Source organism: Cyphomyrmex costatus, unplaced genomic scaffold (genome assembly GCF_001594065.2).
Source record: "Cyphomyrmex costatus isolate MS0001 unplaced genomic scaffold, Ccosl1.0 scaffold449, whole genome shotgun sequence".
Classification (NCBI taxonomy): Eukaryota; Metazoa; Arthropoda; class Insecta; order Hymenoptera; family Formicidae; genus Cyphomyrmex; species Cyphomyrmex costatus.
The window spans coordinates 447,203-591,381 of NW_017278737.1; the positions used below are offsets into that span (position 1 = coordinate 447,203).

The window sequence follows — 144,179 nt, forward strand, 5'->3', positions numbered from 1 at the left end:
AATAAAAAATTGTGGCCACATGTGTATTAAATGTTTTTTTTAAATAACAAATCGAATTGCAGACAGGATCATATGATTCGGAGCATAGACGGAATTTTTACACGAAAAGAATATGAAAATGATAATGCTGAAGTATCTAAAAATTTAGCTAAATACAGATCTAATATAATTTTGTCATGTCCCATCAAAATGATTATTCTTGAACTAGTTGCTACAATGTCAGAATTGTTTACTTATCAAGCTTGACAGTTCTACGTAACATTTTGATAATTAAAATTGTTTTCAGATGTGTATTTAGCTCAATTTTTAGGTATTTTAGCAAAATTGTTCTTACCATGTATAATTAAGAGATATTTATATTTTGAACATTGTTAGATGAAAATTGACTGAAAAACATTTAACACAAATAAAACGCCTATTTGGTCAAAGCATGTCCTGGTGTCCAATATTTTTTGTGTGAATCTTACAATTTCCAGTTCAAGTAAACTATTCGCTAATTATTTATTGAAACATGGCTATAGACTAAAACTGAAGTACGTAATATCATAAATTAAATTGATAAGCAACTTAATATTATTGACGTTAATGAGCATCTTTAAAACGTCGTAAAGAATTTATATTATGAAAAAAATATTTATATTTATATTCTGGTTTATATCTTATAGTCCGTACATTTCACTTTTATATCGATAAATGGATTTTATACAGTATATATAACAACGTAAATTATATGCTAAATGCTCACAATTATCGCGATAAAAATAAAGTGTGAATACGAACCTACTTGTATATCTCCAATGTATTTTGTTAAAAAAATTAACATAAGCTGCGCACGTTTCTAAGGTCGATACAATTCTCATATGTACATACAGACTACAATTGTACAATATAAACGAATATTCGCATCGATTCGGATTGCTGATATTCGATAGCATAAGACGGGAATATCCGGACATTTAATATATATTCCGTGTTCCATCCAACTGCGTCGAATGGCTACACGATAGCACGTAATTCCGAGTAAAAGAGAATTCGCTTCGTTGCTGCGATTCTTATGCAAGCTTATCGGAGACAATGTATCTCGATGAGAAACACATGTTTCTCTAAATGGCGATTCTAAGTAATTCCATCAGATCAGCATTTAATAAAATAATAACACCAGACTTTACAGTAATCTCACAGTGAACAATTGAACGGCACTGCAGCTCTTTCTGTTTGATTCTGCGGTACCGCAAGCGAGACTATGTTAGAAAACCGCGCAGAAGATGGAAAAAGTATAACGTGGACTCAATTTAAACTGTCACATACGCCAGCAAGAAACGCGCCGCAACGAAGAGAGATATCACGCAGATCCCGGGAGGATTTATTTCGTTGCATCCTGCGCTTCGCGTCCGCCCGCCATCGCTAAAAGTGACAAGATTTCAACCCCTCGTTCCTTTTGACATTTTCATCCCTTTTATCTCTTTGCACCTTTCCCTCGCACGCTGTGCCGTTATGGAGAGTTTCTCTGTGAATCCGTAACGAATGACCTGCTCATAAATACATCGACGGCCATGGATAATCCATAGGAAACGTTTGCAACGGAAATCGACAGCTTAAGAGAACACAAAATGACATATCCTTTACAAAAAAGAATAATTATCAAAAGAGCACTTTACTGTAGAATATCGGTATTGAGTGATACGGTGTATTGATGATGATGATGCGTCAATTTTATGGTTTAAAAAAATACTTTACTCTTATATTGAGAGAGAGTTTATCTTTCTGATTGAATTTACTTAAATTCGAATTAATGCAACAAGATCTTTTCTCTAATATATTTAATGAGATTTGAAAATAATTTTATTAAACTATTTAAATAATTATATAGGAAACTCAAACATGATGAATAATACTTCAAACAGTTTGGATATTGTAATAATCAGTTTAAACATCCCAAACATAATTATTTTGTTAGTCTAATAAAATTACTTTTAGATTTGTAGTTAAATTTTTAAATACTTTAGCAAAACTGTTCCTTCCATAAAATATACATACAGAGTATTCGGTAAAGACCGTAACAATTGAAATCATTTTGAGATGAAAATCCTAATACCCAAATGTCGAGTCTATAATTTATAAGTTTCTGAATTCTAAGCATTTAAAGTTAGCAAATCGTACGACCTGAAGTTTGCGTATTCAAGTGTGGTGCAACGCAAAATGCCAACCACACCTGAACGTGCAAACTTTAGGCAATATAATTCGCTAACTTTAAGTGCTAATAATTAAAAAATTATGATAATCTTGATATTTCAGTACATTAGAATTTTTTCTCAAAATAATCTCAGGTATCTACCCTTAAGCATTGTTATGATTTTTACGGGACACCCTTTATAATAACACGAAACTACTTAAAAATTGATATCACTTATCATGCTCTCTATTACAACAGTGATTACCAGAAAGTCCAAACTGATATATAACTGAATTTTTAAAAGCTTGTCCTAGTTTCTGGCATAGCAGATTGGACTTTCTGATGACCACTAAAGGTATAGCTTAGAGCTTAATGACTTCGTTTGCACGTAACGTACGATAGCTCTCTAGGGTTGATCATCATTAAACATAGTACATAATAACTCTCTAGATTAGAGTTTCCCAAACTTTTGTGAATATATAGCTACCACTTTTTAAAATATCATACTCTGTGACCCACCTAGCTTTAATGATATAAAAATGTAGAGAAAGGAACGGGAATTGATTAATTATTTATACTTAATTTTAATGCTCTTTTTTTAATTTTTTATTAAATACATTTTTATTAATATATTTTCGGATGTATGATATATAAAAAATTATATGAACCATTTTCAAGGTAAAAACATATGATAATTATAATTGTAACTTATATTTTAATTTAGTTTGAATTCCTGCCATCACCGAAAAATCAATTTAACACACATATATATATGTACTATTTAATACAATATAATTTAAAAATTTAAAATCTTTCGCGAACCATCAAAAGTCAGCTTGCAATCAACTAGTGGGTCGCGATCCATATTTTAGGAATCCATGCTCTAGATAGATGCATTTAACGTATTTGTGTCTTTTCTCACAAATTTTAATTTCGCTAAATGACATAATTACACTTTCGATTTTTATTTGTATAATATCAATGGTAAATATCGCACTAAGAAACTCGGGAAATCACTTAACCAGAGTTTCCGGACGTTATTTATTTTTAAACCACGGCACGGCGTACCTATTTAAACTTTTCTGCAACCTTCGGAAGGGTAATCCACGATCTTTTAAAGGGCGAGCTCTGACGAAATTTTCGCCGTCGAATCCAATAATGGCGAATTTACGCGTGACGCCGGCGTGGCAGCGTGCAAACTTTTCTACACAGGCACAATTTCCTGGTGATCGCAAAGTTCTTTCGGTCTTTCCACCTTCGTTACCGTATCAACCCCGCCGCGCAGGCACTTTCAGCGTGCCGCCGCCGCGATATAAAACGCGGTGCTTTATGCACCGTCCGGCACATTACTGGCTTAACGTCCGGGAAAAAATCTTTCCGCGGTCATGAGGGGAATTTTGACACGCGTCAAGCAGAAAAAAAAGGGCTCGTCACATTCGTAACGTAACGGAAAACATTTTTCGACGTTCCATGAAATTTTCTCTCTATCAGATTGAGAGAAAAATATTGGTACAAAATATAACGAATAATACATACATCTTTGGACATGGAAAATGTTACATATATTATTGAAAAAAAAAAAAAAAGGAATTTGTGCTTTTTTTTTTACAAAGTACAGATTATTTTTAATAATACGTGAAAGATATAAACCAAAAAATAATCAATACAAATAAGTGAAAAAAGTCATACTCGATCAAATCGACGCAAGAGAGAGAGAGAGAGAGAGAGAGAGAGTCTCATAATTTTTAATTTGAATAAACTGAACGCTGATTATTTGTCAGTCTTGACACAATTTAAAACTGAAGTATATAATATCACTAATTAAATTGTCAATGTAATAGGGTATATAGAGTAAAGCTATTCCGTCATTTTTATTAATCTTAAAGTAATATAAAATTTACAGCAATGTACAATATCATTTTTACAATAACGTGCTTATAACCATCTTACATGATCATGATAGCTTCATAATTGCTTGTAATTATTTGCAGCTCTGCTTTACATGAATTTGTATGTAACACTATAGAGAGAGATAATAAATTTTATCCTAAATTTTGGATTCTCTCTAATTAATTCTCTCGTACCTTTTTCTATAGCGCACACAATTCTGTTTCTAATAACATTCTATAGAATTAGACAATTAAACGAAGTATCCTATTGGATTTTATTACTTTGCACTATGCATGACAATAACAGTTGCGTATATTCATGGATGAATTTACTAGAACTGAGTCAAACCTTCTTTGCATTTAAGGAATATTATTACTGAAAGATATTCAATAAACGATCTATCAAATGATACGCGACAGCTCGTATGATGGATAGTTATGCTTGTATATGTTTTACCTTACTTCAACTTACAGTATTAAATATACGAAATGGAGCGTGTGACAGATCATCTGACAATTTTTTGAACATGTAGCAACGTTGTCATCGTGAACCGTGTATACTACGAATATTAAAAGCGACAAAAGGCTGCAATAAAAAATAATAATGTATTATTATGTTATTATTATTTAAATAAACTTTGCCTTTTACTTGTTAGCGCAACAAGAAATATAATTTATTTATTAACAATAAAGTCTATCATAAATTGTTTTCAATATTACATTACTTATTTGTTATTTTGAAATAATTAGTTATAGGAATATATAAATCCGATAGCTTGTATAGAATATTGATTGTTACGTGATATAAAGATTAATAATCTTTCACTGAGGATATGAGGATTAACGATTTATTATTCGTATAAAGATTAACAACCTTTTTTAACGAATTAACAATTTTATTCGCCTTTTAAACGTTGCCCGTTATTCGAGTAGTAATTTTTCAGAGAGCAGGGTCGCGGAGCGGGATGCGAACGATTAAATCGGCTTTTCATCAGAGTACGGACGCGCGCGTACGAGCGAGAAAAAGCAGTTAGTTCCCCTTTCGTGTCTGATCGAACCGACGCCAGAGCCCAAACGTGCACGAGACAGCGAAAGCACTCGAGAAAATCTCTCGCGCTCGTCCGGCGAGCAATCGATTGCTGAAGAAAAGCGTTCGCGAGAACGCCACCGCTCGTCGACAAACAACCGTGGACCTACGAGGTTCGCCACGGTACGTAGGCACACCTATTACTCGCTCTTTCACGGAAGCACGCTAAATCGAAATTCGAAATCCCGTGTGAGGCGGTGCACTGGTATTGCTGTAAGTGCCGTCGGAGAATGTACGCGATATAAAACCGCGATAACACAGAATGTATCGACAAGCGCGATAACACGGTTTTTCGCACTTCAATAAATTTCTCATTATCGACGTTGCGTGTTATTTGTCTCTCGATGGGAAACTTATACATATACATAAACTTGTCGATTGGATCTTTTGAAGAAATACACAGAAAAATTGCTTTGTTGAAATATTAAAAAATTTTGTTAGCTATACAGATCTGAAAATACATATGATACATATATCTAATTTTGTCGAACTATCAAAATAATTGATTTAAGAGCAATGCTGTAGAAAGTTTTGACATTTTAGCAACCAACTACAAAATCGTTTGTTAGAAATAATTGAGTTTTCGACTTATGTTCCAACAATTATTAATTTTAATACACTTTAAACATAGTATGATAAAAAAAACCATTCAGCACTTATATGATAGATAGTACACCCCATATTGAGTAAGAAAGCCTGAGTAAAACATCAGTCGAAATTTTAACTGTTTCTGATGTAAGATATAAAGCAAACTTGTGTATTAAAATTAATTGTCACATGAATTTCTACTGAGTTATATCAATAAAACAAAATAGTGTTCTAGAATCTTTTCCTTCCCTTCCTGTATTATCTTGCAATATAACTTTAATCAAATGTATATTTTTACTTAATAATACAAACGGACTTAACATCATGTAAATATATCCTATTGATACATAAATTTAATTATGTTAGATGTAATTATGTGTTTAAAATTGTCGGACTAAACTTTTTTATGGATAAGTTGATTTGATATCCTTGAGTGGCGGATAAAATTATTCTTTATTGTTTAAGTTCACTGCGAGAATCTAAACTATTTTTTTTTTTTCGTAAAATGTTTATGACGATGATGAGAAATGTTAAAGATGCTTTCGCTTATATGAAGAAATTTGATATAGAATATTTGCGATGGCAATCAACTAGAAGCATTCTGCCATATACCGTTCCATTCTAAATTGTTCGTCGTTCAATTAGCATGCATATATACAATAACTATGGTTGCTTTTACTTCGACATTCGACCTAGTTTCGTTTTGAAGTAGAAATATCGGGATGTTAATTAATTCGGCAAACAATAACCGGAATACACTTTACTGGGAATGCTTTTTAATTATTTTTCATGTGCCGCAGACCGAGTTAATGGGAAGAATACAATTTATCTGTATGTATCAGATACTCAACCCGCAGCTTTATCTTCTATAATTTAAACAGACAAACCTATTACATCGGTCCAATTGCATCCACGCCTAACTTTCATGTTATGTAACTGCCAGAAATCGATATTCTCTTATTTCTCAATATATCACAAATATATATAACAGACTGTAAATAATTATAATAAATCAAACAATTGTATTCTATATTATTCCATATTATTTGATGCAAATAAAGACACGCATCAAATTCACGAAAGCTTTTATAAATTAGTAATTCATTTCAGATTAATTACAAATAATTTCAAAAATAAAACAATAAAAGAAATATGAATGCCATTTGAAAAATATAAAGAGTTAATATTAATTTTCATAAAGTTATTATTATATAATCACAATTATAATTCTGTTAAATGTTTCTAAAGTATCATCTTTACTGTAGTAACAATATTATTAATAGCCAATAGCGATCAATGACGAGTACAAATATTTAACAATATTATTTAAAAAAGTGCAAAGCTATAAGAAGTAATAAAATTATAAAGATGTTTTAACAAATCAATTTTTCAATTAAATTTTTCTATATTTTAATATTGTTCAAATATAAAAATTAAATGTAGAAGTACTGTTTAAATACAGTTTATTACATAGAAATTGCAATATAATAACCTTGTCAAAAACGTTTTACCAGCAAACGCATTTAAATATGTATATATCTGTTTTACTCGATTAAGTTTTACATAAGTTCTCGATCCACGCTAACTCCAATGCACCGTGTTTCATAACTAGTTCTTCCTGGCAAAACTCGTCTCAAAACTGTTCTACTTCAATTTCCGTTTTCCGGTCTGCATGGTCTGTAGGTATGTTTTGGCGTTTTGGCCCATATTTCTGAGAGAACTTCAGACAGCTATTACTACTGTTAAGCTATTGGCGAAAATTGTGACGAAAAGCTCGAGAAATGTTTCCTATTGTGAATCTCCCATCTAATTTCAAAAATATTGAACTATATGCTTTTATTTATGGTTAAAATTGCATCTGTCTAAGTGTGGCTGGATCTATACAATTTTGCTAATATAAAAGATCCTCGACTTTTATACTTGTATAATTAATTAAATCTTGTTTTTACTTTTTCCTATATTATGTTGCACGTTAAAAGGTATCACGTGGAAAAGCTGCAGAATATTATCGATTTGTTCCACGAAATATGTATGATTGAATAACGGTTACCCTTTTTGATTGCGATTCGTAGAGAGTGTGCGCAAGGATATTGCGACGGAAACCCTTGGCAGGACAGATGTCGATGTTCACGCGCTATCTCGTTCTTCCCCAGAGAAAGGGTGCACAAAATAAAGAAAGGGAGAATCGGCGCGACAAAGCCATTCGGGTTCTCTGATCGGTCAATAACGATTTCCCGGGAATATAAATGTCTCCGCGAGCAGCCAACCGACGCCGTTCAATTCGGAGTAGGTCCCGCTTTGCCTTTTAATCTTGTAGCTTCGCCTCTTTTAATCTCGTTCCATCGACCTGCCCCCTCCATAACCAACCTGTGCAATTTCTCCTTTCGCTCGTGTCCGTCGATCTAACCGGATATCCGCGATGGACGCTCTATGCGCTACGCAGAATCACGTATCAGTGAACATGACTCATACAGTCAAGTCAGGATATTTCGCCGATATACGCAGCATTTGTGATTCGAATCCATGTTTTATGATTATTTTCATATGCACAGTAACATGTCATCGCTCTGTTAAAGAGTTGTAGTTGAAAAATAGTAAATACGTAAAAGAGAAACAAACGCGAATTTTGTTGTTTATTCAAAGAATAAAGCTGATGCACATTTAAATTTTAAATTTTAGAAAAAACAATTAAAAAGTGATACAACATCAATATTATTAAATACTTATCAATTTAATATATAATATTTGCTATTGTAATATTACTCTAATATTGTTCATAATTTTGTTTAAAGAAAAAAATTTCGGCGTGCGGTTTGCAGAGTTAGATATTCTATATATATGTATAAATTTACCGAAATATTTAAATACTAGGATGCACTTCAACTGAATACAGGATTTTTTTTACTTAATATTAAAGATAATATATTTATGAATAACAATAGATTTATGAATAACAATTAAATTAATTAAATGAATATAATGTGTAGATTTACTATTCTTCTTACAGAAAATTTTTTTATTTAAATGATGTTATTTTATAAAAGTAAATCAAATTTTTTAAGTTTTTACTATTGAATACATATGTAGACATAATTCAATTGTTTTCTATAGTTGGATTAATTAGACTATTTGATATGTTCATATTTATTATCTGAAGCTGAAGGATTTATCTGAATCATTCACACATGACATAGTCTACTAATTGCTCTTATGATCAGTACAATAAAATAATGTTTAGTATTTATTTTGATATGAGTTTCACAAATACATGTTATTATTTCTTACAGAATGCATATTTTCTCTAATCAAAACTATTTCAATTTTATCGACCTTATATAAAATCGAGGATGACAAAATTCGTTTTTCATTATTAAGAGATCATCCCGTATGTGATTAATACGTCTTATAACAAGTGCAATAATTATTCACGCACAAAATGCATATGATTATTCTCTAGCGCAAATGAGGCAGCAGCTTTGAAATGAAGTAATGCACGTAATTTTAACAAATAAACGGCCACAATGAACCTAATAAACTGAAGTTTCGCGATTTGCTCATCGGGACGTGTAATGTATGCAACGAAGTGGAAAGTTTTCATTAGCTTTGCTTTAATTGATGAAGCTTCAATTTATTGAAAGAGATAACCTAGAATAATAATAAATATATGTGTATATAAGTATATATATTTAAATATATCAAAAAGTTAAATAAGCGCAAAAATATATGAATTAATCGTTTATTTCTATCTAGCGGCCAAAAAATGTAAATTGTAAAATATTATTTTATATAAATATTGTTTAATATATTTTCCTTCTATTCTAAAAACTATTTTTTACGAACCTTTAAATATGCACACAATTCCATAAAAAAGTGATATATTAATTAAAATCTTGATTTTTTTAGAAATAATATTATAAAATACTTAACTGTGCTTATTGCGTTTAACACCCGGTTTTTATACAGTTTTTTTCAGAAAAATTTGTGTTTAAATCTATGTTCGTAATTATCTCAAATATTAATAAATCGGAAAATTGTCAATAATGTATGATATGTTCCGTATTCGCGCTTTCATTAATAAATGCGTAGGTACTTTTATTTTTAAAATTCTATAATACATGTAACGTGTCAACTACATGTGCGATCACATTGTAATAAGCGCGTTCTGAATACGGGGGTTATGTTATTAATATTGGTGATATTAATTGGAATAATGAAAAGAAGGTAGGTCGTTTACGTAAAAAAGAAAATGGATGACTAGTCCGAGTTAATAATGCGATATCTCATATATAAAATATCATTCTTGACAAAACGAATTGCACAGATTATTAAATTAAATTAAATTTATTAATATTTTTAATTTAAGAGTATAATATTAAATTAAAAACAAAACTTATTTCACATATACACACAAAATAATTATTTACAGCGATATAATGAAAATATTTTATAAATATATATAGTAAATATTATTTTTGTACAGTCTATCTTATAATTTAAACAACTACGGGGCGATACTTTTTTGAGATATTGAGAACCCCTTCGACAACGAACGATCGGTCTCCAAAAGCCGATCTACTGCCGAGACCACTCCTCTTGCTCACGGGCAACTTCGCGGTGGTGCTTCAGGATATCTACGGCGAAAACGCTGAAAGATTCGCTGCCGTAACAGTCGGACCGGGCGCATAAATCAGCTGCACAGACTCGTGTGAGAGAGGTGACGACGCCGGCAGACCACCCCGTCAATAAAATGCAAAGACGGAGAAATAAAGTTAAAGATAAGCCGCCCCCGGACCCACGCCGAGAGTACTTGGACGCCGAGTCCAGCGATGAAGCGGAAAGGCTCGGTAAGATTTACGAGAAAAATATTAAACGCACCCACTTCTCCGTTTCAACTTTCTCGATTTTCCGCTCCTTTCCCAACTTTGCTTCTCTTCGCTCCGCCTGTCCTATTTTCGACACTTTCGGGCCCGTCGTTTTCAACCTCTGTCTCATACGACCTCGTCGCGCGCACTCCAATTTCGCCGTTAAATCCGAAGATACCGCAAAATCGATCACGGAACAAGCAACACACTCGTGAAAGGAATATTAAATACTTTCGTTTTTCACAATTCTCAACTTGATCTGTTATCCGCTTTACTTCGACCTCAATCTTTTCCAAATACCGCAATTTCCAATTTTCACAAATCGCGACACGTTTATTCCATTACCGCTCGATATATCGGCGATCGATAGATGTGACTGATACATTTTTTAATACTTCATTACAGCGCGGCGCTGATTAATTAAGCAGGATTGGCTTATTTAATTCATTTTCTAGTTTGCAGCAGTCATTACCGCGAACATAATTTCCTCGATACTTCTACAAATATTAACAAGGCAGCAATAATAACGACCACGTTAGCCATAATGTGGCTAATTTGAAGCAAGTCGCTCGACAGGGACGCGCGCTCAAATTTGGACACGGATTCGACGATGGCCGCGTCCAATTTGCAATTACAATGGCTGTTTTGTATGCTCCCACGAGTGCATTTGGTAACCATAAATTCCGCGATAACTTTAAAGACAAAATATATGTAATATATGTACGATTACACGTCGAGAGTACTTGGTATTAACGAGCCAATTTTCATTTCAATTTCAACAATTTCAATAATTATGACATATCGTACATAAGCCGGCCACTTGCAACGATTAATCGGTCATTCGCAGGTTCCGCGCTGTTGCAGGTTCCTAATTTGTCTCCAGGATTATGGTAATTTACCCTTCGACCTCGATCGTACCCGCCGTGTGTTGGAAGATGAACCTAATTCGTCCTCTCACGAGTTCTCATGGTACTTGCACGATTCAAAAGTAGGTAAACTGGATAAACCGATAATCTATATGCAAGCTGCCTGCATCTATCCGCCCTGACGCAAACTAACGTTATTATTCACAATTCTTCCCATTCGAACGCGATAGAATCTACAAACCCTTAATCCGCAAACAATTAACGTCACGTTACGTATGATCGAGAACGGCGATTTCATCATTGATTAGCTGCGGTAAAATGCTTCGTCTGATCTCCCATTAATTCACAGAGTCGAATGATTTCAATTATTCGTGCGACAAAGTGACTTTGACAGTGCATTTAAAAAGACGAGAAATTGCAGCTTTTTATTATCTTTCACTCCTATTTTAAACATATTTGTTTTAGAAATATAATATCTTGTATTTATAGTGTTTGAGATTTAATATAAATCGCGCATTGTTTTCAGATCTAGCTAAAATTTTAGATATTTTAGCAAAACTGTTCTTTTCATGTGTTCATTATTTTTTTATTGTGAAATCCGAAAATTCGGGCCACATAAAACTAATAATTATTTTAAGAACAACGATATTTGAGAGAAATATGTACGTGAGACTGATAAGTCGTTGCATGTCGCCAAAGAAGACATTGTCGTATCTGCATAATGTCCGCCATCATAGCGGGATAAATTGCCCCAACGTGGCCTACGGTAGCGTCTCGATCGCGACGCGACGTGTTTCCTCTTCCTTCGATTTACTAGCTACTCGCGATTTATAGTTCCTATTAGATTGCCAAGAGTAAAGGCGTGGGTGGCAGAATGGGCGGCGGCGATGGCCTAGCGATGGGACCGAGACGTGGAGAAGGCCTGAGGAATGATATCGGGACGAATGAGAGACCCTCTTGGAACGAATGTCTTCTATTTAACCCGGATGGTGAATTTAGGAGGGCACATCGCGCCGTTCCAATTGACGGACTAACGAACGGCCGGCGCGCGTCCTTTGGAATTTGTTTCCTCTTTCCAATGTCCTTTATATTAGGCCCTTTATATTAGTTACGAGGTCGCCTTTCCGACAATAAATGTCGCAGTGCACAGAGAGATAGAATCTCGTTTTCCGAATCCACTTGTCGCAGTGCAACCGCGGCATTACTTGCGATCTAGATCTACCACAGAGGTTATCGAAGGGGAATATTGTTGCAGGTGAAGAAGATGTGGATGAGCTACGTCCGATATATGAAGCGGATGAATTAGATGAATTGGTAAATTGAGTATTTTTCTTCTATAAAAACATGTGTATAAATACAGTGTTCTTTAATTATATCAGTTATTAGCAAATATAATTACGTTTAAATAATTACTTTAAAACAACTTCAATTGCACATTCTACATCGGGACAATATACTTTTAGAAACAGTATACGATGTTGTTGAAAAATAAAAATTCATTTATTCGTTTGGATTAGAAGGAAGTATTCAGAAAAATTCTACACCTTTTCTCAGGTTCAGAATGTTAAGGATATGACGACTCTGAGCGGTCTGACGGACGACGATTGGACGTGGAAATGCGACATGGACATTCGCGAGTTCTTCCACGAACCGAGCATTCCGGTCCTCTGCATTTATCACGTGAACGGCAGTCTGACCACAGAATTTTCATTTCCTACGGTTCCCGTGCACGAGCTAACCTACTTCGTGAGACAGCCCAACGAGATTCTCCGCCCGGAGAACTTTCGCGAACGCATTCTCTTCGGGTCGATGAACGACAAGGTGGAGAGCCATATACTAGGAATCATCCAGAATATGTTCGCGCCGATTTTCTTCGCAATCGAAACCTGGCCCGACAGTATCCTTCGCTACTGCCCTCTCTGTTATCGCATTGCAATTAATTCGCGTAACTAACGTGAAAAGTTTCACGTAATACCGGGCCAAACGGCACGAATCCGTAGAACGAGTGAGCTCGACTGTATAACGATAGGCTAACAGGAAGAGTTGGCGAAGTTTCTTCATTTTTTCACTTCCCTCTCTCTCTTTTTTTTTCGTTTCGTCTCAGTAAATAATGTACGTGTACAGATCGCGAGTTACGGAACTTTAATTGGGTCCAGACACGATATTCCGTCGGTCTTCTCGGCAACTCCCCGAGTGACCCACTTGAGGTTGGGCTTGGCCGTGTAATGTAAATTCTGTTTAACTTTCAAATCCCGTTGCGCGCGCGCGAAACGCTCGCGACCAGTTGATTTTGTAGTGGGTGGTGATTTAAAGTTTTTCGCGGATTTAAATGTACGTTTAAAAAGCTTCACCAGCGAAAGGCGCCCAAGGGAGACATCGCGCGTTTTATCTCTCGCTCGAATCCATGATTCAATCCGATATATATCTGTTCTGATATATATGATCGATTTTTGCGAAGCAATTTCAATCCAATCGAACCAATTGGGTTTTCGAACATTCTGCCGTAGTCAATTTTATTGCGTAAATTCTAGTCTTCTTGTTTCCCTCTGGATAACACGTGTAATTAGTGCGTTCTACTCTCTAAATTTATAATATACAGTTTTCATATTATCACTTTAATGCTTCCTCAACCCTTCATTACTTAGCGTAAAGTGTCCAAGATATACCCGGCTTTATAAATTTGTTAATATATAAATATTATTTATATACGTTATCATATTTGAATTGTTCCATAATTTTAACAAATTTGTATTATACATATTTTGATCTACTTGGAAAAAACAATTTTGCTGAAGTATTTGAAAATTTAGACAGACATAGATCTGAAAATAATTTTATTAAACTAATAATTATGTAGAACATATAAGTATGATAATAATGCGGTAAAAAGTTGAAAACAATCAATTTGAGGGTTCTTCATAGTTACATTTTGGTGGCAACATTATTTTCAAATTTATGTCTAACTATACAGGTACAGTTTTAGAAGCTTTATAAAACCATCCTTTTTTCGGTAAAGGATGTATAAAATTAAACGTATATTATTAATATTTATTTAATTGTGAATTATAAAAAAAAACAATGAAAGTTGAGATATAATATTGGGATATCAGAAATATCTCAGTGAATAATTATCATATCAGTGAATAAATTATGTTAAAAAGCTAACTGAGTAATGTAGGGTTGATTACTATAATGTTTTTGATTGATTATTTAGATTTTTGTATTTTTTTCTAACAAAACTGATATCTAATGTTTCCGATCAATCGATGTAGTAGAAGTAGATAATAAAAATTTGATGATGCAGTCGTAATTTAGGTGTCAATCGTATCAATTGCGAATAATCCCGCATATACGCTAAAGACGATCAATAAGTGGTTGTAGTTTCAATCGACAGCAGTGACAAAGGAGTCACGACGGGCCAGTCTCACAATGCCAAGGGCGATCATCGCTATCGCCCGTAGTTGCTCCGGCTTAAGGTCATAACAATCTAACGTGATGACATTACCAAGTGAATTTCCAACTTTAGCGCTGCAATCCCGTTACCGCAACGCACGACACAAAGTTCCGGCCTGGTCTCGCGGGGGGACGGGACGGGAAAGTGGGGACGCCTGGGAATTGCACGAAAGTTATTATTACCATAATTTTCGGCTAAATGCACTGCACAACTCACCGCCGCTGGTAAATCCAGCGTCGATGTTTGCCCGCGTACGCGAACGGGATTACTCCGCCGTCGAGTTAGAAACGATTGCATTGCATTCGTACGGGAGCCACTTCATTATTTCTAATGGATCCTGAGCGGATTTTAACTGGATCGAAGCGTCGCTTTGCTAATTGTGTCAGGACGCCCAACAACTCCGCTCGCGCGTCGCGCTTTTTATCCTCCCGAATGTGTACGCAGCGATCATGGATTCAGTCTTGATTGAATTATGACTTAAATTCTTCTTCTTATAGCCATACAATTAATACGATATAATTAACGCAATGCTTGTAAAACGTACGTGTTTACTTAGTGATAGTTTTAACGAAATTGACAAAACATTTTACACGGAAAAAAACAATTTTGTTAATTAGCTAAATACAGATTTGAAAATAATTTGGTTGAACCATTAAAATATGATAATTATATGATGAAGAGTATGATGAGCTATAAAAACATTTGACATTCTAGTTTCAGCGTTCTATATAATCATTTTGATAATTCAATAAGATTATATAGAACGATTATTTTCAGATTTAGCTAAATTTTTATTTCAGCAAAACCGTCCTTTCCGTGTAAAGATATGTAAAAAAAAATAGATAATATTGCTTCCTTATTTAAAATTTAACATACTAAAAAACGTAATTTTCGAGTTATTGCCAGAAATGAGGTAAATAAACATTACCCTATCTCATTAAAAAAAAAATTGAATTTAAAATTTTAATTAAAATGTAATTATCAAAATTGTTAAAATCGTTTTCTCTTAAAAGATTATGAAACGAAAATGATGGAAATAACATTTTATATTATATGTTAAAAATATATTCTTTTCTCATTATTTTGTCTCATTATTTTGATTAATAAAAATTTCTCTTACTTTAAAAAAGAATTTTTCCTTTTTTGGGGGGAAATTTAATTCTTTGAATCGTGTCACTTTTAAAGTATGGAAGCGATATGATGCTTTTTTTTACATTAATCATTAAGTTTGACATCTGGTTCACTTCAAGTGCAGAACAATCGTGTCCTTTTTTCAATTTTTGTATTCGCTAAGATTTACAGCTGCACGCTTCGGTTGTAAATTGATGTGACAATGACGATGTAGTGTAGTCAATCACTTTCGATATACAGCGGACAATTCAACTCAATAAATCTCCATCAGCGGACGTATCGCGAGGATACATGCTACAATTCTATGTGATAGACGCCGAGACAGCTTGAACGGTATAAAAAATAGTGGTATTGGGAACAGCGATAACGAGGTCCGATGTCGTATCACGTTCCTGGATTTTCTTTTCCTTAATCGCACCAAAACACATGTGTGAAAGCGGACTTCTGCACCCAACTGGACACCTTCTTGTGCAATTTAACGGACCTCACGTACAAAATGCTGGGCTTAACCGTGATATATGTACCTCTGGAGAGTAGGGAGTTCACCACGAAGGAGGGTAGCGCCGATAAGGAGTTGGTGAAGAGGCTGGAGGGTGTGGTGGCCTATTGGAACACCCAAATCAAAATAGCCCTCTCTGACCAGGAACAAGCGAGTCCGCACGAGTTACTGTGCCTCGACGACGAATATGACTTCTGGACTTATCGATGTAAGTGCTTACTCCTAGGAAAAGACGTAGTGGCTGCGAGAAGAGAAGAGAGAGAGAATCGTTTCTCGATAATATATGTCCGGAAATTTCTTAGGAAGGAACAAAAGTTTCCTTTAACGCGACGTTTTAACGAAATCCCTCTTTGTAACTCATAGAGTTAGAAAGAAACTTAACATTATATGGAACATTTGATCGCACGATATTCATAACTCTTACATCTATTTGTTTTATACAATTTATAGGTAAATAAATTGAGAATTTAAACTCAGAGAGAAAGACATAAGAGTAATATATAAAGGTAACAACTATGCGAGTTTCATTAAAATTAATGCATTAGTTGAATAAACTATTTTATTGAAAATAAAATAATTATTTATTCAACTATTACATTAATTCTACGTATTATATAAAACTTGTATATATACGATTAACACTTTTGCAGTTGCCATGTGTTACTGTAAGTATAGAAATTTTAGGAAGATAGTGTACAGTCGTTGCTATATTAATTTGTTTAAATATGTGTTTTTTTCTCTTTACATCAGACGACAATCTCTGCGGTTTGAATTATCAGCTACATAAAGAAACGGTGGAGCTTATTATCAACATATTATTGGCTGCGCAGTCCACTTATATACGTCAGTTCCTCATGTTGAAGGACGAGATCGAGTACGGTACAGTCGAAGCGAAATCGAACATTGAGTTTCTGAGCATTCTGGAGGACACTCTCGCCGAGTTGAAGACTTGTACAACTCCAGTGAGCGTGGCTCAATATCTGCCAAAAATGATGCATCTCTTCAGAACGATTTGGCTGAATTCCCCTTTCTACAATACCCGCGAGAGGATAAGCAATCTCTTCACCGCGCTCAGCAACCAGATTGTCGTCATGTGCAAAGGATTTATCAATCTGGCAGATGTATTTGCGGGGAAAACCAGAAAAAGTATGAAGATTTTTGACGAGTGTATCAAACTGTGCGAGGATTATAAGACTCTCTATCATAAGGTAAGTCTCGTTGAAAATATCTTATAATAAATTAATAATACATTTTTTACACACAAGAAAAGAGAAAGAATATAATATACATATATTGTAATACATGTAAAAATATTTTTACAAAAACATAAAACATTCTGTGAAATATTATGCGTTTTAACTTATTGTAATATTATATAAAATTGTAAAGTAAGATAATTATACTCGCGTACAGCAAGTCATGTCCCTTTTCAACATTTAATTATTACATACACGCTACCAAAGTTTAATTTAAGTCAAAACTTCTCTTGAAATTTTTGAATAAGAGAAAAAATATTTTTATCAAAACAACTTTAATTAATTTAATAAGTCTCTGTAATAATTATATCGATAAAAAAAGTATTTCCAGAAAAAAATACACACATATTTATTTTAATCATTAATTAAAAAAATGTACATCTTTGTAAAGCACATGTAAGCTCAAAGGCCGTTTTGTATCCTTATATATGATAAGGTTCGTATAAAACATAGTGCTTTATGCTGTCTGCAGATTCACCTTCCGTGAGTTAAACTCCCATTAAATTATGTGTGCACGGCTACTTTAGCTACTTAGAACCCTTGTTGGACAACCCGAGGATGAATTTCTCCGTTAATGCTGAAGTTACAAAGTGATTTTAGTGGTAATTGTGATTAGACATGATAATTCAAAGTGAAGCAAGGCAGCCGTGAATTTTCAGTGAATTTAAAGTCAAACAAATAATTGTTTGTGATAACGCTTAATGGAATTAACTTACAATAGCGAAAGAGAGATGGAATGCCTATGTATGACGCGAAGGACGCTCCTTACAAGTACAAAGTGGCGAAAAAGAGCTTTCGCTTTAAGTTGAGATTGCAATATAACACCGACTTACGCTTTTCCCGTGGGTAGATAAGCCAGAATAGAGATGGGAATTGGGAAACGATGTGACGCGACGGCTCTCTCGACTACTTGTTCTCGAGTTGCGCTAGGGGTTAGCACGCCATGTGCCCGAAGGGATAGGTGACACGACTTCTTAGACTTTTGTGCAGAAATCCGTGCAATCGCGTTACATAGCGGATTTCACGGATCGCTAACGCGCGTATTCAGTTCTTCCGGTTCTTCGCATTTTTACACTTTGTGTAATACTTCGTATATCACGTAAAAACGGATAGTAGTAATGAAATGTCCTTCTAAACATTTTTTCAACTTAAATAAGATCGAAATGAAGTCGCACAAGATTTTCGCTGTTCACGAATTGACATAACAAATCTTCCGTTTTGCTTAGTTCCTACTTTATATTTCTGTTAGAGAAGAATTCAAATACTGGAATATATTTTGTTTCAGTATCAACACTTAAAATTTTAATTTACATCTCTGATCAACCAATTTAGTGTATACTTATTAATATTTATTAAACTGTTTTTTCTGTTCTAGATCGCGAGTGCTCACATTAATCTCACACACCACTCATGGGACTTAGACACGAAGAGCATATTTCGTTACATCAACGTTTTCATCGGCAGGTGTCAAGATACGATAGAGATTTGTCAAGCAATGATTGATTTTGCAAGGTATTTTACAAATACTACACAGCATATAACCAACGATAAACTGCACACGTTATCTCATCTTTTTACTTTTACTTTTATTTTCCATTTGTAAACAACTTTTTTTAATTTGCTGCTGAGTATATAGAATAGTTTATTTTATTTTTTCTTTATGGTTGAATAAATGTAAAGTAATAATTTTACTTATTTTTTTACTGGACTATTCTATAAAATATAACCATTGTTATATTTTATAAAATATAACCAAGTAATACATAGTTCCAATGTTTTTTTTACACAAAACTTTGAATATAATAATAGATAAGAATGACGTTGGTTGATAAAATTTCATTTTTCTCATCTTAAGTTGATATAATAAGGTTTTTATAATATTTTATGTCCTGATTTTTATAATATAAATATGTTTGCCAAATTTAATATATATATATATATTTATTTATTTATTCTGTTCATTATAAAAAGTTTTAAAAAAATTAATTATTTTTATTATAAAAAAGACCTTATATACATATGTATACACACAATAAGCTGTAGTTAGCAAAATATTTAAGGTTTTATTTTTTAAAAAAAGATACGATTTTATTATAACGATACTAATTTTATTTTCAAAATCAGCATCAAAAGATACATAAAAATAAACAAAAATTATTCATTTAATAAAATTATCGACCTGTAACAATAATTAGATTATTCCAGAGTTATAGAATTTTCTCATATAAACATTAATATTTTCGTAATAGTAGCTACAAGTTACTATATGATTTTTCAACGCAGATTAGATGAGACTGCTCAAATTTTAAGTCCTAAATTCAGTGGTACAAATGGCGAAGAACATGAAAGGGTATGCCAAAAGATTGAAAGACTCTTTTATGATGCTCTGAGTAAAATCGAAGCGATTTCATACAAGATTTTCGCCGTTCACGAATCTACATGGCATGATGATATGATCATATTTCGTACCGAAATGAGGGACTTGGAGATAATGATCGAAAACTTGATAGCCATAGTCTTCATGAACGTCAATAATATTCAAGAAGGAATAGAGAATTTACGGAGTTTCTACAATTACTTAAATCGAAGGAATTTGAAGTTTCTATTTGATAGCAAAAATAGCAGCGTAAGAAGGACTCTCTTAATGATTTGTAAATAGAAATTATTTTTAAGAAATAATTAGTTATGGTCTTATTTTGAAAATATTACAGAAACTTAAATAAAAAAATAACGATATTTTGTAATAATTTTCCAGAAAAAAAGCTGACATTACTTAATATCAAAATAACATCTAAAATGTCAAAATGCTAATGTCAGCTTATATTTCTGGATTATTTTTATTTGTTTTACCTGAATTTTAAGTAAATCTTTTTAGAGATTTTTAAATTACTAAAGTCATATTTTAAATTGTTGAAGTAATCAGTAAAATTTAAAACTAATAATTTTCAAGGTGTGGCAGATCTTAGCCGAAGATATTCAACGGACAAAGCAGGAGGTTTTGAATGAGAAGGAAGAATATTCGTCGATCACCCCTTACTACGCCGGTAGAGCGTTGAATCTTCGTTTGAAAGGTGATCGTCTATTATCGACGCGAAAGATGTTGGAGAAGGCCGAATGGATGCCCTATTGCGGCATGAGCGAAGAGATCTATCATCAAGAAGATATCGTGATCAGATCCATCGAGGACTCCATGAAGGAACTGCACGTAAAATGGTTGCACGATGTCGGCGATAACCCGCGCACGCGACTCGATCGCTGTCTGATGCGGCGAAGTGACAGCAAACCCGGCTTGCTGGAGTGTAACATCGATCCTAATATTCTGAATCTCTGCCGCGAGTGTTTCTATTGGATCAGCTTGAGATTTAACATACCCGTGCACATACAACAGATATACGACAAGTGGGATACGTTACGCTTTATCTACGAAAACGTCCTCGCCGTCACGTTGGCATACAACAAGATTATTGAAGGTTTGTTTTCAATAATCAATTATCATGTATAATAAATTTTGTGGAAGAAAATATTACTGCTTCACTTTTTAGAAAAATTTTTATTGCTCTTAATAAGAGGACTCTTTTTATTAAGAGCAATGATATGTTAATAAATGCAATAAAATTTTAATTATCTTAGATATAATAAACAATTTTATGATAAAATTTAACGATGTAAAGATTAAAAAAATAGTATTCCTCAGTTACACAAATCAGTATATTTTTTTTATATTTGAAATAGGGAATATATATAGTATTTAGTTTCCCATAGCTTTTAATGTGCCGAATTTATGGATGAAAATATTCTATAACGGTTTTTGAGAAAAATCAAGTTAAAAAATGTATTCTCTGCTAATTTTGAAAATTTATCGCTAATAAAACTGATCAATGCGCAAAACATTTCGGAAAAAAATTAATGCTTGAATATTATTTTTTAATGTATATACGATATTTATATGTATACGATATTTAATTACAAAAATGTTAAAGAAATACATTAATATTCAACGTGTAATTAAAACAATTATTTTTGTTATCTCTGTAATTTTTTTTTAATGCATACAACCGGGATTTATTGAAAAACTCAACAATTTTTGCAAATTATTTTATATAACGTTGCATTTTATAACTCACGTGTGGATATACGTGTACAATGAATAGAATGAAGCTAAATTTATTTTTCCTAAGCTATAATGAAAAAGTCCCCCGGCTAAAATGTGAGTGCTTATGCAAATATCATGATGACACGATTCAAACAGGGTATATGTCCGTAATGCACGCGATGAAAGCGACATTCTTCGTATTTGCAGTCACACGCGATGGTAGCAAAATATTCTTGCAACGTAGCGAAACTTCTATTTTTCAGCATTGTCGCTGACAGAACGTGCGCTGTTTCGCGAATTAATTCGGCAGCTCGACCGGAAGATCAATCCCGGCTTAACCAAGCTGACGTGGAACACGGATTACGTGGACTCGTACATCGAGAATTGTTTCAACGAAACGGCCAATGTATGCTTAAAGTCTCTTACCTCGTCCATGTGCGAAGACCATACATTTACGTAATATGTACGGTAACCGCGCGGTAAAATTTAATTTTGAACTTTCCAAGAGAAGCTCGTTCACTTGCAATTGAACAATTAATTACGAAGTTCCGTGCCTCGCGCAAACAAAATAATATCATCATGTCAATATATGAGTGCTTCAGACAAGACATTAATCTAACCTGGGGGGGGGGGAGAGTAATCATATTTTTTTGTACATACAAATGATTATCTATATATAGAATATTTTTACATCCTAAATCGTTATTATTAGCAATATATTTTATATTATTTTCCGATTTATTGGTATTGGAAAACATTAATAAATATAAATGTACACTTATAAACAGCATTTCCGTTGCAAATTTTCGATGAAATTGCATATTTAAAGGTTCATATAGTCAAGAAATATAAATATGTCAAAATAGAGGAAACGACGTATAAAACTTTAGAATCGGCGAAACCTAAACACAATTTACTTTTAACTGACAATTTTATATTTTATATAGGTAAATTGAATGATAAATAAATTAAATTAATTTGTTCTTTTTTCCAGTTTCAAGACTTTATCGATATTTACAAAAACTCGAATTCGGAAATCGTAAGAATTTGTGAAACTATCTGTGATGCTCCAATGATCAAGATAAGGATTAATTACACGTACACATTGTCTGCATTGGAAAAGGAACTTTTGCACGTAAGGTAGAATTTCCACTTCGCATTGTGCTGTCGCAAATTCAAGCGCGTGACTGAAACTTAACGCTTAGCGAGCGCGCATTGGTCGAACTTTCTCACTTTCCAGAGATGAGGCGTTCCAAGTTATGACTCAAAGACTCGATATGGTATTTCTGAACGTCATGGAGATTTATGAGGGCTTGAAGAATGTAATACAAGAGGTACAGCTTCCTTGGCATAAATATACGAAGTATGATCAAATATGCCATCTTTTTATAACTCTAGAGAGAGAAATACAATTTTTATTTTAGCAATATCATATACTGTAAAGCAGTAATGTGTCGCGGTCCGCCAATTAATTTTTTGTAACCAGCTGCATCGGATCGTAGTAGAAAATATAAAACATTACGCTTCTCGAAAGATTTCGGTATATTGAAAAATGACTTTCAATTCGAGACAAATACGCATATCACTAATAAAGTATCAACACGTTCCATGCCGCGTAATAATTCACATATTTTCGACTTTTCATTTAGGTTGTTTGATATTTTACCTGTAATACACATTTTACTTAACATAACTAATAAGCACAAACCGTGGTATCAATGGTATTATGGACGATTTTAATCTAAAATTAGCGCGGCATAAAACATATGATATAATGAGTACTACTTGTTTTTCCATGTTACATCGTACTTATTTATTTATAATATTTATCCAGTGTAAAATGACAATGGAATCGACATCGATTCCATTGTCATATTTCACTGGATATTATTTATTTACTATTTATTTTTGCAGTCTATGTCTAAAGTTACATCCTGAACAAACATTTCTTACTAGATCAACTTAAAAATTTACAGCAAAATGCATAATTTTTTAAATATTTTCTGTGAACTCCTGAGCAAGTGCCGCAGGGCACACTGGCTAGGTTGTAGAAAATTTTTGACGAGTTGTGTCAGAATTTTTCCCCTAAATACTACACAAATATAGAAATGGCCGAATAACAAAAAGAATATCCGCGGAGAAAACAAAGTATGTTGCTCACCCTCGGGTTACACAAAGCAATTCTTGTGTAACAAAAGTTGGAGAAGTAAGGACCGTACTTATGGCAGATTCGTGTTACGATATGTCGCTCCGTAACGTGACTGCTACCATGTGCACGTAGCTTCTCGGTTAATTTAAAAAGTCTTGAAGAGTTATAATCTCGCTAAACGAGCATTTTTCCTGAAATAAAATGTTATCTATTATTTTTTTTATAATTACTTATTATTTTTTTATCTAAATTATTAATAAACTGATTAAGTTAATATTATTTGTCGCCTTTTGTATTTTAATTGTAATTTTTAAGTCATTATATATAAATAAAGTTATATATAAAAAACATTTTTCCAAATATAATTTACGCATTGTGTTTCGCTAATTTTAATTAACCCAATCTATTACTTTGTTTTCAATATTATTAGATATTAAATTATTTGAAATAAAAAAATAATTGATAAAAGATAATCGATTATTGAATATTACGCTTTTTCAATAATACAGTAATATATATGCAGTAAGAATTACTAATTCTGTGTAAAAAAATTATTATAAAAGTTGAAGTTTTAATGTTTAAAAAGATTTCTTCATGAATTAAATATTTTTTCAATTTCAACGCTTTCAACGCAATTTGAGATAAGCGCATCAAATTTTCTCTTAACATGTCCGCATGTTCAATCATTCTAGTTTATTTTATATGAAAATTAAATTCTTTGTATAAAAGTACTAATTTTTATATAACCGCTCGATAGATTGCTATATTTAACTTCATTATTGTTTCTTTCTTCCTAGAATCGAGCAGAATGGAAAGATTATTTAATGAAAATCGATACGGTAATTGAGGAAGCCATCAGATTGTGTTTGAAGAATTCTTTGACCATCGTGTTCGAAGCTCTTCATGGCACTGACATGACAGGACCCTCGCCTCTTCTATTAATGCAAGCGGATATTATCGATAACAAAGTATGTCCATAACTATGCATAACATGCCATGCAACAGTATTACATTGTTTCATAGTAAAGTTCTTGCGTATGTAGAGTGATAGTAATAATTTAACATTTTTCAATCTAACGATATGACAAAAATAATTTAGCTATAATAATTATTTCGTAAATTGTATAGTTATTTAAAAAATATATATATATAGAAAACACGAGCAGCAGCTTAAAGTAGTTTATGGACTTATCTAGATAAGCTTCATGCCGAACCTCTTGGAGATAGCTACAGTGATTGGAAACATTTTGAATATTTTACTGGAGCCTTTGAAAGATGTCTCGCGGCTAGTTAAAAAGTTTAAAATGCTTCTAGATAAGAGTTTACCCTTTTTGAAGTTGTATAAAGTGGACAAAGAATTGATTGAACTCCAACAAAGACTCAATGATGGTGCTGTATCATAGAGCTTTTTATGACTACGTTTTCCTTTATAGTTTTATTTTTAATTGCATTTACATTAATTATTGTAATATAATTATTAATATCTTCGAATTAAAAACGCTTCAAATCATTTTTGATCAGAAATTGATCTCAATTTATATATATAAAATTCCTACTTTAATTTTTAATTTTTTAAGATTTAACGGAAATATCTTGTTACGTACACAATTAATATGTAATTTCAAAATTCGATAACTTATTGATTTTAATTTAATACTACTTTCAATGCTATATTGATCTATCAATTTACAGAAGTAAATTACTGTTTTGCTCAAGTACAAAATTATGTCAAGATTTGGGAACCTTTCAAAGATGTATGGGAAATAAATAAAGACTTATACATACAAAGGTAGCATAACAAGTATTACCATAAAAAATATTTTAATTTATATTTTGTTTGTATAACAAAATATAAATTTAAATATTTTTTCAGAAAACTTATCAGAAAACTTATCTAGAAATTGTTATTTGTATTTAACATGTTACTTGATTTATGTAAACAACTGCTACATTTTACAGTTATAACATTTATTTAAAAATAATTTTTATAGACTTTTTAAAAAAAAAAGAACAAAAAAAGCATTAGCAATTTTATTTGTATACATTATACATGATTTTAATCCGTATAAATATATAATTTAAATTTTTGTACGAAACTATTATGTTTTGCTTATTATTTATCTTGTAAATTAGATATGAAAAGTTGAAACCAACAGCGGCATCCTTTGACGCAGACATAAGTAAATACCTGGAGGTGATGAATAACGTCCAACTACAGGAAACGATGGCGACAGTGCATTTTCTAGATATAAATTTTGATGGATTGAAAGCTACTATCATCGAACATTGTTCAATCTGGCAACAGAAACTCACCGCACTTTTATTACGCATGACCGATGCAATGGTCGACCATGTTTATCATTACATCGCTGAAAATTCCACAAAGTTAGTTATCCGTATGGATTGTTATTCAAAGCGAAAAGAAGATTGCGTTTAGGATTAAAGAATTGCGATCTGAAAAAAGGATTGCGGAAAAAAATCCTTTTATATCTCAAAGATTTTTACTCATATATATCGTTAGATAGTTTACATATAATAGCTTTTTGCGATGTGATAAAAGGAATTGAAAGCATGTTAAATCATATAAAGTTTTTCTTTCTGCAGATAATTATTTGAAAGCTGCATAAATTATGAATGAAATTCATATTTAAATACTTATCTGAAATTAAAGAGCGAAAAATACGCACATAAATTTCTTCCTCGTTTTTCAATTCAAAAGAATTAACCGTAGTTCGTACATTATTTCTATGCTCATTACTATGCTAAAAATTTTTTTCCTAGGGTGTCCGCGTGATCATGTATTCCGCTCTATTGCATAATTGAATCTTTCAGTTATATTCGTTTTCAGTCGTCGATCGATACTATTAATGTAAATTTCCTCAAGCTGAGCGGAACATTGGAGAGGCGTTGCTCGCGAGGCGTTACTCCCATAAATCCTGTCGCGGGGCCTTTTTGAATTTCGAACTGAATCGTACGTGAATTCATTCGTTTGCAGAATAACGAAGGAACCGACGGATCTCATCAGCATGCAATCCGCGCTGCAATTGTTCGAGAGGCTCACCGCCGAGATTCCGAAAGAGGAGGAAGAGTTCGCCAAGATTCAGGAGCAATGCCAAACTTTGGGTAAACCTCTAAATGTTTCTCTGCGCTAAATAAGGAGGTCGATGCGCCATAAAATCGTTTGAGTTGAGATCCATATATTATTGCTCAAGAATGTGCAACACGATTTGCAAGTTTTATAAATGTGTTAGCTGTGCGTTATTAGAGAGTCTAGAGACATAGGTTATAATTTCAAATTTCAAGTTTAATTACAAATTAATTCTGAAGGTATTGTCTTTATTTACATTTATGTAATTATGAGAAATTATGCATTCTTATAGTATACCATAGAGAAGAATGTATCATTTATTATTTCCAGAAAAATACGATGTGCCTCTGACTTACGAGTTCAAAAGAAAATTAAAAGACATCGACCGCTCCTGGACAGCTTACTTGGAGTTACTTGCCACGTGCGAAGTTACTTTACTTGAAAAAAAGGTACGATATTCTCTTGGTATAAAAGAAAACTTCTTGAAACTTTGTAATAAAAAATTGAGTTGCGTCGACGTTGGCGTCAACGCTACTTAAAAGGGAAAATGAGATGTCAATTAATACTTTCCCAATTTTTCGACGTTACTTCACCACGCATTAGAAATTCTTATATAATTAAAGAAATTAGTTTTACGTAGTAAGAATATTCGAGTATTTACAAAGTTAAAGTTAATTATTTAAAAAAAAGTAGAAAGCGGAATACGCAAATTTCTCTTACTGTTTTATTTATAGTTTTTAATTATATAAAATTCAACATTTATAATCTGAGAATAAATCCTAAAAGTACTTTTATACTCCAGCGGTGAAAAAATGTATTATTATTGTTATAAAATTTACTGCTTTGTATGAATTTAACATACTTTTTCTTTTTTAATAACTATTCTTTAGAAACTTTTAAATATAATACAGTTCTATCAAAAACTTGCAATAAAAGAATATTATATGTTATTACTAAATTAAAATCTTAATTTTTTTAGTAATACTAATCTCAAATTTTACACATATAAGTATTTATATAATAAGGGTATTCTTTTTAATGATTAATTATTGTCTTAACGTAACCATAGGAAGAATTTAAACAAATATTGCTGACTGATTCGACGATGTTTGAAGAAGACGTATCCTCCTTAATACGCAAATTTAACGATACTGGGCCTTTCACATCCGACTGGAATTCAAACGGTAAATTGGTTTACATGTTCTTATCCGATGTGTAAATCCACGTTTGTTGCGAGATAGAGTCGAGTCACTGCATAAATCAACTGCCATATCTTTTCGAGCGTTCCCCTCGAGACAATGTATATCTTGCGTTAGAACAATATCTTGTAATCTTTAATAGATTTGCATGGCAATGAATAGCGTAAAATACATTTTAAACCTTGACATTAGATAAAAATATTTATTATTATATAATATTTTATTATATTTTATTTATAAATTAAATAAGGAAAAAGTATAAAAAGAAAAAGTTTTAAAACACAATGTATATTGGATATCAGACAAAACTTTGATAAGAATATTCTACAATTTATTTGTTATAATGAGTTAAACGCTTGAAAAAGTGCGTAGTAATAGCTGTATAATTTGAAATATCACATCTACGTAAAAATTTTACAAACCAAAATAGAACAGAACTTTCAACGAGTACCTTTCCTATTGCAGATTGCAAACTATTTATTCATAGCACGCTTTTTGCACTACGTCCAACTGTTTAAAATGCGTTTGTCGATTCCGGATCGGTTTTTTTCACGTGAACTTTGCCTTTATAAACACACGAGCAACCATTATGGTAATCCCGTGTATTGTCGGCTACAAGCGTTAAGTGAATTAATGCAGCAACTTGGTCATAAAAAATTAATTGACTTTAACCTGGTGTATTGTTCATCGAGAATGTTATTTTATTTTATCTATAATGCAGTTATCTGACGGTATTATTACATTACTGTTATAGACGCTTCAAATTGGATAACTGTCTTCTGGAAGGAAATACATTCCTTGAGAGACAGGGAAAGTCTGTTAAAATCACAGCTGACAATTTTTGGCATAAATTACCCGGATTCGCGAGAACTAGAGCAACTCGATAAAGTAAATGTCGTTCGTATATACCATCTTCGTGCACTTCCACGTGCTTATTCGACTTCTCGATGCTTTTCTACTTGCGAAGGATGTAGCAGTGATCGAATTGGTGTGGCAATTGACGGACGAATGGAACGACGCTTGGGAACGCTACAAAACCGGAAATTTCTGGACGATAGAATTGGAAGAGATGGACACAACCGCTAATATCCTTCTACGGAAACTCACGAAACTCTGCAGGGAGCTCAAAGAAAAGAATTGGGAGATCGTCGAGAATACCAGGTGCGACCCAGTTGTAATCCAATTTCGAACGCGCGGTAAATATGTGCCGCCCTCGTGCATTTTTCACGAGGCGCAAAGTAGTGTTTGCGAGCCATCCTTTAGCAGGATGTCAATTTATCGGTTCGCGAAAACTAGAAACCGGTCAGCCGCGTATAAACTGCACTCGTACGATGGATAGCCATTTTTCAAAATGACAGCAAGATGAGAGGGATCGTGCACGGGGACGTAATCGACAATAATTGTTGATGATTGGTTGGAACATCAAATATCAAACGTTGTAGCGAGTGAACCTTTTTGCTAGATTTTTTTTGTAACATATGCGAGAAATCCAAAAAAAAAAGTTTATCGAATGATACGTACCTATGTATGATCAATTAAACAACACCAGTAAAAACAATTACACGTTTTCGTTCTCCTCTTTGTTTTTTTTTTTATAAGCGTAACATATTTAAACCAATGCAGTATCTCGCAAGAAATAACGCAAAGGACAGAATATGCTTAATCCCATGTGTTACACAGTAGCGCTTATTAACCTTTGCACCGCTAAAGCACAAGGTTTACGTGAACTGCCAAGCATACTTGTACCACTCCTTTCGACGATACTTTTTGAAACTAACGAAGTACACGTTCTATAAATGGCTACGTAATTTCCAACAGCTAGAATTTAACTTATTTTACTAAACATGTAGAAATGAAAAGAAAACATAAAATATATCTTCTGCTTAGTATACAAAAAACATTCTTTATATAGAGGAACGTTTATTTATGATGAGTGTTTTCTATATTTTTATTTTTAATACTTTTTTAAATATACACATATCGCTTCCCTTCTTTAAAAATAATGCAATTAAAAAAATTAGGTCTTTCAAAAAAGGATAAAATATATTTTTTAATTTTGTCGGTTTTACTAGTTAATTGAAAAAATCAAAAATTGTAAATAAAACTAATATTACTAAGAGATAATATTACTTTGTAATTAAATCGCGTCTAAATTGTATTGAGTTTATATTTTTAGATTTTAAAAATACTTTTAAAATTTGTATGTATCTTAATGAAAACGACAAACATAATTATTCTTTTTATATAACTGATTATACTAAAGAGTGTATATTCAGGTCAAGGGTCGATAAATTTCGACATACATTACCACTAATAACGGTACTGAAAAATCCGGCGATAAAACCTAGACATTGGAAACGAGTTAAAGATACGATCGCTGAAGATTTCGACGAGACGTCGGAGGACTTTACTCTAGATGTGATAATTAAAACGCAAATGCACAATTTTGCGGAGCAGATTAGCGAAATTTCTAACGCAGCTACGATGGAGCTCGCCATTGAAGTCGTAAGCTGCCGTTAATGATAAAAGTCATAAAATATTAATCGTAGAATAGTATTTTGCAAAACGTACGAATTTAATATGACAAACATTTTAGGGACTCCAACATATTAAGGAAACTTGGAAAGAGATGCCGATTACAATGATCCCGTATAAAGATAGAGGAGTATATAGATTGAAAGCTATAGACGATGTAATTCAGACTTTGGAAGATCATCAGGTGCAACTTTCGTCCATGAAGTCAACAAGGTACATTACACTTGCTAAATGAATTTTCGCGTTTACATCTCTAATGATACTGAATTAAGTTAGCTATATTGGATTTTCCCAGGTTCGTAGAACCATTTGCCCAGGAAGTCGAGTACTGGGAACAGACACTGTCGACGATCAGCGAAGTTTTGGAAATGTTGTTGGTAGTACAGAGAGGATATATGTACCTTGACAATGTATTCACCACCGAGGATATCAAGAAACAACTTCCAAAGGAGACAGACGATTTTGACAAAGTGACAAGCGAGTTGGCTGAGCATACGTCAAGGATGGCTTCCCACGGTTTAGCGTTGCCAGCCACTCATATACCACGTATGTATTAAAGAAATATATTTCAAGGAAGAAATTTATTTTTAACATGACATTATCTTAATTGAATTTAAAAAAAATAGTTATGTAGACTATATATTTTATCGCGTGCATACGAATAAAAATTTGACGAGTGTACGCAACGCGGTTTCTTTAAAAAGAAAACTTTTTGTTTTACGTACAAGAGTATTTTTTTAATTTAATTATTCATTTGCAATACAATTTTTGGACTCTCGTAATTGAAACTAATAAATTAAGGGTGCATAAGAGTCAATGCTCAGTTTTTGGTGGACAAATGTAAATATATTCAAAATTCCTGTATTTTATTCCAAACGTTAAAGATATAAAATTAAAAAATAAATTATGGCTAATTTAACAAATATTTAAGAAGTGAATAAAAATGCAATAGATATAACAGAAGATAAAAATTCTAGTAACATTATAAATGTTCTCCATTTAAAGTTCTCTATTTAAAGTTCAACACTACATTTTCATAAAAAAACGTATGTGTTAATTGTAAGTATATGTGTAAAGTATAATTAATTAATCACATAAGAAAGATTATTAAATCACACAGACATTTTATATATTTACCATGCGCGATCATACTAAGCGTTGAATTAGAATTATAATTAAGCTAGAATACGAGTCTGAGTATTAATGTAAATGGGTACGTCTGTCCATTTTTGGTGATAAAAAGAGAGAAGGCGAGAGAAAGACAGCGAGAGAAAGACAGAGAGAGAGAGAGAGAGAGAGAGAGAGAGAGGGAGAGGGAGGGAGAGGGAGAGAGAATAAAAAAGGATAAAAAATCGAGCGACGCGTACGCGTACTGTAAAATAATGTAAATCTATTCTATTGAAAGCATTTGCATTTTTTCTCCGCTCTCCATCACGGCGATCCTGTTAGCTGGCTTGCTGGAAGTCCTGAACAAACTCAACGACAAGTTGGAGGCGTTGCAACTGGCGCTCGAGCAGTACCTGGAGACCAAGAGACGCGTATTTCCAAGACTCTACTTCGTCTCGAACGACGATACGTTGGAGATCCTGGCCCATTCTAAGCGACCGGACCTTATACAACCGAACATCAGGAAACTCTTCGCGAACATCAAGTTCTTGAAGCTCGGCAAGGTATTCACCACCGCCATCGTCTTGTTCGTGTTTTCTCTGCATAAACGCGCAGTCTGCAAGAGCCTTAATATCGAAACTCTTTCGTTTTCAGTCGCTGACTGGGAAACATGTGGCTGACGGCATGTACTCAAACGACGAAGAGTACATCGAGTTTATCGAGCCGGTCTTCTTGGAGGGACAAGTCGAGTATTGGCTATGCGATCTCGGTGAGTTCGTTTCTATAATAATAAATTCTTAGGGAATGACTAATAAATCAATATATGTAAAACATTTGGCTGAGAATGTTAAAAACTTGGAAGCTATCTCGACTTAATCTTAAAATCCGATTATCTTCTATGACGCATAGTAGTTACTGTTCTGTAAGTTTAAGTATTATCTTCATAAATCCTATTCCCTGTTACCTTATTGGAATCTATACACGCGTGAACGCGTGCACACGTTGTGAAAATATGTACGCGTGAGAATTTATAAGATCGTAAATTGCTTTTTGCAAAATCGAAAATGGCATTTCCACCACTTGAAATATGGAAGCGACAAACTTCTTTTATATGCACGTCGCAGAAAACTAGAAGAAAGATCAGCGACGTGTGAACGCGGTTTCATCAAATATTTACAGTATCCTGCGGTATGCTCGGCACCGAGTGGCATTTACAACAGTGTATATTCGCTGCGTAAATAAAAGCCAACGTGGAAAATTGACCATAATTTATGCTCAATCCCGACATTGGCCCTCGCTCGCCGTAAATTATCCTGGGGCACACAACAGGGTGCAACTTCGATTTCTGTTAGCGAGAGATAAAAATGCGCGAACGAAATAGCGCGAAGGGGTGGAGAGTGAGTGGGTGGGAATTTGCAGCGAGATGCATTCGTGAATAAAATGGTGGCAATTGCAGAGGCCGCGATGAGAGTGACCCTGCGCGAAGTGTTGAGGCAGTGTCGGACAGCGCTGCGAAAAATGCTCACGAAACGCGACAGGTGGGTGAAAGAATGGCCAGGCCAGCCGAGTATTACGTCCACTCAAATCCAATGGACGAGCGACTGCACGCGTACCCTGCTGCACTGCAAGTGAGTCCCCGCGTTGCCTATGAGAAATTTAGCTACGTTAGTTATGGAACGTGAGGCGAACGGGGGAGCCGTTGAAGCTGACTCGAGCTTGAAGCTCGAACTGAGTCGGCCGAAGGCCACGACGCGGCGGCTCGGGAAGGGTGGAAACGGGATAAACGTGAGGGCGGTTCTGATGGACACCGAGACGAGTCGGAGGAAACGAGACGGCGAGATGGTGACGTATATATGGGCGAGAAAAGGCCTTCCTGCGCGCGGTAGAAGGATGGCCGAGGGAGACAGGAGACACGGCAACTCTAATAAGAGAAATTTTGCATATTCTACGTCTCGTCGTGCGATCCGACGACGGCACCTCGGGCAGCAGCGCTTTTCCTCTCTCATTTGCATATACTAGCCGTACCGCGAATAATTTAACCCATACCTACAACGGTATCCCTACCTAACGAATAAAATCCCCCCCGTCCCGGGTCTCTCCGCAGTAATGCTCGTGTTACGCGAGGCCCAACGTACATTATACCTTTCCGTTTGCACGAGTGCAAGTGTCTTGGAAAAAGAACGCGAAAGACGGCGCACGTGGTTGGAAAAAATAAAAACGCGCTAGGGATGCGTCGGACGGCGCGAAACAATATTGCTAAAAGTGTATTGCAATGCTACGTCATTTTACTCTTATTTTAGTTGACGCGTTGAACTTTACAAGAACATGAGAAACCTTATGTTAATAATTTTGTAGAGGGAAGGCAACAATACTTGAACAATATCTCTTTGAAGAAAGATATAAAGATAATTTTTCTCCAGGTTTTTAGAGGTTTTTATATAAAAAAAAAAAGACGAGTTGATAAATTATATAGGGTGTATATATAATAAACTTTCAGTATTTTGAAAAATGATGTGAAATAAGTACACATACATATTTTTATTGTAAAAGACAAATAAAAAAGTTTCTTAGGAAATATTACTAAACTTCCACATGAGCAGCTTTAATGGAACTGCAGGTGCATTTCCACCTCTCTTAAGGGGTTAAGTATTACTCTCTTAGATCCTTTTTTCTGCACTGGAAGTATATTAAGGACATAGTTTACTCCATTAAGATACTGAACGTGAATGTTTTGCGCAAACGAATTGTTGTGGTTACTCTTGGTTTCATAACTAATGACATACTTTAGCGCACTTGGTGTAAAGTGAAATACCTGCGCGATATCCTTCGTACCATTAAAATTGTTCATGAGAAAATTTGATAATTTTTTGTGAAAAATGATATTTACCCCTTATTATAAAATACTCCGAAAAATATGTATCTATGTCCGCGTTTTTATTTCTAATTATTTCAAAATACCTGAGATAATTCATAAATACACTGAGATAATTCACTTCCTGTATAAAGGTAGTGTTGCCGCAAAATTATAAATTAGCTATTTCGTTAAGCCTAATTAGTTTTGTTTGATCTACCCCACGCACTTGAGGATGATGGACTCAAAGAAACCGTTGCGAAAGCTAAGGAAGAGGCAGAATCAGGCGTTAGACAAATACTCGGAAGCTATACGAGGCAATCTGAATAGATTGGATCGATTAAAACTCAAGGCCATCGTCGTTATCGAAATACACGCGAGAGATGTCATCGAAAAGATGTACAAAATGAGTGAGTGTCATATTCAAATTGTATATGCTCCATCTTCAAGATCATACCTTTTATCTTCATTCAATATTCGTTCGCTATGCGTTTATTTTACCAACGTGTATTCAATGTGTACTCGCGAATGTAACAACAAATTATGGACTTTATATAGAACCATGCGACGCAACCGCATCACGTCCTAGCATTATATCGTTAGCGATATGATGCACCGTGGTGAGGAAACGCCGGCGCATTTCCTCTCGTAAATTTGTGTGTATCGATAGTACCTCGAAAAATACTGTAAAATACTGTAAAAAATATACTTATGTGACAGAGCGAATATATATTTTTTTTTTTCAAAGAACATGAAATCGACAAAAATATGCTTCGAAAAATTTTTGCTGCTTTAACGCATAACAACTTTTATACGTGTTGATTCTTTTTTGCTGGTTTTTGCGGAAAAAACAGTTTTGCTGAAATATATAAATATTTAGCTAGGTACGGATCTGGATACAGTTTTGCTCGGACCATCAAACTGATTATGTAGAACGCTTGAATTGCGTGCTAAAATCTTGTTCAAAACTTCCTGTAGCATTGCTCATTATAATACTTCAGATTCGTATAAAATTATTTTAATGGTCTAACAAAATTATTTTCAGATTTGTATCCGTGTATCTAGCTAAATTTTTAGATACTTCAACAAAATCGTTCTTTCCATATAATATAATAAAGCATTTACAATTTCAACTAACACTCAAATTTCTTTTTCAAAAATTGCGGCATTCCAAGTTATTCCTTCCATTTCATAAACTAAATAAGAAAAAGAAGATTAAATTTTTATATTTTCTGCAACACTATTATAATATTGTAAAGCAATAGTTTGACTTATGTAATCTTTCTTGTTTATTTTTATATGTTCTTTACGTTATTTCATGAAAAATAAACGGGAAATCGAGAAAAGGCGACAGCAAACTTTCCAAATTTTCCAGATTGTAAAGATGTGACTGATTTCGAGTGGCAGTCGCAGCTAAGATTTTATTGGGAAACGGATATCGAAGATTGCATTGTTCGACAAACAAACACTCGTTTCATATACGGACACGAATATCTGGGTAACACCGGAAGACTTGTAATAACTCCCTTGACAGATCGGTATGTTTCTCCAAATATTTCATTTAATTGGAAAAAGTCAAACGTGATGGATGCTTGTTTTACAATTATTATTTTAATTACCTTCACTTTATTTTCTGCTAACAAGTAAATTATTTAGCACAATTTATTTCTTAAAGTTTGTAAAAAGAAATTCTATTCTATTTTAAAAATAGCGATGACTTTTATATAATGCTGAAAAATCGATTTACTAATTCTGGCGGCCTTTTTTCAGCTAAATATCAGATATTCAGTAGTTTATTATTCATCTATCGATCAATATGCGATTCATTACTATATGCGATCTAATCAAATATTAAAGAGCTTTATCCCACATAATGGAAGAAGTTCTTTAATATTCATATAGATATGAAAGTAAAATCTTGTGTAATTTTGACAGAAAGTAGAATGATACATTTCGCTAAGTTAAAGAAGATCGGTAATTTTATCGAAGTGCACGACATCGCCAAAATTCACTCACTTTTCATACAGTAAAATAGTAAATAATCTGTAAAAATATAAGTCGCTCAAGTGAATTTGTACGGTAAATACAAGTAATGGCATATGTACATGCACTCGATTGCGGAACCATTTGCAAAATTACTTTGTGACGTTACGTTACGACGTATTTAGTCAGTTGCCGTACTCCGCCCCGTTTAGCAATGTTGAAACAGAAGTTTCTCAGTGGTTATCGCTCTAGTGCACTATAGTTAGTCACGTAGTTGGCACCAGATCGTGGCCAGCCGTAATTTCGTCTGTCACGCGCGTGGGTAACACACGACGGCGTGGGTAATGCTTACTGTTCGACACATTGGCGGTGTAATACAATCCTGGTTAGGTCAGCGAGGCTGACGATTACGGCAATTGCTTGACACCGTTCTACACATGTCCGATTAGGTAAAGTTTTAAGTGGGCCGTTGTATTTTAATGAGGGAACTTCTCGCGATACTGATCGCACTAAATAGCTCACGTTACATGATTTAGGCAAGGTCGTAAACTCATGATATACTTACCACGCAATATCATACTTCACGTAACTAGTTATAATCTTGGTGAACAATGTCACACGCGTGGTACATTGAAGCAATGCGATGATCATTTAATTCAAACAAGTGTTCTGCATAAGAACTTAAAATCTGGATCTTATTTCAAAAAAATTGAAGGTGTCTAGATATCTAGTAAACAAATATATATAACAAATATTTAGAAAAATTCAATTACTGTATAACGTTATCAAGAATATGTATTTATAATAGATGATTTAAAATTAATTGTATTCAACAAAAGAATGTGTATTTCGCGAATTACTCGGCACAAAACACCTCTAGAGTTCGCGCAGATGCAATTGCGATCGATGCGACGCGTAATATCGCGAATACGCATAGCCATATATAACTTGACGCAGCTCTCGATGTAATAGGCGGTATAATGACAATGCGATCTCAAGAGCGGCTTCGAAAGGAGGACACTTCGCGCGCTGCGCTACATCAAAGGGTAAATGTATACGCGGAAACAAGCGACGTCCTGCTCTTCGCTGCTTAACGTGGTATCGATTTAATCGCGATAAAAGGCTACCGCTCTTGTTGCCTTAATTTATAGACGACGATTGCCATCTCGATACGTTTATCCGCTCTCGCGGTCCCAAAGATTTGTCTTGCGGAAAGAAGACAACGCGCTCCACTTTCCGCTGCGTTCCAAGCATGTAGGAGAGACTCTCAATCTTTTCCGTGCCTATTATGCCACCCATTTCCCTTCTTCGAAGGTGGATAAACTATATACTGTGTTTCGAATAGACGCATTAAATCGCAAACCGCGTTGGAGCATATGTACATCCTCTGATGTATTCCTCGAATCGAATGCCAGAATTGCAGCTGTGTTCTCGGAATACGGGTCTGATGGTCGGGATATTCCGCCAATTCATCGTAAATTGCATGAAGATTCTCGTCGCATCCATACGGGCAAGAAACATAATAATCCCTGCGTTTGATAAAACGTGGCAGTACATACACTTATTTTATTGCTTAAACATTACTTTTGAAACATATCTATCTATTTTTTAATATATATACAAACTTATAAAGTAATATTTATAATAATTGTACACACACAGTTTAGTAATCGCAGATTAGGTATATATTTAAAGCACGTTAATTTCCCACTTGCTGCATATACATCACGTATTATCGTATATTAAAAATAACTTTTTGCATTTATGTCTTCTGCAGATGTTATATTACGTTGACCACTGCTCTTCATTTGTATCGCGGTGGTAGTCCAAAGGGACCTGCGGGTACTGGCAAAACTGAGACCGTAAAAGACCTGGGAAAAGCTCTGGGTTTTAACGTAATCGTACAAAATTGTTCAGAAGGCCTGGATTATAAAAACATGCGTAGATTATTTTCCGGACTGTCGCAAACAGGCGCCTGGGGATGCTTTGACGAATTCAATCGGTAAATACCTCGTGTAACTCTTGAGGGTATTTTCACAAATATATATAAAAACGACCTCATCAAAATGCGAAAATCTGATAATGCGTAGGTATGCTAAAAAAGTAACATACATATATTTATTTCACTGTTAAATCTATAGCGCCAAATTTAACCTAACGTGAGTCACCATTGCGATATATTTAGATAAGAGATATATTAAATATATATTTAGTGAAAACAGAATCAAAATTGTTTTTTTCATCCTTTACAGAATCTTACTGGAAGGTAGTAATTAAGCACTTATTTTATACCGTTGTTTAGTGCTTTAATATTCAAAATAAGTAATTAATCATCACTTTTCAGTATCAAATTGGCCAGTATTGGATGTCTGTGAGGGATTTTTATTTTTCGTTACGCAAAGCTAATTAGTTTCTTAAATAGCTTTCTTACCACGTAACGCGAAAAAAAAAACTGCAGATAAGAAGACAGATAAAGAAAGGCTACGAACACCTTTTTCTTAATCGCAGAATTAACGTCGAAGTGTTATCAGTAGTGGCGCAACAGATTTTATCGATACTGACCGCTCTCGCCCAGAGACTTACGAGGTTCATTCTCGACGGCACCGCTATACCTCTGGTACACACCTGCGGCATCTTCATCACAATGAATCCTGGTTACGCCGGACGTACTGAGCTTCCAGACAATTTAAAGTCTATGTTTCGACCAATCTCGATGATGGTGCCGGATAGTTGCATGATTGCCGAAATCAACCTATTCGGCGAAGGTTTTCGAGACACACGCACATTAGCCAGAAAAGTTATTCACAAATTTAAACGACTTTTAATTGTAGCATAAATAATTAAATTTTTTTACAAAAATCAAACAAGTCTATAAAGTTATAGTTATTTTGATAAATATTTTATGACCTCCCCCCATTAAAAATAACATATAAAATTTATATAACTTCAATACTGACGCAACGTGTGGATAGTATCCTGTAACATCGCACCGAATATTTAACATGACGATATCGCGTCAGGTGTAACGCGGTTGTACACTGATGTTACGATGGATGTTACTCGACGGCGTCACAGTTGCGATGTTCTGTGGCAAGTGTGGACACGGCTTTATAATTTCCGTTTTCTGTTTGATTTTTCAGAACAAAATTGTACACGATATATGACGTTGTTAATACAAAACGATTTGACATCATAATCTAGATTTTTTTTAGGGCTTCTTTGGCTTTTGTAGAAAACCCTTCAATTTTTTAAATTATAAATAATAATATAATACAATATATGATATCATTAAATATTAAATTATTTATTTAATATTATAATATTAAATTATCAGTTAAATCAACTAAATAAATCGTTTACTTTTAATTCACTTTTTCTACTTATTTGAAGTAATTTCAATATTACTTCAATATCAGATTCGCTGAAAATTCTACATAATGCTTTCTTTGTAGATTTTTACTTTGTACTCACTCGCCCAGCAGCAGCTTAGTAAGCAATACCATTACGACTTCGGATTGAGAGGTATAGTAACACTGACTCGATATGCTGGGAAAAAGAAACGACTGTATTCCAATTTGCCTGATGAAGAGGTATCTATTCATGAATTTAATTTCTTGCATGAATTTTACTGTCTATTATTCCAAAAGCAACAAAATGTTGCTCAGATATTGAAGAAAAAGAATAATATAAATTTATTTGTTATGTTTTATGCTATTACATTTATCTGAAATCTTTACAAAGCAACGGAAACGCAACAGTTTCTTGTGCTATACGAACATTTACCGTGAACTTGCATTAGCCAAGTTGAATGTTATCTAGATAATTATCCTCGCTATGAAAGATATGAATGTTGCCAAGCTTACCTCGGATGACCTACCGCTATTCCTCGATATCACCACAGATCTTTTCCCCAACGTAGACGTACCGACCGTGGATTACGAGGAAATTATCAGTTATATAACCAGCGAGGCAATCAAGTTGAAGCTGCAGGTAATCTACTTAGGAAAGGATATAACGTAACTCTCGCTTACTGGAAGCGACCAACGCATTTTTATATATCATAGCCCTAAGGACATTTACCGAGAAATTTTTCATGCTGATCCAACGCTTACAAATATCAATTTGTGTCTGTAAAACTAATATCCTTCCCAAATTATCATTTTGATTAGAATTTAATCTCCAACGTTAGCAAAAATATAATTTTGGAAATCATCAGGATTAATCACTGGGTAAGTCATTTAGCTAGTTACTTTGAGATTAATCAATTGCCTACGTTATCCGGATTACAGCCAATTCCTATGATGGTGACGAAAGTCATTGAGTTGTACGAAACGAAAAGCTCGCGTCACTCAACGATGATCGTCGGTGCGTCGAACACCGCAAAAACCGCAACGTGGAAGATTTTACAGAATACGATGACGACAATGAAGAGCGATGGAAAGCCGGGCTTTAACACCGTTCACGTACATCCCATTAATCCTAAGGCACTGAGTCTCGGTGAACTCTACGGCGAGTACAATCTTTCCACCGGAGAATGGCTCGACGGAGTGATATCGTCCATCATGCGGAAAACTTGTTCCGGTAAAGCGCTTGATTGATTGCAATGTAATATGTGTAATGTAATAAGTATGTTAGACACTAAGAAGCCATGTATCCAATAATTTATACAAAATATTTAAGATGTATCTAATAAGATATCGCTTCTTTACTTCATAGGTGGCATAGTTAAAAAAAGATAATTTTCTGCTTATTACCGTGAATGAATTAAATCATTATATCATCAAAAGTTAACTTCATAAAAAATTGTCAAAATGATTACAATCAGAAGTGTTTTTTTTTTAAGTTGTAATACAAAAATGACAAAAAGAGATATTTGATTGTATTAAGATTTTTTATCAATATTTGATTAGTGAATAATTTTTTGTCAAGTTAAAAAATAATTTTTTCCTTTTCTGAGATTTAATTTTTGAATTGTGTCATATCTAAGTGAAGAAGCGACATATATATTTGAATGTTGATCATAAATCGACACAAAAACTGTTCTGTCTTTGTTACTAATAAAACGATGTGTCAACTTATATTACCATACTAAATAGAAAGCATCTTCCATTTACTCCATAATTTAGAATTATCAGATATTGTATATTTTGTACATAAAACCTGAAAACAAAATGCGATTTATGCAAATTCATTACAATTATGGGATGTAAATGCACAGAATAAAATATTAGTATTGCATCATACATATTAAAATTAGGTAACATAAAAGTAACACTCTCGGGATTTGATAATTATAAATATATAATGAAAGTAAAATGGGAAGAAGGATACGAGCAAAATCATTAAAATGGAAGCTTGTTTCGCTAACGCGAAATTTATGCTCGGAAAACATGCTACTATAAAATTCAACGCTCTTTTGATAGAGGATACCCCCGACGAAAAGTGGATCCTCTTTGACGGACCCGTGGACGTTGATTGGATTGAGAACATGAACAGTGTCATGGATGACAACAAGGTATACTTCGTCTATCCTTTACTTCTCTTCGTTTTTTCCTTGGGGTGAAATTGCATAAGGTTAACTAGTGCTTTTCCTGAAAATAAAACCACTGCGTTTTAAGGTACTAACCCTGGTAAATAACGATCGAATCGTTATGCCCGATCAAGTCTCGTTGCTCTTCGAGGTACAAGACTTGACTGCCGCCTCTCCTGCGTCGATTTCTAGAGCGGGCATGATTTATAATGATTACAAAAATCTTGGTTGGCGACCGTATGTCGATTCGTGGTTGCAAAAGTATAACGACAAATCGGAGTTCGTCGACGAAGTAAGAGACACTTTCCTAAAGTTAATTAAAAATTATCGCCATAACCAGTGAAGCGTAACATTTTCATTACTTTTCAATTAGATGAATCGGCTGTTCGAGAGTCACGTCAATGTCACTTTAAGATTTAAGCGACAGAATTGCGAGGAAGTCGTGCCTGTCACCGAATTAAATGCCGTTCAGTCGCTTTGCAAACTTCTCGAAGTACTCGCGACTCCGGAAAATGGTGTGGAATTAGGCGAGGATCGCAACGTTTTCTCCAACATATGTAAAATGTGGTTTTTCTTTTGGTACGTTTAGCCTCTTGAATTTTTTCGTTTTTAATAAACGCGATGGCGAACTACACGGGATACGACAACCCCACTTCGCCGAAACAAAATTACAAATTCGCAATCACCATCCAAGCACGAGTTCGAATATTAGCAGTTGCTCCTGGACATTTCCAAGTGACACTGATATTGCAGTTCTCTCCGGTGGTTTGCAAGTCATATTAAACTATAAGTTCTAAGTTAATGACATGGTAATAGTGTTTGAGAGCGCTAAATAACTACATGCGGTTCTACGTTGTAGCATGATATGGTCACTATGCGCCTCAGTCAATGAGGATGGTCGCCAGAAAATGGATAAATTTATAAGAGAAATTGAAAATTTCTTTCCGCTACGGGACACAGTCTACGAATATTACGTGGATGCACGTCTGCGGACTTTTATTTTATGGAAAGAAAAATTACCGCCCGTATGGAAATTTCAAGCCGGGTAAATCATTTAATTATTATAATATGTCTGAAATTTTAATTTTATCTAAAAAAAAAGTATAAATTGTTTTTTATTTTCTTAAAAGATATACTTTAAAATTGTAATCTCTTTCACAATATTTTTGATTGATTGTAACTTGTGTAGTGTTAATACTAAAAAAAAAAAACGAAAATAGCAATAATGATTACGTTTTTAAGAACATATTCTTTTTTTAACAATATTATTTGATTTATCAATAACTTTCTATTAAGTTGAAAAGTATTATTTCTTCTCTTCTGAAAAACTTCTTTTTTTTATTGTATTACTTTTAAAGTAAAGGAACGATTTCAAGTTAAATTAATTATACACGTATTGTATTTATTTACGTCCATTAATTAAAAAATTGCTAAATGCTAATAATTATATTATTTCCCGTCGAAATCTAATATAGCCTTGACTCAATATATAGCTTACCATTCCACAAGATAATAGTACCTACCGTAGACACGATACGATACGATTACATCGTAAGTTCTCTTCTATCGAATGGTTTTCCGGTACTCGTAGTGGGTCCGGTGGGTACAGGAAAAACGTCCACTATCCACTCGGTACTTGAGCTTCTAGACGACACAAAATACGCTGTTCTGCTTGTAAATATGTCGGCCCAAACTACATCCGGTAATGTACAAGTAAGGCTCTGAACGTATATTGAATGGATAATAGTCCTAAATATTGAATGAACGTTTTGCATTGACTCTCTTGGTTCAGAATGCAATAGAAAGCAGGCTGGAGAAACGAAAGAAAGGAGTTTATGTTCCCACGAGTAGTAAGACTATGATCGTTTTTATGGATGATTTTAATATGCCTATGAAGGAAAAATACGGATCGCAACCACCGTTGGAATTGATTCGACAGTGGATCGATTACGGATTTTGGTAATATTACACGAAAAATGTAAGAAAATAAAATAGACGAAAAACCTGAAAATAAACAACAACAAAAAATCGACAAAAGATAGCAAAAGCGTTACAAGAAATATGTAAAAATGAAATATCTATTGCGACAAATGTATAAAATATTCTTGATAGGTACGATCGCCAGAAGCGAATGAGAAAATACATCGAGAGAATACAATTAATAACTGCCATGGGACCACCTGGTGGAGGCCGTAATGTCATCACGAACAGATTAGTTACGAAATTCAATGTCATTAACATGACTTTTCCAAATGAAAAGCAGATCATAAGAATTTATAGCACGATATTGAAGCAACAGCTTTCTGAATTTCACGCTGAAGTAAAAGGAACATGTAAGCTCAGAATATAATTCCGATTAAACGTAATTGACAATTACATAAAATGTTTTTTTATCTATCTCAGCAAATGAGATAACGTTCGCTTCGATCGATTTATACAATCATGTGATCCAGAAGATGCTTCCTACTCCAACAAAGATGCATTACTTATTTAACTTGCGAGACATTTCGAAGGTAAACATTGTATCACGATTAAAAATCGACAAGCAATTGGCGATAATCGCACGAAAGTAGATATGACAGCAGATACAAAAATTAGTATCGATCCGCGACAGATCTTCCAGGGGTTGCTGCGCAGCCATAAGGACTATCAGTATTCGAGACAGACCTTCCTGCGATTGTGGGTCCACGAGTGTTTCCGAGTTTTCTGCGATCGGCTTATTGACGAGAAGTAAGCGCTCAAGGGGTATTAACTTAATTTGCCCTGGGATACAGAAGAAAAAAATGCCGAGCAATTTCTTTCAGGGACAGAGAGTGGTTCGTGACTCAGCTGAACGATCAGCTCGGAAAGTACTTCGAGTTGACCTTCCATAATGTCTGTCCGGAAAAAAGATGTCCCATTTTCGGTAAACACGCACAATACCTCCACCTTTGACGTTAACTCTGTTCACTAGCTGTCCATTGATATTAATATTTAATATATATCGGATTACTGTTTTATTAATATTATTTTGTTCGTTTATTATTTTATTATTGGCTTTATTATGTTACTTTGAAAATCAAGACATTTTAAAATGAATTATATCTACAGGCAATTTCATGAATGCCTGGGATATATACGAAGATCTTCGTGATATTGGTTCTATAAGGCGCTACGTGGAAGAACAGATGGATGAGTACAATGTTTCTCCTGGCGTAGTGCGCCTCGATCTCGTTCTGTTTCGCGATGCGATTGAACATGTATGTCGTATTGTTCGTGTAATATCGCAGGTTAGTAATTCACATGGCGTGCCATATAACGGTAACGTTTTATCCGACGATATTTTGTTAAAAGTATACAGTAATGGTATTATAGCATTATATATTTTATACACATATATCACGATATTTTTTTATTAAATTCGATATTTGGTTCCTAATTCAAATAGCATTGTAAATTTGAGATTTGTTGCTCTACAGCCTCGTGGTAATGTTCTTCTGGTTGGAATCGGTGGTAGCGGCAGACAATCACTTTCGCGTATCGGCAGTTACATGTGCGATCTGTCCACCTATCAAATTGCCGTTACGGCGCAATATAGGACGCCGGAATTTCGTGAGGATCTCAAGACTCTATACTCAATAACCGGGATGGAGAACAAACCGACCAGTTTCCTCTTCAGCGATACTCAAGTAGTCGAGGAGCAGTTTCTGGAGATTGTCAACAATATGCTGAGTACTGGCGAAGTGGCTAATCTCTACAAGAGCGACGAAATGGAGGACGTAAGTCGGTTAATACGCTCTACGCCACTGTCATTTCATCTGCATCTGTATGTAATCCGTAACGTTACTCTCTATTAGAGAGTTTTTTCTCGGAAAAGAAAATCAGGGAAATTAAAAAGATAACGGAAGTGCCATTTTCAATTTCATATGAGATTTACATCTCATTTAATTATTCTATCTCGTATTCTTCTTGCTTATCTTGTGTCATGAAATACATACGTTAAAAATGTTTGAAAAATTATTTTTGTATTATTAAAATCACAAGGATGTTTTAATCATACAAATATTATATTTAATAAAATATTACAATGGTATGTAAAAATATATATTGCTCTGTTCATTAACTCAATATTATTATCAATGCATTATAATAGATCACCGGAATTATCGTATGTTAGAAATTCTTTAGAACACGTTTAATCGAATTATTATTATAGATTAATCATTTTATAAAGCAATGTAGTCTTATAAATTTGTTTTATAAATATAAAAGTTTGGAAATTATATTTAAAATATTATCCGGAATAATATTTTTATATTTAACGTTATTTTTAAAGCAAATACAGAAAATGCATATTTCCTACAATTTTTTTAAATGATACCAGAGATAATCCTTTTTTAAATAATTATAAGCACAAGTAAATAAAAAGTGTAGATAAATTTATATAAATTATGTGCGAATAAATAGCACATATTAAAGGTAATTTAAGAGTAAAAATATTTAACGCGTAATACAGATATAAATAGTGTATATAAATATATATATGCACAATTCAAGCAGTTTAAATGTCCTAATAAAGCCACAAATTTCTTTTGTCTAATAATTTAACTATACGAAATTGTGAAGATAGTACAGAGGGGTATTATTCCAAGATATATTACGTTTTCTAGATTAAAAATAGACTATCAAAAGAAGTAACGAAGAATGGGAAGACACCAACGACTGAGACGGTATATTCCTTCCTGATCGAGAGGGCGCGTGCCAATATGCATTTGATCTTGTGCATGAGCCCGATCGGCGATGCCTTCAGGAACAGATTACGGCAGTACCCTTCCCTGATCAATTGCACGACCATCGATTGGTTCTTGGAATGGCCGAGAGAAGCTCTCCTCGAAGTTGGCAACAAGTTCCTCATGAATCTCAATCTGACGCTCACTATCACCGGCGAAAATAAAGTGGTAGGTACGCCCTTCCCCTTTCCGCGCGATCGATTCCATTCGATTCGATTCTTACGATCAACGCGCGTTTCCTACCACCAATCTTCTTCTCCTCCTCCCTCCCCTATCTTTCCGCTCCCCGTTCTTCTTGCCGACCATTTCAACGAATCCGATTATTTTCCCATCTACGGTTTGCCTCTGATGATACGGACGTCTGGCGCATTTCTTTCCTTCGCGTCGGCGGAGGCTGAGATTGGTCGCTTGGATACCTCAAAAATGCTTTTAATATTCATAATTCGTCAAGATGCCCGGGAAAATTTTGTACTCATTTCATTCCAGGTCTCGCGAATAAAATTTTATTAAGAAGTGCACGATATGCGGAAAATACACAGAAATATATATTGTCTCGCAATTAGGCAAATACTTCAATCAATTTCAAACAAATGTTTTATAATTCGCTATTGATAAATCTATAAAATTTTATATATTTTTAATATATGTATAATAACTACGGTAATGAGTTTCTTTCATTTCTGTGTAAGAATTTCTTCTTAAACGGAGTCTCATTTCTAGACTATTTATTATTCATGCAGCTTTTAGTCTTAATGCATTTATGACTTCTGGTGCTATTACGTTCCTTTTTTAATATCACAAAACGAAGATACTTTCTCGTCATAATATTCGAGTAAAAATTTCGAATGGAATGGATAATCATGCGCGTCTGAAATAATCATGTATTAAATGCAGTTGGCTTTAATTTGGAGAATATTAGACGATGAAGCGAATGCGTATCATAAGGGATCCCTGTTAATCCTGGTATAAAATGAACGCATTTTATACGGAACCATTTTATTACGTCCAGCAAGCACGAAGCAACGATAGAGATATAGGGTATAGCTGGTTAAAAAATTTATACTGCGACTGTAACGAACGCGAACGTTACGAGGATGCACTTTTCTGCAGGAACCGCGACAATCCGCGACGGCCATTCCATTGCCACCGTTGCAGGACCGAATGCGCGATGGAATTGCAGCATCATTCTCTTTGATCCACGACACAGTGTCCCAGTTCTCTCGCAGAATGGCCGCTGAAATGAAGCGTTACAATTACGTGACTCCTGTGAATTTTATCGAGCTGGTAGTTGGTTATAAAGAGTGAGCATTGGACAAATGCGATATATATATATATATATGTATATAGGTACACACATACACACACAAATATAAAACGAAAATATCAAAGCTATAATAGTTTTTAAATTAATAGCGATTAAAGTTTACTGATCGTAAAACAAAGTTGATATTTCGCGTGCTTAAGCACGACGATATGACAGGTGGTGAAGGTACTTCAGAGCTTCAACAACTCAAGATTATTATATAAATATACAATGACACTTTTATTAAGAAATTATTGTTGTCTTTTTTTATAGAGAATCTATTTGTACACACATTACATACACATAATTAATAGAATCAACAATAATTAAAAAATTTAGCTAGATACAGATCTGAAAATAATTTTGTTATTATATATCATCAAAATAATTATGTAGAAAATTCAAGCATGATGGCAATGCCAGGACTACAATTTTTAACATCCAGAAAATAGTTTGATGAAATTAACATAATGATGACTGTCTGACTAATTAGTTTTGCGACTGTATATACTATCAAACCATTTCCGATATTTTAAAACAACATAATTACATCTGATATAAATAGTATTTATAGCAAGTTTCTTGGTACACTTTTTCGATAAAAATAAAATAAAGGTGGTATTCGAATCACGCAGAATGTTGAAGAAAAAGAGACAAGATTTAGCAGATCAAGCGAACAAACTTCGCGGCGGCCTCTCGAAGATCGACGATACCCGGGTGAAAGTTAAAGAAATGGCGGCGGAGCTCGAAGTCACTCAGCAGCAAGTTCATAAATCTACGAGGGAGTGCGAAGAATTCCTCGTAACGATAGGTACACGGCGCACGCGACAGTGATATATTATCACCGGCGTTTATCAGATTAATCTATAAAAACTTATTGCTTTTAACGCTCTCCCTGGTTCTAACTTTCCTCGTGCACTTAATTAATCATACGGTATCCGCCTGCATCGTTCGCCGCTTTTAACCGTGCTATGCTTGCAACGCGCGTAGCAAACCAAAGCCGTGACGCTGATGAAACGCAAAAACAGATCACCGCCAAATCACTTCGTATCGCCGAGGAGCAAGAAGAATTTAAAAAGCTCGAGCAGCTTGCAAGGGCTGATCTGGAGACCGTCGAACCTGCCTTGGACGAGGCTATCAAGGTTATTATTAAATTATCCCTTTTAAAACAAACATTCAATTTTAAACAATGTTAAAAAAACATGTTAAAATTTCCTGATCGTTTTCTTCTTCAATCTTTTTTCCCCTTATATATTTTTATAAATTTATGTGATGTTTAATTAAGTGATTCAGCCTTCTCGATATTATAATATAATGCTATGAATACGTAATGTTAAGATAACAATGACTTGGGATTATAGGCGACTAAGAATAAAAGGATTTTGCTTGATAATTAAATTTTTACTGTCAGAAAATATCTCTCTTTAGTTGAAAATAAGAGAACGAAAAAAGAGATAACTGTCTACCTTTCTTAGAAAGTTGTGTTTTATACAAAAATAATTTTACTGAAATATTGAAGTGTATCTATAAAGAGTTTATTTAACCTTTCAACTTCTTTTTGATATAGCATACTTTTGGCTTTCTTTTTTGAAGGCTTTTCCAATACTTTGTCCGTTGCTTATGGTCCATATTATAACGATGTTAGCCCACATTTAAGTTCACGTTACATATACTGTAGAATTTTAGAAATAAAAGCACGTATTTATCGATAAAAACGCGTTCTGAATATATGTCTTTTTTAATAATAAATAAAGATATAAATTTGTTTGACACCGTTATCTTTCATTAATGTCTTGCATTTTAATTAAAACATCTTTTTATAATGTTCATTTTTATGAAATTTTTATAAGCAATCGAATTAATTGGATATATGTAATACTACTGCATGTGTTATTTTCATAGCATAGAGTTTAAGAGTTAAGATAATAAGATTTTCTTTAACACGTTTTGTGATAAAGAAATGGCGAATTATTTTAGGCGTTGGAAACATTAAGCAAGAAAGATTTAGCTGAAATAAAATCCTTCACACGTCCGCCGCCGAAAGTCGAAATGGTAATGGAAGCGGTGATGATCCTAAAGAACTCGGAACCCACGTGGGCGGAAGCAAAACGCCAACTTAGTGATGTGAACTTCATTAATACGGTGAGCGACAATATTGCGACTGACAAGTTCATTCATTTCCAACTAACTCGCTCCGATCTGATTTCTAGCTTCGTGACTTCGACAAAGATCATATATCGGACAGAGTTCTACGAACAATAGCCAAGTACACGTCCAATCCTGAATTCGATCCTATAAAGGTCGGTGTGGTGTCTACTGCAGCTAAGTCACTTTGCATGTGGGTGATAGCTATGGAAAATTACGGCAAATTATACAGGTAACTCATCCAAAACATGAAGCAAATTCATAACATATGTAAGCTTCTCTTTTCTTTATCTTTATGTGTATAATTTTCCATTAAAGAAATCTAATACTGTAAGTATTAAATTAATTAGTGATTAATTATTTCGAATTATTTTGAATATTAAAACAATTTTTATAAAATGAGATAACTTTGATGTTCAAACAAACGCATGTTAAAGTCAGAATATAAAATGTCTTAAAATTTAAAACATTTCAAGATGTTTTACGTCTTAATTTTTGACATGCATGCTGTTTAAGCATTTTTTTTAAATTTGGGTTAAAATTATTTTTTTATTAATCCGAAATTTTACAATCTCCATTTTATGATAACAACATGCTTTTAATATTTAAAATAGATAATCACTACTTAGAGTACCTGCTGTATTAAATTTCCATGAAAGAATAATATATTTATGTAATATACATAAAACAGATATTAAAGCTTTATTTAAAAAGTGACAATTATTATTATTAATTGATTAATTCCATCAGCCGCACTGCGTCATTTTGCCATTGTAGAAAATTTGATTATACTTTTACAATGTATTGCAGAATCGTGGCGCCAAAACGGGAAAAACTACAGATCGCGTTGGAGTCACTGAAACAGAAGGAAATGGCCTTAAAGGAGGCAATGCAACAGCTGCAGAACTCACGAGAACAGCTCGAGAGATTACAGCGAATGTACGACGCGAAGATGAAAGAAAAGGAGGATTTGATTAGGCTGGCGAGTACACCCATGTTTTCTTGTGCTTTAGAACACCGGAAATGACCTCGCATAAAGCCGAAAGCATGGTTTGGTGAGGGAAGTCGGCTTGGTACAATCCGACTCCGTCCACCGGTAACACTTATAGTTAACAAACTTGTGCTTTAGTAACTGCAGAAGCTTGCATTTACTCGTATTTCCATCGACAAGATATATTCCTTCGAGCGAATCCGGCGAATCCATATTGATGATGAGAGAACGAGGTCTATTCCGCGATGTTGCGTGGAATTATGAAGTTATTTCTACAATAAAACTTTGATCTTGGATATTCGCGATAACGTTTTAATACGCTGTTGGTAAAATTAATGAGTTGTTACAACAGCCGTGATATTAATAAAAAAAATATGTATTTAATAAACATTTTAACATTTGTATTTTTCTTTTATTTTTGTGTCAAACGTTTTTGTCTGCATTCGCTAAAATGTATTTCATGTGAATGTAATTTTATAACTACATTCTCTTTTCTCTCAGGCTAAACTATTAAAGCTAAAATTAGAGCGTGCCGGGATGTTAGTGGACCGCTTGTCTGATGAACGAATTCTATGGGAAAATACAGTAGCATCATTAACCGAGGCTTTCGACTGGCTACCGGGTGATTGCTTGATATCCACCGGATTTGTGTCTTACCTCGGTCCGTTTGTATCCAATTACAGACAGGAATTAATAGGCATTTGGTCTAAGGAGGTATAAATTGAAAATTCATTTTTCTTTTTTTTTCTTTATAATTCTTCATCAAATCACATAAAAAATTTTATATGTAAAATTTTTTAATTAATGGCATACATTATATGCAACTTTAATCATATTTTTGCAATAATATTATTAATTGCAGGAATTTAATTTTCGTTTTTTTATATTTATATCTTATAATTTCCGATTGAAATTATTGTTTTTCCTAGAAAACACAATAAAAATCTATAGAATAATTAAATAATTTCGATCGAAATCTGTTCCATTATACGTATCCAGTTCAGATATATATTAAAAATCATAAAGAGATTGATACAAAGTATTTAGCATTCGAGTACAGATATGATTGATATTTAAACACATCTAAACTGATTCAAGGAAATTTGATCACAAATATGGACCGATCTGAGCCATTAAAGATCAGATTACACTTCATATATGAACATATATGACCAGATTTGCGCAAAGAGAGATAAGATGTTGAAGATCAGATTACGCTCTATATATGGTTACAAATTTAACCATATATGAACAAATATGACTAAATTTACGCGGACTTGAGACGTCATTCATCAAAGATCAGTCAGATTATATGATTTATCCCCATATATGATTTAATATATATATATATGTATATATATAAAAACATACACATATATATAATCAAATCTGCGCAGCATGAGAAGCCATATGTATGTTATATTTGAGCATATCTGACCAGAAATAGTTTAATCTAGTCAGATCTAATCCTTTTCAGGATTAAAATAAATTTAATCTATCATTTTTTATTTTATTATATAATATTATAGAAACAATTAGTGTTTTTATTAGATAAATATAATACAATTTATCGTATGGTTTTAAGGTGTATAACAGAGGAATACCAACATCGCCAAATTTAGATGTAAAAGAGTTCCTAGCTGATCCGTCAACAATCAGAGAGTGGAACATTCAAGGATTACCGTTCGATGGATTTAGCACAGAGAACGGCATCATAGTGACATGGGGAACACGTTGGCCTCTCGTAATCGATCCACAATGTCAGGCAGTGAAGTGGATCAAAAATATGGAAACGAAAAACGTAAATGTCCGGTATTCTCCGTATCGATATCCGTCAAAGAAACTAATAGGCCCTCCAGCAATATATACGTCATTTAATATTGGATTTAATGTGAAATTAAATAACTAATTTGAGATGAGAGAGAGATAAACGATTTTAAAAGTGGTAAAATCAGAGAATTTACTTTGTCATTTTAATGTAACAATTACAATTGCAGTCACTGAAAGTTATCGACTTTGGTCAAGCAGACTTTATGAGAGTTGTGGAAAAAGCAATTCAGTTCGGACACCCAGTATTGCTCGAAAATATCACCGAGACCCTCGATCCGGGTTTGAATCCGATTCTTCAAAAAGCTTTCATTAAATCAGGTAGCATTTTAATGTCGGTACCAGAATATAATTACATTCTTGCAATTGCATTACATTTGTGCAGAAAAGTTTCAAACAGAAAATTAAAAAAGTTTATTTAATTGTTAACATTAAAGGATAGTAATGATATATTATATATAGTAATGATCTATAATAATAATTATTATTAACATAAAATTTCTAGTTTATATCAAAAAGAAAAATAATACAAGATTATTTCATATTTTACATTTAACTCGGATATAATTAATTCATTGTAGAAAAGAGTGAGCAGAAAACGCAAACATAAATTTTGTTTCATTTTTGTTATTCTATGTCTACAGATAATCAGGTGATGATCCGATTTAACGACAAAATGATCACTTACAATGAGCAATTCCGGCTGTTTATGACTACGAAACTCTCGAATCCCCACTATGCTCCAGAGATTTCAACTAAAACGACATTATGCAACTTTACCATTAAGGAGCAGGGTAACTAATAGTCTTACCGTATACTTTAGAGAAAGATAGAACAAGATTTGGGAATATAACTCTGTCTTGCGTGTAGGGCTCGAAGCGCAGCTCCTAGCAATTGTAGTCAGAAAAGAAAAGCCGCAACTCGAAGAACAGAAAGACAATCTGGTTCTCACAATCGCATCAAATAAAAAGACTCTCAAAGAACTAGCGGATAAAATACTTCAGTAAGATCGATAAAATTGCCATAAGCTTTAAGTCCAAACGTTTTCCGCTTAGAAATGCGGACGCGTGCGCGTGGTGTATTTTATTCTGCAACAGAAATTTACAAATTTGGAATAATTTTTATATTTGGAATAGTACTGTTTACGAGTGTTAGTTAAGATAACAAAATATATCAATGTATTTTTTATTAGCTTGCTGAGCGTAGCGGGAGAAACTCTTCTAGATGACTTAGATTTATTGAATGCCCTTCAAACATCAAAGGCAACGTCTATCTCCATTCAAGAATCTCTGGCTGTTGCTGAAAAGACAGAAAAAGAGATAGATCTAACAAGAGAAGGATATCAACCCTGCTCAAAGCGTGCTTCGATTCTTTTTTTCATTTTGAACGATATGAACGTTATCGATCCCATGTATCAGTTTTCTCTCGACGCGTACAACGCACTGTTTATGCTTTCCATTGACAAAAGCCCCCAAAAAATAAACTTGTCGGAAAGAATTAACAGCTTAAATGATTATCATACACATGCGGTCTACAGGTAAATAAATAAGTACAGAAACTTTTAATTCTTTTAATTGTAAAATCTCTACAATTTTAATTAATAATTAAAAATTGCAATTAAAATACCTGAATACTTTGTTTTTTTTTACTGTTTGACTATCATCATTAATTTTTAATAAAAAATAATAATTAGGATATATATATAAATAACACTTTCTTTTCTATAAAACCATGTACAATATCGTTCTGAACGATAATCTTTCAAAAGAATTTTTTAACGATAATTTAAATGAGAATGTATAATAACGTAATATATAATCTTGGGCGAAAAATCTTTTTTAATGAAAAATGTATCTTGTTTTTGTTAATCTCTTACCTTTTGTACAGTATCCATAAATCAATGTTGGAAAATGTTGAGCTCGAGACGCGCGCGCATATGCTTTTTTCAATGTAATGTGACGCCGTTACAGACCCTCTATTTTGCGGATATTTTGAAATAGAAGCAGAAATGTGCAGTTTTGGAGCAAAACAAACTGATTTAACGGATTTTATTTTTGCGAATAGGAACACGTGCCGAGGTTTGTTCGAGCAACACAAACTACTCTTCTCTTTCCACATGTGTGTCAAGATATTGGATGCGCGAGGTAAGATCATCCCAGGAGAATACGCGTTTCTGCTTCGCGGCGGGATCGTACTGGACCGAGAAAATCAGCCGGACAAACCCGTGCCGTGGCTGCCGGATGAAACTTGGGACAACATCACGGAACTCGACAAGCTGCCTGGATTTCACGGACTCGTTTCTTCTTTCGAGCAGCTCCCGCGAGATTGGCACAATTGGTGCGTACAATGTCGTACAATGTCACATCGTTATTTCGTCACGTTATTTCAACGCTTTAGCCTTTTTTGACGGACAATTTCACAATATTCTTCTTTTAGTTTTCTATATTTAAATTGCACATAACTGTGATAATGAAACCACGAAAAGGATATTGACAATACTAACTTGAAGGAAATTTCAAATTTATTGAAGAAAAATCAGCTAGAAAAACTAGATGTGTATGACAATCCTTTTTTTATTCGTACGATAAAAGTATTAGAAAAAAGATATTATGTGATATGTATATATATATATATATATATATTAATTATTTATTTCTCTATAAACATGTTACTGTTTATTAAAAATATTTTTGGCAGAAAATGTTTTTGCCAAATGCGATATTTTCTTATAAATCTATTTAACATTTACAGGTACATACCTATAACCATTTCGTTTTTTCTTATTTTGACAATAAAAGTAGTAAAAGAGTTATACTTATAATTATTTATTTCAATATAAAGATGTTACTGTCCGTCAAAAATATATTTCTATATAATAGCCTCCTATAAACTCGTTTAACATATACAGGTACATTAGCACAGAACCGGAAGCTACACCGCTGGTCGGCGAATGGGAGGAAGGTTGCACCGAATTTCAGAAAATGTTACTCATCCGCAGCTGTCGACCTGACAGAATATCTTTCTGTATCATGACCTATATCGTGCGCAATCTCGGTCAGAGTTTCGTGGAGCCTTCTGTACTCGATCTTAAAGCAGTGTTAGATGATTCTGTAGCGCGGACACCATTGATATTCATTCTTTCGCCCGGTGTGGATCCTACCGGTGTACTTATGCAATTGGCGGACAATCAGGGCATGACTTCTAAATTCTTAACGTTATCGCTAGGTCAAGGACAGGATCCTATTGCTACGAGGTTAATTATAAAAGGCTCATATAATGAGCTTGATAGAATAACAACCTATTTATACTGTTACATATATTTGTATACATGTATATATATTTATACTTTGAGTTAAAGACTTAAAGATGTTGTATTTTATTTTTTTAATGTTGACTAAAATTCAATGATATTTTAAGCGTGACATCTTAATAATATTAATGTCCACATTTGAGATCAGTTGCAGTATTTGATATAAAATTTTCCAGCGATTTTCATATTATTTCGTTCCCTATATAGCATGATAGAGATCGGTGCCAAAGAAGGGTCTTGGGTATTTCTTGCGAATTGCCACCTCTCGCTCAGTTGGATGCCCAAGCTCGATAAAATTGTGGAAACGCTCAGTTCCAGCCAAACTTTACATCCAAGATTTAGGTATGCCAAAGTTATGAAATACTGTCTTATATTCTTCACACTATTTTTCAAGCAATATAGTAATACCAAAAGAAATCAAGAAAAGTGCTAAGAATTTTAAATTTATTTTATGTACAGTAAACGAATAAAAATAAATATTTTTAATAAAATTTATTACAAAAGAGATGTAGTTACAAAATCCATTTATTTATTACTAAATGTAACAATGCAAATGTTTCAAAAGTGAGCGTTTAATTCTTTTACAGATTATGGCTTAGTTCAAGCCCGACTCCTCAGTTCCCCATATCGATCCTTCAAGCCGGGATAAAAATTACTACCGAACCACCAAAAGGATTAAAAGCGAACATGAAGCGCCTTTACAGTTTAATCACTGAAACGCAGTTCGACTCGTGCCAAGAAAAGTCTAAATATAAAAAGCTGCTGTTCACGTTGATCTTCTTCCACTCTATTCTTCTAGAACGGAAGAAATTCCAGCAACTCGGTTGGAACGTGGTCTACAGCTTTAACGATTCCGATTTCGAGGTATTTTCGAGCAAAAGTTGCAAGTAGCGAGAACGTAGGAAGCTTTTTATTTATCTGCAATTTATTTAGAGAAAGATGGTATCTCAGGAATTTCCAGCCATAGCGTTTCTTGTAACGTTTAAATTCGTCTCATCAAAGAGACGCTCGATGATAGAGAAGCACAATCGTCATAATAGCGGGATATCTGTTCCAGGTTTCCGAGAACCTACTACAAGTTTACCTGGATGAATATCCAGTCACACCATGGGAATCTTTGAAATATCTCATAGCAGGTGTTTGTTATGGTGGTCACGTGACCGACGACTGGGATCGCCGGTTGTTGATGACATACATCCAGCAATATTTCACGGAAGACGTCCTGACTACTCCCCATTATCGTTTGTCATCACTGCCCACCTATTACGTGCCTCGCGACGGCTCCTTGGAGTCCTACCGCGACTTTATCGCGATTCTGCCGAACATCGACAGGCCAGAAGCGTTTGGTCAGCATCCAAACGCGGATATCACTTGTTTAATAATGGAAGCCAGAAACATGTTTCAAACTCTAATGAGTCTTCAAGTACAGACAGTCAGCATCGAAATGGAGGAGGACAAGGAGAAAAAGGTAAATAAATGAAGCTATTGAATTTAAGTCTTTCTCCTGTTCGATTAAAAAATAAAATAGTAGCATGAAAGAGAATAAATACACGGAAAGAACGATTGTATAACTGAAATATCCGCAAATTTAGATAGATACATCTGAAACTAATTTTGTTGGAAATTCAAGCATGATGAGTAATGCTGCAAAAAGTTTTGACATTCTAGTAGTTAGCTTAAGAATTCTGTACTATTATATTTTAATTCGATGAAATTATTTTCATGCTGTATCAATTAAATTTTTAGCTTAATGTAACTTTTAGCTAAATGTTTTATTACAGCAAATCATTCTTTCCGTATAAGAAATATCCTAGACACATTATAATGAACTAAATATATTGAACTAAATGTAAATACTCTTGACATATTTATGTTTTTATAGATATTCTGTTATCGTAACTTAATTAACTTTGTCTTGAGTAATCTCTTACCGAGTCAATGCAATTATCTCAACTTTTCGACGTAATGCAGTTATCTCAACTTTTCGTAGGTAATGCAACTTGCGAATGACATTCTCTCAAAAATACCGAAAACAATTGATTACGAAACAACGGAGAAACTGATAGGGCCACATAAAACGCCGTTGGATGTGGTGCTCCTTCAAGAAGTTGGACGGTATAATGCATTGTTGATAAAAACTTGCGACAGTCTTAAGGAACTTCAACGTGGGATTAAGGGATCAGTGCTGATGTCGCGAGAGTTAGAAGAAATCTTCACATGCATATACAACGGGAGAGTACCGACTCTATGGCTGACCGCGTATCCGTCTTTGAAACTGCTCGGCGCCTGGACGAGGGATCTAATCAATCGAGTCGAGCACTTCGCCAATTGGGCTCAAACTACTCATCCGCCATTGCTCTTCTGGTTAGCTGCGTATACATTTCCAACCGGATTCCTTACTGCGGTACTACAAACTTCGGCGAGACTGTGGAACGTATCTATCGATTCGTTGTCGTGGGAATTTACTGTCTTCTCAACGGACGAGTCCGCTATAATCGAGCCGCCAGTGGTAACTACAAGCGATTAGACTAATTGCTCATCGGACCAGTCTCTAGGACGACTAATATCGAGCACTATTTTACTATAAGAGGCTTATATATCCCTTGCTTGAATAATAGTGCTTATTGGATAATACATTTATATATATAAGTTGTACTATAAGTTGTAATAGTCCGACTTAGAAGAAAAAGTTGGAAGTGAAAATTCTATTGTTCGTAGGCTACGATAACTTTGAATAACCAGTAGTAATTAGTCTCCAAAACTTTTAGAATGAACTCATTCTGAAAAGTAAAATTTCTTTCTTTAAAACGGGATTTTACTTCAAAGAATTCAGGAAGTATGTCAATGTAAAATTAAGCGATAAATTGTTTTATTATAAACAATATTTGCTTATACATTCTTTCCACAGATCCTTTTCACATAGAAAAAAGATTTTACTAAAGTATTTAAAATTTAACTAAAAATATAGATATGAAAATAATTTTGTTGTTAAAATAATTAAGGAGATAAATATAGGAAACTTAAACATAATAAGCAAAAAATGTTGATATTCTAGCAGTTTTTTTATTGAGTATTATACATAATTATTTTAACATTTTCAGATTTATATTTAACTAATTTTTCATATAAATACATCTGCAAAATCGCGCGTTGTAGAAAATTGATAAATCGATTGCAGAAAGCATATTACATTTACTAATCGTGATGTCATAATTAATAATCGTAAATACTTGCGAACAATTGTATATTTTAGTTTATTAATCGTACAATTTTATTTTAGGAGGGTGTATACATACGATCTATTTTTCTGGAAGGTGCTGGTTGGGATAAAGAGAATGGCATTCTTATCGAGCCCGCATCCATACAACTTATATATAACATGCCGGTGATTCATTTTCGACCCGTCGAGCAAGTTAAAAAGAAAGTCAAAGGTAAAATAATCATGCAAATATCAAAATCATTTTACTCTGCGTTTTAGAGATGTCCGTCGCGCGCAAATACGCCTGTGGTTGCTGAAAGAAACAGATTTTCAATGACACAACCAACATTCGCTTAACTTTCACAGAGTTCTACAGCTGTCCTTGTTATTATTACCCCCAGAGGAGCGGTGACCAAATGAGATCTGCTTTCGTAGTTGCTGTAGATCTCAAAGCTGGAACACAAGGTTCGGACTTCTGGATAAAACGCGGAACTGCGCTTTTATTGAGCCTAGCTGTATAAAGTTTTTAGCTACTACATGTATATTAATTCATGATTCATAAGACTCAGTTTAAGTTTAGCAATAATTGTGTGATATGAGTCTCCATTTAAAATAGTTTATTCTAATTACATTTCTTTGTATATCTCTCGTTCTTCTTTTGTTATATAATTAATATGGATTAATAAATATACGGATGTCCATTTGTGGTGGTATGGAAAATATATTTATAAAATAATGTTTATTAAAAAAGTTATGTTTATTTATGTCAATTTAAACGTAATTTACACTTATATTAAATAATTAATTATGAAAACATGAATAAATTTTTTAAATTATTGTGCTCATATGTGAGATGTTGCTTCAACAAAGGAATATGTAAAAAAATAACAATAAAATAACAATAACGTATTAAATAAGATGATCAGCACCATCTCTCGTAATTCGGTTGTACGATGGACAAACGTGCGTATTAATCATGTGATAAATAAAAATCTTTCTAATAACTATCCAAATTACATATAAATCTTATTCTATAGATACAAATCATTTACGTAGAAAAGTGTGATATTTAAATTTGTCACAGGTGCAACAATTGACTCAGTCGGTACAAAAATACCAAATGCTGATACTCTTTATTATTCCAAATACCGAGTACTCAAATCCTTTCTCTTTACCAACTGCACATTCAAATGTTTTATCAACAGAGCATAAATTGCTGCAAGTATGAGGCATATTCAAATACTTACAGTAGATAAGTATACATTCAATACTTCTATATTTTTAACGTATGTAGTTATTGTTGTCAATATCCATATCACTTATCAGCATCAATATATAACATTAAAACTGTATCTATATATTATATTTACGATAGCAATTTACCACAATATGAGAAATAAATCTATAAAACGTACTGCTGAATAAAACGGAAATATATATGTATATACATATTATAACATTTACGTATAAAGAATCGCTAAAAAAGAAAAATTGCAGTGCAACTCACATAGTATGCGTGAATAAAGTATATTAAAAAAAAATTTTTTATTCATTCGAATATTAAATAAGGTTTTAGGAATTGCAACACACCTATAGTTAATACTTTTTTATTAATCAGTTCGATAGACGAATAAATCCACAACTATTAGAAACCATCGCGATAGTTATATAATGTAATCGATCTTAACAACAATGGACTGATGATGATAAAAGAAAGGACGTTTAATAGATAGACTTTCTGCGATCGTGATTCAGCGAAATGATGTATATAAAACTTATACCTATATTGAAAGTTAACAGGTCTTATAGAGGTAACACCATCATCATCGAACCTTTCAATTTATCGCGGTATATAAGGAAGCAATTGATTTCGGCTCAGTCCGTCGCGATAAAATCGGTTTGGAGCTTCCGTATTTACAGTCAGTACACAAGGATATAAGATAGATGAGTCGTGAACTGAAGGAGAGAAATAGGGACGAGACAAGATTAAAGGTTGCTGGTATTGTGGCGGATCACAAGCAGCAGGTCGCTCTCACGACTTTGACCCTCGGTACCATGCAATTATTTCTTATTCTCAGCGTAATGGCGCTCAACGAAGATCCTGGAGCAGCGCAAAGGTCTCTCTTCCACCATCCCGGGTTAATAGTACGAACATCACTTCTTTTTTCTCGCCTTAGGTGCTACATCTCTGCAATGTCTCCCATTTGTCTACTTTTCTTCCCCGACACCGCTAACACGGAACTACTCAGACTCATTCAAAATTAGATTATTCTCTTAGAACAGTATTTTTTTATGAATCTTATATAAATTGTTCTGCTGACATAATCTTTTTACATGTATTTCTATATTTCTAAATAAACTATTTAAAAAAATGTATATTGAAAATTTTTATTTATTTTATTGATCAATATCACTTCTTGCTAATATTAATTATTATTAATATCTAAAACATTCACATTGTGCTATTATATTTTTTAAGTTCCTGTTTTCTTTGTATTGCATTTAGTAGCTTTTGTAATCTTGCTGCTATTTTTGAATCTTTTAGTGAAGCGGAGAAATTAATTCATGAGTTGCAAAGTTCTACTCTCATTCTGCTTTGAAAATTAGTTAAAAACTTATTAATTTACCTTAATAAAATTATACATATATGTGAGTACGAAAAACAGCCAAGCGGTAAGATCTTGATTTTAGTTAGAAATAACTGGAGGCAAAAATCAATTTGTAATTAATTTTCAAGCAGAAACATCTGTGCTAAATAAATTTATATTACATTGCGCATTTCGCGTTCTATGCTGACTGGTACAGAAGAATAATAGAGAAAGGCGAATGAATAATAGTGGGATGACTAGACCAGCCGAGAAAATATTTTTCGGTGGAAAGTCCGCGTGTAATACCATGATAATAAAAAAAATTCCCATTTGCGAGAGCATCGTAAGAAGTGTTCCCGCATTACGAATCCAAGTGTTTATCGCTCGACGGTAGACAGCTCTCGTCAGAAGACAACGATACTCTTTTAATAGCGGCATTAAGTGCTCACTCAATTCGTAAAGAGAAAAGAATTAGTCTGTCGGAACTAAGACATCGATGCCGGCGACGCTCGTTAACGGCATCGGAATCGGAGTATTGATACTCAGATATCACGAAAGCGTCCTCAAGTATCCCTAGGCATCGCGCTCGTAGGATCCTCCCGTCGGCGCGGAGGAGAGAGAATCCCTGCCGGCCCGGGGGTCAATGGTGGGAGATCGGTGTCGATTCGCCGAGCCAATGATGTGAGCGTAATGCGCGGCGCGGATGCGCACGAGATCAAAGCCGCCGAGCACCCTTTTCAGAGCGAGCGTGGACGTCCACCGAGGTACACCTGCCGAGGTTACTCCGCGTACGCGTTTTCGGCGTTCCTTCCGTGTGCCTGGACATCGCTATAACCGTGACTCGCGGGATTTCGCGGGACGATCGGCCACGCTCGCCACACGAGTTCTTATCAGTCGGCTCCCCCTCACCCCTCCCCTCGGCCCCGCGCTGGTCCATCTCTTGACAATTGCGGAGCAGCAGCGCTCGCGTGCTCCGACGACTTGATGCGTTACGTGTCGCGCACGATTCCGATCGCGACACCTCGCGGCATTTCGAACGAAAGGAAAAAGAAGAAAAGAGAAAATTGAAAAGTCAGGAGAACGAAGGGAAGAGTAAACGCCGCCGCGACACTTGCAAACATTCACCCGCGCAGGACACTTCGATTGAATCTCGAACTCCCCGCGAACGCCCGGAGCGCGGACGGGGTGGTATGTCTGATAGTGTAGTGAGAAAAACAGTGCGTTGTTTCGAATTTCGAAAAGGTCGCGAGTCGCGCCAGTGTAACGGCGTGATCGCGGACACGTGAGTCGCGTGCGAGCATCCCCCTCGGCACGTAGTTGTCGTGCCGATAACGGTCGTGTTAAGAAAAAAGTCGCGGAATGTAAATATACGCGCGTGTATTGCGATATTTGTGATCCATCGCGCCGTCGTCGTCGTTGTTGTTGCTTGCCGGATTATTGGCGATGGAATCGTTCGCAGTGGTGATTTGAGAGAGTGATCGAGCAGCATTTGAAAGTCTGACTGTATCCACGTAGAGCGGCACCGGATGCTTCGGGATTCCTTCACGAGAGAGGTATGTGTGAATCACATTACGTTTATACAGAGCGTCAGAAAGAAATCTAATTTATTTTTAATCGTGGATCTTTTATGAACTTGTAGTCAGTTTTAATAGAAGTTTAATAATTTTAGTATTCTCTCTCTCTCTCTCTCTCTCTCTCTCTCTGTAAATATCTTAACTATAAATATTTTTATATCTTCAATTAGAATTTTATTGTTCAAGGAGCAATTAACTATGTATAAATTTAAGTTGACGTTAAAATATTTATATTTATTTTATATTTAATTTGAATATACTTTAGTTCACAAAAAGCTGTTTTTTGTTTTATTCTTAGTTCGTGAAAAATATCAATGCTGTGATATTATTATTTAAAAAATTACTCCAAATTGATTAAAAAATTCCACTATCTAATTAATCAAATTTGAATTGAACAGAGATTCTATCAACCGAGAAAAGCGGTATAAAATTCGAATTTCTATTGCAAAATTCCGAATTTATTATGAGTACGTGTTTTGTACTAAATATTTGTTCAAGAGAGGAACATTGTGCGCATTCATTAAGAAAAAAAAATGATTTAAATATACGAAGTTGAAATGTATAAACTTTGTGGTTGAAACGCTATCTTGTTCTTTTAAATCGTCGTATATATACCTATAGTGTTACATACCGCAGGTAAACCGCTGAAGAATTCTACTTCACAAGGTTAATGTAGTAGAAATTGATACTGAAATGATTAATAAGAATGAATGTATAAATTTGTTGCAATTAGCGGTTTACCACTCCGTTTTTCAGAAGAATTCCTTCAACGAATTTATGCATCACGCATAAATAATAACTATTTACTGTGTATTATATAATGTATGCACATTTATATACAGTGAATGGAGACAGTATTCATATATGTAGGAAAAATTTTTATTAAAAAGTTTTATTTTTTAAAAATAAACTAATTAATTAGCATTTTTATACAATCTATATATATATTGTCTGCTACACCCAAATAAAAGTTTCGTTTAAATTAAAGAAATCGTTTCTCTTCTTGCTATTTTTTAAATGGAAATGAAAATATTTTTGAGGAAAATAAAAATTTACTTGATTTTAAGAAATTACGTTCAAATAAAAAAAATTATTACATTTGACACAAACTTTTCTTTAAACCGTATATGCACAAATTTTTTTGATACAAATAACTAATTTTTTTAATCAAAAAACTTTTCTCTACATGTATAAAATATGAACGAAAATTGCGTGTTTCTGCTTTTAGAAGCTAAATTTCTATCTCTGTACGAATATTTTCTGTGCATCCACAAATAATACAATTTTTTAGTTTAATTATTTTTAAAATAATATATTTTAATTATTCTGTTTAGATAAAATGATTTCGAAAAATATACAGACTATCGTATTCTTTGTTAATAAATTGTTAATTAACGTTTACTTTTAAAAAAAAAATAAGGTATTTTTAAAAGATATTTGAGAAATAAAAAAGATCTTCCCTGCACGAATATTTTTTGCACTCATTATTTACATATTATATATGAGTTAAAAAATTCCATACAATATTCGAACATGATGGAAAATTAAAGCTTTTACATCGGCAATTTATCTGCACGATTGTATCTAATTTTGAAAGTGCAACTGATAAAACATTTCTACTAAACTTTTTACTGAATGGATCAAAAATTTTGCCGAATACACGAGATCGTGCGTAACGTTAGATAGATAAATTCGCATACGAATAGCAGACAGATCGAACATCTATATGCGGGATCTACAAGGATCTCACGGGACAATACAAAAATATTGACAAAATGTAGAGTGCAGCGAACCCATCTGGCACCGAATGGTCTGCGCACACTTGTTTACATTTTAGAATTTATTTGATACAAGAAATGTTTGCATAACACTCGGGTACGTGATAAACTATACAAATGTTTTTCTAAAGTATTACGTCTACGTTGCGACGTATCATTTTTTTCTTTTCCAAACTAAGTTTAATTTCGTGATAAGAATATTGAACTGAATGTCGTAACTCATATATACGGGTATTCGACGAAGCACTTGAAGCATATCCGATTACAAATTGACCACGTTCACGATTGAGTCATTTAATTCGCTCTCAAAGGGTTAAGTATGCAGTGAATAAATTCCGGATGTAGGATAAGTGCAATGCAAACGTAACATATATTATTGAAAAAGTAAAAAATCATTAGAATCTTAATTATTATTACGTACAGTTTATTTTACCGAGTTTTTTTTTATTGAAACGGATTTTTACTTTAAGATATGATATCACGCGATATTTGTAAAGCATATCTGTTAAAACACTTTAATGATCTTTGAAGAATTATGGAGTAATAAAAACCATCCTTGAAAATAATTGGAGTGTGGTACCTATTACGTTCATTTTGTTTCACATTATATTCAATTAATTCAGAAAGATATAGAACAGAGTTTTTCGCGTACATAATACTTTTTATATAAAACGTTAAAATAGTGATAAAAAATAGAATCTTTTCATATCATGATCGATTCAATCGTTAAATAAAATAAAAACATATTTTTATTATATATTTTTTTGTATAAAATTGACGCGAAAAATAAATAACGATGTCATAAATAAGCAGTAATACAGTGAGATCGTAAAGCTTTCCTAGCCATTGAATGCACAGCCCCACGATTTCAACGTTTTCGACAACGAAAAGTTTAATTAAAAGAGCTATATTAACGAGACTCGTATAACGGCAATATTGACTCTCAAAACGAGACGTGACCGCTCCCATTAAATTTCCAACCGTCCCATTACTTTTTGCGCTGTACTTTTTGCGTAGGGTTACATGAGATATCCGGTGCCATATTCGGCGCACGACGATCGCCGATCGGTGTAATTAAGATTGATAGTCTCGGGATTTTTGCAAAGCGTGAGACACTACAGGCGACAGGGTTATCCGTGTACACACACGTGTCGCACGCGCTCATTGTAGGAAGGATTATTACACCCTGGGAGAGGCGTGAGAGAGAGAGAGAGAGAGAGAGAGAGAGAGTGAGAAAGCGAACGAGGGGAGACCGAACGCCTGTTTCCAAATCGCGTACAACGGCTCCGTTGTCCTCTCATCCCGATTTAGACCCGTCGCCATGACGCATACGGTGTGTACGTTTCGTCACTGTAAACAGTCCGGATCTCGTTATTGTGTCGCCTCGCGGCTGAGAAACTGAGAAGGCGTGAGCTTAGTTTGCGGCGGTCGCGTCAGTATAGTAGGGGCAAAGTACATTGAATGAGTGCGCCGAGTGCACATTCATGGAAACCTCTCTGATTGATCACTTTGGATGCGCTGTCGGGAACAAGGGTCGGCAGTACAATACGTGTCTCAGAGTAGCGTAAAACGGACTGAAGAGGAAAACCACTCTTTTCAGATATATCGATTCATTGAAGCGTATAATTCCAGAATAGATTCAATCTATTTATGAATAGACATCTATCAAGAACGTTTATTTTTGTTGCGTAACTTGTACGCCCAAGCATATTTAATATTAGATGAGTGCATTTTCATTTATGTGTCTTGATTTATTATGTTGATTCATTGTCCCATGAATCATATCGTGCCTTTATTTAAAAAATGACAACTTGAAAAACGTAATTTTCAAGTTATTATGAATGAGTTAAGTAAATATTACTCTATCAATCATCACAAGCGAATTAATTTAACTTTGTAAAAAGTTATCAAAACTGTCGAAATTCAAAGGGTGGTTTTTTTTTTAGGATTTTGTAATTATTGTAAATCAAAAATGATAAAAAAAATTTAGATTTTATTTAAAGATGTTTTTTTATTAATAATCAAATATTATTTGATTAGTCAATAATTTTCTGTTAAAAAGTCCTTTCCTGAGAAATTTAATTTTTTTAATTGTGCCATTTTTGAAGCAAGATAACTTAGGCAGTTATATTGTATATAATATATTAATATATCCAGGGTTAAAAAAATCTTTATACAATCAGAAAAGAAATGATTTCTTGTATAAAAATAAATAAAAAATACGACAAAATTTTTTCGTATAAAGTTCTTTTCGAAAAGAATCAAGTTTGAATATTCGTCATAAACTTTTTACAATAAGCCATTACCTAAGCTTTACGTTTTAAGCCGTAAGAAATTAACCCATCAAAGTTGAATGTGAGAAGAATAATCGATTGGTCAATTTCTTACGGCTTAAGACTTAAAGCTTATTGTAGAAAGTCTATTTATTAAGTATACGTGACTAGCCGCAATCTGCTTAGTTTACTCAATCTAATTATTTACTGTTATTTTTGTGTTTCAGTCTCTTATTAAATTAAAAAAAGTATATTCCATATTTTCGTTACTTACTTTTCCATAAACAATTATCTTTTTTCTGATTGTACTACGATTTTCAGAAATTTAGCTCATTTTGCTCTGTATATACTTATGACTTATTCATATTGTATCTCATTTTGTATAATGTATACATTTTTAAAATATTTATTATTATTGTAAAGAATTTTTGATATTTGCAAATTTTCTAATTACACGTTATAAGAAACAAACTGTACGTATGAGTTCAATTTCATCATAAGTTATTTATAGGTTTCGTCGATCAAAACAAAAACATCGACGGTTCAGTCAGTGAAGTATAAGTTAGGGGCGATTGTTTTGGTCGTTATTTTTCCGGTGCGAGGACGGTTCGTTTCAATCACGTGGAAAACAAGAGTAAACTGCGTGCCCTTCGAAAATACGTTACCGTCACACGTTTCAGGGGTGGTCGACCTGGTGAAAGTAAGTAATCCCTAGCACGCATGCTCCGATCCCCCTCAATATCATAAGATACCACCAGACTTGAATGAGGGGTAGACGGCAGCGGGAGTGTCGGGGGGGGGGGATCCTATCTCATCGTATACAGACGCGCGCGCTTAACGAACACCCGCGGCGGCTTGTTGATAGGTGGACTTTACTGCTATACTTATGAAGGGCTGAAAGTCTCGTGGTTCGTTTCATAGCGTCGAGACTTTCTTTGAAAGACGGCTTCTCGAATATGGAGAGCTACGTGGCTTCTTAGAGGGACGTTTTGGTATTTCGCAGTGGAACATCTGCAGGCTTTTAGAAATAAAAATTCATCAGTTGACTCTCTCTTTCATGATATACATATATCAAGACTGAGATTGAACAAGCATTAAACAATTTTAAATGGTATGTAATATAAGAAAATTTATATATATCTTAAGATTATTGCACGCATCTAAAAAAATGTTAGTCGAAACCATAAGGTCATAAGTATATGTAATCACATCACAGTTCCGTGCTCTACAGCGTAATATTAATTGTGATAATTGGTCGCGATAGTTTTATGGGTAAAACTCTTTTATATATGATGGTTTTTACAATTTACACTCATGTTACTTGTGAACACGTTCTGTTATTCTCATTTGCATCTAGCTGTAGCAATTTTCTTTGGGATTAGTCTTCTGCATTTAGATATTAGTAAACGCAGAAAAAGCTTACTTTGCAACGTACCGTAAATCGTTGCAATAATTTTTTCTAGGGAAGCAATAATTTAACTGTCGCAAGAAAGAGAGCGAATTTACTCTCCCTAAGTGTTGCGTGAGGTGAAATTGTACGCATGGAGTTAAAAGTCGGACGACGACGTTACGCCGCGCTATATCGTGTTAAAGTTATGTAAGCTCCATAATTCATGACCGAGGAGGTAAACTATAATCGACATCGCCTTACAGAATATATTTACCGACTTCGCTCGTGACGTGAAAACAGATTGACGTTGCGGACCTAACGCCTGAATAAAATCCGCATCAGGAGCTTCCACCTTTTACCGTGTACGTATGCCACGACGGATGTAGGTTATGACTTCATATCCTGTTTGTTAGAGCCGTTCCTTTTGCAAGAAGATTTTCGACTGAGCGTTTCCTTATCGATTTTATGTCGTTCAAAGACACCTTCGATATCATACCTTCTACTTTGCAGACACGTAGCGAATTATCTCTAGCCTAGCGATATGGCACACCTCTCGAGAAGACTCTGAGAAAAGTTGTATTTCTATATATATATTTTTAATGAATTTTACAGTTAAATTTTTAATATTAAGATTATATTAAAGTTTGTTTTCCAAAACAGAATCGAACCATTTATCTTTTTTAATATAGTATATATATTCACACAATAACAACTTGTATTAGCTCTAAAAGGCTTTTTTTAATTTTTGACTTTTATTTTATTTTTATGTAATTATATATAATGGCTGTGTTCCGAAATTTACTGCCAGTACTGAAAAGCTATAGTGTACGTGACGTAAACTATAGATTTTCAGTATTGACAGTAAATTTTGGAACACAGCCAATATTGACTGCGTCTAAAGGACAAAAAAGCCAAAAAAACAAAAAATATAATTTATACATTTCAGTAAAACTGCCCTTTTTATGTATGATGTTTATTTTATTTGTTATTTGTTCTTATTGTATAAATCAATCGTATTAAAGAATTACTGAGAGCTTATTAAGTGCGGTATGTTAAGTTAGCACCCCAACTATAGTACTCAGGAGTTCTGATTAGAGTTCCCACTTCCTTTTGACGAGACGAAGAGTTCCCTATAGTTAATAACAAGAGTTCCGCTCAATAAACATTTTTTTTTACATTTTTTAAAAATGGGGTGCTAACTTTTTATCGAATTTCGAGGTGGAATAGTTCTGAGCGGCTTAATAGCTTCAATTTGCGATTGCCTAGAGTTCCTGATATGTAAAAAAATTTTTGAATAATAAAAAAAAAAATTAAAAATTTTTGAAAAATTAATTTTTAGATACAATAGTTCTGATGATAATTCCTGCTTCTTTTTGACGATACGAAGAGTTCTCTATGATTTTTAATGACATATGCGCTTAATAATCATTTTTTAATAATTTTTTAAAAATGGGGTGCTAACTTTATAACGAAATTCAAGGTCGCATAGTTCTGATCAGCTTAACAGAACTATTTTATGAATACCTACAGTTCTTGATACATAAAAAACATTTTTGAAATATAATAAAGTTTAAAAAAAATAGTGGAAATCTTTGAAAATTTTTTTGAGAGTACCGAGTAGTTCTGAGTAGCGTTTCTTATAGTACTCGACGAGTTCTATCGAAAACTTTACGGTGAAAAAGCGATTGGACCAACGGTTTGCAAGATACAGCGACATTTGTCAGAAGATCAACAATGTTGATCCTCAATTGATTGATACTCAAGTGGGGTATTAAGTGGCTTTGTATTCTGAGCACAGTTACTACTTTGTGTAATTTCCAAACCGGAGAATTTTTTATAACATGAATTGATAAAGAAAATTAAATTAATAAAAAAATATAGCTGATTGTATTATGCAACGATATATTCTTGCCATTTAACATTAAAACATTACAGAGCAAGCAAGTTGTTGAAGCGAATTCGCGTTTTTGCTGACTTGGAGAAAAGTTTAAGAAAATTTAATCTTCACGCGGAAAAGAGGAACAGTAAATTCCTCGCTAAAGTCTAAAGTACACAATTATTCTCAAGCTTGATATCTACAGAACGCAAACCCGAAAGGATATGAAGGTTGCCAGAATGTTTTAGATATAATTTACTGTATATTTAACAACGAGCACACACTTCGCTTGAACGAGCCTCATTTCTGTGACAATGGAGATACCGAGTAAAGACCGCGGTTTTACCACAGTACTTAAACGAATTTGTTCATACAGTTTATGACAGTCCGTAGACAGTAACGTGCCACTTTCTAGACAAAAACGCGTCTGTATCTTATCAACATGATGAAAAGTTAGTAACGATAAATCCGCAAGTTTTTATGATATCCTCAAACTAATGCAATTTAATAGGAAAAGCTTATTACACTTAAATTAACAATTATATGTATAATAATATTTTTCAATCATTTTTTAAATTAATGTTGGTCTGTTTTTGATCTTGATATTTTTGTTATAATTTTTTCAAATATCAATAATAGTCATTACTGTACACGTATCGTATAATATTAACAAAAGCAATCCTTACATCCTTAACTTAAACATAATATTGAAGAAATAAATTTTTTATAAACTAATTGAGATTTATTCATCGTGAATGAAATCTAGGAAAAACAGCTCTCTTTTTATAAAAATATTCTAATTTGCTGACATGATATAATATAACGATTTTTTGTATGTTTTCAAATAATTGCTGCACAAATATCGTATAGTAAAGAAAAAAGTACATTAATAACTTAAATAAAAATAATATCGAAAGAATAACATTTTTATAAATTAATTGGAACGTTATTATTAATATATTCGTCATGAATGAAATCCGAGAAAAATAATTGCCTTTTTATAAAAAATATTACTTTTTCGCTGACGTGATATATATTGAAGTAATTTTTGCAAAGCATGAGTTTCAGTTTTAAAAGCTTGATTTTATATTTATTAAAAAATACATCAAACTTCATTTTATATCTATTAATACCACGTGCCTCGGACATCGATGCACTCGATGAAGTCCGAAGATAGCGAATTATTGTGCTTTGTACTTCAATCTCTGTTATTCGCACACCAATCTATGCTACTTAACTCGTCATGCATGCGCTGCAAATGAGCATACTTAACAATAAGTGGCATTATATATTCTTCCTCATTGTATCGCCCGATAAGTAATAATGGGCGTGGTGTGTATCGCAATATTGGTTTTCACAATATCGGAAGACGCCAATGAAATGATAAGATACTTATGAGTCGAACGGGATACTTATCGAACTTGATTATATGTATACTCGCTAATGATATGGACATAATGCCATATTGGAGATCTTTGTTCGATGAGGCCCGGTTTAGAGAGCGAATTACTGTGCCTTATATGTCACGCTGTTGATCGCGCATATGCTGAAAGAGAGCATACTTAACAATAAACGGCATTATATTCTTCTTCGTTGTATAAGTTGGTATAAGCAATGGGCGTGGCGCGAACTGCAGCACACCGGCTTTTGTGTTACGATGCACGTACGCGCTCGCCTTTTGTTGTACGTTGCCGTAAGTCGTTCCGGATACCCCGAAGCCCGATCGTATCCAAGAAGACGGCGGCGGTGGCGGCGGCGGAGGAGGAAGAGGAGAGAGGTTGTGTGTGAAAGAGCGCCCGGGACATATCGCAAGTAATGAAAGTACGGGAGAGGAGAAAGAACACCGACGCGGATGCCAGCGCGGCAGTATCGTATCGACCGCACGTGTTATTTTCTCGATTACTCGCGACGCGAGTCACGATCGACAGTTGTTGTATCGCGATTGTCGCCTGGTGGTAACGGCTGGTCCATATCATTGTCTTGCGTCAACGTCCTGTTCCCTCTTTCTCTCTTCCTCTTCTTCTTTCTTCTTCCCGTAAACCGTTTCCCATTTTTGTGTTGCAACTTCGCAAGTTAACGCGAGACCACACAAGCGCGTACGAAAATACGACTCGGCTCAATGGACGATTCGATACTCGCGTGTACTCGTTACTATAGTATGTTTGTTTCAATCTACATTCTATACAATGAAACGAGTGAAAAGTTTAAGAAACACGTTTTGACTCAGTAAAAAAAAATGGTTTAATAAATATTTATGAATATTTCTTAGTCATTTTATTTCTACATTTTCTTATGAATTTTTTTTTCTTCATAAAAATCAAAAATTGTCATAATATTGAACGCTACATTCAAGAAAAAATTAACACAATTGAAATAAAGAATAAAATCTTTATTTATTTCGTTACGAAATCGTTATTAATTACGTTTGAATTATTCAAAAACTTATTTATTTTCAGAAAGACAGTTATTCAAGAAAATTAGAAATTTATTAAATTTTTTTTCGATTTTATATACTTTAAAGTCCACTGCAGCATCTACTTTAATCCTGTAAAAGAATTTTTTATTTCGTTTCAATTCGGATTCTTTTATACCAGTGTATATAATGTCAATATAATTTCACTTTAGTATTCCCTTAAAATGGTATTTCCAATTCAGATCAGTAGCTTTTAACGTTATAAAAAGTAGCAAACTTGCGTCAAAATTTTCATAACTTCTTAATGACAATTAAGAAAATTAAAGATAAATAAAGGATTTTTGATTCCGTTCAGTCAATTCGGCAATTTTTATACGACAGTGTAATGTCAATAATTTGATCACTCCAGCGTGCCCTTAACTCAATTCAATTTCATTGTTAGCACGACTCCAACCGTTCCAGGGGAACGAAACGCATTTATAACAATCGATAATCGGTTCTACTCAAATTTTACGGCGATTTATCGCAATAAACAGTCGCAGAGCGTAGTGCATTGGCCGGAACAATTGGAGCGGGGCTACAGAGAGCGTAATTAAAACGCAGTAAATTTTAGCGTATGCAAGCGAAATACTCGCATGCTTCGTACGACCTCGTTTATCGATCCTCTCTCGCTCATTGTCAGCGATTAATTGCACAGCAGAATCTCTGGGTGTCTATACAATTCGCAAACATGTAATTTAATCAACGAATTCGTCACACGGTGTGCCATAGTTGTAACAATGGTTATGTTTCGAGAATTCACAATGATTATCCTACCATGTTTTAGTTCCAACTATCGGATAGCTTATCGAATTTCATTGGAAATTCATTTGGAATTTTATGAGAGGATTTTTGACATTTCATATTGTAAAGCAGGATGGTCTATGAACATGTTAACTCTGATTTTAGTAAAATTTTTTAATTTTGTAATTATTGCTTTGTTTTGTAATATGCATCTATCTCTCTTTTCATTTACTATACATTTGTCTGATTATTTTCGATTTTATTGGTTTTGCGACATATTTTGCATTCTCTCTTTCTTCTTACAACGTAATCAATCTGGAGGAGACATCGGAAGATTTATGAATTATTGAGTGACTCTTATCGATGTGAGTAAAGTTTATTTGTTAGTTAATGAATAAAGTTAATAGTTAATAGTATCGAATAAAGTTAGTGTGGATAAACTTAATGCGATTTTCCAAGATGCGACTGATGCGAGGGAGGATTTCGCAGTTACAACGACGACGGCGCGTTTAATACAAAGTTGAGGAAAATCGGATTTCTACATAGAAAATGTTTCGAAGCGAATAAAGCGCACGTTCGATATCAGCCGTGTTCAGAAAATCTGTGCACGAGTGTCTCGTACTCGTAAGTAAATACAGTGATCGGAGGAAGACTGTGCAGATGTATATGCGCGAGGCGAAGGAGAACGAAAAGCCGGTCCTTGGTGGAACACCTGCTCCACAGGTATGCGAGCCTCTCCACTGTTCTTCGCGCCTGTTCACCGCGTATATACCGTGCAACATTCTTCCATCTCGCTCATTGCAATCGATTCGAGATTGACAGTGATCAAAAATGAAATTTGACCCTGTTAATTAAAAGTTATATTAAGTAAGAACAGCCTGTTGGATTAACTTTGTAGTAATTACACGATAATTCATGAATTTTTTAATTTTCTCAGACGATTTATGTTGAGAAAAAAGATAATTTGAATGGTGCAAAGATATAAAATACAGACATTTAATAATGCTTTTGCTACATCTATCATTAAAATTGTTTAAATAAAAAATGTAATATTGTTATAAAGTTTTATATTGCTGTATCAAAAATGCGATAATAAATTTTACGTTTGATATTATATCTAAATTGATATTTATTATTGCATCTTGATGTATTATTAGTAGTAATATAAAACTCTATCACAACGTGTTACCTTTTATTTTTTTTGATTGAGTTCTACAGCTGTATTAGGTTCTATAGTTTGTACCAGGAAAGTTTGCGAAATTGTAAATCTGATTATATATTTCAAAATTTAAACCGTATAGAAATTTGATGGCTATTATAAAAGAAACGATCTGCGATATCCACAATCTTCACGTTTATCGAACACGAGAGGCACATACTGATTTAAATTACCGCACAATAGCGTCGCCTGCAGGAAACCTGTTTGCCGGGTGTTCGGCCTGTTCTTGCGTAGCTATACAATATTTGAAGGACTTGGGGCACTACCAGACCACAGCCTTGCTAAACCACATGGAACAATTTTGACAGGCGAGGAATCGAGAAAGGGGCCATTAAATCATTAATAAGATTTTAGCATGTAGTATAAATCTCTATAATTTCTTCTCAATTATTTTTAACGGACTTCTAAAAGAAACGTACACGTTTAAAAAAATCAAATTTAGTGAAATTTATAAATAAATAAATAATATTGTAACAATTTCATCTATATGACTCTAATGCAATTTGTTAACTTCCAAATCGTTAAAAAATTTAGTTGAAAAAAATGTAAAAATATCTTTCTAATTCCTTATATTTATTAAACAATTTGAATCGCTATGATATATTGCTATACATATATCCCTTTTTAATACATTGTATTAAAACATGATACAACGTTCTGTATAGGTCTATTAAGAAATCATATAAATGCACAAAATTGAATACTTTTTGTATGTCAAATAAAATATATTCTGTTACGTGATAATTTATTTACAACTGAATTACCAACAAGTTTTTCATCTGCCTTGAAATTATCATTTTTCAACATTTATACCATTATCATTGATGCTTAAATTCTTCTTTAAATTTCCTCTTTATATTCTACGTAATACGACTACCACGCTTTTCTGCCACTCGCTTCGTTAATGAAGTCTCTTATTAGCTTTCCTTGCCCCGTTATTCCAATATAATTCTTATTTGCATTGCGTGCATCTAGTTGGCACTGTCGCTCATTATTCATGAATGCATATCTATATTTCCTCAGTTCTTGCATTTTTGAATTGATAACCGAATCGATAATTTATTAATAATAAATATTCAGTAGTGATTAATTATTTTATTCTAATTAGGTGACGTGAAATATGAATGACAGTTTGTAAAGTATACATTATAATGAAATGCTCGAGTAAGAGGAATTTAGCACTTTGCTATTTGCATATACTTACTAACTAATAAAATTTTATTAATAATAATAATAATAATCTTACTGAAAAAGAGCGGTGATGTGAGTTATTATACGTATGAACACAAATGTATTAAAAAGCCAAGAGATAAGTTTATATACAAGTATAGAGACTTTTTATATTATACTTTGGTTATAATATAAAACGTATGTGTAAATATAAAATTTCATATGAATAGTGTATAAAAAAGTCACGTGTCGTTTCACGTTACGTTTTGCTAATATTTTCCCAATACGTTTCTCTTTTGCGAGGTAAAGTTCTGCGATCGCGTCTATAATCTGCCTCGTTCTTTAGCCTTGTACTGCTCGCAGCGAATCTTGCAGCTGCATCACTCGTCTTTTTGTGCCTTAACACATTGCAGACGAGAGCTACCAGAATTCTCTATCAGACTACACGGAGAATTCTCGAAGCCCGCCGGCAATATGTCACAATGTTAAGCAGTTTCGTTTGTTAGGAAAACGGACTGTTAATTACTTTTAGGGAGGGGGATAACATATTCCTCTACTATACGCTGCAGTGTCTCAAGACATGAAACAAGGCTAACAGGAGTAACAAGCTTCTTCCTCGTCACAAACGTTTTCACACACAAATTTGCGTAAAATTATAACGTAACACGGCGTTTCGTTTATCGGTAACGATACTCGCTTTTACCGAGCAAACTTCTGTTCCGGAAAGCTCCAACGCTGTCAATTACATAAGAGATGGCGACCGGCGGGCGCCGGTAAATTGTACGATAGGCAAATTTCCAATCGCGTCCCGCCATAATTCTTATTTTGTATTAACCGCTCGCGATTATTTCGGTCCGAGTAACTTTCACAACAGAGTTGCTTAATGACGTGGCAGAGTCGGGCAATCACTACGGAACACCTGCCCCGGACGTATTTATGTTAGCCGACCCTCTCTCTCTCTCTCTCTCTCACTTGATTCTGACACTGCGTGCCTTGTAAAGTACGAGACGGCCGTCGTATGCAACTGGCCAACCTTCGACGCTCCCTTTGAGCGGAATATGTACATATATCCTTTATGTCATCGTAAACGAACAGTAATGCGATAACGGTGGTGATAAACGAGTCACGAAGCGTTACGGATACCCTCTGTCATAAAAATACTGGAAGTGTTCGTATAATGCGTCTCTCTTGTAGAATCTATTAAATGCGCGCTGTCGTATAACGGAATTTTCTAATATCGCGTGTATGCACTCTCAGGTCATTGCTCGTTAGAATAAAATTCCAGACTGATCGATTTTTCGTTGATTGCCGTACGCGCGGTCATGCGACGGTTTTACATGCCGCGTGGTGCGCCGCTGGATACAATGACGGATACAATGATGCGGTTTTGGTGATGCACGTGATGCGTGAACTGATGATATTGATAATGTAATATTAAAACTTGAATATACATATATTTCAAGATAAATGACGGAAAGAATGATTTTGCTAAAATATTTATACAAAATTTAGCTACATACTGAAAATGACGCGACATATTCACGTCTTTTAACTAACATTTTTATTTTTGCTTATATAAATATTTTTATTTGTTGCTTATTTGTTACCAATAAGTTGCCAAAGAAAAGAATTTATTGCTCTATTAGTTTTTTTTTTTTTTTTTCAAATGATGTTCCGCGTTAGTGTACGCTGAGGTTTTTCGTTGTTAATTATACTTATTTTGCAAGCAACAAATTCGTAATTTGCATATTTTGAGAGCAACAGATGAGCAACAAATTCCTACGTTATTTTTATGTTGATCTGCTCTGTTCTATGTCTATTGTTCCGTTAACTTAATCTTCCTTTTAGCGGAACATCATTTAAAAAAAAAACCAATAGAGCAGAAAATTTTTTTCTTTGGCAACTTTAGCAACAAATGAGCAACAAATAAAAATGTTAGTTAAAATCGATTCTACTCACTTTGTTTCGCTAACTTATAAGACGTGAGATATTCTCAAGAAGTGGAATAAAAATGTTGTATGAAATCGCGTGAGAGATTTTATGAATAAGTGAATCGAAATAAAGTAAATATTAATATATCTGCGTTTTCATTCGTGAGAATCTCTTTATCGTGAGATATTTTTATTGTATTGTTCAAATGAATTTGTAAATTCAATTTTCTTGAGTTATTCAAATAATTATATATAGAAGGTCTGAGTGTTGATGACAATGCTGCAAAAAACTTTAACATTCTAATAATCGATTTGAACATCTAACATAATTATTTTGAAGGTTGCAATAAAATTACATATTTTAGATCTGTATACTTAGTTATAAATCTTTTAATATTTTAACAAAATCGTTCTTCCTTGTATACGTATAATTATAAATGTCACACGAACAGCAAAGTCCGTTTTTATCTAAAGCTTCTTATGGTATAAAATTAAGGATTTATTCTTATCAAAAAATAATTGTTATATGACACAACTTTTAATCCAAAAGAAGTTATGAGATTTACTTGACATAAGAGAGGAGAAGATACATATTCGATATTTTATAGGTAAACAAACATTGTTGGGAAAATATTGATATAGATATATTTACATTTTTCATCCTTGAGATACTTTTATTGCAGCATCGTCCAAGCGAGTCTATGAATATCGACAATTTACCAATGCTACTTTCTCAAGTGGAAAATCTCGTAGATCGTATGCAAATCATATTATCGCGGAAGTTAGTACACACACATGCACTCAAAGCTTCCCCGGCGTCCATGTTTTACAGGATTAGATACGGGTTTAAATTTATAATGTCCGTGGTGTTATCGATTATAGAGGTATACGTACATCTAACTAATCAAAGACGAGTGCCAAACAAGACGATTGCGTGTACGAATGTGGGCGGAGCAGGTACTTGAATTCATTGGCACATATTCATGATATCTTTATTACATCAGAACTGCACGTCCTCAAAGAATATTGTAAGCCTTTATATACAACCATATGAAAATGTTTATATGTGAACAAATATTCTTAAACAATTGTTTCTGCCAATATATTTATAACTTGCACTTAATAGAAATTGTCCGTAGACGGTGAATTTATTTTTGATTAATTTAAAAAAAATACGTTTATTATATTTTTAATAGACGTATTTTTTGACGGTGAAATTACACACGTTATGCTTTGAAATATTATGATATTTTGATTATACGTTAAATCATTTGAGTTAGTTCCCACGAGTATTGAGCAACCTAAAGCATGATAATTAATGTCACAGACTATACTATACATTTCTTACATATGCAGCGCATTACTGGCGAGCGTGCTTGCATCTCTCGACACGTGCTGCGACATTACTCACACGTGTGCGACGAGTATGTGTTCTGTTTTGCATTTGAAATATGATTAGGTATAGCGTAACTTTAATTCGAAGTCTGGGAAAAGTCAATAACTACTACAAACAGATTATCAGTGTTTTGCATTGAATATCTATACATTAATGGTCTGTTATTTTATTAGCAAAATATAATTCATTTTTCGTTTTGATTAAACAAATTATTTCATACGGAAATATATATTTATTACATACATTATTTCACGTACATATATCATAAATAGTATTATAATAATTATTATAAATTAAATTATATGTTTAATGAATATCTCCGTATTTATAAAAATTATTTTGTTAATCAAAACGAAAAGCATAAAATTTTGTTCAAAAAATGTCTTACTCTATAAATTTAGATGCATATGTTATCCCAATCTTCTGTAAAACGCTCGCTTCAAATGTGTACGTTCGCTTTTCTGAAGTGGTAATATCACGGAACGAAGCCACACGAGAGTTAAGGGAGATTGTTCCATGAAAAACGACCAGGAACTGATCGCTGTGTTCAGCAAGCATACGAGAGCAACGTTTATCCAGGATACGAGTGGGGGGACAATGCAACGTTTACACCTATTGCTCCGCATTTCCAAGAACCATTGATAGTCGGCATAAAGAGACGGCTTCGGATGGTAATACTCCTTCCATTCAGCCGGTTTCGTCGTTGACTAGCGAACGAATGCGAAATGTACAGCGGCACTATCGCGTGCTTTCCGTATCTCGCGGTATAGGCGACCAAAAGAGAGCAGGAGCGATCTCTATTCACAGGCGAGCCTCTAACTTTCCAGACGACAAAAGTTTATGAAATTCCTCAAAAGCTTGGCCTACGACGTGGACGTCGGCGTGACGGTACGAACGGAACTTTTCGAGCTTTCATCAGGACGTGAGAGAGCCTCTTGGAGAGGCCATTTCGCGGCCTACGTTCTCTCACGATGACGTTTACTGCGCCGCCTATTGTTTTCATTCATCGCGGGTAGCTCGCGATTATTCCATCCTACTGGACCAATTCTCGCTTCAGCATTATCGTCCTAACGCAACGATAAAAATTGCTGCCTAAATTCACATGATTTCTCATTACAGCGTGTGTAACTGACTGTAGGAAAATACAGTCTGTCATCTAAGTTTATTATAGAGTGGTCGACATAAATTTCAGAAACCTCAAGGCGTTTCATCAGGAACTATAAAGTCGTTTGAATATGGTACGGACAAAACATCGTACTTCACTAAACTGTCGTTAAATCGCTTTGCGCTCGATGGAACTTGGGTTGTAGCGGTTTATAATGACGTTGTTGACTAGATAATAGCACCGTTGTCGCCGAACAAGATGGCTGAAGGTTGTTTGCCTGTCAAACGCCTCGCCGGACTCTCCCCTCTATTACCCTCGTATAGCTTCGTGCGTTCGGTCTATATTAGACTGCTCTATTCTCAAATCCATAGTATCGACGTCGAAGCGAGAAATTGGCGCATCATAGAAACCGCGTATTTGCCACAAGTTACCTATAAACGCCATCAGTGTATCTAAGATTAATTATCGCGAGACGCACGTTAGTCATTGTTGTAATCATCGTGAGTGCACTCGATTACACGTCTCATTGGGGTTTCTGATGTATCATATCGGCACTTCCTTTTTTATCTCGTTTTCTCCGAGCGCAACGTGTGCCTACCTCACGCTATATCGATCATGCGAACAGCGTCACGATGTAATGCAAAGAATGCATTTGCGCAGGACGAAATTTCCCACGGGTTCCGCAGGCACTTTTCGCAGTCCTTTATCTTCGAGCCACCCTCGAGGTATACGATTCTCGGTAACTTGGCACTACCAAAGTAACCCGATAACCCATGCTTAGCTGCGTCTTCGCAAGACCGTAGTTTCGTTAGTCCATTGTCCCGCGCAAGTTTGTGTCGTAACCCAACACTTATTGTGCATCTCCCGTCATGTCCGAGTTTCTCTGTTGTCAACTAGAATACTTATCAGCCAACGTGTCAAGACAACGCACGTTACTCTTGTCTCTAATCTGTTTCTATAGGTAATTCTGGCGAGCTTCAAAGTTCTGTCAAATATTTTTGACGGTGAAACAAGACCAGTCCAACTTGCGATGCTTGAACATTCAACAAGTAAACGATTGTCTTTAACGTTTTATAAATTTCTTATGTATAATGCTACGTTGCGAGAAAATTTCAGAGTCGTTCATAATAGCTCAATAATGTTCAATAATGCAAAAATTTAAAGCCACGTTTGATAAGTAGTAAAATAAAACTTTAAAATGTAGTTCTACATAAAAATCTTAGTGATAGCAACTATAAAGGTAATAACTATACACAAGTTTTATATGTAAAATTAATATATGTATATAGTTGAATAAATTAATTTATCGTTGCAATAACTATGAAATTATTTATTCAACTATACATATATTAATGTGCTATAATTATTGTAAAGAGTTTATTTATAATTATATCCATTAATTCTACAAAAACTTGTATAGTTGTCATAGTTATAGTTTTTGCTACAGCTGTTTTTTTTTCTAAGTGTACATGATGTGGTAAGAGACGTGTGAAAGGATGTAAACCGATCAAAAAGGTTTAATTCAGTATTTTCGATTTTTTTTAAATTTAAATTTTTTTAATTAAGAAAATCCCTCTGTTCCATATCAACGAGGTGTTTTGAGGAGAACAACGTAACGTTTATGCTAGTTATGATACAATACGCCATAAGTAAACGTGCCACGCGAAGGGTCGATGGTAGTTAATGTAAAAACTTGCGTGCTGACCTGCAAGGCTATTTCTAACGGGTCGATATATTCTACTCCACGCTGTATATCAGGTAAAGAATACCCGACAGTGGTAGCTAGGGGCCACTGACATGAATTATTACTCCCGACAGGATTCGACAAGCGCGCGCGGGACAAGCACAAATTACTTCCTCGCTTCTTCCATTTCGTACAAATGACGGTGCGTCTTTCACTATCGCGAGCGCATTGCCTTAATTTTTATTCGGGACGACAGAAAAGAGAATCTTATTCCTTAAAGTAACGTATCCGTGTAAGAGAATCGCGATCTCATTAGCACAGAATACTGTGCAGACGAATTGTCTACCAATTAAAAGAAGTGCAATATTTAACGTAGAAAGCAATGGTTAACGTATAACTGTATAGTTGTGATTTAGTTCTATTTTTATATATTTAAAGTTTATAAACGTTTTACTGCTGTAAAATGTTCAGTTTATCAAAATAAAATGTTTAGTTTTTTTTTTTCGATAAAATATATCGCTTTTACGTACAAATTTTCGTGTAAAAAATATTAGCTCGTCGTGTTTACGAGATTGTTGATGACGACAACGACTAATGGAGAGAGCGTGATGTTTTATATGAAATACAAAATGTTTTTCGTACGATCTGTATTCAAAAATTGTCTATGGATTAAAAAAATTGTAGTTGTATGTTATTGCATTATATACGCGAGACATTTTACATAACGTTTTCGCAACACAGAAGGAGAAATAAAACTCAAGTTTTTATTTCGAATTTTATCGACAGATTTAATCCTCGTGCGCAGACAATGAGGCGGATTATGGTTTTTTTTTATCTTTCCCCACGGTCACAATTCGAATTTAATTGAATTTTTCCCGCGGGTGTTGGAGATTAATCGGTGGATCATTTGCCGGTTCGCTCCTCGAGTTCATTCCGCCGGATATCCGCTTGACATTGATACATAGTGTCGCGATAAAAATTTTCGTACATGTACATTCGTATTGATCGTGTTGAGATTTATGTGATCGTAACTATTTTTGCAAAGTATTTTTTAAATCGAATACACGCAAAAGAACGCGTATGTCTAACACGATCAAATGAAAGCGCAAAACGAAACTATCTCATTCTACATCTCGATTACATTAGTTACGTTAATGGTGCATGATCATCTTTTGAGTAAAATGCAGAAGTTGAATAACGCTACAAATGTAATTACTTTATATCGAAGTGTCGTCCGAATAAATCAATCAGTTCATTTTTACAAGCAATAACGTTTTTGTGGTATATCTTTTTCCTATAACATTCTTACATTTGATTATTTTATGTACACGAATTTATATAGATAAGATTTATGTATTTGTTATTACATTTATATTTTATGTAGGATCTACAATAAAACCTAATAAAAGTAGAACCTAAGAAAAGTATGCCTATATAGAACTTCTTAAACTTAGATTTTCTCACAAATGAGACACTATTTACTTTAATGCCGGATATTCTCGCTTCTGTAGTGATCCATCGGAACTTCCTTCATCTTCTTGCGCATTGATCCGTAACTGTTCGAAATGTATCAGGTTCTATATTTCGTAGCGACAGGATCGTAACACATAACTTACTTCCTGTTTGTATCGTAAATTTGCTGATATTCATCGATAGGAAATGAACCTATCGTGCCTATCGGTTATATAGTAAGATTCTTATTTTCGCAAATTGCTTTTTACGCGACGTAATATATTAGTCAGTTATCTTTGTAAAAAATAGAAATCGTAAATTACTTGGTGTTGCATATTAAATGCTGCAAATTTAGCATATTTTCTAAAGATTTATAATTGTACCTTATTATCATGATAATTACACAGATTGAAAATTTTGCTCATTAAATTAATAAATTAAAACTGGTATGTATATTTATTAATAAGAATAATAATTATTTTTAAAAATATATATATATATATATGTAGAATCAAACATTCATTTGGTTACATATTCATAAATACATAATATACATTATTTCAAACAATATATTTTTGAAGCAACAGAAACAGTTTTAACTTCTTCTAATATTCGGAAGGAGAACATTTTATTACATATATATTACGTCTCACGTTTCTTATTGCACGTCACAAAGTGATGGCTATTTGCGAATATTATATGTTCTCGGATGATTTATATAGGTACTTTTTTTCCGTACGAGCACTTATAAAAATTTTCGGTGTCACGAACATTTTTTAGGTAGAAATTTATCTTCTATGTGTCCGAGAATGGACCAGCTTATTCCATTTGCGGACGGGAGGTACGTTCAGGATTCTGCTTACGGCGTGCATCGTGGAATTTTCTTCATCTCCTGGCATCGATCTTCTATCTACTGGGAAGTAGAGAACACCGGCTGCATGCAGTGTCCAATATATATTGGTGTAGATTTATAGTCATGCTGCCCTGCGTATAGTATATTAACCCCTTCCTTTCCTGTTCATAGATTATGTCAGATAAGAAAATCGATATTTTTTATATTTATTTTACGATATGAGATTTTTTATACTATAAAAAAACGTTATTAATGGACACAATTACTCGTATCGATGATTAATATATATAATTTTATATAAAATTTTCTTGTATACTCTTCTATCATATCATATAAATTTTCTTTCTCTCTTTTTATTCAATTATATTTACTTCTTAATTGTATTTAATTACTTAATTTATCGTCAATAGAAAAATGATACGATTTATATACACTCTGAATTATACGCCGTTATTTCATATCGTGTGTTCTTTAACTGAAATAAGCTACCTCACACGTCCAAAGGCTAATCTCAGAAATTGTATTCCAACCTGTCAACTCTTCGATATATGTCTGCGAAGGTCAATATCTTAGGACGAATTCCATTGATTTAGCCATTCAGACCATGAAACCGTTCAGGAATTCCGATTAGTTCTACGTTAATCACACGTGCAGAGAACCGGGAAGTAATTAACGTCGATTATTACATTAGTGGATTTAATCTTTAATGATGATTATTAATAAGAAAATTGGTTTTAATATATGTATAATGCTGCATTAGAACGTCAAAATTACAATTATATATAAGTTACATTACTTATATTTTCTAAAAACTCACAAAGAATTGCTCAATTTATCTAGTTTTTACTGAAAGTACTTGAAATATTTTGACGCTCACAGTGTAATTTCTTTTTTTTTCATAATGATTGAATATTTATTTTATATAAGTAAAATTACATAAAATAATTTGAACAAAATTTCTTCTCTTTTTTTTCATGATTTTTATATATTTTGTAATATTTTTTCTTAATTTAAACTTATTATCAAATGCAGCACATTTATAAAAAACAAATACAGTTCAATAAAAAAAAAAAAAAGAAAATTTATGATGATAGAAAATTATGGAGAATAAATACATAAGACTAAAAAAAAACTTAGCAGTTAGTATAATACAATATTACAGGAACATACTTACAATATGTGCAATGTTAATGTATTCCGAAAACGAAATGTTGTGCACGTTTCGAAATTTGAGAAAACCGCAACAGGTGTAATCTCATTAATGTCCTTCGAAAAACGACCGGTGTCCCTGGATTGGCAGCTGCCACGACTGAGAAACGGAACCGCAAAACCGACAGCATCTCGCACGGTACAGGAGTACCTTCCTCGATTTTCAGTCTTCCGCGCCTCGCTTCACATTCGCTTCTATGTATTTGCTTGCGTGTTCACACCTGACTTGCTCTTAACTCGATACGCCCGTATTTAATTACGTACAAGTGACACGCATCGCGTCAACATGCGCGCAAGTGACTCATTATTATATTGTGCGCTTCTCAAAGCGCACGGCGCTTAACTGCCGCGGCGCTAGTTTGAAGCTGCATTTACTAAGACCGGTTTTGCTATTGTGCAAACTTTCTGTCGCTTTGCGAAATTCTGCGAAACTCTACCTAACCGCCAATACGAACACACCGAACGTTCGGACCTCTTTGAAGGGATTATTCGATAGTCGGCTGCGGTGTAACAAAGCAATCGTCGAGTGAATAGTGCTCATGTAATCCGCGTCATGATTATGTGAATTGTGCAAGTTTTGACATTGATCTCTTTTCTTTCATTAAAACAATTTTAGTAGTGAGATAATGAAACTTTAACTTATTTTTCAGAGAAAGTAATATATCCCGATTGCGTTTGCATAAAAAATTAAACAGACAAATTAATCTATTTACTATTGTATTAAATATGATATTGCATGACTTTACCGACCCAAGTGGGAATTGAATACCGGCGAGATACTGGCCCAGTACCAACTTTTAGTATTCAGTACCGGCGTGATATCGGATGCCAGTATTGGTATTGTACTGATATAATACTGGGATGATAGCAACGGGCCAAGACTCGAAATACAGTACTCTTATGGTACGGGATTACGGTGTCGTAATGTTTCTAAACGTTGGTACCATTATAGTACGGTATTACAATACGGGATTACAGTACCACAATAATACCGAAAATCAGTACACATATTGTACCTAATGCAGTAACAATATTATACCATAAATGGTTACCGAATCATAATGCTGCAACAGTACTAACAATGAGAAGTCAGCATCCCTAAATGTGAATTTTGGTAAAATCATTATTGCATTCGTTTGTCCACGTTTGTCCACCCATTATTTTCGTTTGTCCACCCTATTATTATTATATTTTTCATAATAATGAAAAATAATCACTTGGGGGTACTACAATTTTTTTTTGTGTATAACTTTTTTTTGGAGGTTGGATAGATGAAAATAAAGGGTGGACAAACGTGGACAAACAGTGGACAAACGAATGCAATAATGATTTTATCAAAATTCACATTTAGGGATGCTGACTTCTCACAATAAGTACCAGTACTGATTCTGTATTAATAATATTATAACACACACAGTACTAGTTTTGTATAAAAAATCCGTACTACTTCTCTTATATTAAAATAAATTTATCACAGCAAATATAAATCAATCGTAACAGATGCGTTTTTCACAGTCTTTAAGCATGAGATGTTTTAGGTTAACTGTAAAAATAATTGAAAAAAAATCATGATTAAAAATAAAATTATTCAATATAAATTATAATAATTATTAATAATATATAATACAATAATGAGCACCTTAATTATTATATATTATTTAAAAAAATTTACCTGATTATCGAAACGGGAAAATCATTGACTTTTATACATGTAATTCAGAGATTATAGTTCGTTTAATAAAATCTTGATTACTAGGAGACAAAGGACGAATTCATTTCATCAATTTCTATACAAATATGGCACAGATAATCCGCTGCCAATTTACCGTTTCAATGCTGACACCCGATACGTTACTTTTGACAATTTTAATATAGATGCGGTTCTGAAAATCTACCGGCAATGTACTGGTTCGGTACAGTGGCTTGACATGTTCCTTTTGCCAATTTCTATACAAATATGGTACAGATAATCCGTTGGCAATGTACCGTTTCAATGCTGATACCCGACAAGTTACTTTTGACAATTTCAATATAGATGCGATACTGAAAATCTACCAGCAATGTACTGGTTCGGTATTGTCGCTTGACATACTTCTTCTGTCAATTTCAGTACGAATATGATATCGATGATATATCGGCAATATACTGTTCCTGTACTGATATGTAAAGACATTTCTTTATTAATTTCTATACAGATATCATACCTAAAATCTACTAATAATATACTAGCTCGGTATTATTATTCAATACCGATTCACACGCTGGAAGAGTACCATAATGTTGTTTATTTAATACTGGCCCAATATAGAACTAGTACTGAAAAACGAAATCCATTTTTCAGTACATAATCGGTACGTTGCCAGGAGTCAATGCTGGTTTATGGTATTCTGTTCCCACTTGGGGAGCTCGAGCTACATGGAAATGTCGACTGATAGTAGATATTAATCTTATAAGTCGGCTAATTCTATACACACATTTATTGATGCGTGAGCATATCGCATATTGTTCAGTGAATTTGAATCTGAATGCTCACTGCATATGCTTAATGTGATTGATTAATATTTAATTACGTAAAAGAGCTTTTTTGATGTGTTGACTTTAATCCCTATATGAATCAGAAATGCTATACCATCAAAATTGTCGCATGAAATATGTTATATAGTTTTACGATTATTATTCTCTCTGGTATAATTCATTCATCGGAATATTTATTTTTAATTGTTAACTCTCTTGTTTAAATATACATATAACTGACCAGATGATTTTAATTGCAGATCGGAAGAATTTTGTAAATCTCCAAATTCGTAAGAGGAGCATCATATCTGGTGTGTGTGGGGTGAGTAATCATTATTATTTAATAACTTTTAAAACATTTTTTTTTTAATCTGATCTACGTAATAAGAGAACGTATTTGTGTGATAATGTAAAGGATTAAACAATATGGCTTTCTTTGCCTTTTAGATATATAAATATGTATAAAGGTTGTATTTATTTTTAAAATTGTTGAACGAACGATAAATTAATATTTATTGAATACAAATTTATTATATAATACACGCGTAAAATATTGATGAATACTAGCAAATAGTTAATACTAGCGAAAAGTTAGTTTCTACGACAATATAGCAGTATTCATTATTATTGGAACATTAAAAATGACAAGTTATAAAGATGTAAAGCAGTTTACAAGAATAATGTTCACAGTTTACCTTCGTGTCACACTTTTCTTGTAAATCGCACGGCTAGACTTGAAAAAGTTAGATGTAAGAACCGGAAAAAGCTTCTTGAACTTCGTGATCTCGTGAAAGTTTGTAAGGTGGAGGCGCCTGTGGCGTTAATAACCTCATGCATCATCTGCGGGTGAAAAATTCTCCATTGGCCGCTGACGCAGCAACAAAAAATTTAGTGTAGCGGTTTAACTACCGCCAAGGGAACGAAGGAGAGGGAGGGGGGAAGAGGGAAGGGGAAGGAGGAAGATAGAAAAATTGTAGACGACAACGGTATAATATGACACGTCACACGTGTGCCAATAATTAAAAAGTATTACTAAAGTCTATACATACAAAAATTCTCTTTTGTTTTGTAGTTTTGCTGATGATGTCAACTGTTAACAAACTCTTTATTGATTTATATTAATTTATTAAATAAAATTAAATGCATTATTTCACGAACAATAGATTGAAGGGTTCGACATACGTACACCATATATCATTCCATGTTAACTCGGAATTCGGTATTATTATATTTTACATCACGTACAACCAGATCCTGTCTGCATTCAGTCTGCTGGATTATGAAATTATGAGAAACTGTGTTTCCGACTGGTGCGCGTCAAAGGCAAACTGATGACGCACTCTGGTATTTTGCCAAAACGAAGAGAACTCGAAAGCGAGGAAAGAGAACCTAAAAAGGAAAATAAAGGAGGCAAATTCAAAAAAGAAAAAATATGATACGCGACAGAGCGAACACATGTGATATAAATGGCAACCGCGTGATCGACACCTGCAGCTTTTTAAATAAACATTGGATTACCTCTTTCGGTAAATTTAGTGGATCAAAAGTAGAGATTGGTTCTTCAGTTATTAATTGACGTTCTCTTTGGCTGTTCCATATTTATTCGTCTAACAAGTAAGAGTACATAAATGTGATGAATATGTTGAAGCCTCAATGTTTGTGATTACAAACTGAACGATTCTGATGAAAAAAGTTTTAATTAAAAAGTATCGTATTGTGTATATTTACTTTGTCAGATAATCTGTTTTTGTTAGTCTGTTTTTAATTAGATCAATACGTATTAATTTTACTAAAACGAATTTAAAAGATTTTTATGTTAAATTATAACATATTACGATTGATGAAATGTCTAACTTTGATTGAAATAATACTAAAATCTTAAAATTAAAAATTCCAGATTAATCATAAATCTCTGATTTTTGAGAATTTTCGAAAATGTTTCGAAGCATTTTTGAAACATTTTTTAAATATATAATCTCTTGATCAAGATTAAATACGCTAAAAAAAAGGAGAAGAAAATATTTATTATTATATTTTTATTCCAAAAATTAGAGCATTTCATTTTATTATAGAAAGATTAAATAGAGAAAGATCAGAAGTATATAAATTTCAAATTGTTAAATGTACGATTCTATGATATTTAAAATTTAAATTGTTAACATTTATTTGTTGAAATCTGCACGTCTACGTTATCTTATTTGTTTTTACATTCGTTGGATACGCGATAATACCACTTTTGTGCATCGAACTTTGAAAGATATTTGATAGTATCTGCAAGCATTGCTTTACGAGTATCGTATTTTTGCTATTGCCATAAAAAAAATAAAAAAAGACTGAAAAAAGGATTTTATTGCTTTACTGCGCATGTAGAATGTCAGGATGGCGGGTTGGTTTGACGATATGAGATCGCATAGCCTACAGCTAATGTCATCGGAGAGCTATCCGCCAGCCTTTATCCGGTCCATCCGTAATTAAATTCCAACGTTCGAACTAACTGAGAGACACGCGTGATTGCACGCACTTTGCTGCGTGACATTAAGGAATTTTGTCGCTCTTTTGTAAAACTACTGAAGACATTCGAGACAATCTTTCAGCTTTTGAAGTTTATTATCAGAATCTGGAAGGAGAGTTTCTGAAATTAAATTCAAACTAGATGTAGAGATGAAGCATGCAGTCAATAAATCAAAGTTAACTCTCTTCTAGTTTATCGAATATTCATTTATTAATATGAAAATATGAATATTTTTCGAATTGTTTTCGGTTGTGATTTATTGTTTTCATTGCTTAGCGAAAGTGTGCTTTTCATCTCATTGGATTTTGTATAGCCATAAATAATAATATTACCAGTATCGTCAGCAAAAATTGTTCTTTTTATCAATTATTTAATGGTCGGTGGTCGTATTTCCACCGACGTCTCGGAACTTACTATTTTCTGAAGCTATAATTTTCCACCAGGACAGCACGTGCGACAAACGAGCAGCGCATATTCCGCTAGTCGCAGGTTTCGTAATTTACGGGCAACGTCAGCCATAGGTCATTAAATTTTGTCTGGCGCTTTCTACAGCGAAATAAGAATTGAAAGAACTTCAAAAAAAGATTTTGTTCTAATTAAAAGTGTATAATTTTTAAAATTTAAGCTTATTTATTTTAATACTTTTTTTTATGTAAAAAAGTGATACATAAAATATGCTGTGTTAAATGTCGCGAGAACAATAATTTGATAAACAAATATCCTTGACGATTACGAATAAAATTATCAAAATTACTAATTGAAATTAAAAAAATTATTTTTGAAATATTTGCTTTGTCGAAGATATTTTTTTGTTGTTGCTACGTGTATTTTTCACAATTTTAACATGACTTGCTATACAGTCCTTTTTGTTGGTGCGTTTACGTCCCTCGTGCTCGAACTATAATCGGGAAGGGAGCATTAAGTGCCAGCCGCAGACTAATTGAATCCTTCTCATTATCTCACACAAAAGATCTTCCATGCACCTTCATCGGTTGCTATCGGTGCGCGGATATATGTATATGTATGTATTATATTGTATACATGCCCAATGATTTAAGTGCGGCCTCAGCTGCTTTGCTCTCCTCCGCTTTGAATACACTATTACCCATATTACGTTGTATCTTTTCGTCTTTCTGCTTTTCTTCGGGCTCGATCTCATCGTTGGTCTTTCAATACTTGTTTCGCTATCTATAGCACAACAAGTTTATTATGGTTTTATCAAAATCTCTATAAAGAAAACTAATTACGAAGTAAAAGGTTCCTGAATTCGTCGCCAGCGACTGTGGGATGCTGCGATCGGTAGATCCTTCGATGTCTCTACATTTGCTACTTTCCTCATTAAATTTTATTTTATGAAATTTTATTACGATCTCATATTATACATATTCGATTACTAAATGCAAATTGGGACGCCACGATCATTCTATTAACGCAGTCTTCTTCTCCATATACTCGTTATAGCAGCGTTCCTGCTGTTGTTAATTTTTGTTTATTTCTCCGTTACTCCTTCACTCTTTGTCCTTTTCTTCTTTCCGTCTTTCTCTTTTCTGTGCGGATCCTCGTGCGTGAATAAAAAGAGACATTTTCTCATTTAACTTGCAAACAAAATTATCCATGGCGACTCTGCGCTAATCATGCGTTGGCGAGCCGCACGAGCCACAGCGTGCATGCGATTGCAATTGCGAGGAGGAAAGCTCGGGTGGATAAGATACGAGCTTGGCGTTACATGATAACCACTCCTGCTACTCATCTAGCCATTTTCCCGTTTCTCCATCCTTTCGCTTTTGATGCCTTTATTCTTCTCTCTCTCTCTCTCCCTCTTGTATGCGCACACTTGCTTCGTTAATGCATCATGTTAGGGCAACGGAGATACGACAAATCGTATTTCGCATTGTAAATGAAACTACACAAAATTTAAATTTAAATGGTTAAATGCAGTATTTTTATCAGTAATCTGCTTCTGTGCATTGCTTATGACGAACTCGGTATTCATGTGAATTTCTTCAGAAATATTGAATTTTTATACTGATTTAATTGTAGTAATTAAAGCTTTTTTTTTATTAAATAGATAATGTTTATGGTTACATCGTTCTCTCATATTTGAAACGGCTTTGATAACAGTGTTTTTTAATAGAAGATGATCAATTATTCACGATTATTTAATACAATACATAACAGTTTACTGTAATCGGAGTTAATCGTGTCATCGATTTAACAGCCATGTATTTAGTCATTCATGTGAAAATAGCATCGTATTTTGTAGTATCACCAAATGATACGTCATGAATGATTAACTCCGATATTAATGACATTGGTATACATATTGGCAACTTTAAATATTATTGTAATATAAAATAATATCAGTTATATCGCACATAATATAATAATCCGGTTCAATAAAATATAAAAATTAATTAGAAGATAATTAAGAAATTATAATTTATAAGAATTAAGATATATATTATCGGTAAATTCACACATCAACTTTTGATTAAATCTTTTAAGACTTTCAGTTAATTAAAATAAAATTAAATAATGTACTTGAAATTATTAAAATAATTTACAATATCAGATATATTGTATTTTTCATGAATAGCGTATTATCGAAGAGTAATCTCATTCTTAAAATATACTTTATCAGTACTTTAATCAGTAAGAGGTGTAATCTGTTCTGGTTATGCAAGTCCACGCGTGTCATCACGATCATAAGCTCGACGAGTGAAAGAAGGACAGTTTAAAGTGAAGATAGCAGAAAATTAAACAGAAAGAATATCTACAGGATTTAATATAGCGATTTTCCCGGCTCCCTCTCACCTTCTGGTTTCTCGCCGTACGAGTTTATGTGCACGGCAACATGCAATTTTATTTAAGAACACGACGCGCTCTTGTTGCGTCTGCTTGGTTATCGTTATCTCACCAACGAACGGTTACTTCCGGTCGCGCGCATAAACACGCCTGTATGCCGCTAGGGCAACCGATCGCGCGGGAGATCGGCGCCGCCGATCGCTCTCGCCGAGCGCACATACGTGCAATTTTGTATGCATATATGCAACGATTTTTTGGAATCGGCGCGTTACGCTACCATGAGAACGCATCTTGCGGAAAGAAGCCCGCTTCGAAATTAGGGGCGTCGATTAGATGGCAATCTGCTATTATCCATATGCATACGGCAGGCGCGCGAAGAACCATGAAATGTGTGACCGATCACGTTTGGCATCCCTGAAAGTCTAACGGCGACTGATTTTCATATACAAGATATTTAAGAACATACAGTCACGAGATTAATTTGTTTTGCAATGCACTATTATATCGTTAATACATACAATAACGGAGAAGGTTCGTTCAGTTACGATTTCTGTATAAAGGAAAGTAAAAATCAATTTTTTAATTAATGTAACAAATTTTTTAACGATTTTTTTTTCTTTAGAATTATCATCACTAATTCTTGTAATGATTTTAAACAATACAATTCTGTGTATTATATAACTGCAGTCTGGATGTCAAAAAATGTGATGCCACGTATGTATTACTGAATTAGCAGTTTCACAATTGGTTAGTCAAACCCTTAAAATTCTTTGGAGTGGAATCTTATTCTGAAGAGTGAAAATTAGGCTAATCTTGAAACAGAGTGATTTGATTTCAATCTTAAAAGTGAGATTTTATTCTTTAGAGTGATATTCACTTTAAATTTTTCAAAGAGAATATAAATATAATTTGTGCTGCAATGTGTGCGTAAAAATATTTTTAACATCCAGATAGCGATTTAAAAAAATCGATATAATGGCGTATTGTCCGAACAATTAGTTTCTGATTATACCGATAGATATTACAATATATTGATAAATGTTTCGTAAAACAAAAGAGTCTAACAAATTCTGTTTGCATACTAAAAGGCTATTTTTATAATAGAATCAAATAGACGTAACTCCTGAATATGGTATTTTATTTAAAATTTTTTTTTAGGTGTGTATTAAGAGTAGTTATCAAAATCTTTATTATTTCTGTATTATAATTAGGAAAAAAGATCGATTTTTATATTAATTGGTAATTAATTCTTACTTTCCTTTATACAGAGAGAAAATGTAAAATTATCTATCCAATTAGTCGGTATAACTTTCGGATATTCTGATATTAAATTTATAATCTCAGAGAAAAACTTTCTTAATTTTATATACAAGCTTTAACAGTTCTGGAACTTTGATCTTTTCGTTACTCGATATTCTGAATGAAAATATATTAATTTTCTCTCTCTCTCTCTCTCTCCTTCTCTCGAGTGACAAAAGATCTTTCATTATGCTGAGAAAAGCTGTGCCGGTCTTCACCGCGGTCGAAAGAGGCGGAAGCCGATTACGTAAATCCGTGAAAGTGGTCGAAAAACGGCGTCGTCAACTCGGTCCATTGTTATCGTTCCTCCTCTTGCTTTGCATCTGATCATAATTCCTTCGGCGCACCTCATTTAATCCATTATCTCGTCAGTTGAGAATTTCAAAATGTCTATCGATTTACAATTACATTACTATTCCTAATGCGTGCGTTTTGCTGAACGCGATTTATGCATAATATATATGTTTCATGTAATGTTTGATTCTAGACACATAAAATGTAATTTATAATGTCAAATTAGCGAAAAACAAGATTCATACGTCGTGTCATCTCAAGAAAATGATTTTAATATTGTTCTATTTATTTAACTCTGTTGGTCTGTTCAAATTTACTATATAATCGTATTGTTTGAGTCAATATAATAAAAAGCTCTTGTAAGAAATTAAAATTTTTGTAGAAAAGAGATGTTATATTAACGGACGAAGACTTTTATTAGAAAAAAATACCAAAGAAATCAATTTTTCATTTAAATAGTACGAAAATAAATTACATTTTTGGTCAAATAAACTCGAACCAGCAGGTTTAATAAAATCAGTCTTCTCCTTGCGGAAACCATCAAACCTTAATTAGGACAATAGGAAACATCTGTCTTGCATCTGCTCGTCTAGAATAACAATTAACAGGGATCCATCATACCGTGTTATTAACTAGCTTCAATTTATATCGTTAGGGCACGATATCTCAAAAATATTGCGGTAACAAATATTTTTTTTACGTTTTAGCAATATTTTATCTGACAAAAATTTTTCAATATCCGAATGATTTTTAGGTAGCAGTATTGAAATTTGTTTTACGTTTCCATTATTTCACCTTTCATTTATTTTTTTTTTTTTTACGTATATTAATGTAAACCGGATTGACGCTGACTAGAACAGTATCGGAATGACCGTATTTACCCCGGAGCGTCATTGTACGTGAGGAGTGAAATGTCGCGCGATTCCTCCTTTTTTCTGTAAGCGTGGAGAGACGTCCGTACGTGTAACGTAACAAGCGCCCACCACCTTGCACGTAAATATCCGCGTGCAGTGTACATGAGCGCGGGTGAATGAACACGCGTGCATGTGCGCGAGGCTATTGTGTCGCGGGCCCATGTAAGGACGCAGCGCTTATACGTGAAATGTGCCAGCGTTTCTAACATTTACTCTATGGCCGCATTGAAATCTCAGGAGGCTTTTAAACCGCGTCGACCGGCCGTGGGCGGTACGTCCCGCTCCCATTTTCAGTAATTTACGGTTGAATGCACATCGTTGACGGCGCGGCGCTTACTTAACGCGATATGAACCGGGCATTTAAGCTAGACCGAGAGGATAGTGTCAACTCGATTTAAACGTCATTTGGATTTTATGCGTATACTCGGATTACGGGAAACACAACGGAGGCGCGTATGGTTCTATCGACGCGGCGCGCATTCTCGCTTGGCGGAATGCGGGCACGCACGCCGATTGTTTGACGCAAAGCACATTTTGTGGATAACATTTATTCCGCACACATTGTTGCGCCATTGTTGTTTTATTGTACGATTTACTCGGCGTGCAGAATCCGTTTCTGCGCGCAACAGAAATATTTTCCCTGTCCACCCAGAGATCATTTTATTTCTCTCCCGATACGGACGCCGACCGCGTTGTCCGCCGACAATCCGGAAGCTTTATCCGTGCGAAAGCAGGGAAATATGCGTCTCACGTATGAAAAGCGACCACCAGTCAGACTGCAGAATTGCCAAAAGGGTGCGGTACCGTGGTGTGCGCATCTTATAAGATATTACATGCCGCTTCCCTTTTTATCTGTCGAATATCCGACACTTTTTTCTGTCTCTCTCTCTCTCTTCTTTTCCTTTCCACCACCGCGCGTCTATTCGCAGTAGTCTGCTGCCCGCGATTCTGTTTGATTTGCCCTTCGATGCGGATTACCAGACGCCCGTCCAGCCCTCGCTGAGAGTTTCTCTATCTCGACGCGAATACTTGGAGACTTCGCAATTCACCCACCTCCTCCGCCCTCCGTCTACATACGTATCCGCGCAGAAAGAGGACCGACCGTCTCTCCTTTGGCCGTGCCGCGGAAAAAGCGAGGCAATCACTTTGGGATTTTATCCGGGATTACCAACGCGACGTCGGGAGCGGGGGAGAGGGTACGAAGCGTAGCGAATAAGCGAGTGAAAAGGAGGGCGACGCGGTAGAGTGGAGGTCTCTTCGATTGCAACGGATTAAACGGAGACTTCGCCTTTTCCATCGACTCGTTCCTCCTCCACCTCCGACACCGTCTCTCTTTCGTGCTATTCTCAGAAAGACTTCAGAAGAGGAGCGAGTACATTTACACCGTGAATTTTCCACGTGGAAAAGCACGACCGGGATCGAACCTTAAACCTTATACGTATTGATTCGGATTAATGGCAATGGTCGTAGCATCGATTGTCTCTTTGGTTACGATTCGTACGGGACACACGACCGAAGGCTTTCATCATGGTGACAGTTTGGTTGATAGGATGTCCAACCAGGCGAAGTATTGCCACACGTACCCTCGACATAGTAATAGTCTAGCGAATTCGGGCACATGTTTCTTGAATTTCCGCCAGCGCCACATTGATAGCGAATACGGCCTTTTCAGATTATAACAATATGGGATCTCGTTCACGCGAATACGTATGCTTTAAATAAATTGTATCTAGCATAAACTTTTTCGGATATCAGTGTACAAATTATAATAATAGAATGGAAATTTATTTCGACACATTAATTTCAGTAGCTAGACGGAGAAAACGATTTTGCTGGAATATCTAAAAATTTAGCTGGATGTAGATCATTTATTATGTAGGACGCTCCAACTGGTTACTAGAACGTCAAAATTTCTTGTCGCATTGCTCTTCATGCTTGAGTTTTCTATATAATTATTTTGATGGTTTGTATAAAATTATTTTTAGATCTGTATCTATAAAAAACTACTAAATTTTTAGATATATATTATATATATAGTTAAATTCCTTTCTATATAGATATAAATAACGTCCAACTTTCAATTAATTATGTTTATTATACATTTTTTGTACAGTATAATCTCTTATTGATATAATACTACAATACTATCTCGACATGGATATATTCCTTTTTCGAATCGTAAAATGAATACGTTGCAATTGAGCATTATTTTTTGTCGTTTGAATAATTGGCAAGCCAATTCGTATGTCATTGATCCATCTTGTTTATGTATGTTTCCAGCCGGATGTTGTAAGGAGCGGTGCAAGTCCCGCCCTCCCCCCCAATTTCGAGGGGAAGTCGAACAAACAATTCTGCTCGCATCGTATTTGATCGCTTTAGAAAATGGTGTTTCTAATTACGGACGTTCTAAATTTGGAACGTAACTCTAGACGCGGAGGCATGTCAAATAATTCTGTATTTTTCATGACTAAATTAGAGCTTACAATATTCATTGTACGTATTACTTATGTAGATATGCCTTCATGAAACTATTGTAATTCACAAAGTTGTCGGTAATATTACTAAGAATATAGAGTTGATATCATAGGAAGTTATGGCATAATTTCCTCGATAATTACAAAATCGATAAAAATACCATCACTGGGGATGTGGAATGAATATTAGCGTTTGCCGACGTTAACTCACAATCAATTTTATTTTATACATACCATTACACGCAGCATAAATTGTATAACTTCGTAATTTGAAAATATCTAAAATTTTATTTTAAAAATTAAAAAATTGAAAAGTTTAATATTTATATAATGCAAAAAAGACTCTAATTTACCGTAATCGCGACTTATTAATCTTTACTATCCTCAATAAAAGTTTGGACAAAAGTCTCAGGAGTCTGTTTGCGAGTAAAAAATGTTACGGTATCGCAGAGAGTATAAGATGGAATTAAAACCCAAGACATAATTGAAAAGCATAGATAACAGAAATAACAGCTTCAGTTAACAATAATTAGGAATCGTATATTGCGATATGCATCGATATAACTTAATGGCAATTACAAAGTTTTACTAAACGGAGGAAGCTATAATGTAAAATCCTAATGTATAATGCAAAATGCTAATGTATAATACAAATTCTAATCTATAATGTAAAATACATTTAAAATCTTCAAATGTTTACGAAGAAAATATTCAGTGCATTGTTCATAAAGATATATTTACATTTTTCTGCTTTTTGTTTTATTTATCATAAAAGCCGTAATGTTCTTCTGTACGGAAATATAATGTTATGAAATTAAAAGTTAAATTTTAAGTTGGAATCTAATAAAACTGACATTAATCTATTTTTCCTTGAAAAATATTGTACGTGTCAATTTATCGTAAAGTTATCCGATTTTGGAATATTGTGCTGCTGCAGGTTACCCCTTATCTCTCCTGAACATCAGAAGTCGAGACGACAGGTGACAGCGGCTAGACGCGTTACGGATATACCGTTGGGGCATCGTGAACATCCATTTCGATCTGTACGATTTTCCTTCAAAACAGAAAGTAACTTGGCTGGCAGACCTCAAATCTTGTTTTACTAGGTTTTTGATTGCCATAAACGCGATGGTTTTCTCATGGTGTAATATTCGCCAAATGAATTTTGCTGATATGCAAAATTAAAGCAAAATTGTGCAGTCGCCCGGTAGTTCCATTTCCGGGAACGCGACATAAAGAGGGTTTCAAGTAATAAAGTTTTACGAATACGCGTGTGAATTAACATCAACTTGCCCGAACGTAAAGTCTGAGCGCAAAATGAAATTTTGGATCTCTAAAATGCGACATGGTGATATAGACGTATAGGTATATGACAACGGTTCTAATATAATACATTTTCCTAATTAGATTCCCTTGTTCTAGGGTTATATCCGAGAAAAGAAATAGTTCTCGAACAGCACACTCCCAAATTTAATTAAGCTTCATCTCGAGCGGAGTATTCTTCAACGTTGTAATGACGATTGTCTGAAATTACTTGCACCTATAAATTAATTAGATGTTCAGTGAATGGCTATTCATATGTGTGTGTGTACGTGCGTGTGTGTGTAAAACATTGACAAATCGATTACGCTTGTCTCTCCTATAAATTTTACGCACAGTTACTAGAAATCGAACGAAAAATATATTAACCTGACTGTGATATAATAAATCGCGGTTTGCATATATTTATGTGTGCGTGCGTGACGTACGTGTGCTCGTGCCCGCGCGTTTAAATATAGGTTTTATTACACGCGTATTGCAATTTGTTTTATATGACTCCATGCACCTGCACAAAAGCTCTATTTTACACTACACATGGCAAAGTGCATGGATCTGCAAAGGCAACAAAATTAACATGTAAATTCGCTCTGGATGTTACGAGTTCAACTCTTATCTCTATTGTCAATTAAAGCTTGATACTCTTTGTGAATAAAAGTAAAGCATTTGTAATAAACACATTTCTTTTATTTATACATTTTAAAAAATATCGGCGTGAATTTAGCACCTTACGGTCTATATAGACGCGCAAACGCAATTTATTTAACTTTTAGAGTGTAAAAATCTTGAATTATTATTTAAAAAATATTTTCTTTAATTATACAAAAAGGATTTTATTAAGTAACAAAAAATATATAAATTTTTTTTTTATCTAAATTGACAACACAAAATAATAATATTGAAAGTAGAAAGAATAAAATTGCTTAAAGTTAATCGGGTGGATAAAATGAATACGTGATTTAACGAAATTGTCAAGAATGATATAAAGTCAATCCTTATACGTAATTCAACTAGTCGAAATGGCGAGTGTTATCTTGGATTTCGCTGTAATTGATATTGGCGTTGAGTTACAGTGACTGACATTGACACCGAGTCTGTAACTAACATTGACATTGTCACTCGCAATTTGCAACTGAATCTGGAAAATTCAGTTTCTCACTTTCATTTAAATTTCACGCATGTGTCCGATAATTTTATTCGCGCCGAATATATTATACTTACTATATTTTTAGCTGTATAACTCGATCAATTCGAGACAGCAAGTTGGGAGTCTTATCAAAGTTAAATGTTCGATGTCAATTCAATAAAATTTTAATCTACCGCGCGTCAGCATGTAATATATATTGGCAAACGTTATTAAAGCTTTATTATTTTTACTTTTAATAATTTACGACGTTTTATCACCTTTCAATTCAAGTTGTTTTTCGACGAGAAAATATATCTGGAAGATGCTGAAAATACGCTCGTAGTTTCTTCCTCCTGTGAGGGGCCCTTTGAAAAAGATGGAACACGGAAGCGCCGTGATATTTTCCTGGATGGCTGCATGTGTGCCAGCCTGTGCACGTTTTCGGACACTTTTACGGGGATGTCGAAGCTACAGGCCCGTGAAATCGGAACTGCGCGCGCTCGCTCACACGTGAGAGCACGCTCCCGATAATAACTCGCTTTAATTTTGGAAAATCTCTACGATAGCGCTTTGCGGGCCTAATGATGTGTATCGGGCGTGGTAGAGCGGTCATTTAAGGTGTAAATTCTCGTGAACTGCGTTTCGCGTATTATCTCCAACCGGGGTGGAATTCAACCAAGCCCGCTTTGTTTGCGATCTAATGTATCGAATGCATGCTCTTCAGCAACGCTGCGCGTTGTTGCGATGCCCGCTAGCCATCTCTTCCTCCATCCTGTACTGTAATAATATATACATTGATCGCGAAAACTGTTTTTCTATAAAAATATTTACTAATTGTATTTTCGTATCGTATCAATATTTTTATGAAAAGTTCGATGAAACCAAATAACCTGACAAAACAAAATATCTATCTCGTTGGAAAGTAACGTAATTTGAGTTGAAGTGGTTCATGTAGGTATTTTCTTTCTAATTTTGCAGTGCGCAGCAATGAAAAAATTGCTTTCATTATAGAAGCTGCTTTCATATTACGGCATTAAAAAGTTTAAAATTACTTATTTTTCTGAGTGCTATATTTTGGTTGAATTATGATGTTTAAGACTTGACATTAAATTTTAGCAACTGTAAGACTTTACATAGGAATCGATAGTATTACAGCCGTCACTCATAATTCTATATAATTTCCTTCAACTATTAAGGTACAATATTTGCCTTTTTATGTTTCGATTTTCTTTGTTTTTCCACAAATAATTATGGTTATTTATATTCAAATACATATAGCCATCGCGTCGGCCACAATCAAAAATTGCATATCACGAGCAACGAAAGAACGAGAGAAAGAGGGAGCGGGGAAAAAGAGATAGAAAGAGCGAAAAAGATGAAAAGGAGATAACGCCTAACGGAAAAAGAGTTTTTTTTTTCAACTTTCATGCAAATCCGTGGCCTGTAATTGCCGGCGGGCGAACGGAATTTGTGCTCTCGTTTTCTCTTTCGTTCGAAACAGGGATGCTGCGAGAGCCGAATCTGCCGTACGTGTTTGCCTCGTTTGTCTCCCGATTTGGCTGGCTGTGATCAATGACGAAGGAAAATCTGTCGTTTTCACATGGCGACGAAATCTGTCGAGCTGTGAAAACACCGTGAATCTTCAAGCGTAGTGATGGGGCCATTATCAGCGCCCATCAACCATGCATATTGTTCCTTTAGAACTACAACATGATTTGCAGATTGCGGAATTTCCAGCAATCTATTATAAGACAAGATTTAAAACCTTTCTGATACGCGCATATTATTCTCGCGATTTTTAGCAATTATATTTCCATATTCTTAATGGCGTAACATCACGTTAAAAAAGTAACACTCATGATCAGTAATCTTGAATTTTCTTTCCTCTTTGTTTTCTTTTTTTTTTTTTATTTTGTCGCACGTGTACAAATATTTTGAAATAAAATAGGATTTGTCCTCTCCAAAGCTTTGAGGCTTTCAACATACATATATATCTATCTAGTATTCCAAAAGCTTCGACGAGAATTTCTCGACTGAATCGTATTCGTCTTCTTCAAACGATAAATGCTGGGTACATGGGAGACGGGAGATCCTCAATGCCTTGTACGTGTGCCAGGGGGTTAGCGAAGGTTGGTCTCAAGTTTCGAACACTCGTGAGTCGGAACGAATGTTACCCTCATGGAAGATTAACGATTGGTGGGGAGGCCGCCACCTCTCCTTCCTTACGCTTCTAAAAGTTCTCTTCTTTTGTGTTTCAGAATTTACGCTCGATCTTTCCGGCGCTCGACACATCGGTAAGTCGTGCAATTTTAACAACTTCTTTTCTTAGGCGACGTTACTCTGTCAACGGCAAAGCGTAGCATTACAAAATTGGCCGATCTACCGTACCATAATGCACGGAATAGTTAAAGACATGAAAGATGTATGATCCATTATTTCAAGAACCTATACCGTCATATCGTAATGGATTATATTGGAAAGTTACGAGTAACATTTGCTTTTATCTAAGATAAATATTGAAAAATGAGTTTGTTGTGTGAGGAAAGAAAGTTTAGGTTTTATTTAATAAATTACTAAATATTTTCTACACGGAAAGAATGACTTTGCTGACGTATTTAAAAATGTAGTTATTATAGATTATGGATCTAAAAATAATTTTATTTAGTTGTTAAAATTTTTAATATTTTTTAAATACTTATACAAGACGTTCAAATTAATTACTGAAAAATCAAAACTTTTTGCAACATTATTCATCATATTTTAATGTCCTATACATAATTTATTTTAATAATTTAACAAAATTATTTTTAGTTCTATATCTACACTTTAAAAAACATCGGTATAGATTTGATACCTTGTGGTATCTATATATTCTTACTATTGTCAATATTATCACCAACATGCATGGTGTGGATTTATAACTCTTAATGTTTGTATCAACACCATTATGGTGTACGCATTTAAAACCCATGATGTTAAATTCACATAATGTTTGTTAATATTTAACATCAACATAGTGAGAATTATATAGACACCGCATAATGTTAAATCCACATCGATTTTTTAGAGTGTATCTACATCTTTGAATATTTTAGCAAAATTGCTCTTTCTGTGTGTATATACATATATACATAAATATATATTTTTCGTTTTCTTCCTTTTAACGAAAACGTATTTTGATAAAAAAAAATGTATTGCACGAAAAACCGTATGATCGAGTAATTCGCAGAGAAACGCCAATTTCATCGTACACGTGATTGCGTATTGTTCGCGGTATTGGCAGCCGGAAGGCTTACCTCGGGTTCGATGACTGATCGATGCGTATCGATTAGCGTCGATGCTCTCAGATCGCTTTTTAGCGTTGATTTGAAATTTAAATCAACCAGGGGCAACATATGATGCACATTGACACACGGGCATACAAACACGTCTGGCCGATGCGCTTGCGTAGCGTCATTTTAAATTCCGACCGGATCGATCGAAAGTTCATACATCGATGCAGATATTATCACGGTCGCGACGTCGTTATATTTGAACACGGCGGTAAATTTCAGTCTGCCGCGAACTAAAGTGCAGCGAATATCCCAGCATCCGTCGCGATTCCTTCCGATTACAAACGGTCAGCGATTTCAATATCGATATCTTATCGTCATAAAATATCTTTGTAATAACATGAGCTTTAATTCATTCGACGATCCGATTGGGTGATATTTCGATTATTCGAAGGATTTTGCAATATATATGTTCCGTATTGATGAGATTCTCTCATTGTTTTAATTGTTAAATAAATTTTAGGATGAGATAATGCAAGAAAGTATATTTAAAAGACAAATATAATAAGATTTTCCTTATTTTTTTTAGAGAATTTTATTATCATTCAATTTTGAGGTTTATTTGGTTAAAAATTACATTTTTATTTTGGTATATTTTAAAATTCTATTATTAATTAAAAAATTATTAGTGTTTTGATACCTTAAGAAAAAATTGGTTATATTCTAATTAAGGAATCACGCCATAAAGAGCATAAATGCATATTTTTTAAATTATCTTGTGTACTTAATATGCGTTTCCATTCATTATAAAACACGAATATCGTAATTTTGTACGTAGTTTAACAGAATCTTATTTTCATCACATACGATAAAAAAAACTTAACTGTCTGTCTTTCTCTCTCTCTCTCTCTCTCTCTCTCTCTCTGCCTTTTTTCTCCGTCTCCCTTTATTTATAAATGTGCATTCCCGTGTGCATTGACGACGTACATGGCGCTAGTCAGGACTTCCGATGCGCTTTTCCGACTACGTGACGTCCGGACATCCGACATCTGCAACATACTGCCAACACGTTACTATACCAGGACAGGCGCGACAGCTAACCGCGGAATTATTATTGTGAGCGAGTATAACGCCTACCAAGCTGCGAAACCCGAGTGCTAAACGCGCATAGACATTATTAACCGATCTCCCCATTATAGCGGTGGCAGCTTCGCCGCGATTCGATAGCGAGCGAGATTACTCGCGCGATAGGACAATATACTTCATCGAAGATGAACGGTTTACGCAGCTACACCTACAAGCATACCGGTATGCATCAATATATATTATAGCATATAATACCTTGTCCGTACAATACAGTATATCTTGTGGCTATTATCGTAAATATACTATAGGACGTTTATTAAAAAAATCATTTAACGTGTAACCGGAGGGAATAAAAATGATTATTTAAGCCAAAAAATATTTAGGTGCGCTATTAATTTTTTAATAATATAAGAATGACAGATTATTTGCAAATTCAATTTCAAGAGGATAATGAAATGTACAACACAAAAAGGTACTCTCTTTAGTTAATTTAATTTGAATCAATTTAATTTGAAATAATAATGGAAAGCTTTTATTCTACAGCGCAATTTAATATAATATCTCATAATGACGTGAAGGAGGAGGAGTTAAAAATATTTCATTTGTAGAAGGTCAATCAATACATGAGTTCAACGAGTTCGATTTGATTTCTGGCGTTCTACGGTATAATTCCATGGCTTGCATGGAGCCAGATGAACGAAGTTATCGGATGGGTCGGTTGTATGGAGGTTGAGGCGGGAATGTCCCGATATTTGCGGAAAGCTGGCAAAGTTTCCCTCACAGTGGTAATATAGCGTCTGCGAAAATCGATATTCGATAATCACGAAATTCCAGAGAGGCTTGCGGCGTCGTCTTTTCTTGCGAATCTTACCGCAAGATATTAAAAGGGTCAAAAAAGAACGGAGTCGTTCGTCGTTCGCAAATTGAAGAGCTTGGCGCGGTTCAGTGTAAAACGCACGATTTGATATGAGTTAGCAGTTATTGAATATTATCGCGTTTTCTTATATTCTTTCTTAGCATAGTGATTTATTATTTTGTATTCTGAAATTGATCGATCTTATTTGATATTAAGAGAGATAGAGAGAGAGAGAGAGAAAGAGAAAGAGAGGAAACATCATTTATTATACGCTTTGAGACAAGTTCCTTCAAGCGCAAAGCTTCTTACAAGTAAAGACGGAAAGTAAGAGAGTATATATATGATGCAATAAGAAGAAAAGAAATAAAAAATAAGAAAGATAAAAAAAGAAATAAAAACAAGAAAGAGAGAGACGTTATGATATTTAAGCGATGAAAAATATGTGTTGTTTATTGTAGGTATAGTCATGGATAGAACAGATGCGATTTTTTTCAATGGGTTTTTGGAAAGCAACTTACTCATCAAGCGATTGTGGTTCTTACTTATAGATCCATAAATATACTCATAAGTATTCTTGTAAGAAGCAAGCTGCATGTATTTTTTAATTAAAAAAATTTGTTTAGAGATCATATTTTATACATTCTCTATAAAGGAATTATAATTAATGTCTTTAATTAAAAAATTATTCTTAGAATACCAATAGATGCATTAATAAATATTTACGACAATAAGAACGCAAAGTGAGAGTATTTTTACAATTTTTTACTAATTATTTTCTGGCTACATAAAATTTATTCAAACTCTATTAATTTAATACTAAACTGTATATGCACTATATATTTTGGAAAAACGATTCGACATTTAATTGTGACAAGTATGCATTCGGCAATTATTTATTTTAACATATTACTATTTATACGTATCGTTAATTCTTCCTTTATTAAATTCCACTGATATCATTTAATTAGAAGTTGCGGTATTTACTTAATAAATACGTGCGTTTAGTTACATATATATACATATATACATATACAGAAGTGGCTTGCTGGAATAATATTTCTCTATGACAGTAGTACCTAAGCCGAATGTTTACTTAATGGTACTTTACTCAGTAAAATGGTTTACGTAGGTACTCTTTCCTAAAATTGACGTATGTTTTTTTAACTATACATTCTTTAAAATAGATATAGACTCTATTTTTTCTTTAACGATAATGTCAAGGTAAAGTAAGTAAAAATATAGAGATTGAAACATCGTGACAAACAATCTCTCGTAATTAAAGAAAAATAAAACTAAAAAAGATTAAAGAATAAGTGATTAACGAATGAGGATTAAAGAATCAGTGAAAAGGAATGAGCGAGAAAAAAATATTTGAAGACATATTGAAGTATATATAATCATATTAAAATATGTTACTAAATGTTGTTAAATATTATATTATTAGAATTATATGTAAAAAATTTTGTTGTGTAACAACAATAATCATATTTCAATAGCATTGTTTTTCTAAAATGTTTCTATTGCTGCTATTTGTCGGTACGTGCTGTTCTTCTTCACAAATCTTCTGACGTATTGAGGCGGATAAGCAGTAGATTTGTATGCTCCAGTATTTGTACTAAAAATTTTATAGAAGCGCGGTTTGTGACTTCCATTCTGGTATACAAATGCAAACGTAAGCCATGCTGCGTTAGCACACATATATATCGAAATAATAAGGTCGTTGCTACGTGCGTTTTATCGTTCCTGTGCGCGTTATTTCTGTTTCGTCGCAAACGGAAGCACGCTTGGTTAAGACGACTCACTTTGTTTTTCTGTATTCGAACGAGACAGAACAGAAGCTGAGCGTATGCCAGTGTACGATATTGGCTTCTCGAGAGATTAAAGACCACTACTAGAGATATATTTCTTTTAAAATTATTCAAGCAGTTAAGATAAAAAGTAAATTTACTACATGTACAACAATAAATCTCTTATTTATCTTACACAAATAAGATTTATGTTGCTATTATCATGATTGAATTGTGCAATCAAGTGCAAATGAAGTGAAATTCTTCCGAATGAATTCTTTCGTTCTATTTGAAGATGTCTCAGACTCGCATTACTCACGAAATACTTCTAAAATACCTATTAGACAGGAATTTTGTGCCCGATATTTAGCTGAATAAAAAGAAACAACTGTTTACTTTGTATAATATTGAGATTTAGAAAATAGTTTGCATACATATACAATTTATTTCAATATACACGGCGTTTGTCAAGCGCAGGGCGTCCAGATGGTACGGCATCTATTTCTTGCCGTGCCGACTTAGTGCCTGGGTAACTACCAGTGCGCATCCAGCTGTGATCTCGCTGCGGAGATCCTGCGAGTTCGTCGGTTCGGTGTTGTAAATGGCATCTCGCCATTCTTGGCGTTACAACAGCGAGCTCGAGTCTTAGCGCAAGGACACTTGCGGCCATTGAACGAGCACTCGAGATTATGTTTTTGACAGTGCTCATCGGCAGCTTTAATCTTCATCAACGATCTCTACCTTGTGGTCTCCACTTCATAATCTATGCCTGTCAGTATTGAAATAGCTCTTACGGAAACAGACAAGATTAAATTCGGATCCCCCCCTTCTTTGCGCGCTGCCACAAAACTAATTGCATTCATAAAGGTATTAATATCTCCGGCTGAATTGTACCAGGAGGGGAAGGAAGCTCGGGTTTCCGAACGGATTATTGGGGTAGCTGGATTTCTGATGCAGTTAACTCAGAGGCTGAGGCGCCTCTCTGGCTTGATTTCCGTGTCTCGGGTTTTCAGATGCCTCGGGAACGAAATGGGGAAAGGGAAACGCTAGACGCCGTATACGCTTTATTAGCAAAGTATTAAGATTAAAGAATTTGAATTTCTATGGAAAATCAGGAAAGCAGACGTAATATTACGTTGTTCATATATTATTTCTTATGTTATCCATAAGCGGAATTTAAAATTAATCGCATTAACCAGGTATCTGCAATCCGTTCGTGTTTGCTGATGCCATCGGCTTTTACGCAGTGGCATTTACAATGAGAACGCAGTTTAACAACATATATTTGCGTTTATATTGCCAGATATATACGCAGTAAACACGAAGAGGTGAAGAAAGTGTGAAAATGTGGCTGGATGGGCGACGAGTGGTCAACACTGCGTTGCGTGCGTTGGAATTTCGTTGGTGCGTGCGGAAATTACATTGTCGCACGCCAAGTGACCCATTCTATCGATTTTCTCGGCGGTTGGCGTGTGTGTGTCAGAAACTTTGACCGCAAGTTATACTTGACCCGGCAGAACTTGTATAACGGAGTGAATTTTCAACGAACAAGAAAGCGGAGTAAAATATTATAAAGATTTTCTTTTAGAATACATAAAATATTAACACTCTGTGTTCCTTTAGAATACATAAATATGGAACTAACCTTTTATTCCTGTAGAAAGAAATAAGTTCAGTGCTGCATACAAACGCATTGCCGCGTATTATTATTATTATATTTGCTTATATGCTAATGAGTATTATATGTATTGTATATTTGTCTTGTTAATCCATCAATAAGGTAATCCTTTATATTAAATTGAATTTGATATGTACAGCATTAATACATAGGATTACAACGTATTTGCATTTATATTTCGCATTAGATTTTATAATTATAACAATTTAATTAGAGAATAAATAATGATTTAAAAATATAATGTGGTTAACCTAAGAAAAATCATTGAAAATATTAAAATTAAAAGCTTGAAATACATTATCATACAAAAGAATATTTGAAAAGAAATCAAATTATCAAAGAGTATTTGATACTTTATACAAAAGATTTAAGTTCATTCTTTATATAATGTATGTATAATTCTCAAAATTGAAATAAGAAATAATGATTAATTTATATCTGGATTATATACTTTGTTCCTATAACGCTATAAATAAATATAACTAAGAAGAACCTTTCAAAGCATTATCTCATGCTCAATTTATTAATTCCCCTAGCTGTTCCATTTAACTATTATTCGAAAAAATGTCTTTTTTGCATTATTGGGGTCTTCTTAAAATACCATTTTGTGCATGAATTGCTTTTTTGCGTCAAGTGTTCGCGATTTTCCTCGGATAGAAAACGAATTCGCAAGTATCGAAAATCAATGCATACGTTCAGTTATACGTTCTGCGCTGCTCCCTCTGGACCGCACACGCGACTCTGCACACGCACATGTAACGTGACGTGGCAAAAGAATCAGTCGGAAGATATCGTTTCAAGACGTGGAGGGCGTGACTACAAAGAGTTCGCACGCGTAATTTGCATAATGCGAGCATTACGACGAAGTGATCGGAATTGGGAGTGATAGCGCAATGAGACTTCGGACGATAAGTGTTTTTTTATCGCTACTTAGGAACGGAAACGTTTCTACGTAATTGACCAGACGAACAAGTCAATGTCCCATCGGGACTTCATCGGCGTCATCACCATTTTTGCAGCGTTCCTCTACGAAATCTATAGTCGTTCGTGCGGAAATATTTCAAGACTGGAGCTACGTAAAAAATTAATTTTCCTTTAATATTATATAATAATGATTAATCTTGAACAATTGAGTAGACTTTTAACGAATAAAAAGCCGTGACAATATTAAGAAATATTATTTTATTAGAAAATTAGGTAAATTAAAGTATTATTTATAATATTAATATTATAATGTGAATATTACATATAATATAATAATAAATGATTTATTAATATAATAATTCGTTAATATAACATTTATTTAATGAGATGTTAATATGTGGTATTCGTATTAAATATTAATATATTAATATTAAAATAACTTTAAAAATAATATATTAATGCTTTTTAATGAAGAACAATTGATCAAACAGTCGTATTTAAAATCTTTAGGAGGGCTATTTTATTTTGGAGTCTTCTAAAACATGTTGCAGACTCGCAGTAAAAGTATACTGTACAAGAGAGAATGCGTGTTATATGAATTTCCATTTTCGCGTAAAAACTTACTTCATACGAAGAAAACTTAAAATGCACGCAATATTATACACTGGACCAGACAAGTCTGAATATCTACTACTGAGTACATGTCTTATCCTCCTATTAGTCTCTTGACGTGGCTGTCCCCTTCTGACACATCCAAATTCCCAATAGATAATTATCGCATCCCCCCCGTCAGTCACTTTGCTGGATGAAACTGACAGGAAATCTGACATCGGCTACGCGTGCTTGTTAGCCGAGGCGTTGTCGGATCTTTGTAGGTGAATTTCTTGAAATTACCCGAAGAGAGATTTCCTCTTCCTTACTATATGCTATATCACCGGGATGCTTCAACGTCATTACTGATATGATAATTTAACCTGCGGGTGTTTGCATCGTAAATTCAGATCAAGAACTCATACGAGAGAGATGTTATGTGGTATAAATCGTATTTAGTACCATTACCGTATCCTTTAATTAATGCTAATGAATTAATTACAAAATACATTTCTGTCATTTATATAAAACTTTTAATGATATTTATCGGAATACTTTATTAATCGCGTTTGATATCTGTTCTTATCATCAAAAATTCATTTAATTTATAAATAAAAAGATAGATTCAAAGCGATGCGCCAATTGGTAGATGGAGTACTCGGGACATTCAAAAAAGATTTTTTTATAATTGTATTTTTACTATTACTCTGCCTAAACGTTAACTATGGCAATCAATTATACGAGTCGTGTAAGTGTGAATAACAGAATAGAGGATTCTACTAACGTCTTTGATATACGTACATATACCTATATTCGTAATATACCCGTGTGAAGCTGGCCCCCCAATATTAAAAAATCGATTTTTTTCTTCATGCATTCGTTTGCTCATCGTTTGCTCACGAATGCTCAGTTGGAATTTTCGTTTGCTCACCCTTGGTTCAAAAGATATAATACGAAAATTATGTTTTGGGGGCCAACTTCACACTAGCCCCCCAATATTAAAAAATCGATTTTTTAATATTGAGGGCCCCCAAAACATAATTTTCGTAGATATATCTTTTGAACTAAGAGTGAGCAAACGAAAATTCCAACTGAGCATTCGTGAGCAAACGATGAACAAACGAATGCATGAAGAAAAAAACTCGATTTTTTAATATTGGGGAGCCAGCTTCACACGGGTTCGTAATAATCGCATAAAGTTCAAATTTAAAATAATCAAGATATCGGATCGTCGACTGCGGGAAATCAAAGCAACGATGCGCCATCGGTGCTATCCGAAGCCATTCACCTATCGGATATCGTTTGATCTTGGAGTAAGTGCCCGCGGCGACGCGTGGGGCGATATTTGCGTATATTCGTGGGTGCGGCGTAAACCCTATGAAACGACGAGGGCTTTGTATATTAGGCTCGCGCCGGTAATTATACCCCTGCGCAGAATCTACGCTGACAATGTGGCAGTGGCGCGCCGTTGAGTGTCTGCACGAGGGATGAGCGTGTATCGGGCGATCTAATGGAATGCCGTCTAGTCTTTGGTCGGTTGGCTAGAGCATTGATGCGCAACCCTCGGAACCTACTCCGTGCGGAATATCAAAATCAATTACTGGATTATTCTGCAAACCCATTAACAAACCTCGTCCTGGCGAGCGATGATTAAATCGTCAATGCTCGCGTGGTCCTGGCCAGTTGAATTCGTACTGAAGCCAAATCCGTCGATTTTCGAGTAAAGCACGTCTCTCGTCCGCGCAACATATCGAAAAATTAAAAATGTATCGGTTTTCTCTGAGCCTTTACTAATTAACTATCGACGTTCGCTGTTATAGTTTCGCTGATCTCTAAAAGAGTAAAAAGTACGAAGCTGACGTAATTAAGGTATCTAATGCGAGTTGATGGCACGTGGATGAGAATCAGTGATTAGAGTGTGATATCGCGGAACGGATGATAAGACAATACCGTGCATAAATCTGATTAGTCCCTAGCCGGCCAGTTTTTCTTACGTAATTACGAGATTCTTATCCGGCCATTGGGCGTGACGGTGATGTCAGTTGGAAGCATCGCGGTGAATTCGACAAGAAGGTGTATACTCGTGCATCGTATCTTGATGCCGATCTAATCTCGTTGGAGGATTATTAGGATTATACTAGAAGCCCTGTGGAAAGGATGATTCGCCACGCACGAGATAAGTGACCAAGCGGTTTTATCGACATCACAGTAATCGTCGCATAGAAGCCAGTCATGTTCTTCGTTAGGTCGACGATTGCGATGCGATAGTCTCAAGTCTTTTTTCGGCGCGTGTGCACGTTTTTGTTAAAAGAGATGAAAGGCGATGGCCACGGTCATGTTACTCGAGATAATTATTCGCTCGAGAGTTAGTTAAAACTTTACTTCATTGAAATGGAGTGCAAGAATCGATTACAAGGTGTCCGTAAGTCATCTAACACATAAAATGTATTTGAAAATTGTATGCTTTATTAAAAGAATTACAAACATTCAAAGATTTACGAGTAGAATGCATTTACTATTTCTAATGTTTTAAATAATTTAAATGATAGTAATGTAAAGCAGTAAGATTACAAATATAATGTCAGTTCATGTTAACATGCCTTCCGGATGACTCATGGAAATTGAAGGAAAAATTCGAGGAACATTCAGCGAAATCGTCAGCGGCGCGAATCCATACCATTTGCGATTACAGATTGCACACTGGTAGCTCAGTTGTCGGGGAACCGTTATCGGCTTATAAGAGGATGAATGTCGAATCCTGGATGGAGATGGTGGTATATCCTACAGGCTGGTGTAGATCCGCGCCGTTTAGTGGTGTGCGGCATTGGGTATTGATTGAACGAGAGGTAAGGCGGGGAGTTTGGAAACTGTCGGTAGGGCTGTGGCGAAAGGGTGCGAAGGAAGGGGTGAAAATTACTACTATCACTTTGACCAGAGCCCATCCGGTATTGTCATTTACTATCAAGAGCACGGAAGATGCTTAAACCTTAAACTATCTGGAGCCGCGATTTGTATTCTCCCGAAGATGATATGCAACTTTCGTCCCTGATAAATTCTGCCTGTGAATTATTCAGTATGTGTTATTACTCAACAAATCTTTCTGACAAGAATATAGCGAGACAATGTGTTTATTATACGATATTGTAATACATAAAATTAATATATTGTATTTAATAGTATTTTTAATCCTTAAACGTTTGGCGTTTTATTAAAAAACAATTTTTACAATATATTCTTTTTTATGAAAGTTATAAGCAATTGAATTCGGTATGCCATACGCTGTATTATTTCTGTGTAATGCGTTTAAGGGTTAAACATTTTTTTTTTATCACAGACATATAAAATCGCTAAAAAATTCAAGTCATTGTTTTAAAAATAATTAATTTTGCAACATTTTAAGATATTTAACAAAGAGGTTCAAGAAAATATGCTAAACCAACAGTTCTGAGAATTTGATATCATCGAAGCTTAGCCTTTGTCACCTGTAATTTGCATTGAAACACCTATTTGCCTGATTATGGCCTCTTATCTGAAGTACGCTGACTAATCTTCACGTCTGAAGCACGGATTACCTTGCTAAGAATTTTTCGAGATAAGCAGTTTTCCGAAATTGCTCCGCACACGCTCTCGTCACACGCGAATGCGCATGTACATATTTTTCAAGATTTTACGAGCGACAGGAGACTATATCTCTAAAGAGAATCTTCAATGTATTTCAAGAATAGTTTTGAATACATCGCCCATTTCTCTTCCCATAGCGTCCGAGCGACAACGAATCATCCACATAAATCACTCTCCTCGTTTGCGCGTAAAAATAGAATGAGTAAACCCACGTTGCGTTTCGCTGTCCAGCCAAAACCCGGTTAGTACATACAGTTCGCAAAGCGCGCGCGAAGGAAGAAATTGTTTAAAGCTCCAGGCCATGGCGCAACCACGCGCATCACAGTGAAATCCGCTTATTCATATCGTGCCGTTGCGCTTAAACGTGTAGCTCGCTCGGAAAAGCACGCGTCGAATGCATTAAGCTGCGTGCCGCGTTAGGTACACCGTGAAAAACCGCCACGGCATCCTGTGCGCATAAAGTACAAGTGTGATAAAGGTGCGAGCTCTAAATTAACGAGCGGCTCCGTCGCGTTGCGACATAAAAATTTTGGTACGTAAAAATATGGTCGCACACGCTTATACAGCTTATGAAAATCCTTCAAGATCGCGATGTTCTCGTTATGTATACATGAAAATTGCATGCATCAGTATGCACAAATTAGCAATAAAAATTATTATTATTATTATATTTCGAAACAGTAGTAAATCGACCAAAAAATGTTTAACGCCAATAAACGAAAAAAAAATAATAATAAAGATCGATCTTATGATGTCTAATAATAGGATATTTTGGTATAAATTTTTATCAAATATGGTCTGGTTCACTCATTTGTATCTATCGATCGATTTTTACTTATTGTTTATTTATATGTTATTTGATATAACGTTTTTCCAACACACACTTATTGTGACTCATCGCATGCTTTGGTAGTCGAATTGATAAAACATCCAGCATGGAATGAGAGAAAAATTTACATATAAGTTTGAAATATTATCTTTTAAATTTAATTAATAAAGTCCGAGTGTTTTTAACGTGATTAGCATCAGTAATATTAAATTGTTTGTCAATTTAATTTTTAATAAATATTATATACTTCAGCTGAGGACTGTATTTCAAGACCAACAAATAATCAGCGCGTAGTTTGTTTGCCTGCACTGGAATTTTGTAAAAATTCACACAAAAATATTAAACTAGTTGCACCTGCATTGATGGAATAGTCTTGTTTGCTTATTTGTATTATATTTCTCCTATTTTCTTCTATTTCACTTTGATTGTCAGATTTGAGTCCATATCTCTTTTTATAATCGATTTGTATACATGTAAATTAGAATAGAAATATGTATATATAGTCGTTGCTACATATTTCTTTATCGGGCAATTTTTATTTACAGTATTTCGTAGAATTTATCGGGCAAGCGCTCGGTGATTTATCAGAGCTTGATTGCACGGCGGATTCTGGTCAGTCAATGAAACCAGACTGTTTGGTCGTCCTTAATTCCGGAACTGGCTCGCCGGAAAGGTATATACGCGTTTGCGTTTATATTCATTAAAACAGTACCCCATTTCAAACCGTCTGGAAGACCGCAAAGTTACCCGGAAATGGTTGGATGCTGCTTAATTCTAGAAAATAGCCTCTCATTCTCGACTTGAAATCTCCAATCCAATACGACTGGACCATAAATACGTGACTGCTAAATTCACGGGCTAAGGCAGCAGCGAGCATGCCCTGAGGAGCAACCATACCTACGCTGCATTACGCTTCTAGTCACGTTCGAAATATTTACGTGAAAAAATTCGACGCGGTAGATTTTCCAGAATGCGGCATTGTCTCCCATCTCTTTTAAATCTCAAGTATTTTGCATTAAAATTTGAGAAAAGAGCTATTTCCGTTCGTAAATTTAAAAATATTTTCAAAAGTTATTTTACGTACAGTTACAGTTGCAATTGTGATCTCTGTGTGCAATTTATACGATAAAGTAGTAAAAAAAACATTTTCTTCAGTTTTCATTATTCTTCGCGAATTTTCAACCGAAAAATTTGTATTTACTAAATGAAAATAATGGTAGACGTGCATATGCGGTTGCGAGATTTGGATGAAAACTGATCTACATATTTCGAAATGGTATTTGCGCGGTTCCTGCAGCAGCAAATCCACATATGGGGAAACGACCTTAATACGATCCCATATTCCCGACGATTAAACAGAAACACTGAGCTTACCGTATTTCCGTAAAGCTTGTCGTTGGTTTCCATAACGCGGTGACTGCACACCTGGAGCCAACATTGACTGCAATTGCTCAAACACGGCAAGAGTGATTGGGCAGCGTACCTATTATGCTAAAGTTATAATTGGTTGTTAGTATCGTAGCTGTTGCGTTAGGTAGTTAGAGTTCTTGGTTCTGAGCTTCCGAGTATGGGCAGCGGAATTAATCGCCCGATAACTTAATAGGATGTTATGTACACAATTTTGCAAACATGAAATAAGATTTAGGGAAATTGTGCATTAATTTCCTGTTGTTTCTTTATAAATCTTTTTTATACAATATTATATATTTGCATGCTAATTTAATTTTAAATTGGTTTTATCAGTTGCAAACATTGGAGAAAAGAGAACATCGTGATAATAAAATTAATTAAACATTATTTCCCTAAAAATGTATGGAATTTTATGAAATTGCATCCGATGGAACTCATATTTCTGTTGTTCCTTGATTGTGTTATAATAAAACAACATAATGTTTCATATAAAATAACAGTAAAACGCTTTTTCCCCTCAAAGTGACTAGTTTTAATTTCTGCAACTTGATACAGACAACACGGTTGTTTTAAATGAGGAGAAGACGTAATCTGCGTTATGTGTGCGCTTTTATTATCGGCTGCACTGTGGGAGTTGGAACTGTTGGTGTAGCACCGTAATTAAACTTTAACGACGCACATTGTTGAAAAAGAATCGAAAATGTTTTTTAATCTCGATGCTCTCGTATTTTACGCTGGTGTATCGTGAAGTTATGAACAGCCGCATATGATACCAGCCGTATAGTTCACATTGGAGCGTGAAAAACGCGTAGTGCGATCAATCCCTCTTTTGTAATCACCAAAAATATCCTCGATAACACATCTCTCCACACATCGCGTTGAAATAACATCGCGACCCGCGATTATATACGAGACTCGAAGCACTTGGGGGCTTGTAGCGGCCGAGAAGATACGGTAGCGCATATCGAATCTATCCCTAGAAACGCCCGCAGGATGGAATTGGGGGAAGTTTAAGGGATGACTCACCGCGCACTCTCCCAGCTGACACAAAACTTTGCCGTTCTTCCTTATAAGAGTACACATAAATTTCTCTCTCTCTCTCTCTCTCTCTCTCTCTCTTGGTGATATACACGAAATCACATAAAAATCGTTTCCGTCAGACACTATAAATTTAAAGAATGGCAGTTACAAAAAACTCGACGCTGACGAATAGCGCGAATAATAATTCCGGGATTTCAGATTACTAGCGATTAAAGCTCAAGTTCCCGTTCCTTCAAATCGATAAATGATAACATCGGAGAGTTCAATGTCTCTTGGAATAGCACAGGCGTTTTAAAAATGGAGCGCATTTCCATATTTAGCCCCGATGCGGAAGATATTTATCCCACATCTCTTTTTTGCCGACGTATCCACAGTCTCTCTTACGCTTCACGGCATTCTCGCATCGATCGGCATCGCAGGGCGGAGCAGGAAACAGGCATTCCAACGGCTCCGTTTCACGTTGCAATGCCGCGGAAACACGTGCGCGAAATGATTTTGGGTTAGCCAACATTATTCCACGATCTCTCGTTATGATACCGCTTTGTGATTACCTTTTGTGCACCCTCGCTTCTATTAGAAGACGAAGACTCGTTGTCATGTCGTATATGAAAGATATATTATTGCTTGTGCTTTTGCAGTATATTTAACAGCTACATATGCAGTATTAAAGCCAGTTACTTTGTGAAAAAGAGCATTTTGTTGTTATTTTACAAGAGAAGTATGCCATTTTATCATATTACAATCAAGGAAAAGCAGAAGTAGCAGAAATACTAATTTAATTTGATAGAATTTTATAAAATAAATTGTAAGGAAAAATAATATATTTAATTAATTTTATTATCACGTCTTCTCTTTTTCTGAACTTCTCTAATAGCAAATTAATTTTAAAATGATAAATTCTTAAAAAGATTTTATATTAATCTTTCCTTAGCAAAAAAAAATTTTTTTTTTTTTTTTGACAGGAAAAGTTTTTTAGTTTTTATAATTTTAATGTATAAATAGTGTACACTGATTTTGTTCAACTTTAAATATGTTTTAATAACTTACTTACTATTAATTCATGAGAAAATGGCACGATGCAATATTCAAGTATTCACGAGAAATTTACATCGAAAGTTTATCGGCCGCTCTTTCTGACGTAAGTTTAATACGAAGTGTGCTTTAAAGTGAATGATTAGGCAACGTATTAGAACAATTATTATTTTATAATTGTAACATTATTTTAACGCATATTTTACTAATAATATCGATTGGCAATTTAATTAAAAATTCCAAAACATGCGCAAATTCCCCGCGAATACTTGAATATTGTACCGTGTTGCTTACCCATAAATTATTTATGAGTAAACATATTTAAAGTTAGATGAAATCCATATGTACACTACTTTACCTTCCCCTTGTAAGCCTAACAGAGTTAAATTAATAAAACGTTACTCGAAATTAACTTAGTACAGTTTTACGATCTGTTTACTATTAACGCGCACACACTTTTAAGTATTCCAAAAGAGTTTCAAACGTATTGCGTATCCAAGAATTTTCTTGTATCATATTAAGATTCGTTAGCGTTGGTACGCATATCAATGGTGACATTTCCCCGTATTGATGAACGCGCGAGCGACTGAATGAGGTCTTTAACCCGCCTGCATCAGCGATCACTGCTTTCCTTAGAATTATTAACCACACGAAGCGTGTGCGTGCTCTTTGGAAAAGCAAACTAAACAGAGAATGTTCACGGGGTGTTGACGTGACGAAACCGACGTACTGGTTTCGCTAAGCCACCAGCCCCGTTAAACCTGTCACTCTAAATATAATCCAGATTATAAGAACTGGTCGTCGCACCAAACGAGTCCTCTTCCACTTACTTATTATTATACGCACGAGTAATTACGATGTAGTAAAGGTATCGAATCGGCAGGTGTGCAAAGTTGATGCGTGAGACCATGGCGCCAGCATCATCATTATAATATAAGCATCATGAAATTTATAAGGACGACGACTGTACTGTGTAACTTGCATAAAATTCCAACCATCTTCGCTTTAGTTTCGCGGTTAATAAATTTTTTGTTTTATTATACTTCTCCAAGAGCCGTTTTTAAGAGTTTTTTTTACATTGGTTTTATATAATATTTTGCAAAGTAGATTTTCTCAATGGTTTCATGTAGTGTAATATTCATTGCCAAAAAGAAAATCATTATTGATTAGAGACATATACGCGTATTGACTAAAGACTTTATAATAAAGTCTGACTTATAATAGAGTCATTGTCTTATTCTATTATCTTAATTTAAGTTATAGAATGAGACACCTACACAGTATAAGTTAAAGGTTAAAGTATGAAGTTTCGATTTCTAAAAAATCGATCTTTTTAAATAGCAATAGTAATTTTAAATTGATCTATTCTACGAAAAATTGATTTTTCTAACCAAAAGAAACTATTTTAAATTTTAAAAAATACTATTTTGAATTAGTCTTTTTGTAAGCAATCGCTCCTTTTTTAACAAAGAAAACTATTTTGAAGCGATATTTTTACATAAAGTCGATTTTTAGCAAATCGATTCGGAGATAATACATCTTTACGTTAAAGTCAGGTAGTACATATAATACAACCTTGTCGAAAATAAAAATCGGAGAATAAATTGAATATAAGAGGAGAGTGACAGAAGCATAAATAAAGCTTCTATAGGAGGCGAAAATTGAGACAACAAAATGTAAAAGGAGTGTTTACGCTTCTATCATTCTTTTCTTACATTTGACTTACGCTACGATTTTGATTTTTGCCAGGGAAGAAAAATATATATATATATATGATATATATATACCTTTCTGTCTCGTAAAATTTTGACAAAATCGTAGCTAGACTATGTTATAAGGTCTCCAGTATCGACGGAAATAACAGTTCCCGACATGCCTGCCAATAAGTCATCAACGCCTCGCAACGCGAAGACGAAATCTGTTTTGTAGGGGCGCGTACGAAAATGCACATTTGCAGCGCTGTCAATCATGAAATTCCATGTTCCGTTCCCATTACGATGTGTCGAGCGGCGGAAACTTTTTCCTTCAACGCGAGTACACAGTCAAGATGACATTGCAAAAGTCTGACATCCATGATTCTGCCGGTATTACGATGCTAAAAATGTGCTTGGCAGTGTCTGCACCGACAATTCATCTCAATTCGTATGTGTACGGTCGACAGTGTGAATCGTTGCGAAACGCTGTGTTCGCCGTTTATATCTCTCGCATGTTACCTGCCTGCAAGAGAAGCATAATTACGCTGTGTCTTTACGGGCGAAAAATTCCCCACGCGTGTGACGAGTTTGCGCCGCCCTGCTTCGCTCATTATCCTAGGCAGTTCGATGGAAAATCAATGTTTCTACGGAAAACAGGTTGCAACGTATAGATACTGCCATTCGGGCTTCATTGTCTAGTCGCTCAACCACGGCGATCGATACGAAAAGTAGAACAAGTTCTGCGAAGCCTCGCACCGGTACCAGGAAGAGCTCTATAATGCTCCTACTTTGCATTTCCAGAAAATCAATTCCGCACTTCCCCTTACAAGGTAGCGAAATGTCACTTAGCCCGCAAATAAAATGCATCTTAGTCGTACCAGATGTTTGAACAACAGTTCGCATTAGAAATGTAAATAAAGGAGCGCTCGTTAGATATGGTTTAGATAGAAAGGCCAATGACCGATGTCGTGCTGATCAATATTTGGTAACTGACTCGTTATTCCATTTTTTTGCATCCACCATGGATATTTATTTTTAGAACGAGCGAACGATATAAAATTTAAATATATATATTTCTATTCTCGACTTTTTTAAATTGTAAAATAATTTCTGTCGTTAACTTCAAAAGTGACACAACTAAAAAAATATAATTTTTTAGTTATTACCATAAATGAGTTAGATAAAGTTTATTTTATCAAATTGTTTTAGATATTTTAAAAATTTATTATAATTATTTTTTTTAATATATATATTCTTCTTTCCGTGATATTATTAGATTAGTTAATAATTTTCTATTCTTAGAAAATATTCTTCCCCTTTTCTGAAATTAATTTTTTTAATTTATTATTTTTCACATAAAGGGAAGAAGTTATTTCTTTTGAAGAGGTTTTTAGTTATAATAATTAATAATATATTTAAAGCATTTATTGTGTATATAAATTTATTTGTGTTGTGATTGATCATTATTTATTAACAGACGCCTTTTGTTTATATACACATTCAACAATGTGCCAAATATCGAGTGCTCGATATGTGACATCGATAACATGCAACACACCTGGCATGTTTCAAAATGTACATACAAATAACGGAATAATGGACGCTGCATGACACGTTATAAAACCGATAAAACGAATCACTTTTGGCGATGTGTAAAAACGAGCATATACGATCGACGAAACTATGCTAAAAATTACCATGCTAAAAAGCTTTCCGCATTTTCTGCACATACACTGCATATTTGCAAGGTACTTTTTCGATTACATTTGTCTATTTGTTCGTTTTTTTTTAAATATATATATTGTCTATATCTTTTTCCTCAAAAAATCTTTTCGAAATTTGTTCAATACATTTAACGACGGGACAAGCGTATCAAGAGATACATGATTCAACATACGATTCAATATCGTTCGCGAAAGCAACTCGATTGACTGTACGAAAATCCTTCGCGTACGCGTAAGAAGAAGCAATCTTTCCGTGTATTCACTATTCCGAGAATATCGAGAAAGTCTACATTTGATAAATGTGACTCGAAATGTGTAGAAACTTTGAAATATTCAAAGAAGTCAATGTTACGCGCAGAAGCACTCAAATTAGTATGTAATGAAAGATACATTAGGTATTACATATATCAGTATTAGACTAATAGAAATACAAGTATAAGGAAATTAAAATTAACATTTTTAACGCTTTTGACATTGCTTTTCTGAAATTGCGAAAGTTTAATTATAATTAAAATTTACTGTGGAGTATGGCGAATCAAGTTACTCAATATTGCACAACGATATGAAACGAACCATACATAACTTACAGCAGGTACTTTGAATGTATATAAACGAAATTACCTTACTCATAATATCAATAATAATATCTAGTCAACTCATTTTCGGCATGAGTGCAATGTCATTAACATAACGTAATTATAATATTAATTATAATGAAATTAATCTTTAGCCATTTGGCATTTAAATATCATCCGGTACCTCACGTTTATGGAGTTGAATTTATATTTAATTAAATGAGATATGCAGTATGTAAGACCTTACAAATATAATTAATTTTTCTAAAAGAAAAAAAAGTAGAATTAAGATGAAATATTGTTTTGGAAAATATTTTTCTTTGTATAAAAAAACAAGATAAATATAAAAACAAGAATGATGTTAAATTAAAAAAAGATTCTTATTAGTTTGTCATAAATTAATTTAGCAAACCAAAAGTTGTTTATATTTGTTCCTTTTTCTTTTGTGTAACTAGAATTTTATTGTACAAATAACCAAATTTTTAGCAATACATAATGATTGGCATAAAGATTTTCTTAATTTATAAAATTACATTGTTTGCAAATATGTGCACATGATGTATCAAGATATCATTTCTGTGCTGAAACTTGAAATAGGATAAGTTTTTCAGCAATTTATTGGGAATAGAAGTTGTTAAAATTTTCCTAATATTTTTTGCAATATTAGTCTCACAATCAGTATTTTAAGACACTTTTTAGCACCATTATTAAATTGTCGGTTAATTCAATTTGCAGTTATTATTTCAACTTCAATTTATTCATTGCGTTTTAAATTCAACAGTAATCGGCGCGCAGTTTATACAATTGAAAGATGTATTTAAAAATTTATATATGGATATTGGATATTATTATATATTGGATATTATATTATATATAAGCTATTATTATATATATTATTAAAATCTCCATATCTCTCAAGCGTAAATATATATATATGTATATACATATATATATTTACTTTCTTTCTCTACACATTTACCTTCTTTATTTATTTGAAATGTAATCATCTCAGAAAAAAATTAAAAATCGTGTGTTACGAATGAAAGAATGGAGAAAGAATTGCGTATCGATATTTGAAAACGCACGCATCATAATGAGCCAGACGTTACAAAGGATGTTGTACTACTATTTTCATTCATATTTCGTCTGTTGTCAAATGGAAACTGGCGCACGTCGGCTCGTCGATATTGCCTTCCTACCGCTTCAAGTACATTTTTCCCCCGGATGTGTCTCGCTTTCTGGAGAGTCGGTCTCGCAGTGCGCGTTTACTTGACAATTCCATTACCGGGAGCTCTCCCGTTGGCAGAAAGCGGAGGACGCGCGCGTGCTGCTGTTCGATTAATCGAAAATAGATCGGCGCGTTGAATGCTCTTGCGATCGAAAGCTATCGCCGACACACGGCTTCCAATTCGCGTTTTCCGAGCGAAAGCTCGACGAGTCGCGGTCGAGTTTTCCTGCGGTAACTCGTTTCTAGTGCGACGAGTGCGAATCGCTTCAATGAAACCACGAGAACTGACGTGCATTTCGATTGCACTTGGACAGTCACTCACTACTTTATTATATTATATTACGGAAGTAATGTTTAATAACGATGTACGTATACATGTGGATTGTATGCTGCAAGTTGCTGCTAATTATCTTTTACTAATATCATTTTATGGTCTCAATAATAATTGATATTCTCTAATAATTGTGCATACAAGCGAAATAAACGCGTTTAAGTACATAAAAAGAACGATTTTATTAAAATAAAATTTTGAACATTGAAAATGATTTTGTTGGATCAAAATAATCGAACAGGAAACTCAAGCATGATGAGCAATATTACAAAAATTTAGACATTGTTGTAAACAATTTGAACATCTTACATAATTATTTTAATGGTCCAAAGAAAAATATTTTCAGATCTGTATTTAGCTTTTTAGATATTTTATTAAATATTTTTTGTGTATGCACAATACATTTACAGAATTCTTTAAATTCTTATATTTTATCTCTCCCAGACAATTTTATACTTTTCACCGCAAAAATCGGTAATTAGAGAAATTGGCGAAAGCAATTTTTGTTTCGCTACTTCTTGATACTAGCTTGTTCCTTTGTTGTCTTTTGCAATTGACGAGAATGCAGTTGGCATGGCACATAAAGTAAAGAGCAAGAATTGGCGAGAAAGAACTGGCGTGCTTGCTACCATGAAAGAACGTCGCTTTTACACCTATAGTTTGGCGTCAGAAAGAAAAAGAGCGTGCGAAACGCTCGCTCGCGCGTGTACGTGTGAACGCGAGAAGCGAATGACGGAGACACGAGCGTCTTTTTGTCCACGAAAGCTCCAGACTCCTGCAAACGTGACTGAGATGAAAAATCGTCTCACCGCCTCTTGTCGTCCTCGCGAATTACCTACGTCGGCGGGAAAGCGGTTTATGTAACGTCTCCGACGTTTCTTCGGATATACGTGGTACACTTACCAATACAATACGTTGTGGCTGCGCCGGTGATTTTACCTAGTGAATATCAAAACAACCGCTTGGGGAACATGAAAACTTATCTCGGTGTAGAAAAAGAATCGCTCGTGAAAGAAAAAGAATTACTTGCACAGAATTTTATTTCAGAAGAGAACGGAAGATGTCAATATAATTTCTGTACGAGAGTTCAATTTATCGTTAAGTGTAGGATACGCGAGTACGTTTCGATTTCCACGACCAAACATTCAATGCTGATGTATTATAACTCCGGTAAGGACAAATGTCTCGAGATACATCGATCATGTCGTACAGAGACACGAGAAGGGAAAAACATTTATGGAGCACACGTTGAATCTCAAACCAATAGAATTTGTATTCACGCGAGCACTTACGCGTCAAAGCACAGTCTGTCTAACTCGTAAAGTTCATATTTGGGATTCGATACAGTGTCCTTCGACGTCAATCTCACGCGTCGCCGGCGCCGTCGCGGTTTCACGAATTCGCAAATTACGCGTCGGTATAATTCGGCGCGAATTTACGGTCGCCGCGTATCGGGCTATTCTGGGTGTACGCGAGCGGCCATCCAAACATGAGGCGAAAATGGAGGCACGAACATACGGGAATTAACGATGTACGGCGTGTGTGCCCTCAGCGAAACGCAAATAGCAATGCGAATGCAACGGTAGCCTGACGAGATTCGCTCGACCTGCGAACGTGTCAAACCCGTTCGAGCGATCCACGTGTGCTGTCCGTCGACACACGTGCGTCGGTGTACAATCAGCGAGATTGCAACCGGGGATGCATGGAATTTAATAGGATATTGATATTTTTATTTGTACGACGTTGAATGTACTGTACAAAAGCGGCGGATACATGAAAAATGCTCGGTATTATCGATACTTTGCACTAATACAGGCGTAGCCTGTGACAATCGAGCGAAACCACATTTCTGCAATAGCAAATTAAATTCAATGCGAATATAATTGATATCTGTCGTAAAAAGCGTGCAGTGATAGGAACTTTCTTATTATTTGTGTAAGATTAAATCAGGATTTAATATCAAAATCTTTTAATGTATAAAATTTCTCTACTTTAAAATACTTAACAGTAATAAGTTGAATTAGATAGTAATATAAATAAATCAAAGTAAAAAAAGGATTAAAATTTTATTATGCATTAAGATTTTTGTATTTAATCGAAATCTTAATTTGTAACTTGCAATTAATGTAATACAGCTTCACAAAATTTTCGAAATATTAAAGAATTGAATATAATCCTAATACATTTATTTATTTTTTAATTAAATCAAATGAGTAAAGAATCAAATATAGTTAAGATTAGATCTTGACGTCTAATAATATTTAAACAAGTATAAAATTATAACAAGTGTAAATTTTTAAATAGGTACATTTTTTCTATGTTATATAAAAATGTACCGATTATATTATCGAACTGGAAACGCAATTACAAATTGTTACAAATTGACAGTTGTCACTACAGTTTATATACACTGTTAAATCTACTGTCAAATTTAACTTAACGTGAGTCGCCACTGTTCCTACTCAATTATATTGTTATTTTATACTATAACTATACCTAGGTATATTTTACATAATACAGTGTCAAATTGATATAATCTAGTGTCAAATTTAATTATCGTTTTAATACAAATTAACAATATATTTAGTAGAGGCAACAGCGACTCACGTTAAATTAAATTTGACACTATAGATTAACAGTGTAACTAGAAGCTATGTGTATGCGTTTAAAAATTTATACATATGATTATTATTAAGCATCAAAATTCAATCTTATTTATATATTCGGTTCTATTTAATTTTAATTTACTTTAACTATTTGATTTACTTTCTAACTTAAATCAAGTTATATTTAACTTAATATTTTGAGAATTTTATTGAACTATTAAATCAATTGCAAGTTATAAATTAAAATTTCGATTAAACATAGAAATTTTAATATATCGGAAATGTTATAAGATTTCAGACACATCAAAATATTGCAAGAAAATTATAAATACTGTAAGAGAAGTGTAAGAAGTTTTTTATTTGTCTAAACAGTTCTTTATATCATATACGAACATAATTGTATGTTTTTATATGAATTGCTACGATCCATCAATGTAATTATAGTCTGAATCGTTTTCGCGCTTGACAGAAAGTTCGCGTCATCCAATAAATATGCAACGAATAATACAGCGAAACGGTAATTAATGGATAATCTTCGATGTTTCCTTCGGGATATCATCCATCATGATGTTCCCGTGAGAGTAATCTTACTGGTTGTAACATCAACATCGTGAAAAGTATAAATGTTGCGTCGTGAGATTTGACAGGAATAGACGCAAAAAAGATTTAAAAAACTTCCATGGTTTTTCTGTACTCGGTCGTTTACTCCAAAGTATATTTATATAAGTTTGTGCTACTTTTTTTAATTTGATTCGCATCAATAGCATTCTCGCATTGGAAATCTTAACCATTCAGTATAAGCACGTAATGCGAACGTCTTTACTAAAAGACATAAATATCCTTTCTGATTCGGACAGTCAAGATTAATGATTTCTTTCTTGGAAAATGGACATTTTCGCGAATTGTCCGAGTGATAAGGGAAAACGTCGTCTCGACTCCTCACAGAGAGATACCGTTCAAAGCCGTATCTTTCCGCTCATAGAAATATAATGCCACAATTAGATGCGCGTTAATGTACGCTTCGAGGGGCACTCTAGCTAAACGGGAGCTTGGTTGTCGCCTACTTTGACATCACAGAATGGGAACTTTGGAAATGCGCCCGTGTGGATAATTCGACAACACGACTGCATACCTTATCCCCGCACACTCTCATTCCTATCTCTTTCTCTCCGTTTCTCTGCCTGTTCCAACAATGTAGATGAGGCCACAGCTTCTAAATTTGCTTCTCATAATTGGAAAATTTGGCTAATTATACCAGGGAGAAGCAGATAAATTACGTAACCACAAGATGCAATCTAGATGTAAATTGGTAACAGGAGAATATGGAAGTTACGAAATTTGATATATATAGATACATCTATAGATATTAGAGAAATATCTCTTTTAAAATTAAAATTATAAGAGATAAAATATATAGTACGATCTTTTATATTTTATTAAAAGATATTCTGCAATATCTTGTATCAATCAATATATAATTATCCCACGTACACGATCCACGAATCACGAGACTAGATGCGCCACTAATTGATTAACGCTGACAGTGTAGCCGTCCAGCCGCTAATAATCGCGATGCCGCATGAACTTCAACCTCGATAAGAAGCGACTTCCTCGATCGATGTGCCCACGCCGCGGCGGTTAATTAATGTTCTCGGGTATTTGCGTCGTGAGACAGGGCCAGATCGATAAATTTAGGAGGGCGTGGAAACTAGTTTGCGTGTAACATAAGATAATTGTCGGTAAACTATAGGAAGATCTATTTAATTATCAAGCATTTCTCAACTAAAACAAAATTTTCATTTAAATTAAATTGATTGTTAGCATCTAATAAATTTATACAAAGTCAATATAAACAAATTGTTTGTGTAATTTATAATACTGAAATTCCTAGAAATTCTTCGAAATTTACCGTAATTTCGAGTAATAAAATCGTGTGTGATTAAAATAATATGTTTATATTATATAGTTAGAAATATTTGCTTTTCACTTTTACACCCAGATTAAATCAGTGTATGATGGCGTTAAGGTACATATTAGTGCGCATTAGTGTGTCCGGTTGAATTCGTTAATAGTTAAGTGCACACATACTTAACAAATATTTAAAATTGATTTTCTCGAAAAGAAACCTTACTATTATATAAAAAAAATTTATTCTACATTCTTAGCTTATTTCTTTATGTAGAATCATCATCTCCTTGCCGATCTAAAATGTATATTTTTTAAGCAATACTTATGTAATATTACGTCATATAACATAATCTTAAAATTATAAATTAAAAATAAATCTCATATTTTATATAGTAATATATTTGTGTTCTATAAAAGATTAATATTACTATATTAATTAATTTGCTTTTGAGTAAAAAAAAAAAGAATATCCAAATAAAACTTGTTTCCTCAGTAATTTTCTCCTTATATTTTCTTTTCCTGTCATATCAACATATAAAGATAGATTGGCAAGAGACTTCCATTTCTGTCTTGTATTTAACTTATTATAAGATCAATAACTCCACCTCCAGACTGGAGTTGTCTTACTCAATTTTCCCGCCTTCATTTCGCAGATGTTGCGCGTATGTATCGGCCTTATTCGTGAGTTTGCAAGTTCTGAGGCCGCGGAACAAGGTACTTTAAACTGATTGCGAGTGATGTGCTGGTATATCATGCCTAACACACGACGTTGCAATCAACCTGCCGTGCTGCCTTGAGTTTTGATATAACTGTAGTACAGCATTCTCCATGCATTTATGAATACATTTATACTCGACTTAGCAAATCGCAAGCGCGATATTCTATTAAAATTAGGAAAACGTATATCAGCCGCATGATAAACTGAAATGGTCAGTTAATATTTGATGATAACGTAACTTTGTACCGGAAGACCATTTATGAAATTACTCCCTTTGGAGAACCGAATATTTCCCGGCTATCCTTCAAGTCCGCGAAATGGCCGAGCGTGTTCCCTTCCAATCTAATAAAAACTTCATTCTCTCCGTTTCAGATTCGCTCGGTGTCCAATCCTTGTACGAAGACGGTTTACTACTCGGTAAGTCTATTAGCCAAACAAATTAGACAGTTTCCCTTCCGTCTGAGTCGTGCATGTCGCGCGTCGACGAAATACGACCTCCGTATTTCTGCGTACCGCAGTATCTGCACGATAATCGTACGCGTTGCTGTACCGAAGGCACTGAAAATTGCATGGATAGATGCGTTGCGCAACTGTAATCCGAGCCGCGTACAAACACGCGGCCTCAGGCTCGTGTAGAAGCCTCCACACGAGCCAGTGCACCCGGGGAGGCAACCGGAAAATACAGAGACGCGAAACCGAGTTAACTCATAGCGTATAGCCTGGCGCAGCTATTTACCGACGCAATCGTTCGTAACCCGAGCATCGTCGTTCCCTAGGAAAATACGAGCAAGTTCTCGAATCAAACCCAGCGGAACAGTCGAGTTGCAGAGACACGCTTGAATTGCATACCTTTCTCACTTCGTCCGTCCCGATCCGTTGTCGAATCGATATCGCGATTGCGCGCGATCGTGCTGAATTGCCTCTCTTATCCAGGGAAATTCCTCGGCAAACTTTTAATCTACTCCGCGAGCGAGCCCGATCCTCCGAGCTTCATTCGCTTCGCTTTCCGCACTACTCTTTTTCTCTATCGCTTTCCCTCTCTAATGTACTAATGTACGCTGCTATTCTCGATACTGCACCATCATCCGCGACTGCTTTTTATTCTGCGCGAAAACTCAATTAATCTCAAGACGTTCCGTTCTTTTTCCGCGCAGTGGGGAAACGTCCTCTTTCTTTGTCGATCATTGGTTTCTAAGCTTCCCTGTCTGTTTCATCTGCGCAACGTGTTTTCCAACTTGAAGAATTTACTGTTTGATGTTTCATATTCTTATGTACATAATTTATAATTTCATCCATTATTCGTCGTCATCATTTCTAAATGTCAAAAATAGTGTCTTGATGATTAAATTCTATTACTCTTGGCAATTGAATTGTCTCTTGTTCAATATTGTATTATATACGTATTCACAATTAAAATCTCCGTGAAATTTTGGCCAATGTTGACTTTGAATATATTACATATACTATAAGTTAGATGACAATTACACGCTGCTGTAAAATTTTTCACACGTTTTTCGTGTAGAATTTTTGAATCAATATTTTAAACTTGTCGCACATAAATTCAGACCATAAATTCCGACAAATCGTTCAGTTTTTCCCGATAGAAAAAAGTTACTACGGCGTTTCCAGCAATCGACAAAGTTATCGCATTGTTGTTGAAGTTATACGTTGTTGAAGTTATCCGGATGATTTTCTTCTTCGAATCACGCACATAACCTGCCGACACAACCGAAATGGGCTCCGAGGTTCTAATTTCGACCAAATCCGTTTTACTCTCCCTACTCGTCCATTTCTTTTCCCTCGTGGCAGTTGTATACGTCGATTCTTTCCCCAGCCGGGGTTAGATAATTGCTTTCCCTATCCAAACGTTGTTGTTCTTACAAAGATGAATAGTTCTTCGTTTCTGCAAAAGCTCATTAATGTTTGCTTTGTTAAAAATTTAAATAAAGTACATACTCTTCAAACAATTTTTTAATAATAACATACGTAAATATTCTAGTTTCTTTTTAAGTATTTAATAGATTCAAAGTTAAAAATTTACTAGATACCTACCTAGAGATAACATTTATCTTGCGTATGATATCTAAAAGATGTCTTTTTAGATATTTTATATACAACATAAATGTTATCTGAATTCTTCTATTTTCAAGTATATTTACATAAATGCGATACGATTTTCAAGATACATTTTTTTTTCCAATTTAATTTAACGGTTTGTATGCGTCTGGAAATAATATACAGTATTTTCTAGCATCATCGCGCCACGTTCGTTCTTGACGACGATTTTTCATTATTAAACTCTGTGAGAAATGTAACAAGAAGAGATGACCAAACTTTGTCTATCTGTTTGCGACTTGATGTAAATATACATGAGCACGTAAGCAGGTAACCTCTTAATAGTGCTTTTAACTAACTACCTGGAAAGTCTCAATTACATATTTCTTAATGCGTACAGCGTACGTGCTTAGGTTACCTGCTGCTGCTTCTCTTAAGATAACGACGCTATAACAAGTACATTGAGCTTTAAATATCTATGTATATAAAAATCATTATAGATTGGTAATTAATAATAAATAAGTAATAATTATTAGATCATTTGTTGCTGTTAATGAGAGATGGCATACAACATTTTTTCATGTTCTCAAAAATGTTCATGTATAAAAAAATAACCAAGATGATGATGTTGACAGTGACAATCTTCTAAGTACACGCATTTTATGTTCTTCATGAAATCAAACCCAAGTAATAGACTAATTATATATTTTTTAATTTTTATGAACTTTAGCGATGTAAGTCTTGTGCCTATTTTATTTTTTATATATTGTACTTAGATTTTTTTCTTGAAAATTTGTTTGTTATTGTTAATTTTTGTGATTAATATTATTATAATATAATTCGTTGTTAACAAAATTCTCTGCTTTTTATTAAGTTATGGGTAATATTGTATGTATATTCACACTCGGAAAATAACAGTTTTTGCGCATTACCATCACCGAAATAATTTACGATTCTTTAGTACGTTAAACAGAGAAACGTCATTTCCTTTTTTTTTTTCGGGACAAACATTTTTTCTTGAGTTAAGAATCTGTAAAAATGGCAGAAGGGTCGTATGCCATGCCACATTATCCAAGACTCCTGCTATTCCCTTGGGAATGTAAGACAAGCAGACCTAATGCTCAGAGTAGCAATATGGCAGCAGCAGTCGCGAAACATTTGCTTCCTTAATCTAACGTAAGACGGTGCCTGAGGCGGGTTATTGAATTGTGAAGACTGCTCTCTTCAGTAATAATACGCCTTATTCGCGAGCTAATACTTTTCTCGATAAAAAAAAAATGAAAAAAGCATTCTCGATACGCTTATTGTTTCGTCAAATCGCTCGGATATTAAATTACGTAACGTAACAGATTATTGCAGTTAAGAATACATTTTGCGAAGACAGTAATTCGAACTGAAATGCGTTTAACACAATATGATTTACTATAAGCTATCATAAAGAGTCAAAAAATATGTACAGACACGTAATACTATAACAATAAATACTGACAATGAGAATTCTAAATAATGATTTTTCTCTCTGCTGTACTTTTCTTCATAAATCAAGCGTATCTACAGATTGGAGTTACCATCTTAGAGAGATATCAAGTGTTCCTTTCTCACGAGCGTCCCCTTCGTTAATGCGTTATGCAGTCTGTTTTTATCAGATATTTATTCAAGGCATTTCTAAATGGAAAGATGTAGATACGGCGAGACGTTGATATTGCGACCAATCTAAACATAATTCTCCCCTTGAGATTTACTCTCTGCCGGTAATTTGCAGACCTGTTATTGCAATCCGTTATTGCAGACTGTAACCAGGCATATTGCGAATGTTCAGAATTTTCTAGGTGATAAAAGAGAGAGAATAGAGCCTGCTTTCTGTTCTAATACACGCCCGAACGTGAATCATTTCCGTAGTTATGACATCCAATATTATCGGATATGTTCCGCGATGTGAAAAATATTACGGGCGCAGATGCGATATTACATGGGCGAAAAATAAGATGCATGCAAGCTCGGTTGATCTGCGGACCCTCTGACGATGGTATAGTTTCTGCGGAAACAAGCGGCTAGGTCTAGCAAGAATGTTTTATCCACCCCATAGGAAAGGACCTATCTTTCCGGTCGGAGATCCGCGAAGTAGAGAACCCCTCTATTCACTTTACCTATTCTCCCTCATCTTTTCTCTCACCATCGAAGAAATCGATTTCCTTCCGCCTAGGGGAACGACATGGTCCTCGCGAAATAGCTAGTCGCATTTATTCTAACGACTCCCAGCGGAATCGGCGAATGTTATCGAGCAATGCGACAGTCTCTAGATTTTAGAACTCACGTCACAAGTACGTACATCGCCTAAACTATAAAAACTATTGTATATATAAGATAAATGAAGAAAACGTATGATGAAAATTTTGATCAATAATTTTAGTGAGTATAATTCTTAATTACTCTCTCTTGACTACAAAACTTTTTTAACAAAGACATTTTCTATATAATTTTTTAATCTGTTGGTATTAAATTTTATTATCAATATATTTTTATAAAAAAATATATTTAAGTAGAGAGAGAGAGAGGGAAAAAAAATATAAAAAAGTAAAGTTAATATAACCTTTTATAATATTATAGTAATAATAAGCGTTATTGTTAATGGCAGTTTAAGTAATTTTCATTACTTTTCTTAAACATATATTTATATTTAAAATCGATATTATAATTACATTTCTTATTTGATTTATGTAATAGTAACTTGTTATAAGTTAAAAAGACAGACAATAGCAACTTGTTTATGTATAAAAACCTGAAAACATAATTGAGATCGATTTTTTTAAGATTAGGGGGATGACTTGCCTCTTGAAGAAGTCTAAGAACATTTATTTTCATGGTGCCGAAAGTGAGTATAAACGATGAAATAAACATATAATAATGATTCGATATTAGGGGAGAGCTCCGAGGGCTCTTAAGCTATCTACTCCGAAGATTTGAAGAAATAAAAAAGATATATATGTATAATGTGAATCATACTTTGAACATTAAACGTACTGGCGATTAAATATTGTTTTTATTGCTAATGGAATTTTTAATCTCGTAGATACTAAAAGAATTATATTATTATTTGTTGGAAGCCTAATATCAAAATTAATTAAATACTGAATATTTAATGCAAATTATATCATAATATTAATTTATTATATTATATTAAAATATCTTATGCTTTATGAATTAACGTTCTCTTTATCTGAATCGTATTGATTAAAAGTCAAACATTTAAATGAATCAAACACTTGATATTAAATCTAGATTTAAAAAAAATAGAAGATAATAAATTAAAAGAATAGAAAATACAACAAATAATAAAAAATAAAAAATTAAAAGATTATCAATAGGACTCAGATAAATAAATATACGTGATTTGTGAACAAAAGACGTAATATAACACAATAGATCAATAAAGCTGCGTTCGGAAACGTTACCCGAGTGCCTCCTGAAATAGAAGTATCGTTTTATCCTTGTTGCTCACTCAATGTTAAACAAAGATAAGGTGATACACAAGGGGCACCCGGATAACGTTTCCGAACCCAACGTGATATAATTTACATAAAATATTCACGATAGTGTTATATTATTTCTTTTGTTCTCGATCATACTGTTTTATTTGAATCCTATTATTGATCTGTTTACCTGTATGAATTACCTATATATTTTGAAAAATTCCTATATTATTTATATCTTTATTTTCGAAAATTTTCCAACAGTTTTAGCTGTCGCATCATCACCTATGATTATTCCTTTCCATAGAAGGGATTTCTGTCTTATGCTTGTCACTTGTAGAGAGTAGTTCAGTCTTCGAGATCGATTTTCTTGAGATTAGGGTCTCCTAAGCCGGCGCATTAACTTCTTTTTTTTACGAGCTAGGGTGTAACATCGATTCTAATAACATATTCCACCGCATGACGTTCTCTTACTCATCAAAATGCATGCGTTCAAGAATGTAATATCGTTCGAGCTAAAACCTGTTCTGGAAGGCCTTGTTATTACAAGGAGAAATTTTCACTCATAAATCTTTTCTCCTTTATTCGCAAGACGAATAGTTACAATTTACGCATTTCACGAACGATTCTTAAGAACAGCGTAGTTATACAAATTAAAAATCTTTGCAATATTTTCTTTGTTGCGTACTGCTTGAAATCACAATATAATGAGAGAGACATTTTTTTAGCGAACTGTTTGTTTGTGTCTATCTTGCAAAAGCTTTCTTTCTTTAGCAAAGTGCGTTTATTAAGTATGCTGATGGGAAAAAGGAAGAACGTTTACACAATTTGTGAGAACGACATCACTACTAAAATTACCGCAATAATTAAATATTGAACAACGTTTGATATCCGTTAAGTTACCCGGAAATACAACGAGACACTGAGTACCAACCTGTATTTATACGAGGGTGTCGTAATGGTCGATGACTTTATTGCGTTCCATTTGGTCCTACAAAGTCGTAGGATACGGGAAACGGATACTTTCTCTATCAAACAGGAATATATTCTCGAACACGATACTACGCTCGATTTGTTATACGGTGGCAATAAGTTTTCGCCGGAACGAGATTGGTGCAGCGAGATCGGCGCGATTCGATCTCGATGTTATATTTGTTAAGTTGTCACTTATAAACGACATCAGATTGTAGTTGAAATAAAGCGGTCCTTTATATACGATATATTTAACGTAACCTTGTATCATGGAAGTATTCTAACTTATCACAATAAACCGAGATGTGACAAATACACAATTTCTTACAATCACGTCGTATTTCAAATGTAATTTTAACAATAAATTTCATTTCCCTGCAGTAAATTTCAATTATATTTTTAGTCCATTGAAACGACGACTACAACAAACCGCGTTTCTTTTCGATGTAAAAATAGATCACGCATATCCCGGCCGACGAGAATGGATGAAAGCGAAAGCAATTACGATACGCATTGATAATTCCGTAGGACGGAGAATTTTCTCGGGCAATTCTCAACGGACGCAACCAATGTGCAGTTCTGCATGTAGACGTTAAAATTAAATACGCTCGCAATTAATCTCGCATTTATGAGATTGTCGCGGGATATCGAAGGGTCAGGCGGCGTCGACGCTGAAAGCGTCGGGACGGTTCAGAGGGTGAAGGGAGGAGTGAGAGGGTGAAAATTGTGTACATGCACCTATATCCATCGTTCCGGGGTGAGGGATGTTCTGTAGCCATGGTGACACGCTGACTCATAGGACGGACCACTGATGCCGGAAGATGGCTCGTGGGTGAGGGCGGAAAATCCTTCGAAGGATTCCTTGCAGCTTGATCTATTATTCCACACGACGGGCGTGGGCGACTGTGATCCGTGCAATGACCTTGGCAATGTCCTATAACCTCGAGGAAACTACATCACAAAGCGAGGGGAGCCGGCGCTCTCTTTGCTCTTTTTTTCCTCGGCCGTCGCCTTTATAACCGGGCATGAAGATATGTCTCCCGAGTGTACGAAGATATGTGATGCTCTTTATATATTCTTCCATGTGCTTATACGTTTATTAACTTTCTGCAAAATTATGGTTATATACTCCTTCAACACATTTCTACGTTATTATTAAAAGTGTCAGAATGAGCTATAAGAAATAGTTGAAAACTTGACATTTTATTTAAAATACTATAATATATGATATGCATATAACATAAACGCGCGCGTATTTTCACTGGACAATATTCATAGTCGCGAATCTTATATTTCGAGAATCGTTTTAAGTAAAGTCTTAAGATGTCATGAATCAATCAGAAAGCCATATTAACATCTTAAGACATTATTTAAGATGGTTTTAAAATAAGAACGGACTATGAATATCCCCCTATAATAGACATACAGATATTTATGGTTTATCTTGATTTACAAATGAGTAAGATTCAAAATATATTTTATATTATATTTTTAAGCTTTACGAGCAAATAAATTGCATTAAGTGTATTTAGTGACACAACTACTTATTAAACGATTAATTGTAACAGTTGAATGTGATTAGTTCTTATCTTTAGAGAGAACAACATTAAATTTTTAGACTTTTTGTTAACCGTCAAATATTGTGATTAAACACGAAAAATACGTTTTACATAAAAATGCAGATTATTACAACAAATTAGCTATCAAAATTAAAAAATATCTATACTGCAATTTCCATCCTTTTACATGAGAATATCGCTTAAAATTGTAAATAAAATTTTTAAATAGTAAAAGGATCTGAAAGATTCAAAGGCCATCAGAAAATATATGCACAATAAAAAAGCAATTATCACTAATATATTATTAACAAATATCTGTAATGCAGTGATAACAAGTCGATACATATTACTAAATGCAATATATGCACTACCTATTACGTGAGACAGATACGAGACGAGGAAGGGGATGATAGAACGTGGCCTTAAACTTGGAGATTCTTTCGACGTAACGAAGATAAAGTACTATGGCTTGAAGGGTCTTGTCTGATCTCCAGAGTCACGCGAGGTATGTACTAACGATTCAAAAAATACATCTTCGTTGTATCTTATGAAGAGTGATAATCTATGAGGATGCAGAATGAGAATCTAAATCGGTCTTGTCAATCAATTACAAATGAACTATTAAATTGTGTGGAGAGCACTTACTTTTCTTCTTCTTTTTCAATGTGCTTGTGAATCTTTTATTAGCTCACAGCTTTCTAGGTCATTATAATAATAAATTGTAATGCTACATTTATGGCTAATAATAAAATCATAATCAGAGATCAACAGAACTACAATAAATGAAAAGTTTCCCATCAAGTCTTCATCCTCTCGGTGAGAGAGAAGCTCCGTTGTTGGCACACATTTTTCTGGTTTATCGATATGATTGGCGAATCGTTAAAATCATTGAAGCCAGTAAAGGCTTTCTATTATCTTCACGATGGCCGAGATGCTTTCGTGGGAAATAGGGCGTAAGTTTGATGGAGCTGATTACTTCAGAAGATAATAGGGACTCTAATATTACTTACTGAATGTTCTTTTGTAAAATATGGGACGCTGATGTTGGGATTATCATCACAGTACGTTGGTTACAAGCAATATGACGCTTTGTAAAAAAAAAAATAAGAATAAAAAGAAAAGACGGCGAGCCCGTGCACCAAAAGAGTCGTATTTTTCTGTTCTCGACAGTTTTCTTGAGTTTCGCTGTTTTGAGGTATCGAAGCGTCGGATGTTCCTCTTTTATTTCTCTATCAAATGCCGGACGAAGCACGAAAGCAAAGAATAAATTCTACTTGAATAATAATCGCATGGGTCTTATCCATTCGCTTCCAAGATGAAAGAACAAAATATAAAGATGAAAAGAAATGGTATGCATTCCTGCTTTCAATATCGTCATTTATAAACAAAATGCTTTGTGGCAATTTAATGTAAATCTTATACATATTAGTATAAAATCTATCCTAATGGAAACCTTGCTCAGAATTTTTATATAAATTGGAACATTTTTCAAAAATTTTATGAAAATCTTTTCTTGTAGAATTTTTTAATGTATATAAGTTCTAAAATATTTCTCATTTTATAATTTCAAAAAAAATGTTTCAAATTTCATTGCTTTTAAAGTTTTACAAGATTTTATTAAAAATTATAAAATGAGAAATTTTTTAATATTTCAACATATGAAAACATATATGAAGAATTTTATAGGAAAGGTATAGACATTCTCATCATTTTGAAAAATATCCTAATTCCTACAAAAAATGTAAGAAATTTTCTAAAAAGTTATAAAATTGATAATAGAAATTCTGAAAAATTCTAAATAATTATATAATGGAGTCTTTAAGAAAAATTTTTACTAAAGTGATTAATGAGATTAAATCATGCAAATGTTATTAATATCGATTCGAGATATTATAATATCATCATATTAACATGATAATAAGATTCTACAATTATTATAGTTAAACTTGCATCTTGCAAATGTATATCTTTCAAGTATCTAATATAAAATAACTTACATAGTAAATTTTATATATACCGAAAATATATCTAATTATGTTTTTTTTTACGGTACTCTTTTTACTATCGACTGCTCGTTAACGATGTAATACGAAACTATTCGTATAACCTACTGTTATTTCTTTTTTTCTTATTGATGATTTGTAAATCGGAGACGCATGTAATATCGGGGTTCTGCTGGCGAAAATAAAGGCTTACTCACATTAAAATGTGCGTAATAAAGGCAAGGAAAAAGTTTTAAAGATTACGATAGAACGAAAAACGTACTGACAGTAGATTTATATCATTTTCTGAGGATTCTGGGCTTTGATACAAGAGAGGATTTTATTATTTCATGAAAGTCGTTGGCGACGAAAAGAAAATCCACATGCCGTTCAGAAAAGACAACATAGAGGGGCTTTCGGCAGACTTTCCTATCATTTAAGAAGTTTTACGTTTTCACGCGATATAAAACAGTAATACAAGAGTACTTTGCTTTTTACGTCTTAACCCTGTTGCTCTTTTCGAGTTTGTTTAATCCAACATGTAATTTATTTTCTTACTAATCTTTTATTTAAAAACATTTTTTCCTAGTGTGTGTGTGTGTATTTTCTTAGTATACTTTTACTATACTAGGAAAACATTTTTTCCTATAGTATAGTAAAAGTATATTAATTCGAAGAATATATAGTAAACAATATAAGATAACGCTCGTTTGTTTGCAAAGCAAAGAAAAGCAAAAAACGACCAATTGACGATCAAGTAAGATATTAGAATATTCAAATACTTTTTGACCAAAGTCGTTAATATTAATTTATCAAATGATTAAAAAGTATCTGAATATTCTAATATCTTACTTGCTCGTCTATTGGTCGAAGAATACAATATATGAAAAAATATATGTTACGTACAAAACTTTTGTATTAAAATATGAAAAACTGGTAAGTAATAATTTTTTAAATATAACGTATACTTATACGTACGTAATTATGGTAGTCTACTTGAATATTTATGCATATAGATTAAAAAAAAATTTATATTCGACTCTCTCACATATTTAGATTAAAGCTTTTATATCTAAATGGAGGCGATTAGCGCTAGATTTACGGGTTCTTGCATTTCAATCCTGAAATCTTGAACTCGTCGCCGACACGGAATCATTTGTATAGAGCATGATGACTCCCAGGCATCCTTTAGAAGCAGAAAAGCAGTTCGAGCGACGGCATTTAATCCGAGTGCGTTTGTCACGCGTGTCACGCACTTTACAGCCCCTCACGCTCCGGCAATTCCCTCTCGTAACGTTCAAGATCCTAGGAGGTCACTCCCCCTCTTCTTCTTACTGCTCCTCCGCTACTTTACCTCCTTCTCCTCCCCGTCTCTTCACTCCATCCCTCTACCACCTTAGCTTATTCACGCGGGTGACAGAGCGTGGCGAAGAGACGAGGCATGTCACAAAAGAGGGATAAACGTTTAACCCTTCTCGCGAGCAAATTTCAACTTGAGACTTGAAATTTTGTGGAAAACGAGCCACGTATTCGAAGAAGCGATTTTCCTCCCTATGTTCAGAGGGGTAACACTGATTTGACGATGCCGATTCTTTCAAGAGATCATCTTGATATGGCGCAAATATTTGCATTTTAATTGCTTGCAGGAACTTCTTTTTATACTTAAAGAAAAATATTGCAATATTGGATATGTTTTGCTAATTATATAGATGACAGAGATAAACTTTAGATTTGTGCTATAAATCCTATACGTATGATACATATGTTCTATCAGATACAAAAAACAGCGATAATTCTAGTTGAAACAGCAAAATTTTTTTGCGTGAAAAGGGAGAGATTAATAGGACGTTTACTCAAATATGTGATTGTGTAAAAAATTTAAAAGTAAAACTATCTCTTTTAATTTATTATATGATTGCATTTATAATAAAAAATTCATGTAAATATTATGCAAAACAAACCATTTATATCAATAGTTTAAGGAAGGGAGAAAAGGAAGAAGATTAATATTTGAAAGTTTAGTTAATCAAATAATTTTCTAAAAAATACATGTTAAAGGAAAGCTTTTAAGAAGGCTTTATGTTTTAAGCTTCTTATATTTTTAAGCAAAGCTTTTAATTTAATTATTATATGTTTATAAATGTATAAAATTAATATAAAACATAAATATATTATGCTGCGGAAACATAAACAATTTACTACATATGTCAGAATAATTGAAAAAATAAACGAATGCGTAGCTAACTCCATTTTTCATATCTTTGCATAACTTACGAAACTACTATTCTTTACACTTCTCTTAAATAGTTTATTTCGAAATGGCTGAAAGTGAATGACGCAAATTCGCTTTCAGATAACCAGGAATTTCCTTCCGCATGCAATGCGCGAGCGATCAATCATCATTTCGCGCTTTCCCTTGTGTGCACCCCGACATGTCGAAAACTACAATTACCCCCGTGTATCGGCCTGCATTCGAAGCGAGATCGTGAAACGCCGCGCGTTCGCGTCTTCGCAGCGCGAATATCCGTGGAACGTAACGCGTCACGCTGAAAGGCCCGGAATGTCTCGTCGTCGCGCGAGCTTTTGCTGGAAAATGGATCGACATTTTACGTGCCTGCCTACGGGGAAATGTAGAAGGAGCTTACTCGATTCTTCCGGGCTATATAGAGAGCGGAAATCGACTTGGTCGGAACAAAAGGCCACCGAACCCGCGGGATGGCGAGCCCCCCCCGCGATGAATCATCGATTTAATCCTCAACAGATAATCCACCGATGACGAGAGACCTCGTCGCAATTTTATAATCAATTAAGAAGGCGCTGCCGTGCGACGCCTCGTGGTGTGGGTATAACGGTGCGCAGAATCGATAGGGTGGAAGTAAACGAAGAATCCCTTGCTAATGAGTCCATCAGTGGCGGCGTGAGGCGGGTTTAAAGCGCGCACCTGAACACCAGCATTCGAGTCTACGCGCCAGTCTGCGTTTAGAATACAGAAACTGCCACTTTATACCAACTTAACCGATGATTAATGAGAGGCGGAAGTAATTCGTTACTGTTCGTCTACTTAAGTTGCTTACCGACTTGTAACTTGGATACTTTACAGGTAGATTATCTCTTTAATTAGGTGTAAACAACTAACTTTAATCTAAAGTTGGGATATATGACACAATGAAAATTTTTTAAAGATGTTCTTTGATGAATAAGATGTTCTTGCTCGTTGATTTAAAAATATTATATGCACGAGTTGCGTGGAACATGACGTGAAGCAATTTTAAATTTTGTCACATCTACTTTTTCATCTTTCCATATTTTTCCTTAATATCGTGCGATCTTTTGTACGCTATATGGTAGATGCACATTTATTCTGAAGAGAAGCTATCATGGGGTTTATAAACTGGAT

The 144,179-nt window shown here is 34.2% G+C and overlaps 2 protein-coding genes across 2 annotated transcripts; both read left to right on the top strand.

The window, feature by feature from the left end:
* Positions 1–10,484: 10,484 nt before the first annotated feature.
* LOC108777582 (uncharacterized) lies at positions 10,485–13,418 on the top strand. Its single transcript, XM_018544507.1, has 4 exons — positions 10,485–10,581; positions 11,412–11,587; positions 12,654–12,779; positions 13,020–13,418. The coding sequence occupies exons 1-4, from the start codon at positions 10,485–10,487 to the stop codon at positions 13,416–13,418; spliced, it is 798 nt and encodes a 265-aa protein (XP_018400009.1).
* Positions 13,419–16,531: 3,113 nt separating this feature from the next.
* On the top strand, positions 16,532–60,405 carry kl-2 (dynein heavy chain 2, axonemal kl-2). The gene is made up of 63 exons (XM_018544515.1): positions 16,532–16,757; positions 17,300–17,757; positions 19,181–19,317; positions 20,089–20,431; positions 20,756–21,275; positions 22,162–22,298; positions 22,893–23,038; positions 23,139–23,232; positions 24,845–25,015; positions 25,244–25,436; positions 25,740–25,836; positions 26,181–26,432; positions 27,043–27,170; positions 27,466–27,584; positions 28,205–28,319; positions 29,089–29,222; positions 29,302–29,495; positions 30,611–30,839; positions 30,931–31,082; positions 31,165–31,415; positions 32,319–32,539; positions 32,631–32,745; positions 33,433–33,604; positions 35,062–35,237; positions 36,203–36,365; positions 38,588–38,812; positions 39,319–39,607; positions 40,263–40,400; positions 40,630–40,800; positions 41,100–41,391; positions 42,234–42,325; positions 42,429–42,632; positions 42,714–42,919; positions 43,200–43,385; positions 43,834–44,053; positions 44,133–44,299; positions 44,453–44,673; positions 44,744–44,853; positions 44,955–45,070; positions 45,145–45,245; positions 45,431–45,579; positions 45,799–46,098; positions 46,990–47,277; positions 48,220–48,410; positions 49,048–49,223; positions 49,403–49,554; positions 50,390–50,554; positions 50,623–50,789; positions 51,368–51,539; positions 52,050–52,262; positions 53,134–53,349; positions 53,546–53,696; positions 54,020–54,169; positions 54,246–54,378; positions 54,568–54,912; positions 55,440–55,712; positions 56,284–56,628; positions 56,893–57,027; positions 57,273–57,549; positions 57,743–58,153; positions 58,676–59,194; positions 59,966–60,116; positions 60,251–60,405. Exons 1-63 carry the CDS (start codon positions 16,547–16,549, stop codon positions 60,403–60,405), a joined length of 12,900 nt encoding a protein of 4,299 aa, XP_018400017.1. The 5' UTR covers positions 16,532–16,546.
* Positions 60,406–144,179: the final 83,774 nt, after the last annotated feature.

Coding starts and splice junctions, on each gene's coding strand:
- LOC108777582 (XM_018544507.1), top strand. CDS start 10,485: ATGCAAAGACGGAGAAATAAAGTTAAAGATAAGCCGCCCCCGGACCCA. Junction 10,582..11,411: donor CGATGAAGCGGAAAGGCTCG/GTAAGATTTACG, acceptor ATCGTACATAAG/CCGGCCACTTGCAACGATTA. Junction 12,780..13,019: donor CGGATGAATTAGATGAATTG/GTAAATTGAGTA, acceptor ACCTTTTCTCAG/GTTCAGAATGTTAAGGATAT.
- kl-2 (XM_018544515.1), top strand. CDS start 16,547: ATGCTGGGCTTAACCGTGATATATGTACCTCTGGAGAGTAGGGAGTTC. Junction 39,608..40,262: donor CACGCACATTAGCCAGAAAA/GTTATTCACAAA, acceptor CTTTCTTTGTAG/ATTTTTACTTTGTACTCACT. Junction 45,071..45,144: donor GATCGGCTTATTGACGAGAA/GTAAGCGCTCAA, acceptor AATTTCTTTCAG/GGACAGAGAGTGGTTCGTGA.